Raw genomic sequence first — 144,179 nt, 5'->3', positions numbered from 1 at the left:
TGAATCCTGTACATTTTTTGAATTTATTGTTTCTTTATTATCTCCTGAATCATGTTGACTAATTGAGACAAAGATTCCTCTCTGGGGCTTTTCGCTGCTAAATGTATTTATCTAATTAACTTGTCAGCTGCATGTATAAAATTAGCGTGGTTGATAGTGATTGTAACCCCGAAAGAAACACAATAGCCCAAACAAATCATTAAACAGGGAAATTATACTGTTGCATAATTAATGTACAAATAATTAATGGAATATTTTCCCAAATGGTGAGGATAGATCCGATGATGAGATGATTTCATTATGCTTAGGCATACCACATTAGTCATACTCTTGATCTACTCTTACTTCTCCCATACAAATTGATTAGCTACACTGTATACAATGGCTGAGAAAAATCTCATGGTTACCTAGCATGTTTTTCTCTTTCTAGGCTACATGTAAACAATTCTCTTCAAAACAACAATGTCATTCTTCAATCATGACTATAGTACACCCAGTGTTCTTGGTATTTCTAAAGAAATGTCATTCCATTACACTGACTAACAGACTATAATTACATAACGTCCATCCAGTAACCTACACATTTCTGCTACACAGGCATATGTTCCTTCCTCTTCCTCCCTATTCAATAATCTCTGAAAAAAATAAGAGCAAGAAGAAAAAAATACTATTGTTGTGATCTCTTTGTTCCTTCTACCTTAATTGCTTCATTAGTTGTTGCCGGGTTTAAATGCTCCTAAATCATCTATTACTGATCTCGCCCATGTACAGTAAAGGCTCAGCGTCAGCTCCTGACTGGAGCAGCGATCTAAGGCACTGCATCTCAGTGCAGGAGGTGTCTCTACAGTACCTGGTTCAAATCCAGGCTGTATCACATCCGGCCTTGATTGGGAATCCCATAGGGTGACGCACAATTGGCCCAGTGTCGTCTGGGTTTGGCCGGGGTAGGCTGCCAATGTAAATAAGAGTTTGTTCTTAACTGACTTGCCTAGTTAAAAAAAGATAAATAAATACCATATAAAAATAATTGCCTTATAAATGAGACCTTAAAGAGAGGGGGTGGTGGATAAGGAGAATCTAACTAAGTATGTAAGTGAATATAACCCATGCATGCCTAACAGTGGTGTGACACTGAACATCAGCGAGGAACACTTTTTTTTAAAAACTAGGCAAGTCAGTTAAGTACAATTTCGGATTCACAATGATGGCCTACCCCGGCCAAACCCTAACCCGGACGACGCTGGGCTAATGTTGCACCAACCTATGGGACTCCCAATCACAGCCGGTTGTGATACAGCCTGGAATCGAACCAGAGTCTGTAGTGATGCCTCTAGCACATAAAGCCTCAGTGTTGACACGTCATTCAGGGCATGTGCACCTGTTTTGAGCCCCACCTGTTTAGCTACAACAACAGGAAACAAAACAATAATATATACACTGCTCAAAAAAATAAAGGGAACACTTAAACAACACAATATTACTCCAAGTAAATCACACTTCTGTGAAATCAAACTGTCCACTTAGGAAGCAACACTGATTGACAATAAATTTCACATGCTGTTGTGCAAATGGTATAGACAACAGGTGGAAATTATAGGCAATTAGCAAGACACCCCCAATAAAGGAGTGGTTCTGCAGGTGGGGACCACAGACCACTTCTCAGTTCCTATGCTGGCTGATGTTTTGGTCACTTTTGAATGCTGGGGGTGCTTTCACTCTAGTGGTAGCATGAAACGGAGTCTACAACCCACACAAGTGGCTCAGGTAGTGCAGCTCATCCAGGATGGCACATCAATGCGAGCTGTGGCAAGAAGGTTTGCTGTGTCTGTCAGCGTAGTGTCCAGAGCATGGAGGCGCTACCAGGAGACAGGCCAGTACATCAGGAGACGTGGAGGAGGCCGTAGGAGGGCAATAACCCAGCAGCAGGACCGCTACCTCCGCCTTTGTGCAAGGAGGAGCATTGCCAGAGCCCTGCAAAATGACCTCCAGCAGGCCACAAATGTGCATGTGTCTGCTCAAACGGTCAGAAACAGACTCCATGAGGGTGGTATGAGGGCCCGATGTCCACAGGTGCAGGTTGTGCTTACAGCCCAACACCGTGCAGGACGTTTGGCATTTGCCAGAGAACAGCAAGATTGGAAAATTCGCCACTGGTGCACTGTGCTCTTCACAGATGAAAGCAGGTTCACACTGAGCACGTGACAGAGTCTGGAGACGCCGTGGAGAATGTTCTGCAGCCTGCAACATCCTCCAGCATGACTGGTTTGGCGGTGGGTCAGTCATGGTGTGGGGTGGCATTTCTTTGGGGGGCCACACAGCCCTCCATGTGCTCGCCAGAGGTAGCCTGACTGCCATTAGGTACCGAGATGAGATCCTCAGACCCCTTGTGAGACCATATGCTGGTGCGGTTGGCCCTGGGTTCCTCCTAATGCAAGACGATGCTAGACCTCATGTGACTGGAGTGTGTCAGCAGTTCCTGCAAGAGGAAGGCATTGATGCTATGGACTGGCCCGCCCGTTCCCCAGACCTGAATCCAATTGAGCACATCTGGGACATCATGTCTCGCTCCATCCACCAAAGCCACGTTGCACCACAGACTGTCCAGGAGTTGGCGGATGCTTTAGTCCAGGTCTGGGAGGAGATCCCTCAGGAGACCATCCACTACCTCATCAGGAGCATGCCCAGGCGTTGTAGGGAGGTCATACAGGCACGTGGAGGCCACACACACTACTGAGCCTCATTTTGACTTGTTTTAAGGACATTACATCAAAGTTGGATCAGCCTGTAGTGTGGTTTTCCACTTTAATTTTGAGTGTGACTCCAAATCCAGACCTCCACGGGTTGATAAATTTGATTTCCATTGATCATTTTTGTGTGATTTTGTTGTCAGCACATTCAACTATGTAAAGAAAAAAGTATTTAATAAGAATATTTCATTCATTCAGATCTAGGATGTGTTATTTTAGTGTTCCCTTTATTTTTTTGAGCAGTGTATATACTGTATATATATATATATATATATATATATATATATATATATATATATATATATATATATAGATACACATTTTGCCTGATTTGTATGTTATTTTGACATTAATACATGTCACATATCAGTTTGCAAACAATGTAAAATAATATATAATTGAGTTAATAAAGCCGCATTTGCTTTATTGAGTAAGGCAGCTCCAAAATGCAGGTGTTTCAGCCTACCTAGCTCAGTGCATTGTTCGCTGGTGGAGCAGCCAGCGGAAAATATGGAGCATAGGGGTTGGTAATGGCCCAACGTCGTTCGGGGTAGGGGAGGGTTTAGCTGGCCTGGATGTCCTTGTGTCATTGTGCTCTAGCGACTCCTTGTGGCAGGAGTCTCGTCTCGTCCCAGCACCTCTCCTCCGGGCCAGAACCCTCCCAATCAACCAGGTACTGGAAACCCCTACCCCGTCGTCGAACCCTCAGGAGGCATCTCACCGTATACGCTGTCTGGCCATTGATGACCCGGGGGGGATGGTAGGGCCTGGAAACAGAAGACAAAGGGCCTGGAAACACAGCCTTAATCCTAGACACATGGAAGGTAGGGTGAATATGGAGGGTATGGGGTAACACAAGACTGACAGTAGTGGAACTCAGGACTCTAGAGATGGGAAAAGGACCAATGAATTGGGGAGACAGCTTGCGGGACTCCACCCGGAGGGGCAGATCCCGAGTGGAAAGCCATACCCTCTGCCCAATGCGGTAGCGGGGACCTGACGTCCGGCGACGGTCCGCTTGTTGACGATACCTGAAGTTGGTCTTGAGAATAGCCACCTTGGTTCTTCTACGGGTATGTCGACAGCAGCGGCAAACATCTGGGCCAAGGGTACGCTGACCTCCTGCTCTTGTTCCGGAAAGAGTGGAGGCTGATACCCCATGGAGCACTTGAAAGGGAAGTGTCCCGTGGCAGAACAGGGAAGGGTGTTCCAGGCATACTCCACCCTGACCAGTTGACGGCTTCAGGTAGTGGGGTTGGATGAGACTAGGCATCTTAAGGTGGTCTCCAGGTCCTGATTAGCTCGCGCCAACTGGCCTTTTGATTGGGGATGGAATCCTGAGGATAGACGGGCCAATGCCCCAATAAGGTTGCAGAACGCCTTCCAAAACTGAGATGAGAATTGAGGACCCTGGTCGGAGACCATATCCACCGGGTGACCATGGTGCAGCATGGTCTTCTGGATCCATGAGCTGGGAAGTTTCCTTTGCAGAGGATAGTTTAAGGAGAGAGATGAAATGAGCGGCCTTAGAAAACCGACCCACCACTGTCAGAATGACGGTGTTGCCATTAGACGGGGGAAGTCCAGTGACAAAGTCCAGAGAGATATGGGAGCAGGGACGATGTGGGAGCAGTAGTGGCTGAAGAAGACCAGAAGGAGCTTGCCGTGGAGTCTTGTTCTGGGTGCACACCGTGCATGCGGCGACATCAGGAACCATTGTGGCCACCAGAAACGTTGTTGAAGGAAGGCTAGGGTATGGCGGGAACCAGGATGACAGGTTAGCCTGGAGGAATGAGCCCATTCCAGGACCGGACTGAGTTGGGGACAAACAGCTGGGCAGCCGGGGCCCTCTTCAGGTCCACTCAGGGAGCGTTGTGCACAATAAGCACTCGGAGAGACTTAGATTGGTCTCCCCACAGCAAAAGCACAAAAAAGGTGTGAGGGTTATGGGAATTAGGGAACTCTCAGTCTGACTCACCAAAGTACTTGTACCCACCAAAGACAAGGGTTTCCTAACAGGGCAGGTGGGTATGTAATGTCCTGCCTTCCACAGTAAAGACAACAGTTAGAATTCAGCCTATGTGAGCGTTCCCCAACCGATAACCTAGCTCTTCCGAATAGCATAGACTCAGGAGTATTCAACTCACCCGTCGTTGATAATTCACGAGGGCGTTTGGGTGGCTTCGGATCCTCTTTGGAAAACTGCTTTGAGAACTTCCCGATTACTTCGAAGATGAGCGAGCCATAGCGGGTGAACGAGTGTGGCCGAGGCCAGACCTCCTCTGACTCCTGCGTTCCCTTAAGCATCCATACATTTTAATGGTTAGGGCAATGAGGGAGTCGAAATCTACCGGCAATTCCCGAGCAGCTTGCTCATCTTTTATCCACCTCAGATAATCCGTGAAGAAAGGTATCGAAGAGAGACTACGGATTCCAAGCAATCTCAGCGGCCAATGTGCGAAAATCAAGAAGTTTACTGGCTGCCTCTCTCCCGGATACCGGAGACTCTAATACCTTCCTCACCTCCGCCATGAATTCCTCCAGTTGACATCAAAGGGTGGCTTATTGCACCCAAACAGCCATGGCCCAGGAAAGCGCCCTTCCCGACATTAACGTAATAATATATGCTCCCTTCGATCGGTCCGAACTGAACAAAGATAGCTGTTGCTCAATTTTTTTATTTTTTATATTTCACCTTTATATAACCAGATAGGCAAGTTGAGAACAATTTCTCATTTACAATTGCGTCCTGGCCAAGATAAAGCAAAGTAGTTCGACACATACAACAACACAGAGTTACACATGGAGAAAAACAAACATACAGCCAACAATACAGTAGAAACAAGTCTATATACGATGTGAGCAAATGAGGTGAGATAAGGGAGGTAGGCAAAAAAAAAGGCCATGGTGGCAAAGTAAACTGGAATGGTAGATTTGCAGTGGAAGAATGCGCAAAGTAGAAATAAAAATAATGGGGTGCAAAGGAGCAAAATAAATAAATAAAATAAAATAAATATAGTAGGGAAAGAGGTAGTTGTTTGGGGTAAATTATAGATAGGCTATGTACAGGTGCAGTAATCTGTGAGCTGCTCTGACAGCTGGTGCTTAAAGCTAGTGAGGGAGATAAGTGTTTCCAGTTTCAGAGATTTTTGTAGTTGGTTCCAGTCATTGGCAGCAGAGAACTGGAAGGAGAGGCGGCCAAAGAAATAATTGGTTTTGGGGGTGACCAGAGAGATATACCTGCTGGAGCGTGTGCTACAGGTGGGTGATGCTATGGTGACCAGCGAGCTGAGATAAGGGGGGACTTTACCTAGCAGGGTCTTGTAGATGACATGGAGCCAGTGGGTTTGGCGACGAGTATGAAGCGAGGGCCAGCCAACGAGAGTGTACAGGTCGCAATGGTGGGTAGTATATGGGGTTTTGGTGACAAAACTAATGGCACTGTGATAGACTGCATCCAATTTGTTGAGTAGGGTATTGGAGGCTATTTTGTAAATGACATTGCTAAAGTCGAGGATTGGTAGGATGGTCAGTTTTACAAGGGTATGTTTGGCAGCATGAGTGAAGGATGCTTTGTTGCAAAATAGGAAGCCAATTCTAGATTTAACTTTGGATTGGAGATATTTGATGTGGGTCTGGAAGGAGAGTTTACAGTCTAACCAGACACCTAGGTATTTGTAGTTGTCCACGTATTCTAAGTCAGAGCCGTCCAGAGTAGTGATGTTGGACAGGCGGGCAAGTGCAGGCAGCGATCGGTTGAAGAGCATGCATTTAGTTTTACTTGTATTTAAGAGCAATTGGAGGCCACGGAAGGAGAGTTGTATGGCATTGAAGCTTGCCTGGAGGGTTGTTAACACAGTGTCCAAAGAAGGGCCAGAAGTATACAGAAAAATAAGCGAGCACTGAGAAAGAAAGCCCTGACAGGTACCAGAATCTCTAGAATATTGCTCCGGAGTAGGTAAGCAGGGTTCTCGGGGAACCGGGGAAGGCTGTATCAACTCACCACTAAAAGGAAAAAATGTACCGGGAGGTTGGGGTCCAAGTCTGCTGGGTCTGTCAAGGCCAGTTCGTACTATCATAACTCAAGGCGAGAACCAGATGCAGACACAGGAGGCAGATGGTTGGAGTCTTAGATGTTTAATCATCCAAAAATGAGTAGGAAAGAGAATGGTCTTGGACAGGCAAATGGTCAAAACAAAGTCAGAGTCCAGGAGGTACAGAGTGGCAGGCAGGCTCAAGGTCAAGGCAGGCAGGATGGTCAGGCAGGCACAGAGTCCAGAAACAGGCAAGGGTCAAAACCGTGAGGACTAGAAAAAGGAGAAATAGAAAAAGCAGGAGAACGGGCAAAAACTTTCAAACTGAGAGCACCAGCAAGACTGTTGACTGGAATTGTAAAAGAAGGGTATATAACTTACACCAGAAAACCCACCAGAATTACCAGAAACTACCGGAACTTTATCACATGACATCTAGTGAGCTTTCTGGGTACTTCAGATTATGACAGTTACAGTTTAAGTCAGAAGTTTACATACACTTAGGTTGGAGTCATTAAAATCAGTTTTTCAACCAATCCACAATTTTTTTGTTAACCTCTCTGGGATTGTTCGGGACACTAGCGTCCCATCTCGCCAGTGAAATGGCAGGGCGCCAAATTCAAAACAACAGAGATCTCATAATTAAAATTCCTCAACCATACAAGTATTTTACACCATTTTAAAGATACACTTCTCATTAATCCAACCACAGTGTCCGATTTCAAAAAGGCTTTTTGGCAAAAGCAGAACATATCATTATGTTAGGTCAGCAACTAGTCACAGAAAGCATTCAGCCATTTTCCAACCAAAAAGAGGTGTCACAAAAAACAGAAATATAGATAAAATGAATCACTAACCTTTGACGATCTTCATCAGATGAATCTCCCAGGACTCAATACATGTATGTTTGTTCGATCAAATTCATATTTATATCCAAAAACCTCAGTTTACATTGGCACCATGTTCAGAAATGCCTCAGAAACATCAGGAGAAATTGCAGAGAGCCACATCAAATAACAGAAATACTCATCATAAACTTTGATGAAAGATACATGTTTTACATAGAATTAAAGCGAAACTTGTTCTTAATGCAACCGCTGTGTCAGATTTCAAAAAAGCTTTACGGCAAAAGCACAATATTCAATAATCTGAGAACATCGTTCATCCACAAATGCAAGCCATACAGTTACCCGCCAAATTGTGGAGTCAACAAAAGTCATAAATAGCATAATAAATATTCACTTACCTCTGCTGATCTTCGTAGGAATGCACTCCCAGGACTCCCACAAGAAATGTTTGTTTTGTTCAATTACGTCCATATTTATGTCCAAATACCTCTGTTTTGTTTGCGTGTTTAGTTCACTATTCCTAAGGCAATCCAGACGAAAAGTCAAAAGAGTTCCATGACAGTTTGTGGAAACTTGTCAAACGATGTTTACAATCAAGCCTTAGGGTCTTTTTATAATATATCTTCAATAATATTCCAACCGGACAATAGCGTATTCATTACAGAGGAAAAAGAAGGCACGGCGCGCCCGCGTGACCGCATAGTAGACAACTGATTGGCCTCAGCCAGGTCCACTTGTTGAATCAGCTCTTATTCGACACCATTCCACAATAGAAGCCTCAAACAACTTTCTAAAGACTGTTGACATCTGCTGGAAGCCTTGGGAAGTGCAATCTGGCCCCATAGACACAGCATATTGGATAGGCAATCACTTAAATGAAACTACAAATCTCAGATTTCCAACTTCCTGGTTGGATCTTTTCTCAGGTTTTTGCCTGCAATATGAGTTCTGTTAAACTCACAGACCTCATTCAAACAGTTTTAGAAACTTCAGAGTGTTTTATGTCCAACACTACTAATAATATGCATATATTAGCATCTGGGACAGAGTAGCAGGCCGTTTACTCTGGGTACCTTGTTCATCCAAGCTACTCAATACTGCCCCCCGTCACCAAGAAGTTAACAAATTATAGTTTTGGAAAGTCAGTTAGGACATCTACTTTATGCATGACACAATTCATTTTTCCAAAAATTGTTTACAGACAAATTATTATTATGTCCCGTATCACAATTCCAGTGGGTCAGACATTTACATACACTAAGTTGACTATGCCTTTAAACAGCTATGATGATGATGATGTCATAGCTTTAGAAGCTTCTGATAGGCTAATTGACATCATTTGAGTCAATTGGAGGTGTACCTGTGGATGTATTTCAAGGCCAACTTTCCAACTTAGTGCCTCTTTGCTTGACAAAGAGGCGCCTCCACAAGTCTGGTTCACAAGTCTGGTTCATCCTTGTGAGCAATTTCCAAACACCAGTACCATGTTCATCTGTATAAACAATAGTACTCAAGTATAAACCCCATAGGACCACGCAGCCGTCGTACCGCAGCCGTCATACCGCTCAAGGAGACGCGTTCTCTCTCCTAGAGATGAACGTACTTTGGTGCGAAAAGTGCAAATCAATCCCAGAATAACAGCAAAGGACCTTGTGAAGATGCTGGAGGAAACCGGTACAAAAGTATCTATTTCCACAGCTAAACGAGTACTATATCGACATAACCTGAAAGGCCGCTCAGCAAGGAGAAGCCACTGCTCCAAAACCGCCATAAAAAAGCCAGACTACGGTTTGCAACTGCACATGGGGACAAAGATCTTACTTTTTGGAGAAATGTCCTCTGGTCTGATGAAACAAAAATAGAACTGTTTGGCCATAATGACCATTGTTATGTTTGGAGGAAAAAGGGGGATGCAGAAGAACACCATCCCAACCGTGAAGCACGGGGGTGCCAGCATCGTGTTCTGTGTCTGCTTTGCTGCAGGAGGGACTGGTCCACATCACAAAATAGATAGCATCATGAGGCAGGACAATTATGTGGATATATTAAAGCAACATCTCAAGACATCAGTCAGGAAGTTAAAGCTTGGTCGCAAAGGGGTCTTCCAAATGGACAATGACCCAAGCATACTTCCAAAGTTGTGGCAAAATGTCTTAAGGACAACAAAGTCAAGGTATTGGAGTGGCCATCACAAAGCCCTGACCTCAATCCCATAGAACATTTGTGGGCAGAACTGAAAAGGCGTGTGCTAGCAAGGAGGCCTACAAACATGACTCAGTTTCACCAGCTCTGTCAGGGGGAATGGGCCAAAACTCACCCAACTTATTGTGGGAAGCTTGTGGAGGCTACCTGATATGTTTGACCCAAGATAAACAATTTAAAGGCAATGCTACCAAATACTAATTGAGTGTATGTAAACTTCTGACCCACTGGGAATGTGATGAAAGAAATAAAAGCTTAAATAAATAATTATCTTTACTATTATTTGGACATTTCACATTCTTAAAATAAAGTTGTGATCCTAGCTGACCTAAGACAGGACATTTTTACTTGGATTAAATGTCAGGAATGGTTAAAAACTGAGTTTAAATGTATTCGGCTAAGGTGTATGTAATCTTCCGACTTCAACCGTATCTGTAATTATCTATGGCCCTTTGTGTGGTCTTATGGCTTTGTTTACACAGGCAGCCCAATTCTGATATTTTGCCCAGTTATTGACTGAAGCTGATCTGATCTGATTGGTCAACAGACCAATTAGTGGGAAAAAACAGATTTGTGCTGCCTGTGTAAACGCATATCAAATATTTAAAATAATCAAATAAGATAATTTAAAAATATGAAATAGAATGACAAAGCTGTTAAACATTATCCTAAATTTAAACTGTCAACTTAGTGAACACCATTTGTGTTTAATATGAAGGTTTTTAAGCATGAAATATCCATTATATTTTTTTACTCACTTATTAATTTTACTATGTCAGTATGTTGTAAATGTTTTGGCACCAAACCGGTGGCAGTTGTGAAAAAAATCAATAGTTGGAAGACTTTTAGAGTTAATTGAAAATAATGCCGTTGTTGATTAAATGCTTTTTAAATTAATTAGGCTATGTTCTCTTTAACCATATGGTCTATCCACTAGAAACCTGTGTACAACATGGTCTATATATTCATATTTTGGGGTTGTTGTATTTGTTCTTCAAGTATAAATTACCAAAGTGTTTATAGATTGCCATAGTTTACTGGTAACTTTGGTAAATTACTGGTAGTTTTGCAACCCTAACTGAACTCATCAGCCAACAGCCACCTTCCAGATATGCCTCTAATATCCATAAAAAGTAGACTACAGACCACAGAAGGGGTAAGAGTGACACCTAGCGGTTGTAAAAATTCTAATTTGCATTGTAATAAGACATTTCCAATGGCCAGGTCCTTCATATTGTAAATGGAAATATCCTTACAGTGAACTAAAAATCATTTTGGAGTCCACTGTGGTAAGGGAAAATGTTATTTAAAATCCACTAATATCAGAGTATACTGTTTATGGAAATGATCTTGACTTGAATTATGTTCATAGAAGCAACAATGTAAAGTCAACAATCAAATTTCAAGTCTATTGACTTTGATTTAGATTTGGAAACATTTTTCACAGTGACGAGAAAAAAAAGCAATTTTGGAGCGTACAGTAGGCCTTTGTGTTTAAATAATAGGACTGTGGGGTTACAGCCACCAGTGGTTTAAGAGGCCACAGAGAGAGCCCCTGCAGTGCATTGTGTCTCCCTGTCAGCCAGTCCCTGTCAGCCATGGTGGACTGAGATGCAGCAGCCAAGTGCCCTCAGTGTCCCGTGGAGGACGAAAACGAACATCTAGAGAGACTGGTTTCAGAGTATGCAGAAAACTAATTACAAGCAATAAATTAATTTCACGCTGTCGCTTTAGAATTAATTGCATCTTTAAAGAACTGACTGGAAGAGATGGCTTGAGTGGTGATAACAGTGGACAAAGTGTTGTATTAATTTATGTACCAATGGCATCGCCGTGCTGAAGGTTGCACTTCATGCTTCTTAAAGGAATGCGCTAAACCTCATTTAATTGCTGCTTCAGTATTTTCGTCATACATCTTATGTGGTCTATCTACAGGCTATAAATGGCCATAAGTGCTTAGATTGCCTCAGCCTGTTTCCCCACTTTTTTCTAAAGTTTGGTGTGGGAAAAGGGAAAGAATGAAACAACTGACATCTCCCAGTCATCTTGATCTACAGTCTGCTAGCCTCGCTTCAACTTCTCACCTATGAGACAGCCATTTTGAGGTGAGGTGATATATTTTACACCATGCAGCTGAGGCTAATAATAACAACTGTTGTACCAGGTAACCCTGACTACCAGGCTTCCAACAGGTCCACGTAACACGGGTGCACGTCACAAGTCCTCAACTGGCAGCTTCATTAAATAGTACCCGCAAAACACCAGTCTCAACGTCAACAGTGAAGAAGCGACTCCGGGATGCTGGCCTTCTGCCCTTCTAGCATCCCGGAGTTGCCTCTTCACTGTTGATGTTGAGACTGGAGTTTTGCAGGTACTATTTAATGAAGCTGCCAGTTGAGTGTGACTTGTGAGGCGTCTGTTTCTCAAACTAGACACTCTAATGTACTTGTCCTCTTGCTCAGTTGTGCACCGGGTCCTCTCACTCCTCTTCATATTCTGGTTAGGGCCAGTTTGCGCTGTTCTGTGAAGGGAGTAGTACACAGCGTTGTACGAGATCTTCAGTTTCTTGACAAATTCACGTATGGAATATCCATCATTTCTCAGAACAAGAATAGACTGACGAGTTTCAGAAGAAAGTTATTTGTTTCTGGCCATTTTGAGACAGTAATCAAACCTACAAATGTTGATGCTCCAGATACTCAACTAGTCTAAAGAAAGCCAGTTTTATTGCTTCTTTAATTAACACAACAGTTTTCAGCTGTGCTAACCTAATTGCAAAAGGATTTTCTAATGATCAATTTGCCTTTTAAAATTATAAACTTGGATTAGCTGACACAACGTGCCATTTGAACACAGGAGTGATGGTTGCTGAAAATGGGCCTCTTTACACCTATGTAGATACTCCATAGAAATCAGCCTTTTCCAGCTACAATTGTAATTTACAACATTAACAATGTCTAAAATGTATTTCTGATCAATTTGATGTTATTTTAATGGACAACAAATGTGCTTTTCTTTCAAAAACAAGGACATTTCTAAGCGAAACTTTTGAACAGTAGTGTATATGTGTTTATATAATATAAATATATATGCACACTGTATAGATAGACATATATTATCAGGGGTGCTGCAGCACCCTCAACATCCCTGCATCCCGCAGCTATGTATAGGTGCCAAGGATTCAGACATGTTGAAGCATTGTGTAGAAGGGATATCCCACAATGTGAGAAATGTGCAGGAGGGTAGTCAGAGGGAGTGTAAAGTTGGGATAGAGAAAGCATTGTGTGTCAACTGTGGGGGCGCAGATGCAGCTGAGGATCCGAAGTGCCCTGTGAGAGAGAGAGAGAGAGGTTGAGATTGCCAGAGTATCCACTTTGTTAGATTTGTTGAATATACTCCAATCCGGCATCCTTCTTTCTAACTAGGTTCAAAATATATCCCATCTTCAACCTCGTCTTCTATCCCGTACGGTCTGCGTTCCAGTAACCTCTTTACAGCATGAGCAATAAGCATGACACATTTAGAATATTAAGTAACTCTGTGTACAAAGGGGAATGCTTATTTGGATCATGCCGGCCAGGCTTTGGCTCCTGTAAAATACTAGTAATTCAAAGAAAAATAAGAATTAAAAACTATTATTTAACGATAAAAAGTACTACGTCATTCATTGCCTTATCCAAGCACAGTTTTAATGTCACAGGGGGACATTTGAAAAATACATATATTTGGTTTGAGGTTATTTGTAAGTCTGTTCTTAGAATGCCTTCTTATTAAAATTGGGTCAACTGTTATTTTCTATTATTTTTAAATGCAGAAGAACTGCTGAAGTCATTTTTTGTGGATTAAAAAAGAAAAAGAGTCTTTTAAGATAAAACTAATTAGCTCCTGTGGGAATTTGTGCAGAAATCTTTGATGTGGCTGCTCTGCTCCCAACTCTCTAGCAACGCTCCTTTACATGAAATAAAAACTATATGTTATTGTGTAATCCTCTCAGAATTATGACAGTAATTGTAATCTTACCAGATAATTGTATTTTGTAAAGCACTTCACTGTTTGATCATTGTGAGGAATTTCAGACTTTGTACATTAATTTCCATTCCCATTTTACTGTCCACTCTCATCTTTAATATTCATCACCCACAATTGATTGACAGATGTTCCAATCTGGACCTTCTGTATTATATGTTTCAAAGACATCTTCAGAGTAATTTTAATTAAATTGAGAAATGATAACTGCAAATCTCCTAAACTGAAACACGGTACAATTCCACCATTGGAATGTAGCACAATTTTCTTTCATTATGCCTATAGGCCTACTCTGTATAACAATTTTAATCACTGTTAGATTGAAACCACCCTCTGTCAAGGGTTATGGTACGATAACCACTTTTTTATTAGTAGGGTTTACACTATTTTTATTCAGCTGTGTTTAGACAGGCAATACAATTCAGATCCTTTTTTCACCAATCAGATTAGCTCTAAAAAATATCTGATGCATCTGGTCAATAGACCAATTAATGGGGGAAAAAATATCAAAATTGTTATATATACACAATATGAGTCAAAAGTTTGGACACACCTACTCATGCAAGGGTTTTTCTTGTAGAATACTAGTGAAGACATCAAAACTATGAAATAACACATATGGAATCAAGTAGTAACCAAAGAAGTGTTAAACAAATCAAAATATATTTAATACTTTAGATTCTTCAAAGTGGCCACCCTTTGCCTTGATGACAGATTTCTACCCCAGTATGCACTGAGTTCTGTGCCATCTTGGCCCAGGGCATGAACGCCGCCCACTCCCCAGACCGGTCCTGACAATAGGACCACAGAAACCTGCCCACATCCTGGTTTACTCTCTCCACCGGCCCATTACTCTCGGGGTGAAACCTCGAAGTAAGGCTGATCGAGAACTCCAGACCTTCCATGAAAGCCTTCCAGAACCTAGACGTGAACTGGGTACCCCGGTCAGACACGATATCCTCAGGCAACCCGTAGTGCCGGAAGGAGACAGGGCAGAGGGATGATACGACAGGACTTAGAGAAACGATCCACAACGACCAGGATCGTGGTGTTACCCTGTGAGGGTGGAAGATCAGTCAGAAAATCCACTGACAGGTGCGACCAAGGCCGCTGTGGAACGGGTAAGGGGTGTAGCTGACCTCTGGGTCGCACTGTCCGACCGATCCCAGGATGACCAGAGGAGGGTGACGTGTGGGCCCAATAGATCAACCGGTCACGAACAGCAGACGGGACGTACAGACGCCCAGCGGGACACTGGATGGGAGAGGGCTCTGCACGTAACTCCTGCTCAATGTCCGTGTCCAGCTCCCACACTACCGGTGCCACCAGGCGGGCAGTATGGGAGTGGGATCCATGGGCTGCTCCTCTGTGTCATACAGCCGGGACAATGAGTCTGCCTTCACGTTCTGGGAGCCTGGTCTGTAGGAAAGGGTAAACACAAAACGGGTGAAAAACATGACCCACCTTGCCTGGCGAGGATTCAGTCTCCTCGCTGCCGGATGTACTCCAGATCGCGATGGTCAGTCCAGTTGAGAAAAGGGTGTCTAGCCCCCTCAAGCCAATGTCTCCACGCCTTCAAGGCCTTGGCGACAGCCAACAGCTCCCGGTCCCCCACATCATAGTTTCGGTGGCATACCGAGCGCTTACAGAGCACAGCTCCTATCCCAGCCTCGGACACGTCCACCTCCACTATGAACGCCAAAGAGGGATCCGGATGGGTCAGCACGGGAGCCGAGGTAAACAGAGCCCTCAGGTGACTAAAGGCCTGTTACACTGCGCACCAGGGACACATGCTCGGCGCGTATAGCGGAGTATATCAAAATGTCATCAATACACACCACCACACGCTGCCCGTGTAGGTCCCTGAAAATCTTGTCTACAAAGGCTTGGAAGACTGATGGCGCATTCATCAACCCGTACGGCATGACGAGGTACTCATAGTGCCCTGAGGTGGTACTGAAAGCCGTCTTCCACTCGTCTCCCTCCTGGATACGCACCAGGTTGTAAGTGCTCCTGAGATCTAGTTTAGTGAAGAAGCGCGGCCCCGTGCATTGACTCAATCGCTGTGGCTATGAGCGGTAGCGGGTAACTATACCTCACAGTGATCTGATTCAGACCCCGATAGTCAATAAACGGGAGCAGACCTCCCTCCTTCTTCTTCACAAAAAAGAAACTCGAGGAGACGGGTGAAATGGAGGACCGAATGTACTGCTGACGCAGGGATTCAGAGACATATGTTTCCATAGCTTCCGTTTCCGCCTGTGAGAGGGGATACACGTGTCTCCTGGGAAGTGCAGCGTCTACCAGGAGATTTAGCGCACAATCGCCCCGTCAATGAGGTGGTAATAGAGTCGGCATATTCAGGGGGAATGCGCACGGTGGAGACCTGGTCTGGACTCTCCACCGTAGTAGCACCAACTGAAACCCCTAAACACCTACCTGAGCACTCTCGCGAGCACCCCGTGAGAGTCCTCTGTGGCCAAGAAACAGTGGGGTTATGACAAGCTAACAAGGGTAGGCCCAGCACCACGGGAAACGCAGGAGAGTCAATAAGGAAGAGACTAATTCTCTCCTTGTGACCCCCCTGCGTCACCATGCCCAAAGGAGCGGTGACCTCCCTAATCAACCCTGACCCTAATGGTCGACTATCTAAGGCGTGAACGGGGAAGGGCACAGCCACGGGAACAATGGGGATCCCTAAACTATAGGCTAACGCTCTATCAACAAAATTCCCAGGCGCGCCTGAATCGACGGGAGCCTTATGCTGGGAATGCGTGGAAAACTCAGGGAAAGTGACATACATAAACATATGTGCAACAGAGGGCTCTGGGTGAGAATGTTGCAGGCTCACCTGGGGTGACTCCAGAGCGCCCTGCCTGCTGCCTCGATCCCCAGAGGAACCAACCAGGCACCGACCGGCAGTGTGACCTCTGCGGCCACAGATGGTGGATCCAATCGAGAATCTGTGGAAAGAACTGAAAACTGCTGTTCACAAATGCTCTCCATCCAACCTCACTGAGCTCAAGCTGTTTTGCAAGGAGGAATGGGAAAAAATGTCAGTCTCTCGATGTGCAAAACTGATAGAGACATACCCCAAGCGACTTACAGCTGTAATCGCAGCAAAAGGTGGCGCTACAAAGTATTAACTTAAGGGGGCTGAATAATTTTGCACGCCCAATTTTTCATTTTTTGATTTGTTAAAAAAGTTTGAAATATCCAATAAATGCCGTTCCACTTCATGATTGTGTTCCACTTGTTGTTGATTCTTCACAAAAAAAATACAGTTTTATATCTTTATGTTTGAAGCCTGAAATGTGGCAAAAGGTCGCAAAGTTCAAGGGGGCCGAATACTTTCGCAAGGCACTGTATAGGTCCAGTTGAAGAAGGAACCCCTGGCAGTTCGCGGCCTTTCCGTCGTATTCCTGGGGCAGGGAGAGACGAACCCCCCTTTGACCAGGAGGAAGAGGGGTGCTCAGAGGAGACCCCAGTGCCGGTGGAGGCGCTGGAAGAACTCCCCGTCTCTCCAAGTGGTCCATAGTCTGGACAACGCGGTCCATGGCGGTGCCAAGATGGTGGAGCATTGCTGCGTGCTCCCGGATGCACTCCTCCACCCCTATACCCGGGGTACCTGCTCCTGCTGACTCCATAGTTGAGTCGGTGATTCTGTAAGGGGTGCGTACTGGCGGCAGAGAAGTCAGACGCAGGAGAGCAAAAACGGTGTTTCCAACAGCTCAGTTTAATAACAAAAACCCACCGGAAAACAGAACAATCAATAAATGGGTACATAACCCGACACACACCAGGACAGACGTGCAAAGCACTTACAATAAATAATCACCGACAAGGACGAGGGGGAACAGAGGGTTAAATACACAACATGTAATTGATGGGATTGGAACCAGGTGTGATGGAAGACAAAACCAAAGGAAAATGAAAATAGGATCAGCAATGGCTAGAAGGTGGGTGACTTCGACCGCCGAACGAACAAGGAGAGGGACCAACTTTGGTGGAAGTCGGGACAGTTTCCTTACTTTCTGGCAACTGAGTCAGGAAGGAAGCCTGTGTCTTTGTAGTAAATGGGTGTATTGATAAACCATCCAAAGTGTAATTAATAACTTTACCATGCTCAAAAGGAATATTCACTGTCTGTTTTTTGTCTTCATTTTTACCAATGTAACGCTAGGTGCCCTTCTTTGCGAGACATTGGAAAATCTCCCTGGTCTTTGTGGTTAAAACTGTGTTTGAAATTCACTACTCTTCTGAGGGACCTTACAGATAATTGTATGTGTGGGGTACAGAGATGAGTTAGTCATTCAAAAATCTAGTTAAACACTATTATTGCAGAGTGAGCTCATACAATTTATTATGTTAAGCACATTTTTACACCAGAACTTATTTAGGCTTGCCATAACAAAGGGGTTGAATAATTCTTGACTCAAGACATTTTAGCTTTTCATTTTTAACTAATTAGTAAACATTTTGAAAACATAATTCCACTTTGAAATGATGAGGTAATGTATGTAGGTTAGTGACCAAAAAATTGAAATGTAATCCATTCTAAATCAAGCTGTAACACAACAAAGTCAAGGGGTGTGAATACTTTCTGAAGGCACTGTACAGATTACTACTTGGAAATAATGTGTTTTTGCATGGACATTGCCATTGAGGACCACCATTTTAAAGTAGCCAACTGGGTGGGACTTCCTATAGATTAAGGAAGGATCACATCCAGGTCATCAAATGAATTATACTAGTGAGCAAACATTTCATAACAGCAGGTGTTCAAACACACTCCAGATGGAAGTATGCAACCATTCAGTTTGTTTACCAAGTAATAGTAGTAGAAGAAAATTCATTACTTCAAAATGTAGATGGGCTCAATGGCGCTGCCCATTCCCTCACAGATGCCACAATAGGACAGATACAGTGTGTCGTCTAAGTCTATGGTTCAAGGGTGAATAGTGTCCTTAGTTACAGTACCTTGTGATGTTACAGTTATTGTGCAAGGCTATATGTACTGTACTGAACAATGAACCACACCCTCTTAACCATTCACCAGGCTTATCTAGGCATGAGTAACAATATTTCAAAGCTAATCCACTCTCTCTCACTCACATCCTCACTCTCTCTCTCTACTTAAAATGAAGTATTTACAGTAAAACAGCATGACCAAAGTGAATAACACAACAAGTGTATTTTATATTATTTACCTAATAAAACATATTAGCAAAATTTGACACTTACGAAATAGGCAATACGATTCATTTACAAAATGGGTCAGTTTGGTAATTGAATTCCAAATTAATAATATGAACATATGACAATGCTGATGAATCCATAGAATTAGGAATTAGAATACTAGAATGGAAATGAACCTTCTAAAAATTGGCCAAAGGTCAGCCATGTTGGTCAGGGAGTATGCCAGTGCTCTGATAAGATAGTGTAAAACAATGAATGTGGAGAATTTATCTGCACTGTATGTGTGTTAGCTAGCTAGCCAAACAGTTTTAGATGAATGATTCCAAATTAACTCCCAATATGCCAACATTCCATTCAAACAATGTGGTCAATTCACAGCCATACACTGGTTCAAATCAGTTGATGATAGGACATAGACAAGTTGTAAATGCAACAAGTAATGAAATTGTATCATATATTAGCACTCACTGCTTTCCAATAAAACTACATCTGAGACATTTAGGGGCTATTTACACATAACATTTGTATAAAACCCATATACATTGTATTTATGACAATATTTGAGGTCGACTATAATTACATTACACAATTTCTGATACATCACATGCCTCACTTTTATTTTTCTGCATAAGTAAAATCAGGAAATAGATCACCTATGCCTCTACTGCCATTCATTCCAATTAGACTAGTTATGGATTTCTCCCTGACCAAGACAGCTGCCATTTTCGCCCCATTATGGAACAAATTTTGAGGGTATATGACATAGCACCTCTAGTAATGTCAAAGGGGGCGGCAGGTAGCCTAGTGGTTAGAATGTTGGGCCAGCAACCGAAAGGTTTCTGGATTGAATCCCCGAGCTGACAAGGTAAAAATAGGTCATTCTGCCCCTGAGAAAGTTAACCCACTGTTCCCTGTGCGCTGTGGATGTTGATAAAGGAAGCCTCCCACATCTCTGACAAATTTCAGTTGAATTCATTCAGTTGTACAACTGACTAGGTATCCCCCTTTCTATGGATCAATCAATAGAACAACATGTCGCTATGAATACTCACAGGCTGTCTGTCTGGTTCAAACCCCTCCCTGTTCACACACTCAGCCTCATGCTGAGTGTGTGAACTGACTCCCTGTCAGACACTGTCTCATCAACCCCATGGGCCGTATCAGCACCTGTCTCTTCAGAACCTTCTATTCTAAAAATAATCACCCAAAACCTTCTATTCTAAACAGAAGCAGGCAGAACATTATATTCTAAAAAGAAGCACCCAGAACCTTTTATTTTAAACAGAAGCACCTATAACCTTCTGTTCTAGTCTAAACACAAGACTCTCTGCAGCCAATCAATCATAGGAATCGAATGGATTAAAGGGACGATCGTAGTGTGACCAATTAAACATAGAAGCCCCAATGCAGTCTAATCAACACTCATATAGAATAGTGTGTAATGTTTGTACCCCATCCACCTAAATTCCTAAACACCTAAAAGTTATTTTAAAAATCGAATAATCTCGTCAAATATTCATGTATTCTTCAAGGCACCTGTTTTTAGAATCACATGAACAAACATTTGATTTTACAATACTAAACTTCATGGGGCTTTACCATAATATACACAAATAAAATAACATGACAAATGCCCACCCCCAAAAAAATCTTTAGCGCTAAAAATCACATAATGTACATTATTTACACACAGGAAATTGGTCAGTGTTAACTAGTATTGATTTTTTTGTGGAACATTTCTAGTTCAGGATTTAAATGAACACTCAGTGGTGCAAAATAACTCCAGTGTTGGTGTTAATAACCAGATTTGAGTGTGATTAAAACACTTAAAAACACAGCCATCATTATCATATTTCCCATTTCCTCTATTACAGTTTTTTATTTTTATTATCATTTGTTTCAATATCTGTGTGTTTGCATGTACTGTACATTGACTGATCAATTAATATTATGCTACACAAAGATAAATAACATAATTTTTTCTAAACTAATTCAATCTGTTAGTTTTATTTATTGCAATGGTTGTTTCAGTTTAGATGGTTTAGGTAGTCTCATCTATCAAATTTTCCAAACTCTGACAGTCATTCTGAATGCAGGCTACGGGTGATCAAAAATGTAAACTCTTGGATATCCACACTCTGGCTAGATTCCAATAGGAATGACATCACCTTGCAAGCCAGCATAATGTGAATGCACGCCTGATGTGGCCTGTAAACTATGAGTTTCGGGCCACTGTTAGTAATTTTATTTGGTGAAAGCCACAGGACTGAAAATGAATGAATGCAATGACCATGTCTTTGCCACTAACAACTCTACAATTCACTCGAAAAGGTAAGGCACACTGGGAAATATGCAAATATGGCTTTACACCATACCCCAAATACGAGTTACCTTAACACTACAGGTATTCATTAAAATGTTAATATCACTGAAACAAGTGTGGACCCGTATAGACTCTGAAAAAGTGTTACATTTAACAATCGCAGAGTTGATTCAACACTGGGAAATTTGAAGTAAATACATAGTACTTTCCAGTGCAAAATGTCGAACTAACAAACAGTTAGAGCAAATCAGTGTGATTACTCTGAATGATAGCAACCCTCTTAACAGATTCCTAAAATTCATGGTATTATCAGAAAAAGAGTACACTTACAGTAATAAAACATATTGCATTATATTCTCTTTGTTCATTTCTTGTTGTTACAGACCTCAGCTAATGTCTTGAACTTTGGCCCCAATGTGTTTAGGAAGTCCAGGTCTTCCTGGTTGCCTTGGTCACTGCAGCAACCCACCGAGCCGGCTGGAGACCCCACCCCCTCGAAGCCGTACGCGTGGATGATGTCATCGGCATATCGCCCCTCCTCCCTCGTCCCTAGGTAAGCCAACTTCTGCAAAGACCAGGTAGACAATGTAAGAGATGAGGTGAAGAAAGGAGAATGCATTTTGTTATTGGTCCATAGAGAGCAGCCAAGGACTAGTCCGATGGTAGGGAAAATATTACAGTAGGTGATATTACATCTTTGCATAGGATATTACTGACAGGTATTACACTGAGAACAGACCAACATTTCACCAACCAGACAATATATATGAAAGCTAACACAGGATTTAGCAAGTAAGAAAGCATTTCAGCTGGGAATTGTCTAGGCTTTTACCAATATGAAGAACGATTGACATTGTTTGAGCTGTTTCTCAAGTTCTCTACAACCACTTTACCTGTTGTAAAAACAGCCCGTTCGTTTTCCAGGTGTGCCAGGCTGCAGAGTCGTTGAATTTCATGAAACGTGTGTTGTCAAAAGTCATGTTTCCACCGCCATATTGACCTCCACCATATTGTCCACTGCCATATTGTCCAACGTATTGGCTGCTTTCGTATTGGCCTGAGAAGCCGGTCTCCATATCGGTCACTATGACACCACCGGACTCCTGTAGCAGATTCTGTTGAGCGCCCAGGCCTCCTCCAATTATACCCGAGTTCTTAGCTCCCTCCCACCCCACGTCAATCATGGATCCCTTCACTGATGAGTCGATCCCAGATGCAGGAACGATGATGAGATTTGAATCCTGAGGAGCCATATTTCAGAGAAAGAAAGAAAACATCCAAAACCAAATTAGGACATAACAGTGAAATTTGCTAAGATTCCATGAACATGAGAAATGTGTTTTGTAATGCTGTCATTATGACAGACTTACCACTGCATCCCCTGGGGCCTCAATGTTAGACTTCAGGAGGATACCGCCACTGTCTCCCATATCTTCCAGCTCCATTTTATCATTCTTTGTAACACAGATGAATGCAAAGAAGATACCTGCAATAAAGAACGAAAAAGAAAAGTAGCTCAATAAAAATGTATGGTCCGAAAGTGCTCACAGGTTCGTCTGACGAACAAGAAGCACAAGCCATTTGCTAAGGAACAAAGTTATACTAGCTGTCATCAGCTGCTTAAGACGTCACCTAATGTCTAACGCCTCTGACACCAACCTGTCAGGCCTACATAAATAAGATGAATGAACATAATAAAACATTAGAGACTCACAGAGAAGAAGTAGCAGGCACAGCGCCAGCAGCATGGCCAGGATGGCCCACACCCCCAGCGACGTGGAGTTCTGGTAGGCCAAACACGCTCCGTTCCTGCAGCGGCAGATCCGGACCATTACCGTCTGGGTCTTTCCAAATCCCTGTAGGTCCTTGACCATCAGGGGGACAGTATACAGACCATTAGGGAGCTCCATGGTGTGCTCCAACATCCCTGCAGTGTCTGAGGAGGAAATACACTGTTGTAAAGAACAGGAGTTTGGGCACTAGTTTTCCTGGTGAGATTACATTGTAAGGACAAAAACTCCTGGCTCTAAACAATACTCATTGTCAGTTAGGTGCTGTGTAAGGTGGCTCTGGTGAGGTTGCATTCTAGAGTACTTTGGCTCTAACGTTGTATTGAAGAATGTATGAGACTGACTACTCACTATAAGATGCGCATTTTCCGTTTAGATTTAAATAATTGCTTCACTTTTTAAATCACATATGCAAGATATCAATTTATATAGAGATGGAACGGAGTCCGGAGGTAGGAATCATTTTCATACCGTTAAGTCGCTTCACAGCCCATCTCCCATCATGCTCCTCTCCCAGTTCGAAGCTGAAGGGGGCGGCGAATGGAGCTCGGTCTTTGTCCTCTGCTACCACCAGCACGGAGCCCATCTCTCCCCCATCCTTCTCACACACCACCAGGTCTTTAGAGGGGATGACTGGGACGTGGTCGTTCACATCCTCCACTTGAATAATCACTGTCCCTGTACCTGTCTTGAGACCTAAAAATAGAGTAAGAAACACGATAACATATCAATGAACAATTATTGATGGTTTTTTTGTGGTTTTATTGTGATAGCTTGACTGAGTAAGATTTCCAATGTATTCAATAATCACACTCAGCCATAAACTTTAAAGTTCAGTGAAATACAGATGCTATACAGTACTGGTATCTCCCTAGTAGTCCCTCCCTGTTATAAATGCAAAACAGAGATAAGGGCCAGTAGCTAGGGTAGATGTGGTTCTGTCCTTGAGCTGTTCTTGTCTGTTAATGTGCTGTATTATGTCATGTATTGTGTGGACCCCAGGAAGAGTAGCTGCCGCTTTCGCAATAGCTATTGGGGATCCTAATAAAATACCATAAGTCACACCAGGTGTTATAGAGTGACTACTATACTCCTCATCTTGTCACTTAAACAACACAGACTTATTGTTCCAATTCATCCCAAAGGTGTTCGATGGGGTTTAGGTCAGGGCTCTGTGCAGACCAGTCAAGTTCTTCCACGCCGATCTCAACAAACCATTTATGTATGGACCGCTGTGTGCACGGGGGCATTGCCATGCTGAAACAGCAAAGGGCCTTCCCCAAACTGTTTCACAAAATCATCTAGAATGTAATTGTATGCTGTAGCCTTAAGATTTCCCTTCACTGGAACTAAGGGGCCTAGCCTGAACCATGGAAAACAGCCCCAGACCATTATTCCTCCTCCACCGAACTTTAATAGTTGCCAATATGCATTGGGGAAGGTAGCGTTCTCCTGGCATCCGCCAAACCCAGATTCATCAGTTGGACTGCCAGATTTGGCAGCGTGATTCATCAATCCAGAAAAACTTGTTTCCACTGCTCCGGAGTCCAATGGCGGCGAGCTTTACACCACTCCAGCCAACTCTTGGTATTGTGCCTGGTGGTCTTAGGTTTGTGTGCAGCTGCTCGGCCATGGAGAACCATTTCCTGAAGCTCCCGACAAACAGTTATTGTACTGACGTTGCTTCCAAAGGTAGTTTGGAACACAGTAGTGAGTGTTGCAACCGAAGACAGACGATTGTTAAGTGCTAGGCTCTTTAGCACTCGGTGTTCCCGCTCGTGTGGCCTACCACTTCGCGGCCGAGCCATTGTTACTCCTAGATATTTCCACTTCAAAATAACAGCACTTACAGTTGACCGAAGAAGCTCTAGCAGGGCAGAAATTTGATGAACTGACTTGTTGGAAAGCTGGCATCCTATGACAATACCACGTTGAAAGTCACTGAGCTCTTTAGTAAGGCCACTACACTGCCAATGTTTGTCTATGGAGATTGCATGGCTGTGTGCTCAATGTTATACACCTGTCAGCAACAGCTGTGTCTGAAATAGCCAAATCCACCAATTTGAAGGGGTTTCCACATACTTTTGTATATATTGTGTATTTAACTAAGACACTGTAAACAATATCTACTTACTGGCATCAACAGCTTTCATAGTGACGTTGTACACGCCATTCGTTACAAAGTGGGACTCCCTGTCGATATTATTGGCGATCTTCAGCTGCCCGGTGCTTTCATCTACCTTGATCCATGAAGCAGGGTCTGAGACCTTGTAATACCTGAGAGGGAACAGAGAGAGAAGGAACTTTTACAGCATTCTCTTGTATAACGGTACAATTCTGCTGGAGTGAGAAAAAACATGTCATTCCTCTATCTTCTTTTGAAACACAATCTGACCTCACTTGTTATAACATCATATTATTGTTATTATGATGATTATTATCAACATGTCACACAATAGGCCAATACTACCCTGGTTCCAGATCTGTTTGTGCAGTCTTGCCATCTCCTGTAATTATGGCAAGACAGTACAAACAGATCTGGGACCTGGCTAGGTCAATTATTTGTGAGATCAATAAGGTAAACTAGGGTCTTACTTGATGCCGGCGCTGCTCTTGGTCTCTGGGTCTATGGCTATGTAGGTGCCAATCAGGGTGTCGTTAGGAGTGTTCTCCTTGACTGTGAAGAGTACGGTGGGGGCGGTGAACTCTGGTCCCTCGTCCTCGTCCACTACAGAGACGTCTACAGGGATGGACATCCACTGGGCCTTGGTCCCACTCAGCTCAGCCTGGTTACGGGCCAACACCTCCAGCTTTAGGTTCTTGGTCTTCTCGTAGTCTAGAGGCTGGAGACACAGCAAGGACCTAGTGTTATTTTTCTGTATTATCATCCGTCAATGACAATGCGCAAAGAAGCCTTTTGGCTCAATATTTTGACTGTCTTTATGTTATGGGATAGTTCACCAAATGTATAGATTAGCCTCATTTTATAAATAACTAGCAAGACATCTATGGAAAGTCTTGATCAGATGAAAAAATAGAGGTTCATTGTGAGTACCAGCTCACCTTTATTAGGTAAATTAGTCCTTCGTTCGTTTTGGGGTCTCTTTCGATCCTGAAGTTCCCGTTTTCGTTCCCCTTTTGGATGACAAACTCAGTGTTCCAGTTTGGTGTCTTCACCAAGTCCTTATCTTCAATGGGGATTCTGAGGATGAGTCCCTCTCCTTGGTTCTCTTTAACTTTTACATCGTACTGCAAAAGGAAGTAACATATAGTTATTTGGCCAAAGCAAACAGAGTGTTCATAAAACAAACTGGGACATCCATGCCTTTTTTGTTACATTGCGGAATAAACTGCAATACACAAACTCCACTACTGTAAAAAGTTGTCAAAGAAAACGTACAGATGTCTTTGTGAATGTGGGAGGGTTGTCGTTGATATCACCCAACACAATGGTGGCTGTGGCTGTGTTGAATAGACCATTCAGAGCTCCATTCATGTCTCTGATTTCAACTGTCACCAAATAATTATCATTCACCTGAAAAACAAATACAAACATACATTTAGATCAATAATTTAAGCAATGATAGCCGTGATCAACAACGTGGAACCCTGGAAAACTGTAAGTGAGATATTTTTTTAAAGGTACAGCGATGGGACTGACCTCTCTGTCGAGGGTGTCTGTTTTGGTGCTGATGACTCCAGTCTCTGGGTTAATGTAGAACAGGTTAGTCCCAGAGAGGAGGGAGTACCTGATCTTAGTGTGGTCTGTACCACGCTGGTCTATGTCTGTGGCATTCACCATCCCCACCATCGTCCCTGCAATAGAACGTATCACAACACACCGGCTATTAGTTCACATCCACAAGTTCCCGTTACAAAGGTCAATGTCTGGATGTGTGCACAAATTGCTCAGAAAATTGACTAACTTGTGAAACGTATGTCACTTTTTCCATGTACTGTATTGCAGAGGCTACGGGCACTCTGGTATTTCTTATTTCAGCTGTGTGTTTCTCACCTGCTTTGCTTTGCTCCAGCACAGTAAACTGCAGTAGGCCAGTGAAAGTTGGTGCATTGTCGTTCACATCGTCTACATTCACTGTGATGGGTAATGGTAGATCTGTCTCCTGGTTGGTGTATCTGTCAAACACTCTGGCTTGAAACTGGAGGAAGATGGACTAAGTTTAGAAATGGCTTACACTGTTTGTGTTGTCTGTGCTACGGTATCAAGAGTACAATTGTCATGTTAACATCACATATAAAGAATCAATCAATTATTCAAGCAAGCAATCAATAATTGTTGTTTACTACTCACTACAAACTGAGGAGTTCTCTCGCGGTCGACAGCTTTGTTGACCCTCAACATCCCAGTCTCCATCACCACACTGAACACACCCACAGGCTCCTCTGTCACTCCAGGCCCACTGATGGTGTAGTACACACTGCGAGTGGCCGACGAATCAGATGCAATCTGGACCAGGAAACAATCAAGTATTATTTGCGGTCAAGCTTCAACAAGCAGTGGGATAATAACATCACCCTGGTTCAAGGACGTGCACAGACCTTTCATGGGGCAGGTGCTCAAAATGACAATTTTAACATATTTGAGCATAAGCCTATTTATTTGTGCAGCAACACTCTCACTCATTATCACAAATTGTGAACTTGACAATGACTTGCGGGCAGTGGGTTACGAACAACAATGACAAAAAAATGAATACAAAATTATACCACCACCCAAAAGGGCACATTAGTGACTAGAAGGACAAAGGGGCATGTGCTCTGCTCAGGTAGAGCCCTATCTGTGTGCGTGCCTGCTCAGGTTAAGAAATTGCACAATTTAGAATGTGAAGCATTGAGCTATGCATAACAGAAATACTCATAAGCCTTACAGGTAATAGGCCTAAAGCACAATACTTTTCGACTACTGTTAGAAAGTTATTTTGTGTTAATATGTATTCCCCTAGGCAGGTTACAACAGATCCAATTACAGTGCACACCCAGCCCAGTAGTTAGAAAGGAAGGGGAAGGGTTAAAAAGGAGAAAAAAACAACTAAGTAAACGCTCCAACTGATCCCTCTGTTTGTGTCTGGGTGTGTGAACCCCCAGGTGAGGGCGTGGACCATACAGGTACAGAATGTGCATTAGCTCCAAGTGAGAACGAATGAGAAATAGAGTGGAACATGGGGGTGGAAGAAAGGCAAGGACATGTAGAGGATAAATTGGAGTTTGTTACATGACACAAAATATGTACATGGCTTAGGTTTAATATCAATATTCAAACACAAAATGTGCTGAAATGTGATGCAAGTTGTGACTTATTTTAAGGACATTACCAGATCAACGTCCTTTGGAAATGGCGGAACGTCGTTTTCTATGATGTTGAAGGGCAGAGGACTCCAACGTCTTTTGGAGCGCTTTAGTAGGCCATCTTTCAATACCTGAAAAAGCAGAAAAAAGAACACACAAAGTCACAAGTCAACAATGTGATATAGATAATTTCACAAAAACAATACTTCTTTGAAAAATTAGACTTTGTACTATAAGCCCATGCAGAATCCACCTTACCTTTCTAGAGTTCTGGACAAGGTAAACATTAATTTCTCTCTTCTGACCATTGGGGTCCTGAAACTGCACTGAGAATGTTCTGCCATTGGCTGGTACCATGGTGATGGCGACTGTTACTATAGTGCCATCAGGTCGTACTGTGAAGTCGGGGTCACTAGTTGTAAAGTGCAATGTGATGGTGTCACATTGGTCCACATCAACTGAACGACGAGAGAGAAAGAAACGTTGTCAACTATACAAGAGCTAAAAAACAAACATGGATCATCCACAACACAATAACTTGATTATGATTAACGATGTCAACTGGTTATAAACAGTTCATGACTATATTGATTGTTTCATTCAGTATTAAGTACATTCAAAGTTAGACAGGACGGAAACATTTGTGAATGGCAGGACCTTTTGCAATAACATGTCTAACTTGTACTGTCTGAGGTACTGTTGCTTGTATGGAGGCAGGGATGAAGCAGGAGTCCACACATGAGAGGGTCTGGAATTGCATGAGAGAGATATATTGTTCATACATTCTAACAGGTGGCATATCATACAAAAGCTGTGTTACAAATATGGTACTGTATTCATGGATATTCTGTCTTGTCAGTTCTTTGTACTAGATGAACCAAAAGAATATACATTTAAATGTGTACATGGACGTTTTCAAGGAGTGCATAGGCTGCACAGGTACAGTGCCTTCAAAAAGTGTTGACACCCTTTAACTTGTTCAACACTTGGTTGTGTTACAGCAGGGATTTAATATTGATTCAATTGAGATGTTGTGTCACTGGCCTACACACAATACTCCATAATGTCAAAGTGGAACTATGTTTTTCAAAATGTTTACAAATGAATTAATTTAATTAAAAGCTAAGATATCTTGAGTCAATAACTATTCAACTTCATTGTTATGGCAAGCCTAAATTAGTTCAGGAGTAAAAATGTGCTTATCAAGTCACATAATAAGTTGCATGGACTCACTCTGTGTGCAATAATAGTGTTTAACATTATTTTCAAATGACTACCTCATCTCTGTACCCCACACATACAATTATCTGTCAATTCTCTCAGTCGAGCAGGGAATTTCAAACACAGATTCAACCACAGAGACCTGGGTGGTTTTCCAATGCCTCGCAAAGAAGGGCACCTATTGGTAGATGAGTATAAAAAAAAGCAGATATTAAATATCCCGTAGAGCATGGTAAAGTTATTAATTACACTTTGGATGGTGTATCAATACACCCAGTCACTACAAAGATACCGGCGTCCTGCCGAACTTAGTTGACGGAGAGGAAGGAAACCGCTCAGGGATATCACCATGAGGCCAATTGTGTCTTTAAAACAGTTACAGAGTTTAATGGATGTAATAGGAGAAAACTGAGGACCGACCAACAACATCGTGCTGTAGTTGCTCAACAATACTAACGTAAACGACACAGTCAAAAGAAGGAAGCCTGTACAGAAAAAAAATATTCCAAAAGATGCATCCTGTTTGCAATAAGGCAATAAAGTAAAACTGCAAAAAAATGTGGCAAAGAAATGAACTTTGCCTTGAATACAAAGCATTATGTTTGGAGCAAATCCAACACAACATCACTGAGTACCACTTAATATTTTTCACACATGGTGGTGGCTTTATCATGTTATGAGTATGCTTGTCATTGGCAAGGACTAGGGAGTTTTTTTGATACAAATTAACAGAATAGAGCTAAGCACAGGCAAAATCTTAGAGGATAACCTGGTTCAGTCTGCTTTCCAACAGACACTAGAAGACAAATTCACCTTCAGCAGGACAATAACCTAACATCACGGCCAAATATACACTGGAATTGCTTATTAAGACGACAGTGAATGTTCCTAAGTGGCATAGCTACAGATTTGAGTGAAATCGGCTTGAAAATCTATGGCAAGACTTGAGAATGTCTGTCTAGTGTAAGGGACATTTTTGTTAAACTTTGCTGATGCTTGTGTACTAGAAGATCTTTCCTGAAGCTTAGTTGCTTAGGCATTAAGGTTGAGATTGCTAAAGAAATGAGATCATATAAGATAGAAGATATGTACGTTCATTAGTATAGGCCTGTTTTAACTTGTCTTGTGAGTGTGTAGCATAGAAACCCCTAACTAGGAAATTAGGTCCCTATGATGTTCTGGGCACACAGTCAGGAGCTGACTGGGGCAACCTATGGTTTCCTGTTAGTCAGAAGGGAATGATCTGGTTCCTTTTCAGTATATTAAAACAGAGCAAAGTGTTGTATCCTGCACACCAGTCATAGAGCCTGTTGCTGGACGACAGGTTCATGCTTGTGAATGTGTGTGTGTGTGTGTAAGTGAAACCATACATCATCCGGGCAGACAGTAAAAGGCTCTTGCTGGCTACTTTATGAGGAACTATGTCTGGAGTGATTTCCTGTTGCTTTGACACCTATTGTCCTCACTAGAAGATTAGAATAACCAGCAGTTGCTCCAGAACGAGATGACCAAATTCACAGTTAGTCTGTAACTTTAACTTCAGTTTCGTCCTGTTCTCCACACACGTACACATAACAAGATCATGCGTTTTGTACACTCTTGCGTAAGACGGTGGGCCTATAAGGTTTCTGTACTCCTTGTTTCATTTGAGCTCTCGGCCTTCCACCTCAGAGTGTAGGGTTGACCAGCTACATTATTGCAAATCTTATCAAATAAAGGTTGATTGTTTGAAGAAATGACAAGTATCTCCTTATTGATTAGAGTTTCGACGACACTAGCAATGAGCAACATGACAGTGCTTGAATATTTTTTTTTTAAAGAATAATGGCCAGAAATCGTACAATCCAGGTGTGCAAAGCTCTTAGAGACTTACCCAGAAAGACTCACAGCTGTAATCACTACCAAAGGTGATTCTAATATGTATTGAATACTACATGTCTAAAAACATGTTTTCACATTGACATTATTGTGTGGGTATTGTGTGTAAATGGGTGAGAAAAATAAATATATGTAATCCATTTTGAATTCAGGCTGTAACACAACAAAATGTGGAATAAGTCATGGGGTATGAATACCTCCTGAAGGTACTGTCGATGTATCAACAAGCTGCACCTTGCCAGTGATCTTTTTAGCTGAATGTTAGAAGTAGGGTTGCTGAGAGTTCTGCAGCACCCCCTGAAAAATCTTAATAAAAAAAAAAAACTATAAGCGGAAATAGGCCTATATACACTATATATACAAACGCATGTGGATCAATTCCATATTAATGCCCATTATTTTGGAATGAGATGTTCAACGAGTGTATATATACAGTACCAGTCAAAAGTTTGGACACACTGATTCATTCAAGGGTTTTTCTTTATTTTTACTATTTTCTACATTGTGGAACAATAGTGAAGACATCAAAACTATGAAATAACACATATGGAATCATGTAGTAACCAAAAAAAGTTTTGAACAAATCAAAATATATTTTAAATTTGATATTCTTCAAAGTGGCCACCCTTTGCCTTGATGACAGCTTTGCACACACGTGGCATTCTCTCAACCAGCTTCACTTGGAATGCTTTTCCAACAGTCTTGAAGGAGTTCCCACATATGCAGAGCACGTGTTGGCTAATTTTCCTTCACTCTGCTGTCCAACTCATCCCAAACCATCTCAATTGGGATGAGGTTGTGTGATTGTGAAGCCAGGTCAACTGATGCAGCACTCCATCACTCTCCTTCTTGGTCAAATAGCCCGTACACAGCTTAAAGGTGTGTTGGGTCATTGTCCTGTTGAAAAACAAATGATAGTCCCACTAAGCTAAAACCAGATGAGATGGCGTATCGCTGCAGAATGCTGTGGTAGCCATGATGGTTAAGTGTGATTTGAATTCTAAATAAATCACTGACAGCGTCACCAGCAAAGCACCCCCACACCATCAAACCTCCTCCTCCATGCTTCACGGTGGGAACCACACATGCAGAGATCATCCATTCACCTACTCTGCGTCTCACAAAGACACAGTGGTTGGGACCAAAAATCTCAAATTTGGACTCATCAGACCAAAGGACAGATTTCCAACGGTCTAATGTCCATTGCTCATGTTTCTTGGCCCAAGCAAGTCTCTTCTTCTCATTGGTGTCCTTCAGTAGAGGTTTCTTTGCAGCAATTCGACCATGAAGGCCTGATTAACGCAGTCCCCTCTGAACAGTTGATGTTGAGATGTGTCTGTAACTTGAACTCTGTGAAGCATTTATTTGGGCTGCAATTTCTGAGGCTGGTAACTCTAATGAACGTATCCTCTGCAGCAGAGGTAACTCGGGGTCTTCCTTTCCTGTGGCGGTCCTCATGAGAGCCAGTTTCATCATAGTGCTTGATTGTTTTTGTGACTGCACTTGAAGAAACTTTCAAAGTTATTGAAATGTTCCGTATTGACTGACCTTCATGTCTTAAAAGTAATGATGGACTGTCATTTCTCTTTGATTATTTTAGCTGTTCTTTCCATAATATGGACTTGTTCTTTTACCAAATAGGGCTTTCTTCTGTATAAAACCCCTACTTTGTCACAACACATTTGATTGGCTAAAATGCATTAAAAGCATTAAGGAAAGAAATTCCACAAATTAACAAGGCACACCTGTTAATTGAAACGCATTCCAGGTGACTACCTCATGAAGCTGGTTGAGAGAATGCCAAAAGTGTGTAAAGCTGTCATCAAGGCAAAGGGTGGCCACTTTCAAGAATCTCAAATCTAATATATTTAGATTTGTTTAACACCTTTTTGGTTACTACATGTTTCCATATCCATTATTTCATAGTTTTGATGTTTTCACTATTATTCTACAATGTAGGAAATAGTAAAAAATAAACCTTGAATGAGTAGGTGTGTCCAAACTTTTGACTGGTACTGTATATATATTTATTTTTTCCTCACAAAAGTAGAGCACTGGGCCTTTACTAGTCCTGTATTAGTGGACCAATGCCATCTGTAACACGGGACAATGTATACATTTAAAAATATATATAATAATCACAAACGTACTGCACTGGGCCTTTAGTAGTCCTGTATTAACTGACCTATGAAGCCCCCCCAAAAAAAACATTTTCCCAGGCTATGCAACACTGTAAAGTCAAAGTTTGGCTACAAAGTTTGCAAATTCAATTACATTAATAGAAACTTGAGCAGGTGATATATCAAAAATGTAAAAAATACAGAAACACTTAATAGCATTAGCAAATAACATTTAATAGAATTGACTTACTTACCAAAAAAATGCATAAATGTACAGGTAAATTCGGTGCCATTTTTGTTGTCGCAATTCGAAACACTGTATCCGACTAGACACGATTATACACGCAAAAACAATAACTAAAAGTTGTTTTGTCAAGTGGCGGGGTTGAGATGGTGGATATTCTTTACGTCAGTACCCTCATTTTGTCCTTATGGCGACTGGCATTGCCGGTAGCGGAATGACGATTTCGTTTGTTCTAATATGACCGTAGAAATGAAGGCATGCTACCACGCCCGCGATTACTCACTAACCTGCATGTCGATGACGCATTCGTAGTCTAGGGATGAGATACTCCCCCTCTAGCAATCGTCTGTAGGAATTAGATGGAAGTCATGCCCAGCCTTCCTGTGGGGAAAACAACCTGTTGGCTCACAGCAAAAACTTTTTTTTGTCTGTTTGTTTTAGTCAATTACACAACTACATCTAAGAAAAGGGCAACATGTCTAAAGGGCAACATTGCCTGCTCCCTAGCGTTCTCACTACTTAGAAAACCCTCATGCCCCTTTTCATGACGGTGCTAGCAGCCAGGTGAGTGAGTTCGTGCTAGCTGCCGACCGGAACATTAGGCTAGCCAAGACCAACAACACAAACAAACAGCTACAAGTAGTGAGTGGAGTTATAAACTGACTATAGTAAAAAGTTAAATGTCTTACCTGTGGTGAAACGTTTTCTACACACATAGCTACATGTAGCCTACTTGGACACCGGGTCAAATAAAATAGTATTTGTCACATGCGCCGAATACAACAAGTGTAGACCGTACCGTGAAATGCTTTCAAGCCCTTAACCAACAATGCCGTTCAAGACTATCCCACTCCCCTTACTAAAACAGATTGCAGTCAGCGTGCACAGACGAATTTGACACCAATAGTCTGTATTTAAAAGTTTAAAAAACAAATACATTGTTACATTTGTTAAAGATTTTCATTGTAGTTTACATATGTACCTTCATTTTCAATACATTGAATCCATGATGCACGTGGTATATGAACATATCTTAGCGGTAACAATTGTGACCAATGGGAAAATATACTGGCACTAATTTATTATATACTGTATATTTGACCATAGCAGATTATAATTTTTTTCAGTAGATTTAAATTGAGTTGGGTTCAAATTAAATAAAATCCCAATTTATTTGTCACATGATTCGTAGACAACAGGTGTAGACCAACACTGAAGTACTACCTACGGGTCCTTTTCCAACAATGCAGAGTTAAGGATAGGATAAATACATTGAAATAGTGACACAGTGAATAACAAATAAGAATAACATGGCTACATATAGGGAGTAGAAAATGACCGCTATGTACAAGTACCAAGTCGATGTGCAGGGGTATGAAACTACGTCTTGACAAAATGTATAAATACATATTTATAAAAAGTTTGCTATTCGAATGGTTGTTACAGTGACCACGGTCATTTGGCTGGCCAATTACCGTCATACCACAAATCCATGACTGTCACAGCCCTAGTCCCCATGGGGCAAGATGCCTCATGAAGATTAGTGTGTTAAAATCAATTTTATACATTTTATTTATTAAATCAAATATCGAAAGAAAATGTTATTGCTCCTCTCACTAAAAATATCGTCACTATGATGAAGTTTTTAATTTTCAAGCTTCATGTCCAAATCAAATTGTATCTACAAATTGATTGTGAAACTAAATGAAGTTGCTTATACATGATTTGGAAAATGGTAATATACAGTAGGTACCGTTGACTTGCACTGGATTACCCTGAGGGCATCTTTACCCGCTGGAGTGGCCCAAACATCACTTAAAATATTACAACTTTATTAAAAACTGATTTCAATTTTTCTTTCTTAACAGGTTAATTACTTATCTTTAGTCTGCCCTACTGATAAAACGTTTATAGATCTGACTTCATATGTAACTTTTTCTAAATTACTATTTTTTTAATGATTTGATTTCAAAATCATTTTGTTGCTTTAACTTAGATGAGATGATACAGATTACATTTTTAGTTAAGCAAGAGTAGTGGCAGCCAGGGAAGGTGTTGGGAAATAAAATGGATGACAAAAAGTGTTTTTTGTGAGAATTACAGGCAGAGGGGTTCGCTTTACCCCAAGTTACCCTACTGTAGTCCACCCCCTGGTCTGTAAAAAATAAAATATACAAGTGTGATTGATTACATTCTAACATGAGAAAGCACTGTGAAGAAATGTTACCGACAGGGGGAAACGTATTGGCAAAGGGTCATTGTCTGAAATGGAATGCCCCTTAGCGCTTGTTCCCACCTATCAACTGTCCCACCATGCAATGGATTTACAGTGCCTTGCAAAAGTATTCAATCACCTTGGATTTCTTAACATTTTATTGTGTTACAAAGTGGGATTGAAATGGAATTAATTGTCAGCAATCTACACAAAAAAGTACAACAGTTTTTAATATAAATGTAATAACAAAAAATATAGTTGTTGCATAATTATTCAGCTCCCTGAGTCAGTACATGTTAGGAACACCATTGGCATCAATTACAGCTGTGAGTCTTCTTCGGTAAGTCCCTAAGAGCTTTGCACACCTGGATTGTGCAACATGTGTAGCTGTTTTAAAATCACCAATGGCCTCATGATAACATCCCTGAGCAGTTTCATTCCTGTCCTGCGGTTCAGTTCAGAAGGATGACTATCTTTGATGTGTCTGGGTGGTTTAATATATAACCCACAGCATAATTAATAATTTGACTATGCTTAAAAAGATGTTCAATGTCTGATTTGTTATTGTTATCCATCTACCAATCACTGCCCTTCTTTAATGAGGCTTTCGAAAAGTTTCCTGGTCGTTTTAGTTGAATTTGTTCTTGAAATTCAATACCTGATTGAGGGACCTTACAGATACAGGAGATGTATAGGGGACAGAGGAAGGGTTAGTCATTCAAAAATCATGTCAACCTGTATTATTTCACACAGAGTTAGCCCATGTAAATGATTGTGTGATTTGTTAAGCCAAATTTGACTACTGAACTAATTATTATATATATTTTATGTCTTTACTCTTTTATATAATTATATCCTCCTAGTATTAATATCTAGTTTTTATGTATCCTTAGAGATTGAACGTAGTGTTAGGTTTAAGCTCTTTGTGTATAGAAGTGTAATTATACTGAACCAAAATATGAATGCCACATGCAACAATTTCAAAGATTTGACTGAGTTACAGTTCACACAGTATAAGGAAATCAGTCATTTGAAATAAATTCAGTGGGCCCTAATCTATGGATTTCACATGACTGAGCAAGGGCACAGTCATGGATGGGCCTGGGAGGTTATAGGCCCACCCATTGGCGAGTGTGGCCCAGCCAATCAGAATGAGTTTTTCCAAACAAAAGGGCTTCATTATAGACAGAAATAACCCTCAGCACCCCTCATGCTTTTAATCAGCTTCTTGATATGCCACACCTGTCAGGTGGATGAATTATTCCTTTACACTTGTGTGTATAAGGTAGTTGTTGTGAAATTGTTAGGTTAGATTACTCGTTGGTTATTACTGCATTGTCGGAACTAGAAGCACAAGCATTTCGCTACACTTGCATTAACATCTGCTAACCATGTGTATGTGACAAATAAAATCAGATTTTATTTTATTTATATTGGCATAACAGGGATGTCAACAAATTTATGAACAACATCTGATAGAAATAAGCTTTTTGTGCGTATCAAAAATGTTGGTGATCTTTTATTTCAGCTCATGAAACATGGGACCAACACTTTACATGTTGCGTTTATATTTTTGTTCAGTGTATTTAGTGGACTGCAGTGAACTGTAGGAATGTGTACTCCCAATAACTCAAGGCTTCTCGTGACTGATAAGAAGTCCTGTGATATGCACAGAGGAGCATGGAGAAATCCTGGATGATGGAAAAGTACTGAAGTACACATTTGTAGTAGGGACGGTTTGAGTGCTAAGGGTATGCATCGAATGTATGCATTCAACTGGTACATCTTCCCCGAGTAAACATTTGAAATGTCACTCAGAGTTTGGCCTCTTTTGTATGAGAAATATGTTTATTGTATATTGAGATAGTGGTTTTCTAATCACTAGAGCTTTTGTACCTCTTTTGTAATTCCTTGGAAATAGGGTCAGATACATTTAATCACATCCACATCCAAGCCCCTACCATTTTGATTTGTTCTGAGAGAAGAGAGAAGAGGAGAGATTAAAATATGTTGTATGGTTAATGTAATCCTTAACGCAGCTATCATGTAAAGTGTCTTTCCATTCAACAAACCTATGATCAGCATTTTCTACAGCTGCTGTGACGGTTCCAGGGAAATGAAGATGATGTTCCTATTTCTTTCTCTCGTAATACAGGCATGCCAACATTTGAATAGAGCTTGGAGTGAGATTTCCTAACGTGAATGCCATTGGCTCCACTAGTTTTAAAGCTCATTTCCTGCTATTCAACATATTTTCACATGGCTTAGGCCCATGAACAGGGTGGAATAAAAAAAATACAAATACATGATTCTTTTAAAGTTGAATACACACAAACCATTTGACCACTTGGTTTGAAGGTACTTTGAAATAATTTTGCCATGAAAATTGGAATATGCTAACTGGGGGACATTGAATTACATTGGTTTTTGGTTAGAAATGGCTCATATTAACAGTTGGTAGCAGTGGCTAACCATAGGATGGATTGCAGTTTCTCCTTGTCCATAAGAAACAAACGTAAATATGTAATTCATTTTGGTGAACTATCGCTTTAAAACAGGACCATAGAAAATCCTGCCTAGAGGTGCATGTATAGCTCTCCAAGAGCGTTGGCCACCGCTGATCTATGTTTCCCAAGTCCTGTGGGTTTGAATATGTTCATGTTACATTAGATTTATACAAATTACCTGACAGGTGGTTGAGGCTGATTTGAAAAACCTTGACATCTTTCGCTTTATAGGCAAGATCTGTTGCGTTTCTGCCTGCAAGTTCTGCCTAGCAGCTTGTGCACAATACTAAAATGACAAAACAGGATATTTGAGGCAAGGGGCATTTCAATATGGCCTATTCTCATTTTATGTATCTTATTATTCAACAATGTCCATAAATGCTAATAAAAATGCATACGCCTCATTGCATTTCTGTATATATATTTCTTAAGACATGAGTTGGCATATGATATTTCAAATAGCCTAATTACACCAACAAAATTGGTAAAAGGTAAAATGATAAAATTATGGGAATAACAGTAGCATTCCTGCTGAGATAAGCACACTAATTAGTCTATTTTTTAGCCCATTGTAGGGGATGAGAATTACTTTCATCAGCTATTGTGAAAGACCAAATAAATTAACACCCAACCCAAATTATCTTTCAATGTTTTGTCTCCCCACAAGATTCATTTACACATTTGGGTTTACACTGTGACAAAATAATGTTTATAATACAGTAAGACAAATCATGTCACCCTAACAAAATTCCTGCTGAATTCTGCTGTTACAGCCTAATGAACCTAGTGCTAAATTGCCAATGACAAACTGTAGAAATAGAATGAATAGAAAGGGCATCTAATTTCAAGTCAATGATGGCATAATGTGTGGACTGACAGCCATTTTGAGTGTACCCATTCCTAGGTTGAAAATGACAGTATATTTTCAACCTAGCCCCATGCAGGAAGTAAATAGCCTATGGATCTGGGATCATGCAAGTGGTCGATTAAATCACTAGTACTGTCAAAAAGCATTCTGCGACAGAAACAGGCAGGGCCGTAGCTACATATGAGGATACCGAGGTCCGGAATAGTAGAATACACAAGGCGCAATTTCGAAACTTGGTTGTGCATAGGCAGTTTCTCTTTATTATATGTCACTCACTGACAGTCACTCAATTAGCCCATGTCACTTAAAATGTTTAGTTTGGTAAATTAGTCTCCAGCTATCTAAATTTGTTGTAATCATGGCTGAAGGTGCCCAGGGACCCTCATTGATTTTGTTAGTCACTCTCACACATACAGTGGGGCAAAAAAGTATTTAGTCAGCTACCAATTGTGCAAGTTCTCCCACTTAAAAAGATGAGGCCTGTAATTTATCATAGGTACACTTCAACTATGACAGACAAAATGAGAGAAAAAAAAAATCCAGAAATCACATTGTAGGATTTAATGAATTTATTTTCAAATTATGGTGGAAAATAAGTATTTGGTCAATAACAAAAGGTACTCCCCAGTAGGAGCAGCCCTCCATAGGAATGAATTACATTTTGCAGTATTTCAATTAAACATAATTAAGTGACAGGATAAGAGTGCCTCTTTGGGATGTAGTTAATCCAGTTGGTGCTCTTTGATCATGGGATGAAATACTATTAAATAAAGTTAGTGCTGGATAATGAACAATGCCGAAATAGCCTTTGTGCAAGAACAAACTTCCAGAAGTAATCAAGGCATGCTCATGTAGTTAATTGTTCCTTATTTCACTTCACATTAGTACCTTGATAACCTCTAGAAATGTGTTTTTGCACAAAGGCTATTTTGGCATTGTTCATTATCCAGCATCAATTTATGTTTATCCTAAATGTATGTTATTGTAGTAGGTACAGTAACATTAGTACTCTGAAGAAAATTTTATATTTTTCTGTTTAGCTCACAAATTTTAAAATATGCATCAAGGTGTCTGTAATAGAATAAACAACAAATGTCAAAAACAAATGTAGACATTAATAAATGCATTTCTATAGCTTCCAAATCTTTTGTAAAATTGAGGAGGAGTACCAACATGGCTGTGCAGTGGCTTCAATACTGCTCCCCCTGTCAGTCATCCAGTGTTTATACACATCCCATATATTTTTTTTAAAACTGGGTGGTTCAAGGCCTGAATGCTGATTGGCTGTGTAACGCTCGTCTGAAGAAGAGACCAAAGCACAGCGTGGTACTTGTTCATGATAATTTATTCAAACTGAACACTGACACAAAATAGTGGAACAAAGTGGAACAAAACTAAACAGTTCTGTCTGGTGCAGACACAAAACTACCCACAAACCCAGGTGGGAAAAAGGCTACCTAATTATGATTCTCAATCAGAGACAACGATAGACAGCTGCCTCTGATTGAGAACCACACCCGGCCAAACAAAGAAATAGAAAACATAGAAATAAAGAAACTAGAATGCCCACCCTAGTCACACCCTGGCCTAACAAAAATAGAGAATTTGAAGACTCTATGGCCAGGGCGTGACAGTACCCCCCCCCCCCCCCCCCCCCCAAACGTGCGGACTCCGGCAGCAAAACCTGACTCCTGACTAAAGGGGAAGGTCCGGGTGGGCTTCCTTTACGGTGGCGGCTCTGGTGCGGGACGTAGACCCCCCTCCCCCCACTTTGGTGGCACCTCTGGTGCGGGGACCCTCGCCGCCGACCCCAGACTGGGGACCCTCATAGCAGGCCCCTCGTTGCGGGCTCCGGGCTGGAGGCCGTCTCTGGAGGCCGTCTCTGGAGGCTCCGGGCTGGAGGCCGTCTCTGGAGGCCCGGCTCTGGGGGCTCCGGGCTGGAGGCCCGGCTCTGGGGGCTCCGGGCTGGAGGCCCGGCTCTGGGGGCTCCGGGCTGGAGGCCCGGCTCTGGGGGCTCCGGGCTGGAGGCCTGGCTCTAGGAGCAGGCACAGGACTTACCAGGCTGGGGAGACATACAGGAGGCTTCTTCCTTGGCCGAGGCACCGGATACACTGGGCCGTGGAGGCGCACTGGCGATCTCGAGCGCAGAGCTGGCACAACCCGTTCTGGCTGGATGCCCACTTCCACCCGGCAAATACGGGACGCTGGCACAGAGCACACCGGCCTGTGAATGCTCAAACGAGACAGTGTACATCACCCCATAACACAGGGCCTGACCAGTCACATGCTCGCCACGGTAAGCACGGGGAGTTGGCTCAGGTCTAATTCCTGACTCTGCCACACTCCCCGTGTGCCCCCCCCCCGTCCTTGTTAGCCGTGTTCCCTCATAACGCTGCCACTCTGCCTTTGCTGCCTCCAGTTCCTCCTTTGGACGGCGATACTCCTCAGCCTGCCTCCAGAGTCCCTTACTATCCAGGATCTCTTCCCATGTCCAGGAGTCCTCTCTACCACGCTGCTTGGTCCTTTGGTGATGGGTAGTTCTATAACGCTCGTCTGAAGATGAGGACCAAAGCGCAGCGTGGTACTTGTTCATGATCATTTATTCAAACTGAACACTGACACAAAATAACAACGTGAAACAAACCGAAACAGTTCTGTCTGGCGCAGACAGAAAACAACTACCCACAAACCTAGGTGGGAAAAAGGCTACCTAAGTATGATTCTCAATCAGAGACGATGATAGACAGCTGCCTCTGATTGAGAACCACACCGGCCAAACAACAAAGAAATCCAAAACATAGAAATAAAGAAACTAGAATGCCCACCCTAGTCACACCCTGGCCTAACCAAAATAGAGATAAAAGCCTCTTTATGGCCAAGGCGTGACAGGCTGACAGTCGTGGTATATCAGACCGGATACCACGGGTATGACAAAACATGATTATTTTACTGCTCTAATAACATTGGTAACCAGTTAATAATCCCAATCAGAGAGAGAGAGAGAGAGAGAGAGAGAGAGAGAGAGAGAGACAGAGGCAGAGAGAGAGAGACATTATGTTAAACCTAGCATCTCGGGGGTTTGTTGTGTATGGCCAATATACCAAGGCCAAGGGATGTGTCCAGGCACTCCGCAATGCATTGTGCTTAAGAACAGCCCTTAGCCGTGGTATATTGGCCATATACCACACCCCAGTATCCCTGTACATTGTAAATATATTATTGGAATTGACCCTGTATATAGCTTCTTACTTTCCCATGTTCTTCTTATTTCTAGTTCTTATGTGTTTTTTTGTTCTACCTCTATGTTATTTTTAGTGCTACATTGATATTGATTACTGCATTGGGTTTGGAACTTGCAAGAAAGGCATATGACTGTGCTTGTGCCAGGACATAAAGAAATGTGGTGTAAATTATTCTGGTGTATATATGTATAGATTGCATTTTGATTACCGTTACAGTGCTATTTGGGTGGTTAATTGAACTCGTCCCAACAATCTTAATTTCTTGTTTTTTTATTGTGCTTTTTTAAACATTTAATTATCTGTGTACTTGTTCTGGGAATATGCTTTGTCATTATTAAAATGAGTATGAGATTTTAGTGAGCCAAGTGCACCATACCTGTTGGTCCCAAACTTTTCTTTTCACTCCAACGGACACGCCCAAGGCCTGTTAACCCATGTAAAGCCTTCCAGGGTCTGTACTTGAAAGTACATGACCTCCCTCTGCCCCTCTTGCTGCATGTGGTAAATGTGTCTTGGATGGGAGCTGAAGTGGAGGAGGCTGGGATTTGTGTTTAGACCGTTGAGCTCATGCTATCACAATAAACTGCCGATAAGACTGGAGCATTCAGTCAGCTCAGTACATGTAGATCTCTGCTGAGAGAGAGAGACATAGAGACAGAGAGACAGAGAGAGAGAGAGAGACAGACAGAGAGAGAGAGAGAGACATTATGTTAATCCTAATTGCTGCTATTATTACATTTTGGAAAAATCCTTCACGCGTGGGTCTGGGTCATGGTTGTGGACATTTTGACAGGCCTTGAGAAGGAATGTAACACCATAATGCAAAGCAGATACACGCTCACAGGCACACACACACACACACACACAAAAACACACTCTGCAAATGCCCCTACAACAATGTCCCTCTCCTCTCTCTCTCTCTCTCTCTCTCTCCCCTTTCTCCTATGTCAGTCTCCAAGTGAACAGCTTTTATACTGTTTATTTTATTTATTTATTTTATTTAACCTTTATTTAACTAGGCATGTCAGTTAAGAACACATTTTATTTACAATGACGGCCTACCAAAAGGCCTCCTGCGGGAATAGGGGCTGGGATTAAAAATAAATAATGAAGGACAAAACACATCACGACAAGAGAGACACCACAACACTACATAAAGAGAGACCAAAGAGAGCACAGCATGGCAGCAACACGTGACAACAACACGTTAGCAACACAAAATGGCAGCCGCACAACATTGTAGCAGCACAAAACATGGTACAAACATAATTGGTCACAGACAACAGCACAAACAGTACTGTAGGGGCTGGACCAACAAAGTTGTGGTGCAAAGCATAAAGGATTATTCACCGTGTGCAGACGTTGATAATAATATAGACAGGAAACAAAACCACCTCATCCTGAGTTTCTGTCGTCGTGCCTGTGTTGAGGCATAATCTTTCTTCCACGTGAGTCATCCATTAACTGATAAATACTTAGTCATTTAGAGCTTAGTGTGAATAGGTGTGTCTACTACAGGCTAGTAGACAACTGCAGGTGTGAACACAACCCCAGGATACCCTCTGCACAGGTCTGTTAGTGTTAGAATAATTTCACTGGGAAGTTAATTTGAGGTAGTAATGTCTGTTATTGTCAACCAAGGCCCAGCCAAAACTCCAAACAAAAGTAACTTACCTGTGATAGCAATTTCATGTAAGAGTGTTGTTTTAAGTAGAAATCCATCCCTGACCATATATTGCATTAAAACCTGTGCATTAAAAACACAGTGTGAGAAAGTTAAGGTAAAGTTATCCTCATGCTGGACAGTTCTGGAGACTTTCTGGAAGAGTTTGATGAGATGCTCTGATGTTACCGTTCTAACCCCCCGCCTTCACATGTGCGCTGTCAGTTTTACACACCAACAGAAGAAAATATCCCGTCATTTAAATCAGTTAAATGTATGGGCATATACAAATGACAGATTGGGTTTCATATTCTCTCTGATTTACGAGTCCTAGTTTTATTTCCCCTAACCAGGTGAACCAGGCAAGGATTGATGATTGTTCTTGTTCTTTCAACAAACCACATCATTTCAACCCCCTTTACCTGTAAATCTTATCAAACTATTGAGACCTAGAAGGAAAAAAAGAGAGAAAAAAAAAAGAGAGGCTTGTGCAACTCTCCCCTCAACTGTCAGTTAACGCTCTTAGTTCAACGTAAACACAAAACAATACCTTAGTCAGTACTGTTCCAGTAAAAGGGAAAGTCTATAAAGGAGGTTGCTCCTTTCTTCAGTAGAAAGGTCAGTGACAGACGAGGGTGTGGCTCTGTGTATACCTTCCCTTGAAGCCAGTGAGTGAGAGGGAGGGGCACCAACGTTGTGTGTGAAGAGGAATCATTGTCTGGGTGAGAGAAGTTGCATTATAGGCTTTAAGAAATCTAGACACTATCTTTACTACAAAGAGATAACAAACTACTGCACCGTCAATGGCCCTTCTGATTTTAGATTTCAGATGACAAAAAGTCAGAAGGAACATTGTAATTGTTCAGTCAAAGGACTGGTCTGAGGCCTACCTACAAGTCATCTCAGTCTTTATTGGTGTACAATCAATCATACTTTACTTTTGACCAAGACCCAGGTTATGAATGCACAATATCACTAGATAGTTGTCACATAAACACATATTCATATCCTTAGACACATCACCAAATATAACACACATTTCTGGAGTGCCTTATCTGATTGGCTGACTGCAGTCGTTATGTGTCTCATTTATGGGGTTTCAATAGCGGTGTTATCTGCTCTTCTCTCTTCAGAGAGGAATGCCGCTGAAACCTGTTCCCTGCCAAACACGTTGTGGTGAGGCGTCCAGGGTTCTACTCAGGTTAGAGAGAGAGCCATATCACTGGACACACCCTGTGTCCTGCCCTCAGGTGGTATCACACATACACACACACACACTGAAGATCTTATCCTGCTTCCTATTCTATTTATTTTTTTAAGTGTATTTAAAAAAAAAAAATAATAATAATTGAACTTTTATTTAACTAGGCAAGTCAGTTAAGAACAAATTCTTATTTACAATGACGGCCTACACCGGCCAAACCCGAACGACGCTGGGCCAATTGTGCACCACCCTATGGGACTTCCAATCCCGTCCGGTTGTGATACAGCCTGGATTGCAAAAGGTCAAAAATTTGATGTCGTCCTATTCTTTAACTTAGATTTTAGTTGTATTCTTTTCAAAGTTAAAGAATACGACTAAATGGAATTCAATCAAACTTTAAATCAACTTTTATTTTATTTATTCCTATTCTTTAACTTAGATTTTTGGTTGAGATGGAGACATGAATCCAACATATCAATTATTCACTGTAAGATTACATTTGAAAGCAACTAAAGCTTGAAAACGTACAGTACGCCTATATATATATTATATTTTTGGTTGAACCCTCGGTTAAATTGAAACAATAGCTGTTGATGACTTTGCAAATGCTATATACTAAATAGCATCATTGATTATATATCAATTATAAAGTATGGTTAGATTTCATTTGCTCTGTTAAACCTACCCTTTGGAATGACTTTGGTAGCAACAGTGAATCTATTTAGTTATTAATCATTTTCACGATAGCACATTGGTAGTAGTCAGCACATTGTCAGGACAGTGTGGTTGTGTCATCTGCCAGGCCTACCACTGCCGGGCCCACCACTGTTGGGTCGTCTGCAAACTTACTGATGGTGTTGGAGTTGTGGGCGGCTACGCAGTCATGGGTGAACAGGGAGTACAGGATGGGACTAAGCACACACCCCTGAGGGGCCCCCGTGTTGAGGGTCAGCGTGGCTGATATGTTGTTGTCTACCCTCACCACCTGGCCCATCAGGAAGTCTAGGATCCAGTTGAAGAGGGAGGTGTCCCAGTGTCCTTAGTTTAGTGATGAGCTTGGAAAGCACAACTGTGTTGAACGCTGAGCTGTAGTCAATGAACAGCATTCTCGCGTAGGTGTTCCTTTTGTCCAGGTGGGAAAGGGCAGTGTGGAGTGTAATAGGGATTGCATTATCTGTGGATCTGTTGAGGCGGTATGTGAATTGTAGTGGGTCCAGGGTGAATGGGATGATGGTGTTCATGTGAGCCATGACCAGCCTTTCAAAGCATTTCATGGCTACAGATGTGAGTGCTATGGGGCTTAGTCATTTAGACAGGTTACCTTAACGTTCTTGGGTGCAGGGACTATGTTGGTCTGCTTGAAACATGTACAGGTATTACAGATTGAGTCAGGGAGAGTTCGAAAATGTCAGTGAAGATACTTTCCAGACAGTCAGTTCATGCGCTGAGTACACGTCCTGGTAGTCCATCTGACCATGCGGACCTGTGAACGTTAACCTGTTTAAAGGTCTTGCTCACATCAGCTCACATCACCTCGAAGTGCGCATAGAAGGTATTTAGCGATTCTGATCGGCTGGACAGCTAGCGGCTGGGTTTCCCTTTGTAATCCTTGATAGTTTGCAAGCCCTGCCACATCTGACAAGCGTCAGAGCCGATTCCATCTTGGTCCTATATTGACACTTTCCCTGTTTAATGGTTCGTCAGAGGGCCTGGCAAGGGTCCAGATTAGTGTCCCGCTTATTGAAAGCGACAGCTTTAGCCTTTAGCTCAGTGTGGATGCTCCCTGTAATCCATGGTTTCTGGTTGAGATATGTACGTACGGTCACTGTGGTGTCAACGTCGTCGATGTACTTATTAGTGGTAAACTCCTCAATGCCGTTGGATAAATCCCGGAACATCTTCCAGTCTATGCTAGAAAAACAGTCCTGTAACTTAGCATCCACTTCATCGGACCACTTCCGAGTGTGTCACTGGTACTTCCTGTTCGAGTTTTTACTTGTAAGCAGGGATCAGGAAGATATATTTATGGTTAGATTTGCCAAATGGAGGGCAAGGAAGAGCTTTGTATGTGTCTCTGTGTGTGGAGTTATTTTTTGCACATGTGACATGCTGGTAGAAATGAGGTAAACCAGATTTGTTGTTAATAAAGACATCCCTACCTATTAGCTTACCAGCCATTCTGTCCTGCTGATGTATAAAAAAACAGCTAGATTTATATTGTCCATGTCCTTATTCAGCCACGACTCGGAGAAACATAGGATATTACAGTTTCAGTTTCAGATCACATTGATAGTATAGCTCGAACGGAGCTCATACAGTTTATTTTCCAGTGATTGCACCTCTGCCAATAGAACGGAGGGTAGAGGCGACTTATCCACTCTCTCCGACTTAGTCTCGTCAGGTATCCCGCACGCCGGCCTCTATAGCATTGTCTCCTTCTTTAGTGTTGGGGATTTGGACCTGGTACGTGATAATCATTATGTCTTTAGACTCCTGCTAATTGACGTAATGGAGGTTAGTGATAGCTGTTCTGATGTCCAAAAGCGCTTTTTGGTCATAGAAAATGTAGTTTTGATTTTGATTTTAAGCTTCAAAACATCTTGCCCAGCTAACAACTACATGTTTGTTTTTTACTTTATAAATTCTAATTATATTTTCAAGGCTCCACATGTTGTCATGGAAAACAACCAATGAGCAACTCCACCATAAATCCAGCACATATTGAACATTGAGATTGCCTAAAGGGAAAGTTTTCCCAAAAGGGAACGCCTACTCTGTGAAGTGCATGTGCAATAACTCAATTTGCCCTTGCACTCCTTCTAAACATGCAATTTAAAAAAAAAACTTTGGCAAGGAGTAAAGTCTACAAAATACAGTCCATTCTGTTTGTTTCAGATTATAGTTTTGGAAACAGAAAAATCTATGGAGATCAAATGTTTCATTGATGTGCAAAAGGTCGGCCAAAATCCATCTCGCTCCATTTTCTCCCAGACTCCCACTGCCGGCCACTGGGCTTCCTCTCATCACCATTTGGAAACGACGACTGAATGCTTCATATTTACACATCCGGAAAAATATCTGGCTCCTTGTTCTGTCTGTGCTGGTCCACAGACTAGCACAGAACTATCAGGGGCAGGGACAGGGCCGGCCTGCCCATTAGACATGATTAGGTGGCTGCCCATGGCAGCAGATTGACAACGGTGACATTTTCCAAGCGAAACTGACCAAGACGCACCTCCAACAACCTCACAGAATTATTCCCAAAAACAATTACAGTTTCTCTCAACCAGTGGCATATGTGCGGTGGCCCAGAAGAACCCCTCGGATGTCGCTGCCACCGATAGTTGGCAAAATGCCCATAAATGTCCATTGAGTAAAAATGACATTTTCATGGAAATTGACATTTGTAATGGATCAGATACTTTGAACCATTTACTTAGTATGTGCTTACAAGTCTTAAATTAGTCAATTTAGTTTTTACACTGTTCACGTTCGGTGCCTGGCTAGCCAACTGACAGCTCCCGTGTTGGCTTAGGCTTGTAGTCAGTTCCTTGATTATTTATAGTACAACTAGGCTATGTATCAACAGATCAGAGCGCAGATTGATTCTAATTTTCCATATCATTATAATGTTGATGCAGATGCAGGGAGTTTATCCGAGATTGCTTTCCTAGCCTAACTGAAAGCTAAATCCATTCAGATGGCCCAAATAAAATGGAGTTGACAGTGATCAAAAGACAAACAGTGATGAATATTTTGTACCCTACTTCATGTTAAACGATAGCCTACCCTATTGTTAAAACATTAGAAGTGAGAGTTCAGGTCAGTCACCCTGTCCTAATTCACATGAAATGATCCTGCATTTGACTGCACCCTCCCAATGATTCAAGCAAAGGCAGTGGATTATATGAAGTCCTTTATCTCTGTTAAACTATAATCTATAAATCTTTTAAATGAAAAGCAATCGCGGAGAAACTGCCCACATCCGCACCTTGTGAAGATGGTTAAAGTCTTCAGGTGCACATCCCGCTGCACGTCACCCCCTCCCCAGCGCTTCCCGCTGTGCCCGAAATGAAGACGTCAACTTCAAAAATTGACAGCTATCAATCATCAGGATGGCACCCTTTTCAGGTAGTGAAGTTGCTCATTGTTTAAGCTATTTAGATCGAATTAATATGAGAATTGTTGATAGTGGTTCTGATTTGCCAGAATTGATAAATGATTATTTTACGAGGGCCCTGCTGCTGCTGAAGATGATGATGAGAGAGGAAGTCAAAGTGACAGCAGTCAAACGTTGTTTGACCAATTCAGATGAGGAAAACAATCAGACGGATGATGATGATGAACAAGGTTAACATACTGTGAGGTAAGTGATTGTTCCAACATATGACTTGACAGCATTCCTTGGCAGTTTCTTCAGGAAAGTGATGGGGGTAAAAAATAACCAACATTTTATTTCACACAGGGGTCAGGGTCTGTGGAGAACAAAGAGTTTGCAGACAGTGAAGTCACACAGCAAAGTCTGCTTAACGATGAAGAGTCTATGCTAGAGAAAAAAAAAGTGATTGTTCCAAAAGGACTGGATACAAAATGACCATGGTATCGCTATGATGAGATAAGGCCTTTCACCGCTGAAGAGTGGAGGGACATCACCACCCCTTTCCCATCAGTCCCTAAGCCTGGGAGGAGGGCTTACAGGAAACTGAACTCATCAGTTTGGCACAGCACACACCAACACGCAAGCACGCACGCACGTATGCATGCACACACACACACACACACACACACACACACACACACACACACACACACACACACACACACACACACACACACACACACACACAATAACAACTTAATCAATAACTAGCCTACTATAATGTATATCTAGCCTACAGTAATGTTTAGAAGTTACAGTACATCATTTTATATAAGAATATATAATTATTATAATTTGTATATATAGTACTATATGCTGATTGGCTGAAATAAATGTTTTGTCATACCTGTGGTATACTGTTTGATATACCACAGGTATGACAAAACATTTATTTTTACTGTTCTAATTATGCTGGTAGCCAGTTTATAATAGCAAGGCACCACAGGGTTGCGTAACTTGCGTTGTGCCAAAGAACAGCCCTTAGCCATGGTATATTGGCATATTGGCCATATACCACACCTCCTCGTGCCTTATTGCTTAATTATATAATCATCATAGTGTAATGATTGTATAATTACATATGGCCTTTAATATAATTATTATAGTTAATTGTTTGTGATCTTTTACACTGTATCCAACCTGTTAGTCAACTTTTAAATGTAAACGGATGTAAAAAATAAATAAATAATATTGACTCTGAAATGTGTTCATTCAAGTGGTACCAATAATTCAACACTATTGTTGTCAAAATAATCTGTTCTATGTGATATTTTATTGCAAATAATATGAATAAGTGTTGTTTCAAAAGATATAAATACATTAACAATCTTTTTGAAAACAACCCAGTTGACTGTCTTTGAATATTTTAGTTCATGTTTTTCTCTTTTTAATTTGGGGATGTAGACAACGTTAAAAGGTTCTTACTTTGGTTCTTTTAAAGATAGCGGTGTTAATAAAACAGATTTGTATTCAAGAGAGTTTGTAGTTTTCAGAAATACTGGATATAAACTCAGCCCAAAAAGTTACGTCCTCTCACTGTCTACGGTGTTTATTTTCAGCAAACTTAACATGTGTAAATATTTGTATGAACATAACAAGATTCAACAACTGAGACATAAACTGAACAAGTTCCACAGACATGTGACTAACATAAATTGAATAATGTGTCCCTGAACAAAGGTGGGGGATCAAAAGTAACAGTCAGTATCTGGTGTGGCCACCAGCTGCATTAAGTACTGCAGTGCATCTCCTCCTCATTGACTGCACCAGATTTGCCAGTTCTTGCTGTGAGATGTTACCCAACTCTTCCACCAAGGCACCTGCAAGTTCTCTGATATTTCTGGGGGGAATGGCCCTAGCCCTCACCCTCCGATCCAACAGGTCCCAGACGTGCTCAATGGGATTGAGATCCAGTCTCTTAGCTGGCCATGGCAGAACACTGACATTCATGTCTTGCAGGAAATCACGCACATAACGACGAGCAGTATGGCTGGTGGCATTGTCATGCTGGAGGGTCATGTTAGGATGAGCCTGCAGGAAGGGTACCACATTAGGGAGGAGGATGTCTTCCCTGTAATGCACAGCGTTATGATTGCCTGCCATGACAACAAGCTCAGTCCGATGATGCTGTGACACACCGTCCCAGACCATGACGGACCCTCCACCTCCAAATCGATCCCACTCCAGAGTACAGGCCTCGGTGTAACGCTCATTCCTTCAACGATAAACGCGAATCCGAACATCACCCCTGGTGAGACAAAACAGTGATTTGTCAGTGAAGAGCACTTTTTGCCAGCTCTGTCTGTTCCAGCGACGGTGGGTTTGTGCCCATAAGCGACGTTGTTGCCGGTGATGTCTGGTGAGGACCTGCCTTACAACAGGATATTGTGGACAGTCTGAGCACTGATGGAGGGATTGTGCGTTCCTGGTGTAACTCGGGCAGTTGTTGTTGCCATCCTGTACCTGTCCTGCAGGTGTGATGTTCGGATGTACCGATCCTGTGCAGGTGTTGTTACACGTGGTCTGCCACTGCGAGGACGATCAGCTGTCCATCCTGTCTCCCTGTAGCAATTTAGACATCTATGTTTGGTCCGGTCTGGACCGACCTTGATTTGGTAAAAAAATAGACATCTATAAAGGACATCTTTTAAACTTTCATTCAGAACCGAAAATGAACCTGATTTCAACATCCTTAAAATACATCTTTCCAATGTCACAAAATAAGTATTTTCACATTTCATTCAGAACATAAAATAAACCAAAATTCAACGTCTGGAAAATACGTATTTTAGACCTCTTGTCGACCTAATTTTGCTTACTGGGACTTTTCTACATTTCTTGGTCTAGCCTAGGGCGGCCAGGATGCACATTAAGGAAAAACATTGAATAGTAATTTCTGTAGAAGTCCTGCCCTTCTATCTTGTCATCCTGCCCTTCTATCTTGTCATCCTGCCCTTCTATCTTGTCATCCTGCCTCCCTCTCCCTTCCCTTAGGTTCTCACTTGGTTGTGATTGCAACATCCCTAGCATCCGTGTGTCACGTTCGTCATAGCGAGGAGACCAAACAACCGTGACGCTATAAGACACGAGTGCTGACAGGCAACTACACATAGACAATAACCCACAAAACCAAAATGGAAAATGGCAACCTAAATAGGATCCCCAATCAGAGACAACGATAAACAGCTGCCTCTGATTGGGAACCAATTCAGGCCACCATCGACCTGCATTTACCTAGACAAACCAAAACCCCATAGATATACAAAAAACCCTAGAGAAGCGAAAACACACATACCACTCTCGTCACACCCTGACCTAACCAAAATAATAAAGAAAACAAAGATAACTAAGGTCAGGGCGTGACACCGTGTCTCACTGTGCAATCCACCCCCAATCCACACTGTGCAATCCACCCCTTAAAAAAAAAGATTGCAGTTTTGAAATTGCAGTAAAAGTGCAGTAACTGCAGTTGACTGTATTATTTTGGACGCAGTAATTACAGAATAACTGGAGTGTTTGATAGTGGAATTGTAGTTATACTGCACTCTAACTACAGTTATACTACAGTGTACTGCAGTTATACTGCACTCTGAATGCATTTTTTTCATAAAGGGACCTGATGGACTTTTACTGTATGAAGACAGACTGCACCCATAATAAACCCATGGTTTTATCAGTCCAGATGAAAGATGAAATCACCCGCCCTACTCCCCAAAGACCATTAAGTAGTTCCTTGTAATTTGGCAACATATGCAAAAGTGGAATTGTTGTATTTTATCAGTACACTTTCTTAATCTGTCCCTGTCTGTCTGTCTGTCTGTCTGTCTCTCTCTCACAGACACACACACAGACAGGCACACTGCAATAATATTTAACTAGGTTAATCAATTTATTACCAGGCTAAAGACTGTTGAAAATGTAAACATCAGGAGTGTCTTTCAAGTTCTGAGTGTAGTCCTTCCTAGCAGAAACAGAGATTTGGGAATCTCACATCCCTGAATTAGGTTTTACACCTGAATGAGAAAGCACTGGACACAAGATGGTGTCCTAACATTTTACAGAATATTAATGATTGTGGATGCATTAGCTGCAGTTTTGGACTACTAAAGAAATCAAAACAATGTTGGTCAATATATTGTGATGTGTGTTGTACATGAGATTGTAATAGTTTATATTTAATTTTCAACACAATAATAATAGCTTTCCCTGTCGGGATTGTGCACACATATTCCCTCCCTAGTTTCGCCTCGATTGGCGTTTCTTGTAATCAGCATATGTGCTGTGGTGAAACTCGTCGAGGCGCCGCCTATTGCAGTTGGTATGATCTCAGAAAAGTTGTGTCTACACCTTCGAAGAGGCCAAAGTCCAATGCAGAATAGAAAATACTAACCGCGGATTTAAAGCATTGTACTTCAAGAGGGGAACGTTTTACTGAATTGCAATGGCCCGTGTAGAAACTGTTGTTATATTGTTGCCGTTCATACTAACGGTAAGTAAAGAATAATACGTTTCATATCGTAACAGGTGTTGATAATGATATACCCTAACATTTATAACAGTTCTCTCTTTTTGGGGTGTGGCACTGCTCAAGTAGATTTAAGCGTCAATCTCGACAATACAGTTTATATCATGAATTAATTTACCGTTTTCTTTTTTAGCATTGTAGCCATCCCTTAAACCGACAAGAAGAGAGTGCTTACTCTATATCCCGTCATTTAATTGCAATTTCTCTGTCATTGTTTGCGTGCAAGTGACAACGACTACATGAGAAGAAAAAGCGTTTAGCTGCGTAGTGGTTCTCCAGGGAGTTATAGCCTAAAGAATGTCAGACCACATCTGGTCAATGTCAGTTTTAGCTCAGATTTTAAAAACAAAAAATGATACCGACACCCACTATCGACAGTGATATCACTATTACAACGTTCTCCTTTAAACGTTGTGAAATTAATTAGTGAGATATTTTCATTGGTCCTCAGCATACGTAATATGTTTTCTTCTTTCATAAACTGAATAGATCCAGCTTCTTTTTGTAGACCTTGTGATAGTGAACGAAACTAATTGGCCTAATTGCCTAAAGTTATATAATTTTAAGTATGCATGTCATATGGTTTTCATTATGAACAGGCCTAAACATGCAATTATAATTTGGCCTGTCAAGAAACCACACACATTAATCTGTACAAAGTGGAACAGACACCGAGGAAACAATCATGACATGGATCTGTGCACAGCACACTTAGTTACATTAAGCTATAACTACTGTGCTAGAAAATATACGTTTTTGTACAACTTGTACAGTGTTGCGTGATTTAGAATAGATGCATTGGTATTACAGTGTTATTGCCGTAATGTTAAATGAGGAGTCAACGTTATTTGTTGTGTTTTTCTCTGTAGTTTATATGTGTGGTGGCAGTAGAAAGCGGCGGGCTGAACCTGAGAAGACAGAAGAGAGAATGGATCATTCCTCCTAAAACGTTGAAGGAGAATGTAGATTACAGTAACAGGGAGTACATCGCAAAGGTATGAGCTCGTCTCTTTGTCAAACTCGTGGAGTGGTTCAGATGTTTCCGACTACCATAAGACCATGCCTTTGTCTGGAGCATGACATACAGTCAGGTCTAATGATCGGCACCCTTGATAAAGACGAGCAAAAAGATACTGTAAAATGAATAATACAAATACTGAGCTACATTGTATGCTAAATATATATATATATTGTTTATTATTTTTATACTAATACAGTTGCTCAGAGAATGAGGTTTCGTTTAACAAGTAATACAAATAAAGATGTATGTGTTGTGAACAAGCTGCTCGGAGATACAAGCCCAATGTGTGGGCACGTACAGTCATTCTAGCTGAGGAATGGTTCAGGCTAAAAACAAAATATGAATGTAGTTCAAGTCTCTCAACAAATATTGTTGTATGCCTGCTTTTCTAGAACTCAGACATACAATTCATTGATCTATAGTTTCATACCTATACCTTGACCTGAAAGCTATATTGAAAAAAAACTAAAAACATTTTGGCAATAAAATAACATTATAGCATTGTAGTGTACCAACCTAGCTATTCCCCCGATGCTTATAACACATTGTATCTGCATTTAGGGTCATTCTTGGTGACCATAATCCAGCTGTATAAATATAGACGTGTGAAGTGTTCGATAGGGGCCTCATGTTACTGCATTTTTCTTTGGACAAATGAGGCTGCTATATGAATACTATTACAACAACAATGGTGTTTTACTATCTTGGCTGATTGGAATGTGTGTCTGTGCCAGATTCGTTCTGATGAGCAGTACAAGTCAAGAGTGACGTACTCACTGACCGGGATCGGTGCAGACCAAAACCCCGTAAACTTATTCACCGTCAACCCAGATAAAGGCCTTGTCAGAATCCACGGCATTCTGGACAGAGAGAAGATCGCTTCCTACCATGTAAGCTACCCACTCAAATCTAATCCAAGGCGTGGAATGCTTGTGCTCAAAATGTAAGAAATGAATACAAAATATGTTGTTCTATCATGGTCTCTTTTAGTTACTTGGAGTAGCGAAGTACAACAATGGAAGCCGTGCAGAGAAGGACATTGAACTGAATATTTTTGTTGAGGACCAGAATGACTGCCCACCAGTGTTCGTTTTTGGCCAATCTGGATCCGTCAATGAGTCCAGTGCTGCAGGCATGTACAGTAGTTTCCAACTATTGTATATGTTTCTATCCGAGTTGGTAGTCAGTAGTGGTAATGGTTGAAGTTTTAGCAGCTGTTGTACTAGTATTGCTGGTACCAGTGTAATCAGTAGAATAGTGACAGTAGTGATACAATAGTAGTAATAGTAGTAGTAGTAGTAGTAGTAGTAGTAGTAGTAGTAGTAGTAGTAGTAGTAAAATGAATAGTAATAATACCACAGTATAGTACTCCTGTGCTGCACAAGTAAACCTTCCCCGTGGTCAATTCCAGAGACCGTTGTCATGAAAGTGACTGCCACAGATGCGGATGAAGTGAACACTCTACACTCTCAGATTTACTACAGCATAGTGGAGAAGAGTGCTTCAGATAAGATGTTCGCCATCAACTACCAGACTGGAGAGATACTGGTTCGCAGGACTACACTGGACAGAGAGGTGAGAGAGATGCCTTGGTATACTATTATACAGTACACAGTGCATCTATGTGAGCATCTATGTGACACTTTCAGTGACCATTTTGTCAATATTTGAGTAACTGTAAGTGACTGTAAGCTCCATTGTATTTCCTGGTTGTCTAGACTCAAGACACCTACACCCTGACTGTAAAAGGTTCAGACATGAACGGAGCATTCGGAGGAAACACGGGAACAGCAGAAGTTGTGATTAAAATCCTGGACATCAATGACAACATCCCCACCCTGGAGAAAGAATCTGTAAGGACAAAACCTCCACTACTTTTCTATTTTCTATTCAGCATAATAGGGAATTATATTTATTATATTGTAGCAACCTTAACCTAACACCTAACGTCAATAGGTTCAGATCCCTTGGCTAAGGTGTTGGGTTGACAGTTGCTGGACTCCCCGAATTCACTGCAATATGTTCCTGGGCTGTATGACCTTTATGAAGTGTGTATGTGTGTTTGCAGTACGAGGGCAGTGTGGAGGAGAACACGGTCGGTGTGGAAGTACTGAGGATCAAAGCCATTGATCTGGATCTGATGTACACTGAGAACTGGCTGTCTGTGTTCACCATCATTACAGGCAATGAGGCCGGCTACTTCAACATCACCACAGACGCTAAGACCAACGAAGGCATTATATGGATAACCAAGGTAAGAGATTGACTCTGAGGCTAGAATTGAACCGAAGGACAGTTAACATTCTCTTTTAGATTGAATTCCAGCTTCAGTGTCCCCACTGGGCAAAAACTAGTTGAATCAAAATAGTTTCCACTTCATTTCAACAACAAAAAAATGCAATGTCATGACGTTGAATCAACATGGAAAACTGATTGGATTTCCATTTTTTTTTAAATATAACTTTTAATCTAAATCCAATGGCATGGAGACATTTATTGTTGATTTCACGTTAGTTGACAGCTCAACCAAATGTACTATATATCAAAACTAGATGTTGAAATGACGTCTGTGCCCAGCGGGTTGTAACTACTAGTGTTCTCACCTTATTCCAACATTGTTTGTATCACTTGACTGATTCTACTGTTTGTTCCCTTTTGTTTGATTCTAAAGGCACTGGACTATGAGGAGCTGAAAGTGCTCAACCTTGCTATACGTGTTTCCAACAAAGCAGAGTACTACTTTGGCTCCTCCAAAGGATTAGAGGATATGGGAAAAGCTTACCCCATCAAGATCAATGTGATCAACCAGAAAGAGGGCCCCAAATTCAAGCCAACGGTTAAAGTGGTGACCATCTCTGAGGACTCCAGCTTGGTCACCATTAACAAGGTTATCACTACCTACACAGCCATCGACAGCGACACATTACAGATCGCTACCAATGTCAGGTGAGGTCCCAGATGTTTTCATATTGTTTTATTGGGGTTGAAGATTATGTGGTGTGATGTTGTGTTAATCTCCATCATACAGTACTAAAGAATCCTTAAGTTCATCCCGATCGCGTGCCGTTGTCATGATCATCTTCTCAGGTATGCCAAAATATATGACGAAGACCACTGGCTGATCATAGATGAAAAGACAGCGGAGATCAAGCTGAACAAACTGCCTGATCGGGAGTCCAAATACCTGGTCAATGGAACATACTACGCCAAGATAATAGCCATCACAACAGGCAAGTACCCATAGTAATAATCAATTGGTCCTAATGCAATTCTGTAAGATATGGAATTAAGTCAAGAAATCTACCCAGAACAGTTGTAGTTGGAGATGCACTCTAGGACCTTTGCTCCACAAGAAGCTAAAAGAGAACAAGTCAGGTCTGTATCTAATTCTGCATTTTCTTTTGGTGTCCAGATCTGCCATCCAAAACGGCCACAGGGACAATAGCCATCCAGGTGGAAGACTTTAACGACCACTGTCCCACGCTGACAGCTACGACTACAACCATGTGTCTGGGGGATACCGCTGTGTACGTCACGGCTGTGGATGGGGATGCCTTCCCCAACGGAGCTCCCTTCAAGTTCAGAGTGATTCAGGATGACAGCAAACAGAAGTGGATGGTGGAGCACCTCAATGGTAACAGCCTAGTCGAGGACATTTAGGTTTGGCATGTAGGAAGCAGATAGACAAGCTTCTCACTAAGGGACTGTTTTGGAGTTATTTTGTTGAGCCTGTTTTTAAAAGTGCAGTCTTAAACTGAATTTAAATTATATCTTGTTGTATGTTTTAATGGATTTGATTGATAGATTTAATTTTACAATTTGTATAATTCATTTTTATTTTCTCTTTCATGTTTCTTTTAGCCACCACTGCCATTTTACGAGACCATGCCCATATGTGGCCAGGTCACTACAAGGTTGCTGTGGAGATCAGTGACCAGCAGGGGAAGGCCTGTGCTGACACCCAGGTTCTGAACGTGGTTGTGTGTACCTGTGATCAGGTCAATAAGGTCTGCATCGAGCGGCGGACGGGCACTGACATCACGTTAGGAGCGCCTGCCATCCTGCTGCTCCTCCTGGGCCTCCTGCTGTTGCTACGTGAGTAGGCCCTCTGTTATCTTCATACTCATTGGCTTCCTCAGACTGCTTACCTGATAAGAATCTAGGAAGGAGAGACTGCTTCATCATGCTCGTAAAACTACACCTGTTTCAGCATGCTTTGAGTGATTAGTAAGATGGCCAAGACAAGTCATTAATGAGTCATGTCCACAACAGGCCTTTAAGCCAACCCACAGGGCACGCATTGGTTGAATCAACATCGTTTACCGTGGAACCAACGCAGATTAGATGTTGAATTGACGTCTGTGCCCAGTGGGAAGACATCCAGGCCTCTCACCTAGCAACATGTCTTGTGCTTTTGTCTTGTGTCCATGAGTTGAAATGTGGAATGTGGGTTCACAGTGGTTCCTCTCCTGCTGCTGTTCTGTCTATGTGGAGGAGCAGCGGCCATTGGAGACTTTAAGCCCATCCCGTTTGACACGAAAGAACACCTGATTGCATATCACACTGAAGGACAAGGAGAAGACAAGGTATTTTATACATAATGGCACTGCCAATGGATGACATGAAAATATTCTAGAGTTAGTGAATAAGAATGATCTTTGGAAATACATGTTATGTTCCATTATGGCTCAAGTTAAAATTTGTATTGCTCTGAAATTGCCTCCTCTGATTGACCCACGCATTCCCCCTCACAGGAAGTTCCTCTCCTGAACGTTCCCGTGGAGTTGGAGCAATGCCCCATCAAAACTGTGAATGTAGGGAAGTACGGGGGAAATGCGGGATTCATAGGAAGAGTAGGGGAGATAGGAGGAGCAGCAGGAGGCGTGTCAGGGGACGGCTTCACCTCATCCTCAATGTTCACAGGAGCGCACCAACAGTACCATGGCTTCCACCAGCCCAGTGGCAGATTAGAGGTGGACTATGGCATGGGCGGAGGAATCATGACAGAACATCATGAACACTCAATGTTCTCCAGATTACCTGCTGGTGCTTACGACGGGATGGCACTCTCTGAGGAAGTCCTAGAGGAGTACTACTCTGCAGTGAGTATCTTACATCATCCAACTTCTTGGACTACTCCTTTGACATATGAGTTGAGGGGCAGTGTTATTGTAGCCATTTTTATTAAATTCAGTCATTGTCTTAATAAATCTGTCCCTATCAAATTACCTTTGCAGAAAGCCAATCACACTGCGCAGATCGACCAACAGAGAGATGCCCTGCTGATTTACGACTATGAAGGTCAGGGGTCACCGGTAGGGTCTGTGGGCTGCTGCAGTCTACTGGGGGCTGATGATGACTTGGACTTCCTCAACGACCTGGGGCACAAGTTCAAGACCCTGGCCCAGATCTGCCAGGGGTCGATAGCTATGGAGGCGGAGACTGTCAATGTGTCTGTGTCACCCACTCGTCCTAGACCTACCACATCCATTCACACAGAGGTCAGCAGAAATACTGCTCTCAATGTCAATACCCTGAACACCTCCGTCACCACCTCCACCCCCTCCGTCCCCCTACAGGAGAGCCTGATTACTCGGGACCAGGGATCAGTCACCATCCCCAGGTCTCATATCCAGGAGAACATGGTGATCCCCAGGCAGACCGTCCTCATCCAGCAGCCCACCATGTACTATGCCGCTGCCCCCACCATGTACATGGTGGAGCCTCAGCCCCAGTTGTTGCTGGTGGAGCAGAGAGGAGGAGGTGGTTATGTCCATGCCCAGCAGGCGGTAGGCCATGTGGGGGTAGGGACCGGTCAGGGGATGGTGCAGACAGGAGGGCTCCATGGTTCTCAGGGTATGCTGCTAGTAGAGAAGCAGATGGGGGTGGGTGGTGGGGGAGGCCAGGGTCATGTCGTTATGGGCGGAGGCCAGTTCTTACAGGGAGCCGGCCAGACTATTACTGGGGGAGGTCACGTTATTACAGAGACGAGCCAAACCATTACGCAGGGAGGCCAGATTCTACAGGGGGCAGGGCAGACCATGATTGGAGGAGGCCATCTCTCGCCAGGAGGAAGCTTCTCACAGGGTTCTAGGAAAGTGCTGGTTGTTGAGAGCGGGTCCGGGCCAGCCTCGGCAGTAGGGGGCAGTGCAGGCTTATGGGCACCCCAGGTCACCCTGCAGAGAGGCCAGGGGTCATCCTCCACCTTTTCCTCAGGTGGTCATAGTGTAGAGGTGATAGGTCAGAGGGGTGCTTCCACCTTGACCTCTAGCTCCCTGTGTGGCTCGAAGGGGTCAAATCAGGCCTCTGCTGCTGCTGTCACAGTCACCACCACACCCATGCCCACGGCTGCACCACGTAGCAGGAGCCACACCGCTGTTGTGCAAGAGAAGAAATCCTCTGTCACTGAGAAATACACTGAGACCAGTACTATAGCGTAGAAAAACAACCTCACGTTTGCTTGAAAACATACAGTACAGCCAAGTCACTGTGGGTTTAAAAGATATGTTTTCTTTTTAGTCAATGAAACAACAGTCAAGGGAGAGACAGAGGGATTGGTGCTCTCTGCTGGTCTGAAATGATTCATGAATACTCTACCGACTGTTTTATATAACGACATTTATTGGATATTTCAAACTTTTTTAACAAATCAAAAACTGAAAAATTGGGCGTGCAAAATTTTGGGAAGTTTGAAATATCCAATAAATGTCGTTCCACTTCATGATTGTGTCCCACTTGTTGTTGATTCTTCACAAAAAAATACAGTTTTATATCTTTATGTTTGAAGCCTGAAATGTGGCAAAAGGTCGCAAAGTTCAAGGGGGCCGAATACTTTCGCAAGGCACTGTACCTTATGTAATCTCGGACGTTGTCACTGCTCATCCACAAAAACAAAAGGGGACTCTACAAGAGAGGATTACATGTCTTTACCAGTCTTCAGTGAAATATTGACTCACCTCCCACCCCCTTCAAGAATGCAATGGGAGTATCTTTTGATCTTTCAGAGTTGTTTCCCACGGAAGTCTGACAGGTACAATATTATCACAGGTGAATTACCAGGAGAATGTTAGGTCTATAGTTCTATTTGATTCAATAAGGATGTTTGAAACCAGTTCTGACTTGCTACTGTGCATGGACCTGAAGTGCATGATATAGTGCTGCATTCACAATACAGGGGGGGGGGGGGGGGGGGGGGAGAGCAATCTCAACTATTGCTGTAAGCAATGGGCAACAAAGGAGTAATGCAAGTAGCGTTGCCAGGTTACTTTAGGGCAGGGACAGAATGGGACCCTGGAGGAAAATGGGGGAGGCTCATTGTTTTTCAATTTCAGTCAGGTGGAGGGTTTAGTGTTGTTTAAGTCTAGTCTAGTGGAGGGTCATGTAATTTGCAATTGATGACATTTCTATTTTCCTCAGTGTTTTAGATTGAATTGGTTATTATGCTATATATGTCAGTGAAGTAAAACCAGGAAGAGAGGGGCGGGGGTATGAGAGGTTATGGGTATAATGCCATAGCAAAAAGCATACGCCTGACCTTGTTAGCTTAAGATTTGGAATAAAATAAAATAGATTTGATTATATAATGTGATCTATAACAGCACTTTGGTCCATGATGCTTTATGCTAGCAACAAACTGTTAAATACCTGGGAAAGACATGACTCTGAATGCATATACAGTATGTGGATATCTTCGTTAAGATTCTATGACAATCATTGGCTGAGCCACAACCTTCTACAGCCGAGGAGACAAAAAACGTGCTTTGCTTGTAAAGTAATCTTATTCTGTCGCTATCAATTGATTGAGCTATTCCCTTTCTGTAAAATATAAGATGTTTTAGCAGACCGTTTTTAAGGAAACACTTGTGACCATCTCCCGTTGGGTTATGCCACAGAACTGATTTGGCATTGGAGAAAGATGATAAGATGAATGCATAGGCCTATCTCTCTGTCCATTCTTAGCCTGTAATTTGTGTGGTATAAAAACATATTCTGCTAAGGTCTCTAGCCATGTAAAATGACGTAGAAATACATTCATTTTTTACAGACCCGTAAATACAATGATAGATTCATGCAATGCTTTTATTGTAAAGCAGATATTTCCACCACTACTCTTGTGCGTGGTGCATGGTGGTCTGAGAACCCACAACCTTCTGGCCCGCAGCCCTGTGAGCTATCAAAATTCCTGCAAATACTTACAGGGCGAAGAACAATGTCTAAAAGTGCATAGGCCTATCTAAGTTTCTGGTTTGTCCTAGAAGTGAGGGTAAACGGTAGGCATGTTCTCTGCTATTCACTGTATGTTTTAATTATTATTTCAGTAATAGGGGAGGGTTTGGTTGTAATATATTTTGCTGAAGGGAGGGCCATCCATTTTCATTTCAGAGAGGTCCGACTTTCTCCAGGTAACTCTTATTATTAATAACATACACTTCCGCAACAAAAAGAACAACGGCAATAGTTTTTCACAAAATAGCTTCAGATGATGGAGACAACGCACAGGCGCAGAAGACAATACAGGTGAAACTCAAGCATTTCGCTGAACCCACGATAACATCTTCAAATCTGCGTACACGACCGTGAACTTTGATTTGACTTTGAGTGGTTTTTAATCACTGCATCTCAAAAGGCACTGAGAACGTAACATCTCCATGGAAATGTTGTGAAAAATATACAAGAACAAGTCGGTTTATCTCAGGGAATATTCTCTTCCTTGGAGTCTTATTACTTGTTTGGCTTCAAAGCCTGAGTCCAGAGCAGATATTCAATTGCAGTAACACTCCACTAGGTGTCATCATTGGCATATCAAACATTAGCTGTGACTCTAACCCTAACTTCAAGTCCACACCCCGGCTCAATTCTAATTCTAACCATAACTTCACCCTGGCCTAACCTGTCGTTTTGGGTGATCCTATTGGTTTCTAATGAATACGTTTCTGATAGGTCCTCCTTGGTAGCCACACATTCATTCAATGTATGATGTATTTGACAAGAGCATCTTCCGCCCAGTTGTCTGAATGTGAAAATATAAGACCTCATTTTAACACGTTGGCAACTTGAACACTGGCAGCATTCCTCCTGGTCAGACTTTTTAGACGTTGTCTGTCAAAATAGAACTTCAGTTGCAGAATACTTCAGTCTTCAAGTATTTATGGACCTCAGCGCAATGAAAAATGTAACCGTTATTTACTGTACCCCTAACGTAAGTCAAAACTCTTGGCAGTGAGCCTTTCTAGCCTTGCAATTCATATTCTACCAAGGACTTTGTTGTAAATGATATCAAGCAAATTGAACAGGTTGAATAAAGGTGTGATATTGTGCTGAACCAATGTGAAGATCTGATTAGGCTTATATGTTCAAACCATGGTACTTTGATTTTCTTAATTAGCCAAAATATTGAGGCATTGAAAGAGCGCCCTAATGATGTCGTCATTGTTTGTGCGAGTCTGTAAGTTGTTGGTCGTGTACGTTTGTAGATGGAGAGTGCTCTACTTCTCCACACATTTAACTCTATACTCTTAACAGCTGCCAAGTCTGGCCAGCCCTTAATCGGATTTACTAGCTCTCAGATCAAAACATGACAAAGAGGAATAAACAGATATTCCTTTTCTCTCTCTGAGTCTTTGAGGAAGTGTTTCCTGTCCCAGACAGACACACAGTCATGATGACCCAGGACACTCACAAGACTATAAACGTAGTAAGCTTCTTGGGGTATGGTAATAACATTCACCTTGCATTTTATAACCAGAAAACATCTCTTTCATCCAGTATCATCATTACAGCATGGAGAACTGAGTTACTGAATTTTGGTTACACCTACTCCAAGTCTGGAGTGTTCATTGTATCTCACCTGCTGAATACGATTAGCACTCCCATGAAAAAAAGCCTACAGATATTCATAGGACAGCACCATTTTATTTCACGACAAAGAATGTATTCTGAGGTAAATGTTAAAAAACCTCGGTTTTTGACAATACTGTATTGTTGTTTTATTGACATTGATACAGCATGAATTGGAAAACCAATGACGTCATTTAAAATACTCACATAATTGTTATGTTTCTAATATCACTTATGGTCTTCAAGACAATCGAAACAATGATAATGCACTAGTAGTAGTTTTCAGGCTAAACAGCTATAATATATCTTGACGCGACGATAACTCATCTGCGCCTCTATCCTTCCATAACTATCGATAATTTAAAATGACTGGTGGATATAACATACAGACTGCTGTGCTGCTTCTACCCGGCATCCCTCAGTGGCGGACATCATGGTGCTGCTGGACATCCTGCTCCTCATCCTCCAGCTCGTCTTCTTCGTACTCGCCAATCTCGTCAGCGGTGGCGTCCTGGTACTGCTGGTACTCAGACACCAGGTCGTTCATGTTGCTCTCAGCTTCTGTAAACTCCATCTCGTCCATACCCTCTCCGGTGTACCAGTGAAGGAAGGCCTTACGGCGGAACATGGCGGTGAACTGCTCAGAGATCCTCCTGAACAGCTCCTGGATGGCCGTGCTGTTGCCGATGAAGGTGGCAGACATCTTGAGGCCGCGGGGCGGGATGTCGCAGACGGCCGTCTTCACGTTGTTGGGGATCCATTCTACGAAGTAGCTGCTGTTCTTGTTCTGCACACTCAGCATCTGCTCATCCACCTCCTTCATGGACATACGCCCGCGGAAGATGGCGGCCACGGTGAGGTAGCGGCCGTGGCGAGGGTCGCAGGCGGCCATCATGTTCTTTGCGTCAAACATCTGCTGTGTGAGCTCGGGCACGGAGAGGGCACGGTACTGCTGGCTCCCCCTGCTGGTTAGAGGGGCGAAGCCGGGCATGAAGAAATGCAGGCGGGGGAAGGGCACCATGTTAACAGCCAGCTTGCGGAGGTCAGCGTTAAGCTGACCAGGGAAGCGCAGGCAGGTGGTAACCCCGCTCATGGTGGCCGACACCAGGTGGTTGAGATCTCCGTAGGTGGGCGTGGTGAGTTTGAGGGTACGGAAGCAGATGTCGTAGAGAGCCTCGTTGTCGATGCTGAAGGTCTCATCTGTGTTCTCCACCAGCTGGTGGACTGACAGGGTGGCATTGTAGGGCTCCACCACAGTGTCTGACACCTTGGGTGAGGGCATGACGCTGAAGGTGTTCATGATGCGGTCGGGGTACTCCTCGCGGATCTTGCTGATGAGCAGGGTGCCCATGCCAGAGCCGGTGCCCCCTCCCAGGGAGTGGGTAAGCTGGAAGCCCTGGAGGCAGTCACAGTTCTCAGACTCCTTCCTGACTACGTCCAGGACAGAGTCGACCAGCTCGGCTCCCTCTGTGTAGTGGCCTTTAGCCCAGTTGTTACCAGCTCCACTCTGACCTGAAAGACCCATGGTGAACCTGTGTTAGAGACATCGCACCTTTGTGTGCTAATACACATCTACAGTTGAAGTCAGAAGTTTACTTACACCTTAGCCAAATACATTTTTAAAAAACTCCACAATTCCACAATTCCTGACATTTAATCCTATAAAAAATTCCCCATCTTAGGTCAGTTAGTTTATTTTTAGAATGTGAAATGTCAGAATAATAGTAGAGAGAATGATTTATTTCAGCTTTTATTTCTTTCATCACATTCCAAGTTGGTCAAAAGTTTACATACACTCAATTAGTATTCTGTAGCATTGCCTTTAAATTGCTTAACTTTGGTCAAACGTTTTGGGTAGCCTTCCACAAGCTTCCCATAATAAGTTGGGTACATTTTAGCCCATTCCTCCTGACAGAACTGGTGTAACTGAGTCAGGTTTGTAGGCCTCCTTGCTCACACACTTTTTCAGTTCTGCCCACAAATGTTCTATAGGATTGAGGTTAGGGCTTTGTGATGGCCACTCCAATACCTTGACTTTGTTGTCCTTAAGCCATTTTGCCACAACTTTGGAAGTATGCTTGGGGTATATTGTCCATTCGGAAGACCCATTTGCAACCAAGCTTTAACTTCCTGACTGATGTCTTGAGATGTTGCTTCACTATATCCACATGGCATCATGAGAAAGGAAAACTATCTATTTTGTGAAGCGCACCAGTCCCTCCTGCAGCAAAGCACACACACACACAACATGCTGCCCTTCACGGTTGGGATGGTGTTCTTCGGCTTGCAAGCATCCCCCCCCTTTTCCTCCAAACATAACAATGGTCATTATGGACAAACAGTTCTACTTTGGTTTCATCAGACCAGAGGACATTTCTCCAAACAGTACAATATTTTTCCCATGTGCAGTTGCAAACCGTAGTCTGGCTTTTTTATGGCGGTTTTGTAGCAGTGGCTTCTTCCTTGCTGAGCGGCCTTTCAGGTTATGTCGATATAGGACTCATTTTACTGTGGATAAAGATACTTTTGTACCCGTTTCCTCCAGCATCTTCACAAGGTCCTTTGCTGTTGTTCTGGGATTGATTTGCACTTCTCGCACCAAAGTACGTTCATCTCTAGGAGACAGAACGTGTCTCCTTCCTGAGTGGTATGACGGCTGCGTGGTCCCATGGTGTTTATACTTGCGTACTATTGTTTGTACAGATGAACGTGGTACCTTCAGGCATTTGGAAATTGCTCCCAAGGATGAACCAGACTTGTGGAGGTCTACAATTTTTTTTCTGAGGTCTTGGCTGATTTCTTTGGATTTTCCCATGATGTCAAGCAAAGAGGCACTGAGTTTGAAGGTAGGTCTTGAAATACATCCACAGGTACACCTCCAATTGAATCAAATGATGTCAAATCGCCTATCAGAAGCTTCTAAAGCTATGACATCATTTTCGGGAATTTTCCAAGCTGTGTAAAGGCACGGTCAACTTGATGTAGGTAAACTTCTGACCCACTGGAATTGTGATACAGTGAATTATAAGTGAAATAATCTGTCTGTAAACAATTATTGGAAAAATGACTTATGTCATGCACAAAATAGATGTCCTAACCGACTTGCCAAAACTATAGTTTGTTAACAATTTGTGGAGTGGTTGAAAAACAAGTTTTAATGACTCCAACCTAAGTGTATGTACTCTTCCGACTTCAACTGTATCAATACACATCAGTTAGCATGAAAAGTCAGTTAACAAGCAAATGCACCGGGAATATTATTTGTCAGTTTCCATTGAGAGAGACAATTCCAGTTTGTTAAGAGTGGACAATTACAGTGGATAATAACAGCTTAATTGAGCATGATCAAGAGTACCATTACCATGATCTAAAATATTATAGTGTAGAAGTCTGCATATACAATAGGATGTGGAATGTAGCCTTACTATCCTTTATGCAGTAGAATTGGCAAGGTGTCGTGGGTGGATTTGATTTAACGCTATATCCCCATCTTGATGGGCACTGCAACAGTAGCAGTCTATGCCCTGTTTTCTGCTGCACCATGCTAGCTGTCTGTGCCTGACACAACCGCTCGCCAACCATTGCATTCCCTTCCTGGTACATTGCTGAGCTGTTGCAGAGAAGTTGCACACTGAACACACCGTCTATCTATGTCAAAGTTAAACTAAGCTTGGCTTCAGAGGAGATGACAGTGGATGCTGACACAGACGTGACATGCTGTGGGTTGAGGATGGAAGTGCTGACAGGACATGACGATGACCCATTGGGCAAGACAGCACAGACAGATCTGGGACCAGGCTGGGCAAGATAGCATAAAACAATCTGGAACCCGGTTGGATAACCACTACTCACCAAAGACAAAGTTGTCTGGTCTGAAGAGCTGGCCGAAGGGCCCTGAGCGGACCGAGTCCATGGTGCCTGGCTCCAGATCCACCAGGATGGCCCGGGGGACAAACTTGTTACCTGTGGGGGAGGAGAGGCAGGGACATCAGGTTTAGGGAGGGAAGGAGGATGGGTTCTCCCTCTCGCTTTCTCTCACTCACTCACTCACTCACTCACTCACTCACTCACTCAGCCTCCCTTGCAGACTGCAGCACAGAAAAACTGCTAGCTCCAGTCCAAGGAGGCTGAGCTAAGCTGAATTCATTCAGACCAAGATGGCATCTCCCAGTAGACATGACACATTTTCTCTCTTATCGTCATATCATCTTATCATGCTGCTATGCGCATTTCTCTATGAGTAGATATTCAATCAGAGCCACGTTAACAAGAGGTCAATAGTTGTTAGCATTGCATCGTTGCTAACTACAGGACATGTAGGCTACTATAGGCCCCAGAATCTGCAGTCTGGCTGGTTTGCCATAGGAGACTGACTGTTCCGTATGAGAGAGAGACAGAGACAAAGGTTGGGATTCTGCATGGCCATGACCTTCAAATGCCTGGGCAATAAAAATACAAAATCAGACCAACGCAGACAGAAGGCAAGCGTTAGGGTTGGGTTGGTTTTACAGAGACTGCACTCACTGCAGATATATACATGCCACCCCTCCGCGACGGGCTCTTAAGAGACGGAGAGAGAGCCAGAGAGAGAAAGAGAGGGAGAGAGAGATGATGCTGCAGAGAAAGAGGTGATACAGGGAGAGAAAGAGAGAGACCGGGAGGGAGAGAGATTGACAGGTCCCTGCTGCTGTCCTCATTTCCCCTGCCCTGCCACAGGGCCCACTGCACCCAGACAGATATTATGGTCACAATGTCACATTCTCAATTTAAAATTTGGCCTACAGTGCATGAGTTTGCAAGTCAAAAAACGTCTGCAATTTTCATCACCAGGGAATATAGTTTTTATTCTGAGTTTATTTAGGGCAAGGCCAAAGCACACAGTGTACAAAACATTAGGAACACCTTCCTAATATTGAGGTGCACCCCCTTTTTCTTAAGAACGGACACAATTTGTTAGGGCATGGACTTTACAAGGTGTCAAAAACGTTTCACAGGGATTGCTGGCCCATGTTGACTCTAATGCTTCCCATAGTTGTGTCAAGTTGGCTGGATGTCCTTTGGGTGGTGGACCATTCTTGATACACACATAGGAAACTGTTGAGCGTGAAAACCCAGCAGCGCTGCCGTTTTTGACACACTCAAATCAGTGCGCCTGGCACCTACTACCAAAAAGCACTTAAATATTCAAAGGCACTTAAATATGTTGTCTTGCTCATTCACCCTTTGAAAGGCACACACACACACACACACACAATCAATGTCTAAGCTGTCTCAAGACTTAAAAATCCTTCTTTAACCTGTCTCTTCCTGTTCATCTACACCGATTGACGTGGATTTAACAAGTGACTTAAATAAGGGATCACAGCTTTCACCTTGTCAGTCATGGAAAGAGCTGGTGCTTGTAATGTTTTGTACACTCAGTTTATGGTTGATTATTTTCTTAGACCTGTTGTTTAGATGCATGCAGATATTACTTAAAGACCAATCTAGATAGTAAATTGAGATGTATTTACCTGATGCTTCATTGTAGTAAACGTTAATCCTCTCCAGCTGCAGGTCACTGTCACCTTGGTAACTGCCGGTGGGGTCGATGCCATGTTCGTCACTTATCACCTCCCAGAACTAAAAATGGGACAGAGAATAGGTAATTCAAACGTGATGCTTTATAGTTTGACCTAAGAGATCTGGCTATAACCTGATCAAGACATGGAAAAGTACTGGACGGCCGTTGTGCGTAGTCTATCGCTATGGCGCAGCTCCTTTTGGCGACAGCATGACGCGCCAGCCCCGCAGGTGCGCGACACCACTGCAGACCCTTTGGCTCCTAGCCCAAGTCCAAAAGCAACACACCCATAATCAACCTAATGGCATCTTATAGTTGTCAATAAATGAAACACTAATTTCCACGAGACATTCGTCCAAAAACATGACCCCAAAATACTGCATGGCTGATTTTGTTCTCTTGGAAAATGTAGTGCGATTCATGTTGGGACAAAATTGTAAACATCTAACAAAAAAAATGATTGCTCTATAATAACATCTGCGTCTAGACAAATATACACATAACACCTACCTTCGCACCAATCTGGTTTCCACATTGCCCGGCCTGGATATGAACAATCTCCCTCATGATGATGCCTTTTGGGTGCACGCAGATAGCAGCCTTTTGTCTCAACTAACAACAGTGCCCTCAACCTGGTTGCGACCACTGTGTTTCTCGCCTCTCAGCAGTTGTTACATTCTTATGGCGATCGGTAAACCAAGGGAGACTCATCATGTTGATGCTGATTGGGTGACGTCACACCTGTGCTGCATCCCAAATGTGTGCACCAGCCTATCAGCGGGCACCGGTTTGATGCAGTGGACGGGATGAGGATCCTGCTGCATCACTCTCCATGACATCACCCTGTCCCGGGCCAAAATGCGGGGTGTTGCCAAGCACTTTTAATCTAATACGTGGCGCATAGGCCTAGCTGTTAGTTTACAAGTTAAGGAAATACAGCCAAATTGTCGATAAATACGCCCCCTTTCAATATAACCAAGGCATTGTCCATGTACCTCGCAGTCCTGAATCTGCTTCAGGTGTAACCTGCATTTTGTCCAATAGAGGTCAGTTTGGAGCTTTGCAACTATACCGTCCACAATGTTCCCATCAAAGACAGGTTACTTATTTGTTCTTATTAATCACTTGTTTATCAGAGACAGGACAAGCCTTCACCTAGGAGCACGTTCGCCATGTATTGCTTCATTGTATGACATCATACAACAGGAAGTGGTTAAAATCAGAGTATTCCAAGCTGAAAAATCTATTGGCAGCATGAGTTATTTTGGTTAGCTAGTATGGCCTTAAAATATAAAGATCAAATCAAATTGTATTGCTGACATAAAAAAATGTGTATCAAATGTTATTGTGAAGTGCTAATCAATATAACTAAATTACTGAATCATATTTAGGGGATGACTTTCCAGCACAGCAGTACACCAACATGAATCCACAATTCATTAAGAATGTGAATATTGACAACTGATCCATTACATACAGAATTGACACACTTTATGTCCTTGTCATTATCTTGGGTTAGAGAGGACATCATCAAGTGGTAAAAAACAAACAGAAAACAAGAACCTTGCACAAAAACACGTCAAGATTCAAGAGGCGGCTTGAAAATTGTCTGCAGACCAATTAACTCAACCAAGACCCAGAATGCATCATTGATCAATAAATAGTGAAGTTTATTACGACACGTATGGCTTATATACAAATGCATTATTCAAGTTAAAACAAAAAAGGGAAAATTAAACTGGTAAAATCCATGTTTTTACATTCATTCATTCATTCAAATCATGCAAAAACAGAAACTGTTATATCAGGATTATTTCTCATTTCCGCAAGATAGTTTGCCTGCAGTAGGGACAATTTAGGATGAGGGAGCCATTTGATCAGTTGAGAACCATTTCCAGACCACTGTATCACAGCACAATCTATCAATGCACAGCAAATCAAAGTTAGTTTACATATCAGTCTGCTTTTCCATCTCCAAATGCATTTTCTTTACCACTGTATACTCAATGTATTATATTGTCCATCTACTTGTACTGTTTTAGTGTAGCCACTTTCCAAGCCATTCACCCCACTCTACCCATAGAAATAGAATGTGTCATTATACTTCTGACCAAGCATACACCATCGCTGGTGCGGACGATGCTGTCACATATGAAATCGGAGACTGTAATGTAAGGTTGTAATGTGTTGTATTGTGACATTTTAAGACAAGAGCGGCTGCAGTTCAATAAATGTGGGGTGAGAAGTATTGCTACAGCTGCAGACAATATACTCTTAACATTTGTACGATTGACCTCTGTTGTTCCAGTGTCAATAGACTATCGTGCGTTAGTAACACCGTCCTCACATCACAGCTAACCAAATGTACTAATCTGACTTGACGGGAGTACAGGATACATTATGGTTTGAGCCGTGAGGTCTATTAGATGTTAAAAGAAGCTAAGAGGCTCATACAGGGGTGTAATGAAGTTTTACTTGATTCACATATCCTTTCTCTACCGCGCTTGAATTTTCCAAACAAGGTGTATGTAGTATTAGGAATGAAGACCACAGCAACAAGTATATCTTCTTTAACAGTGTGCTTATTTACCAGGAAATAACCAGAGAATATACGGAAAGTAGGTCGTTACACTTTTAGTATTTACATAGTAATTTTTTTTATCCACAGAACTACATGACAGTGTGTGTTGTGATGACTACTTTATGATTAGTGCACAGTTGAGTGATCAGTGGCTGCTATTGCATGATACAATGGCTTTGGAGGTGACCAAAGTATTTTCCATTTTAAATATATATTAAACACACTGTAAAAGACAGGACTCCATGGCATTTGAAAAGGACAATATGTCAAAGATGTTTGAAAAGAAAGAAGCTCTACATCACAACAAGTGATGTTGTATTTGTAAAACAGTGGCCTAACAACACAATCTGATGCAGTGAACTGACAGCCACCATTTTGTTTTCCCGGTATGTACTATTGTCAATAGTCAGTCATTCACACACGTTGGTAAAACATGACGTTGACACTAGACATTTGGGTTTTTCAAAGAAAAAGAAAGCTCTTCATATATTTTGGTTTTAATTAAAATAATCAGAGACATTTGTTGTAGCTTTTCCAATAATGACGACAACATTTCGCTATCATGTCTGTATTGATTACAATGAAAGTAATTCAAGTAAATGGTAGTTAAGTTTTGAAGTAAAAAAAAAGAAAGAAAAGAGAAAAAAAAGAGGGATAAGCCTACATTTCAAAATGCAACAGAATTTGAGTCAATATCACAAATATACATTTTGCATACTTTGGTGAAGTTGAAATATTTCTGGTATATTATTTGGGAAATAACCTTCAAATATTTTTACGTCACCAAATATGCTAATTACATGTAGAAAACACACACAAGATGGTGGCAATGACAGATGTATTTGTAATGAAGACAAAATCCTTTTGTCATTCATGTGTCCATTTCAGAGATAGCTCTTGTGATTTTTTAGGTAACATTTGAACATCACCTCTTTGTTTCATGGAAAAGTTCACATTTTTGTTTACATGCTCAGTCCCCGTAGCGAAGATTAAAGTGCCACTTACATTCACACAAATAATGTTAACAGTGCCGCCTATCTTTATACACTAAGGACACCCCCCCTCCCCCCCCCCCCCCTTGTGAAATAATGGCAATATTTTTTTTTGTTTTTGTGATCAAGCGCAACATCAGTAGCACAACAACAAACTACGCATTTTGACCTAGAGTATCACATTAACAAGATCCAATTGCCTACAGTACAATTCATTCACATTTTTTTTTAAGAGTGGAAACAAAATGTCCCATGAAACATTTGATATAGTCTGTAAATTCTCAAATGTTTCACTTACAGGGCCGCAACGTCAACAAGCACAACATAGTCCTAAAGGACCAACAGACCTCTCACTTCTACCACGTCACCGGTAAAGCTCTCCTTCTCTCGACACAAACAGTTCATAGTCCTAATAAACGTATGAACATGTCTCTTCAGTTCGCGACATTCTCTCTCTAGTACCTTCTCATACACCCATGCTTGTATAACACCAAGGACTGAAGTCTTCAGATGTTTCTCTTGTCATTTTTTAACGCATTGCATCATACATTAAAACACCTCCAATACTTGGGGCAAAACTTATTGCCCTTTTTTTGTTTTTTTTTCATATTTGGCAAATTGCTCTTTTCCCTACACAGATTCCATTCAGTTTCTGACAAACAAAAACAATTGGGTGACTAAACTCGGTTTAGATATCTGGCACTGTTGACATTCAAAATTCTGCATTGTATTCTTAAAGTTTTTTTTTTTCTACATAAGGCAAATGTACATCAAACACATTGGGCGTACATCTAAGTCTGCAATTGAGGCAAATGTACAGTAAAATGGTTTTAGTGGTATGTATAGCATCTCCAACTAAGCATTGGGATAAAGTGTCAGAGGAAGTCAAAGGGAGTTTTGGCTGGCAGTATCTCAGTCTAAAATGACACATACAGATTCCTCCAACAACAACTATGTAAAACGCTGATGATGTCAGTTATTTACAGTTCCGCACTGTGGCAGAGTAACCACTCATTATTGTCATCGCAGCACGGTCCTCCTGTCCTGTTTTCTGGCTGTTCCCAGTAAAAGGTGTCAGAGATACACTCGTCCCCATATCAAGCTGTTGCCTCTCCTGTCGGTCACTGGCATTCTCCCTACAGAGCAGCCAAAATGTCTGAGGCCTGATCAGCCAGTTAGTGACTCCATACATGTGACCTGGATGTCCAGGGCTTCTTCCTCCACGAGGGAGTGGCACACCTCCTTGTTCCAGAGGTAGAGCCTTGGATCATGACGACGCCACCCCGTTGATGACGCGGTTTTCTGAGATAGTACAGTCCATTATAGGGAGGATTCCCGAGTCTATGGGGGAGGAGATGGTACAGTCCATTATTGTGGAAGCGGTGGCCGCCTCTGTGGTCTCAGAGTCTGTTACGTTGGGGTCCTGAGAGTCTATGACAAGCGGAATGGTAGAGTCCAATGAAAGGGGTTGAACAATGTCTGTGATGGGGTGAGTGGTAGAGTCCACAGTGGGGCTGTGAACAGTGTCCATGACAGGGGGAATGGAAGAGTCCACTGTTGTGGGGATATGACCTGAGTCATTGGGTGGTGGTGGTAGTGGGCGGATGGGGGGATGAACAGGGGAATGAGCTACGATAGGGTAAGTGGGAGAAACAATAACATTATTAACACATGGGGATGAAGAGTCCAACTCTGGAGTATGGACAGAGTCTATGAGAAGGGGAATGGTACAGCCGGATGTAGGGGGAGGAGGAGTGGAGAGTTTGTCATCTAGAGAGTATATGATCGGGTCTGTGGTTATGTGGTCAGCAGAATCAATAGGAGTCGTACAGTCCGCCATGGGGGGAGGGAGAAAAATGTCACTGATGACAGGACCAGGGGAGGGTGTTGGAGAGGGGGGTAGAAGGTCAAGTACAGGGGGAGTGGCAGAGTCCAATGTAGGGGTGGTTTCTATGACAGGGGGAGTGGTAGAGTCCAATGTAGGGGTGGTTTCTATGACAGGGGGAGTGGTAGAGTCCAATGTAGGGGTGGTTTCTATGACAGGGGGAGTGGTAGAGTCCAATGTAGGGGTGGTTTCTATGACAGGGGGAGAGTCCGATGTGGAGGTAGGGGGAATTTCAATTACTTCTGGAGCATCCAATGAAGTGGGGGTGGATTCTATAACAGGTGGAGTGGAAGGATCCACTACGGAACTAGGTGTGGAAGGGTACAATGCGGAGGTAGGGGTTGAATCAAGTACTGGCGGAATGGTTGATTCCAATAAAGAGATGGGAAGAGTTTCAGTGACAGGGGAAATGGTGTTGACCAAGATGGATGTATGGGTATCTTCTGTGAGGGGGTCAGTGGTAATGTCTTTAGTAGGGGAGGGAGCTGTCTCATCATCAACATTGAAAGTGGATGAAGGGGCAACAGAATTAATGAGGGGTATATCAGTGGAGTCTTCAGTGGATTTGCCATCAGACTCATGCTGGTGTGACATTAACGTCCTAGCGGAGGGCGCCGAAATATCAATAACCGATGGTGCTGCGCGGTCAACAGCGGAGGACGCCGTGAACTCCATTGTGGAGACGGCGGTGGCGGCCGCCTCGTGCAGCGGCGTGTCATGGACCCGGGTGTAGTCCCTGTTGCTCTCCACCTGGGCCAGGAGGAGGCGCTGTTCGCCAGGCCTCCTGGGGGGCAGCAGGGGCTGGCGGGTGTAACACTCCCCGTCGGCCAGGGTCTCGGGCAGGGGCTGGTAGCGCGTCTCGGGGAGGAGGAGAATGCAGATGATGCAGATGAGGGTGCAACAGGCGAAGATGATGTGGTGAAGGAAGTAGCCCTTCTGGTTGTGGAGTTCCATGATGGGGGCGGTCAGCATGCCGAAGCCAGCGCTGGCGAGCACCAGGCCCAGACCCCCACCCCTACGGAGAGAGACAAGGACCATCAGTTAGGAAGTCACTATCTCTGAAGAACATGACTACACCCGATCCCAAACCAACCTCCAAGACCCACCGTCTTTAAACCATATCCATCCTGTAGAAAAGGTGTGCCCTGCAACCTCTGCCATTTCCAGTGCAATGTTCTGCTTTGTTACATTCCATTCCATTTCAATGCTTTCTTTTATGTTCACATTCAATAGCACATTCCACATTCCAGCCCCTACTATTCTCATGTCCTTATGCAGACACACGTGGTCTGTGTTATTGACATGTCCTTGCCATTTTACGCCCACAGCAGCAGAGACTGCTGCAATACCATGTAACAGCATCCTGCCTGCCAAGGCAGTAGCCTCATTTCTCTCCTGTCTGCTCTGTGACTGGCCACCAGGTGGCGATCCACAGTCACTCTTCAGGCAGCACAGTGCACCATACCTTACATAACACAACACAGCATCATGATGATGATGATGATCCAAAGCTGTGTCAGTTTGTCAAGAGAGGGAAAGGCTAATTCAAAACCAGGCTGATCTGTGAAAGAGACCTCGGTCTCGGCATGACTCCCTGTCAAAATAAAAAGGTTAAATAAATTAATAATAATATAAAAAATAGGGATATTGAACACCACCTTTATTATGGTTGTGCATATAACAAGAGATCCATGATCACACACACTCATTGTAAGTGCTTATAGCAGGGTAGTAATATTCTGGTGATATCCTGGCAGGTCAGAGACACTGAATCATGAACCTCTCTATTGAGATCGAAGACTGCGACTACTTTCCATTATGATAGTGCGCATCATAAAACAGGGTATTTTCCCTTCACACAACATGATGACAGCAACCTTCAAATTCCACACCTCTTTATCTTTCTCCAATTCCAGATGTGTATACCGTATGTTTTTCATAGCTTGACAGAGTGAATGTTCTGTAAAATGTTATAAAATTAACCAGACACTTGACCTGACCCATCTCTGAATAAAAGGGGAAGAAAATGGAACCCTGTTTTTGATTTCCATTAAGCTTTCTCCTCAACCCTGGCCTGCACATATCCTGACTGACAGCCCCCTCTGAAACCTATCCCTCTGCCCCTCTCTGTGGTACGCTCCAGTGGTCCGTTCCCAGCGCGTGGGTGAGCTTACCTGATGACGGTGGGCGTGATCTCAGCGCAGAAGAAGATGCTCAAGTTGCTGACAGCGTGGGAGGAGAACATGCCGATGATGGAGAAGGCGATGGAGAAGTTCTTATTCAGCGTATCCGAGCGCTCTGTACAGACAGACGGCAACATACGAGTCAGCCATTAAACACGACTCACTATTAAGTTGAGATTTGTGTATCCGAGTACTCTGCATACCAACAAAGCAAACATAACAATTATCCAGCCAGCATACAGAGAGAATACATTCTAATGCACTGTAGAAAAGGGGAGATTAACTCAAAAAGAAAAATACTATATCTAACCCTGAATGAATGATTCTCATATTAGAAGGCTCCGTGCACTGAGGAACAGTATCTAATACATTCTCAAAGAGCAGGTTGTTATTAAAGTAGTAAGATGAGCCTATTAAATGTACTTAGACTGTTACATAATTCCCATGAGTCTGTGTTGTTGAGCATCCTGTATGTTGTCCATCACCCTGACCATGTTATCCATTTAACTAAACTAGCCATGAAGGATTACCCTGACGTTGATCTGTCTGATCCTCAGCTAAACAGCAGCAAAACAATCCTAGAACTAACTCACACGGTGCTGCTGAACGAGACATGTTCAAAATTGACAAGACGATCATCTGAAAGTGGTCTCAGTATCAGTTTGTTGCTGAACGAGACATGTTTGAAGTTGCCAGAAGAGCACCTGAAACTGGTCTCGGATGAGTTTGTTGCTGAAGGAGACATGTTTAAGTTGCCCTAAGCGGATAATCTGAGGCAGAACTCAGATCAGTTTGCTGCTCCTCTCTAATCCTCTGGCTGTCAGACAACAGGCCAAGCTAATTCTGCTGCCAGGTGGAGGACTAGGGATGGAGAGAACAGAAAGAAGAGAGGAGCTAGATAAACACACAGGGGAAGAAGAGGGCTAGAGGCTACTTAGGTTAGCTAGGGTCAATGAGACCGAGCCAAACAGAGAGGATCATCAGAACAAAGCAAGGATCAGGAAGTGAAACACAGACAGGAAGACTTCTAATAGTTGCAAGAAGTTACATGAACAGGCAAGATCAAAAAAAAGTTCTAATGAACCATATAACGTACTATAATACCATGCAGTAGTGTGGTTATTACACAGTCAACATCAGGTTTATTTGTTATAATGGACTGTAGTACTACCAAGTTGCACGACTAGCCTACTGCTGGTTCCATGTGTTAGCTGTAATGTTTCACTGTGAAGGACAAGCAGGCTGGATCTGAACGTGTGTTTATGCAGTAAACAGAATGCAGCTAGCTTGTCCTTGAGAGACGTATTTATTCCTCGATGCCTACGGGCATTCTGAGCCCCATGGTGCCTGTGTTTGAACTGTCACTCATAGTCGGCAAACAGAAACGACACGCCATGGTTTGCTCTAACGGGATCCGACTGAACTCTGCAATGAGTTTGAGTTTGTTGTTCTTAGGGAGTGGGTGGGAGAGTGGGAGTGATTGGGAGAAGGGGAGAGATAGGACAAGTCACAGTATTTAGGTCGCAGTGATGGTGAAATACCAACCTTTGCTTTAAACCACCCCCATTGCACAACAAAACACACCGCAAAGCACCCTTGTCTTTCTGCTACTATGTTGGAACACTGACATTTTCTTAGTGTCCTCCAATCTTACACAAATGTCAGAGTTCCTCCAGTCTTTGTCTAATCACATCAAATAAATCACGTTAAGACATCTGCAGCTAGCCAGCGATCATAATGTGTTTCTAACAGCTTGAACCACATTTAAGACAGTAGATTGGTTATCCATTTATTGTGGAATTCTCTCATCTGCCTAGGACCTTGTTGTTGGTTTTTAAAATCGAGCAGTTGCAGTATTTCCAGTAAGCGGATTATAAATGGAGTAAACAGTTAAGATCCAGAATGATGGGCTATTGATTAGTTAAGGGTCTAGGGTAGAGCAACTGCAACCAGGGAAATATGGGCCGAGTTCCCACAAGAATGAAGAGGAGAGAAATTGATGGTTGTACTGTACCTATATTCAGATGTACACTGTATTTCCCCAGTACTATAGGAGCCATAGGGAGAGAGAGGAAAACAGAAACAGGTTAATATATAGTCAAATGATCACACACACACACACACACACACACTTCCAGTCACAAAACACACACTGGTTACACCATAGCAATAACAAGACAATATGTTTGCTGTTTGAATGATCTCAAGGTGTATTTTGTAGGTCTAGGTTAAATATATGTTCCCTCAACATTTGTAACTCTTTAAAAAAAAAAGGACTAGGTACTGTCAGATTTCGGACAACATCCGTCCTTGTTACACAGTAAAGAGGCCACCTCCCACAGACCTACATTCAAACATTATCATCAAAACAACTATACAGTAGCTAACTATAAAGACTATTTCACCTCCACCCCCAGGAGGTCAGGGCCCCCTGAGCACATGACCTGCGTGCTCGGCCGTCAGTAATGACGATTAGGCCTACCAGCTGGCTAGACTACCTTACATAGCAATGTTAGCTGACATAAGAGGAAAACTACTGATCCACTACCAAAGTTTCAAAATGTAGATTCTACTTTTCTAACTCAACAGAAAAAAATGTTTTTTTGGTCAGGGGCCTCCTAGTGGCCACGGGGCCCTACACGCAGTGCATAGTTGGCGTATAGGAAGAGGCAGCTGTGTGTGTGTGTGCACTATACCATTGCGTATTATACTGTAGGCTACTCACAGTTGAGCAGGCCTAGCTGCAGCAGTGATGCCAGTGCAGTGATTATCATGAACATGAGCAGGCCACCCCTCCTCCCCATCAGGGACACTGCCGGGCACAGTGCAATGCATGATGCCACTGCGATGCCCGCCATGGTGTAGTAGTCAGCGTAGAAGTTGTGGAACATGGTGGACTCGTGGGTCTCGTGGTGGTCCATCATACTGCGGGCAAAGCAATGGTGGATCCCATAGCCCGTCAGTCTGGATATAGCGAGAGAGAGCGAGAGAGAAAAGGGTATCAAGAAAGAGAAATAATGAAAACAGGGATAATGGGTGTGGGGTAGTGCAAGAGAGGGAGAAAGAAGTAAGGAGATGAGTGTACAGAGGACAGAGAAAGAAAGAGGGATGTTGGGAGAGAGGACAAAGAAAGACCATATGAGTTCAGACAGAGTTCAGATGAAGGAAAAAAAATAAAAAAGAGGAAAGTATTTCTATGAAACAAAAGTAAAAGCACACAAACCCTCTTGCTCGTCTCCAGTTCTCTCATAAGAACACAGCTCATGAAAAATGTATGGTCAGACTACAGCTAGGGACACTGTGCACTGAAATAGCCTGGGCTGTGTCTAAGTCTGCTGTCTACAAATGACTGGGTTACGTGAGTGAGGAGAGGTGAAGCTTGTTCTGAAGGCCAATGGACAGAAAAACCGGCGGACAGACAAATGGACAGAGGCAGGACTGCAAACAGCACAGAGACAGGAAGACCGAGGGATGGACAGACTGATGGATAGACAGACAGGCCTGCTAAAAGCAGACGGCCACTGCATCGAGCTGACAGGTCAATAGTCTCATAATCACGGCACACCGGTTTATAGGTAGTTTCAGGAGCCAATGCTAACGAGTGTTACCACAATGACTGGAAGTCTACAGGAACAGCCAGCATGCTAGCTGTTATGCTAGCTGTTCCCATAGACTTCCAAGTCATTGCGCTATAGCAATTGTGCAAATGGAAGTGAGAAACTTCCTTCAAACTGAACGCAGAGTCAAACATGTTATCCACAAGTTCATCTGACTCTGGGGAAGTAGACAAGGGGCCTCATTGCCAAAATCCAGAAGTATCACTTAAACACCCAGAGTCGTCGGACTGGCAGCTGCATCATGGACACACGCACACAATACTACATAAACTCACACATTAACACACACACACACACACAAACAAAGATACTTACGAGTTCACGCAGAGGACCACAATGTTTTTCCACAGGTTCCTTGTCCCCACCATCTTCACAATACATGTCTTTTTGGGCTTCTTCTGAAGAGCTTTCTGCAACTCTGAAACAGCGTAGAGAAATCAGGTAAATATGACCACAATGCACTCATCTACAGGCTGTACACAGCCAACGAAAGGGCTTCATCTGAGGATACGAGACTAAGGAGGATAAGAGACTAAGGACTAAGAGACAAAGGACACCTTCAGCTGCAAACTGATTCATACCAAGACATTTCATCACTTATCTCTGTTAGAAAACAGGAATGACAGGGGGAAAGAGTGAGTGGGGAGGGGGAGGAACAAGTGAGTGAATGCACAATTGAAAGAGGAATGTTTTCAGAAGACAATGCCCCAGGACAGCGCAGATCATAGCATGGGGCATGGATGTTTGGAAGTACGAGGTGTTGCTATGAAAACAAACTTCCGCTTTGGTCATGTGCACACACACACATACATGTATGCACGTGACGGGCAACATTCCAAGTTTTTACTCAAAGTTGCTCTCTATACAATCATGGAGCTCTGAAGTCATCCTCTGGCCTAGCGGCACAGCCATAATCCCTTGCATAAAATTGGCCCACAAACGGCAGGCCCTTTTCAGGGGTTAGTTATGTTACATTCAATAGGCTACATAATGTGTGTGTTATCTAATCTTTATTTGGACAGGGAAGATATGACACCTAGGTCTCTTTTCAAAATGTGCCCTGTATAATAGAATATAAAACATACCGTACCAGTCAAAAGTTTGGACACACCTACTCATTCAAGGTTTTTCTTTAACTATTTTCTACATCATAGAAAGAAATAACACATATGGAATCATGTAGTAACCCCCCCCAAAAAAAGTGTTCGATCAAAATATATTTTATATTTAAGATTCTTCCAAAGTAACCACCCTTCCTTCACCTTGGTGACAGCTTTGCACTCTTGACTTTCTCTTAACCAGCTTCATGAGGTAGTCACCTGGAATGCATTTCAATTAACAGATGTTCCTTGTTAAAAGTACATTTGTGGAATTCTTTCCTTCTAAATGCATTTGAGCCAATCAGTTGTGCTGTTACAAGGTAGGGTTGGTATACAGAAGATAGCCCTATTTGGTAAAAGACCAAGTCCATATTATGGCAAGAACAGCTCAAATAAAAAGTGAAGAGAAACAGTCTATCAATACCTTAAGACATGGAGGTCAGTCAACCAGTAAAAATGTTTAAGAACTTTGAACCTTTCTTCGAGTGCAGTCGCAAAAACCATCAAGCGCTATGATGAAACTGGCTCTCATGAGGACCACCACAGGAATGGAAGACCCTGAGTTACCTCTGCTGCAGAGGATACGTTCATTAGAGTTACCAGCCTCAGAAATTACAGCCCAAATAAATGCTTCAGAGTCCAAGTAACAGAAACATCAACTGTTCAGAGGAGACTGCGTGAATCGGGCCTTAATGGTCAAATTGCTGCAAAGAAACAACTCCTAAAGGACACCAATAAGAAGAAGAGACTTGCTTGGGCCAAGAAACACAAGCAATGGACATTAGACTGGTGGAAATCTGTCCTTTGGTCTGATGAGTCCAAATTTGAGATTTTTGTTTCCAACCACCACCGTGTATTTGTGAGACTCACAGTAGGTGAACGGATGATCTCCGCATGTGCTTCCCACCGTGAAGCATGGAGGAGGTGGTGAGATGGTGGCTACCACAACATTCTGCAGCGATACACCATTCCATCTGGTTTGGGCTTAGTGGGACTATCATTTGTTTTTCAACAGGACAATGATCTGAAGGCTATTTGACCAAGGAGAGTGATGGAGTGCTGCATCAGATGACCTGGCCTCCACAATCACCCAACCTCAAACCAATTGAGATGGTTTGGGATAAGTTGGACTGTAGAGTCAAAGAAATGCAGCCAAAAAGTGCTCAGCATGTGTGGGAACTCCTTCAAGTCTGTTGGAAAAGCATTCCAGGTGAAACTGGTTGAGAGAATGCCAAGTGTGTGCAAAGCTTTCACCAAGGCAAAGACTGGCTACTTTGAAGAATCTCAAATATATTTTCATTATTACATGATTCCATGTGTGATTTCATAGTTTTGATGTCTCCACTATTATTCTACCATGTAGACAATCGTAAAAATAAAAAGAATGAGTAGGTGTCCTGTAAACTAAAAATATATATACACACACACACACAGTACATATAAATAAGTAAACAAATACAAAATCAGTGCAGGCTCCTCAGAGGAGGAAGGAGAGAACCATCCTCCTCATTGATATGTAATATCAATAAAAATAATGAAACAAAGTTAGTCTTTTTAGATAAAACTATACTAATGTCACCAAATAATTGATTAAAACACACTATTTTATCAATGAAGGTCTATGGTAACTTCAACAGCACTCACTGGGGTAGCACCATGGTGTAGCCAGAGGACAGCTAGCTTACATTCTCATCTGGCTACATTGACTTAATATAAAACCAAGGAGGCTCGTAGGCCTCACCCCCTGGCATAGACCTCACCCCCTGGCATAGACCTACATGGTAATTATGACCAGTTCTGTAGGACAACCTCCAACCAATCAAAGCTTTTGCAGTATGAAGTGATATGTTGTCCATCCAATCATAGGATTAGGATCAGAGAATTAATCTAGTCCGTTTAATTGGGGTTGTGCTGCAGAGCATTATGGGGGGGGGGGTTCTATGTGTTGAGAAGCTTAGGGAGCTGGGGATGTTATGTCTGTTCCTTGTATAAATAGGTTTAACTTCTTTTAATGAACATATACCACCCCCCCACCACCCGCATAGCTTGCTGGGTGACGTAGTCTAAATGTTATTAACACATAACACATCTTCCTTCCTTTAAACAGAAAACTACTTTTCTCTGTAACTACACGTCACATCACATTTGTTTACTCAACCTGCATAACACGCAATTTTCAAGAACACACATTTCTTTCCCCCAATATTTTTTTTTACATTGCTCTCATCACTTAAAAGGCAATGAACATATTTCTGATGTATTTTTTTCCCCAACTAAATATAGTCTGTCCAACAATACTCTATTGTGGCTCTATTTCTTTTCACAAACAAAACATTCAGTCCAGGTGCCCCTTTTTACATTTTTTAAAAGCAATTCTCAATAAGCCTTTCAGGGACTCTTGACAGTCCTTTTTGGTCGTTCTGCTGAAGTGCTTCCTGAAACAGTTGGACAGCGTTCATTGTCAGTCAGGGTGTTCTGACTGAATTGTCCATTTCTAAAGGCATTTGACGCTTCAGCAGTATCCTCCAGATCCTCAGTCCCTTGAGTGAATGGCTGAAGCCTTAGATCCACTCTGTTTCGTCTCAGTTGTGATCCATGCTCCGTTTGGATCTCATAGGATCGCAGTGCAACTTCTCTCTGCACACACCCTTGCTCCATCCAGGTTCCTGTAGTGATGTCTCAGAGTCGTACATGATCTCCAGGTTTCAGTTCAGGTAATTGTCTTGCTCTTTTGTTGTGTCGCTGTTTGTTTGTCTTTCTGTTTTTCCTTCACAAGTTTGATTTTGTGAGCACCTCGGTGTTAGCAAGTCCTCATGGATGGGTAGGTTGGTTCTGATGCGACGTCCCATCAACATTTGTGCAGGTGAAAGTGCGCTGCGGTAGATCAGAGTTTTTAAGAAATCCCCCTTTCCATCGTGTGGCTTTTTCATCAGACCTTTGACAATTTTGACTGAACTCTGCTAAGCCGTTGGACCTTGGGTAGTTGAGGTGTTGTGTCGGAATCCCCAGTCGTCAGCGAACGATTGGAATTTGAAACTTGAGAACTGCGGGCCATTGTCCGAGTACAGTTCAGACGCAAAGCCATGTCTTGAAAAGACTGATTTCAGGTAGGTGATTACAGCTTTGCTGGAGGTGGTTGTCAGTGTTGCTACTTCAGGGTAGTTTGAGTAGTAGTCTGTTGTTACCATGTGACTTTTGCCATTGCAGTCAAAAAGGTAAACTTTATAGTAGAGTCTGTTGGGTACCGGATGAGGCATTAGCGGCTCTGCTTGCTGCTTTGGCCTGTAGGGCAAACACAGTTTACATGAAGCAGTGGTCTGGCTGATTTCCTGGTTCATTCTTGGCCAGTACATTACTTCTCATCCTCGTCGTTTGCATTTTTCCTCACCCAAATGGCACTTGTCTATTTTCTGTAGCATTTCTTTGCGTCGTGTCATGGGAATGACAATCTTGTTGCCTTTGAACACTATGTCAACCACAACGGTGAGCTCTGCTCTGGACATCCAGTAATCCTGTACTCTCCTTGAACAGTTTTTCTGTACGGGCCAACCTATCAGTGTTGTTTCTTTCAACTCTATCATTGTTTGGTCAGGTGCGTTCTTGCTTTTAATCTGCTCCATTCTCTCGGAAGACACAGGAAGTGATGCTACGATCATCTTTTACTGCATGGCATACTTCCACAGAATCAACAAAGAATTATTCAATCTCCTCCTTGACTGTATGAAGCTTTTTCCTTTGTAGCTTCAACTTTTCAGCATTTTGAGAAACTATTTTTCCCAGTTGTTACAAGATGTGCCATTTGCAAGGCAATTTCTTGGCTTGTGGATGAATCACAAGTAGTGTTTTGATTGCTCTATTTTGCTTGTTTCTGTTTTGTAAGGCGTTGTGTGTGGTGCTCCTCTCTTTTTATTGCATACACTGACGTCTCATCTCTATACAGCTCTTTAGCTTGTGCTCTGGTGGTTTCAGCTGCTCGACACATATTCACTGCTTTATCCAAAGTTAAATCTTGCTCACGCAGCAATCTCTCCTTGAGTCCATTATCAAGTATGCCACAGACTATCCTGTCTTTCACTAGTGAGTCTTTCAGATGTTCAAATTCACACGTTTTGCTCAGTGTGTTCAGCTCAGCCAAATGCTGGTCAAAACTGACTCCCTGTTTCTGATCATCAGAGAAAAACTTCCCTCTCAAACGTGACGTTCTGGCTTGGTACAAAGTACTCCTCAAATTTAGCCATTAGCACAGTCAATGTCAAGTTTGCCTCGTCTTGCTGAAAGCCATTGTAAAATGTCCAATGCATCCTCTCCAATAACATGCAGAAAAATGGAAGCTTTCAATTTGTCATCATCTCCCCCTGCTCCACTGGCTGCTAGGTAGATATTGAATCTCTGCTTGAAACATTTCCAATTGTCAGCTAAATTGGCTGTTAACTGCATAGGAGTAGGAGGACTAAGCCTATCCATGACGGAGAACAGGAACAGTGTCAATCTCTTACTTCAGTATGTTGCTCATCAACTTGCTCGTCAACAGATTCCAATGCAGCCTCGCTCTCGCTGCATTCACTCTCGCTGCTGCGGCTCGTTGTCCTTGCTCTCGCTGCTGTCACTCTCACTGCTGCGGCTTGTTGCCCTCACTCTTGCAAGCTAGCATCTTCGACTACTCACGTCACTTGACTTGTGGTAGAATGTTCAATTTTCATCGCAGAAATTTGCAGAGTAACTCCTTTCTTTTCTCTGTCTCGTCATAGGGACTACCAATATGACACCATGTTATGTTTGTTCCTTGTATAATGACAAACCGGGGCGTAGGTTTTAACTACTTTTAATGAACATAGACTTTAGCTACAAAACTCCTTGTTTAGCCACGCAAGGCATTCTTCAACCACCTGCTGGTTAATCAACCATAGCTGGTTAAGAAGGAGCCTTTCATCAAACTGCCTGATCAAGTGGACCAAGGTCTGCGTATTCAAACTGCGCAACACCACGAGATAGGAATAAGAAACATGGATATTCTTAAATGCTTATCGACCCCACTGCATTTTTGGCATGTAAGAATGGGCTTTTAGAGGACACGGCGAGCCGGAACTTTCCGCTAACAACGGCAACTACAAGGAGCTTGCAGCGGTAATTGCACTGTACAATGCTTTACTTGCTGAAAATATGGAACTTGACTGTCTTTTCTGGGATGTCGAAATCAATAAAGAATGACTTGATCGCTTCCATCGCATCATCCATTAAAAGTGAGATTAAAGAGAGAGGCTGAGGCAGCACATTTTTTTCCCCCGCACGTGCTTAAGTAGGCTTTCCACTTTCTTTCTGTGTTTATTTAGCATAGGTGAGAACACAATCGCTCCGGACAGACACGAGAAAAAGCAGCCTAGGCTACATAAAAAGAGATCTGACCTGCTGTATTTGATGAAAAAGAGACTATATTTCAGTCTGATCAACTGTAGGCTACAAATAATAGCAGCTGCATACAGACTATGTGTGCTGTCCATCTGGTCAGGGTAAACAAAATTGATAACGTTATGTATTTATAGTCCATTTGTGTGTCAGGAGAAAATGTGAATGGGAAGAAATTTGGTTTATATTCAAACCCGGGCTGGCTAGACTGGCTATATGTCCTATATGTCCAATCCAAAGTTAAATCTAGAATTGGCTTCCTATTTCACAACAAAGCATCCTTCACTCATGCTGCCAAACATACCCTTGTAAAACTGACCATCCTACCAATCCTCGACTTCGGCGATGTCATTTACAAAAATAGCCTCCAATACCCTACTCAACAAATTGGACGCAGTCTATCACAGTGCAATCCGTTTTGTCACCAAAGCCCCATATACTACCCACCATTGCGACTTGTACGCTCTCGTTGGCTGGCCCTCGCTTCATACTCGTCGCCAAACCCACTGGCTCCATGTCATCTACAAGACCCTGCAAGGTAAAGTCCCCCCTCATCTCAGCTCGCTGGTTATCATAGCATCTCCCACCTGTAGCACACGCTCCAGCGCATATATATATATATATATATATATCTCTCTCATCAATCACTGCCCTGGGGCATTGGGATATTTTTTTTAGACCAGAGGAAAGAGTTCCTCCTACTGGCCCTCCAACAACACTTCCAGCAGCATCTCGTCTCCCATCCAGGAACTGACTAGCTTCAGAAGCAAGCCAGCAGTGGTATGCAGGATGGTATGCTGCTATGTATTCACTTAAAAAATAAAGAAAACCTTGAATGGGTAGGTATGCCCAAACTTTTGACTATTAATGAGCGCACACAAACACACAAATCACCCAGAAAAACAGTTACATTCAAAGGGGCATCTATACCATTTCCTCTGTCAATACCATAGTTCTCTCTTGTCCACTGCAGGAACATGGCATTGCCTACAGTATGGCACTGCCTATGGTTGTATCTAGTCACTATCCAAAGTGATTGACCTGGCCCCATCTGTTGTCTGTGAGCAATGCCTCTCCACCCTCGAAAGGCCCTAATAAAGTTAATTAAGGGTCCGGAGGGTCCCATCCGGAAGGCCATGGTGTAGGTTTACTACCCTGCCAATTTCCCTCGGCCCCAGGAGAGAGGACTGTTACTATGGGAACCAGGCATAGAGGAAGGAAGGGGATTTCCCCAGTCAGATCCATTCAGACTGACCAAGCACTTCTGTCTCAGAGACGAGCCAGCGGATCTGGCTAGGGAAATAGTAGATGTAAAGTCCTTTCCCTTCAGAAGAAGACAAACTCATCCACTTTCAAATAACCAAAAGCACAGCAAATACACAGAGAAAGAAATTCAAGCCCGAAGACTGATGTCTTGAGCTGAGTAGTTACACAGCATTAATATCACCAGTTTTAAAACTGAGATGTGTACCTGTGACTAGAGCAGTTAAGAAAGGGATGACCTCTCCCGTGTACTATACCTGTGAGGATGTGATCCGTGTCCAGCTCGGTGTTAACCTGGTTCTTCTTGGCAATGTGTCCCATGATCCACTTGGAGCGGCCATACTGTTGAGTGGCCAGCAGCCACCGCAGAGACTCGGGGAAGATCCTACATGGAAACAAGAGAACAATCTGCTCAAGAAAATATGAACCGTTGAATCAATTAAATTAGTCCCATTTTTCCCCATTGGGATTTAATGAGAGGCTGAAAGGAACCTCAATATATTATCCCTCCTTCCTCAGGCTCTGTGGGAATCCCCGGGTACTGTGTGTGTGTGTGTGTGTGAGTGAGAGAGTGTGTGTGCATTCATGCTTTCTTTCTAGCTGATTGAAACGCATTAATAACTGCAATACTGTACTCTCGCTCGTAACCACTATGCTACCTGCCGCTCATCAGGTATATAGTGTGAATATGGTTAATGAATGAGTATTTATTGCCCAGGCCTTAGAGACACCAGCTGTAGTAACATGAACAGTAGAGGTCATTTGAATGGATGTTAAGCTATTAATTATCATACGCTATTATGACTGTTACTACAGTGGGGAAGCAACTGGAAAATTCCCTAGGGTCCAAGAAGCTTCCCTCTGATTCTACACAGATACAGTGCCTTGCGAAAGTATTCGGCCCCCTTGAACTTTGTGACCTTTTGCCACATTTCAGGCTTCAAACATAAAGATATAAAACTGTATTTTTTTGTGAAGAATCAACAACAAGTTGGACACAATCATGAAGTGGAACGACATTTATTGGATATTTCAAACTTTTTTAACAAATCAAAAACTGAAAAAATTGGGCGTGCAAAATTATTCAGCCCCTTTACTTTCAGTGCAGCAAACTCTCTCCAGAAGTTCAGTGAGGATCTCTGAATGATCCAATGTTGACCTAAATGACTAATGATGATAAATACAATCCACCTGTGTGTAATTAAGTCTCCGTATAAATGCACCTGCACTGTGATAGTCTCAGAGGTCCGTCAAAAGCGCAGAGAGCATCATGAAGAACAAGGAACACACCAGGCAGGTCCGAGATACTGTTGTGAAGAAGTTTAAAGCCGGATTTGGATACAAAAATATTTCCCAAGCTTTAAACATCCCAAGGAGCACTGTGCAAGCGATAATATTGAAATGGAAGGAGTATCAGACCACTGCAAATCTACCAAGACCTGGCCGTCCCTCTAAACTTTCAGCTCATACAAGGAGAAGACTGATCAGAGATGCAGCCAAGAGGCCCATGATCACTCTGGATGAACTGCAGAGATCTACAGCTGAGGTGGGAGACTCTGTCCATAGGACAACAATCAGTCGTATATTGCACAAATCTGGCCTTTATGGAAGAGTGGCAAGAAGAAAGCCATTTCTTAAAGATATCCATAAAAAAGTGTCGTTTAAAGTTTGCCACAAGCCACCTGGGAGACACACCAAACATGTGGAAGAAGGTGCTCTGGTCAGATGAAAACAAAATGGAACTTTTTGGCAACAATGCAAAACGTTATGTTTGGTGTAAAAGCAACACACCATCCCCACTGTCAAACATGGTGGTGGCAGCATCATGGTTTGGGCCTGCTTTTCTTCAGCAGGGACAGGGAAGATGGTTAAAATTGATGGGAAGATGGATGGAGCCAAATACAGGACCATTCTGGAAGAATGATGGAGTCTGCAAAAGACCTGAGACTGGGACGGAGATTTGTCTTCCAACAAGGCAATGATCCAAAACATAAAGCAAAATCTACAATGGAATGGTTCAAAAATAAACATATCCAGGTGTTAGAATGGCCAAGTCAAAGTCCAGACCTGAATCCAATCGAGAATCTGTGGAACTGAAAACTGCTGTTCACAAATGCTCTCCATCCAACCTCACTGAGCTCGAGCTGTTTTGCAAGGAGGAATGGGAAAAAATGTCAGTCTCTCGATGTGCAAAACTGATAGACATACCCCAAGCGACTTACAGCTGTAATCGCAGCAAAAGGTGGCGCTACAAAGTATTAACTTAAGGGGGCTGAATAATTTTGCACGCCCAATTTTTCAGTTTTTGATTTGTTAAAAAAAGTTTGAAATATCCAATAAATGTCGTTCCACTTCATGATTGTGTCCCACTTGTTGATTCTTCACAAAAAAATCAAGTTTTATATCTTTATGTTTGAAGCCTGAAATGTGGCAAAAGGTCGCAAAGTTCAAGGGGGACGAATACTTTCGCAAGGCACTGTAAGACAGAGTGTTCTCCCATGCCTCGCTATTCCCACTTCTATTTCATACATACACTACCGGTCAAACGTTTTAGAACACCTACTCATTCAAGGGTTTTTCTTTATTTTAACTATTTTCCACATTGTAAAACAAAATTATGAAACACATATGGAATCAATTAGTAACCAACAAAACCAACAAAAAGTGTTAAAGAAATCAAAATATATTTTTTATTTGAGATTCTTCAAATAGACACCCTTTGCCTTGATGACAGCTTTGCACACACTTGGCATTCTCTCAACCAGCTTAGTCACCTTCCAGGTAGTCACCTGGAATGCATTTCAATTAACAGGTGTACCTGGTTAAAAAGTTCATTGGTGGAATTTCCTTCCTTCTTAATGAGTTTGAGCCAACCAGTTGCGTAGTGACAAGGTAGGGGGGTATACAAGTCCATATTATGGAAAGAACAGCTCAAATACGCAAAGAGAAACGACAGTCCATTACTTTAAGACATGGTCAGTCAATACGGAGCATTGAGAACTTTGAAACGTTTCTTCAAGTGCAGTCGCAAAAACCATCAAGCACTATGATGAAACTGGCTCTCATGAGGACCGCCATAGGAAAGGAAGACAGAGTTACCTCCGCTATAAAGGATAAGTTCATTAGAGTTACCAGGCCAAATAAATGCTTTGCAGTGTTCAAGTAACAGACACATCAACATCAACTGTTCAGAGGAGTGTGTGTGAAATCAGGCCTTCATGGTCGAATTGCTGCAAAGAAACCACTACTAAAGGACACCAATAATAAGAAGAGACTTGCTTGGGCCAAGAAAATCGAGAAATGGACAGACCGGTGGAAATTTCTAATTCAAGGCACACTTAACCAGCATGGCTACCACAGCATTCTGCAGCGATACACCATCCCATCTGGTTTGGGCTTAGTGGGATTATCATTTATTTTTCAAGAGGACAATGACTAAACACACCTCCAGGCTGTATAAGGGCTATTTGACCAAGAAGGAGAGTGATGAGTGCTGAATCACATGACCTGGCCTCCACAATCCCCCAAACCTCAACCCAATTGAGATGGTTTGGGATGAGTTGGACTGCAGAGTGAAAAGCATTCCAGGTGAAGCTGGTTGAGAGAATGCCAAGAGTGAGCAAAGCTGGCTAAGGGTGGCTATTTTAAAAATCTCTGTTTAACACTTTTTTGGGTACTACATGATTTCATATGTGTTACTTAATAGTTATTTCATAGTTCTACAATGTAGAAAATAGTAAAAATAAAGAAAAACCCTTGAATGAGTAGGTGTCCTAAAATTTTTGACCGGCAGTGTACATAATATAAGCATTGGATAAACAGAACCCACATTAGCCTACAATATAACCCAATCATGAACAGTAGTGTATGATTATTGGGAGTGGTAGGCTATAGCAAGTAACCAAGTAAATTAAATCAGTATCAATCTCAATGGGATCACCCGTATAATAAACAGCTAAATATATCAATACAAAGATGCTAAATTAAAGCAGGTGGTGGGGGTATAGCCTGTCCCAAAACTGTTTTGTGCTTTGCCTGAGATGGGGAGTAAAGTAGGTGTTGTCCTCACCAGATATAAGAGACCATGAGGATCAGCGGGCAGATGATGACGGCCTGCAGGACCTGCCAGTCTCGACAGAGGTATGCCATCCCTGGCATAAGGAGCTGCCCGCCCAGCACCACGAAGCTGGCCACCATGGTCATGGAGAAACGCCAGGCTGGTAGGCACAGCTCAATCCCTGGAAAAGAGAAAGAGAAGACTTGAGTAATATTACAATACAGACATAGGCACAGTCACAGTTCCAGACAGAGCTCGACCGCAGGGGGGGGGGGGGGGGGGGGCGGACGGACGGACGGACGAAGAGAGAAAGAGGAGAGAGGTTAGCCTACAAGTCAAACCAAAGGTCAACAATGTCACCCCCACATTTTCTCAACTTGACAGAGAGTGGACAGAGGGGAGAGTGGCACTAGTTCCACCACACAGCTCCATCCCTGGGAAGGAGAGGAGGTATCCTGATACCGATGCCACTATTGTGAACATTGTCTAATTACCTTGTCTGGAACTGATGCAATACAGAGGTAAGATCAGGGACATTGTATGACTGACGCCACGGCATAAATTGGCAATTATCATGCAGAGAATATGACGTCAAATATTTGCTTATTTTGTCTTAAGAGCACTGAAGAGTCACTGCCCTGAACCGAGCCCATTGCGGTGAACTAACGATGGCCAACTTGTACTTACTTCTCCCCAGCTACGATAAGAAAGATCCTGGTTCATTCATACAGTCATTAGCATGCATGCCACCACCTCGCTAGCCGCTAGCCGGCAGAAACACACAACTCAGCCCCTTAGCTGGCTAGCTAGACGCTGCAGCAGCACACATTATAAAATATATTAAAAGCAGGCAAGGTGTCTGGTATTGTAACAGTTGCTTTGCCTCTTTCTTCCCCTTTCTCTCCCTCAGCCTTTTGTCCTCCATTAATTTCTTCCTTTACATCTCCTCCTGTCTTTTTTGACTTGTTTTATTTTCTGGCGGCCGCATTCTGCACCCGGAGCACGCGGCCCAGCTCCAGATGGGTCTTTCAAGGTGACAGGCCGGGGATAATACAGAGACTGCAGGCTGTAGCTTCGCTCCACTACCAAAGAAAAGCCTGGAATTTCAATTAGGATCTGCCCCCCTCCTAGCTCGTATGAATAATGCTCTGTGTTCGTGGAACAGTAACACAGCTGGAACCACCAAGCTAAGAGGGGGAAGAGGGGAGAGAGGAGGGGGGTTGCGTTTGGTGTAACTTCAACCTGACACTAACAGTAACACAGCTGGAACGACCAAGCTATGACTGAAGGAGTGAAGAGAGGGGGGAGAGGGAATGTTGGGTTTTTGAATAACCTCATCCTGTAGCTCAGTGGGAGTTTTGTGAGTAAAGTCATGGTCAATGGGAATAGCATTGGTTTGGTGTTGTGGTTGTGAGGATCACACATACGGACGCACTAACAGAACATTCTGTACAGAATGACTACGTATGAAAACATGTAAGACACTCATGCAGACACACACACAAACAAACTCCTGAAGGGGCAGAATGGGGGTTGAGGGGTGAAGGTGGGGGCCACCTAAGCACCTTCCTCCAGCTGACCCTAATCTTCCCCACCCCTCCTAAATCAGCAGTCCCACAATTCCCTGCTCCAGATCCGAACCGCCAACCATCAGTGCTCAGCTGATGTCAAGCAAAACACTCACAGAAAGCCAGGGTGACAGGAGTGACCAAATGCACTAATAAAGGGCTTTGGTGACAACAAGGTGGTCATTGAACATCAGGGTGATATCATCGAAGGTTGACTAGGGGTAGCCTTACCAACAAAAGTGATAATCTTCTTATTTTTGCTGCATTTACCAATACAAGCAGTTGAGTAACACAAACACAGTGTGGGATCCTAATAGAGCATGCAACTTCAAGAACTGAACGTCCAGTGAGCCAAAGAAGGCCCATTGTTCTGAGAACACTACAATATCTGACCACTGTCTTTTCCCCAGCAATCACATGATCTCCTCATGCCCTCCCCCTTGCCTCACTGACCCCGGCTACTGGGTTTGTGTCTGTAACACATTTGTGTTCCCAGGGCCCGCTCCTTCTAAATACAGTACACACGGACATTCAGTTGAAGTCGGAAGTTCACTTTCACCTTAGCCAAATACATTTACTCAGTTTCACAATTCCTGACATTTAATCCTAGTAAAAAAATCCCTGTCTTAGGTCAGTTAGGATCACCACTTTATTTAAGAATGTGAAATGTCAGAATAATAGTATAGAGAATTATTTATTTCAGCTTTTATCACATTCCCAGTGGGTCAGAAGTTTACATACAGTCAATTAGTATTTGGTAGCATTGTCTTTAAATTGTTTAATTTGGGTCAAAAAAATGTTGGTAGCCTTCCACAAGCTTCCCACAATAAGTTGGGTGAATTTTGGCCCATTCCTCCTGACAGAGCTGGTGTAACTGAGTCAGGTTTGTAGGCCTCCTTGCTCGCGCATGTTTTGTCAGTTCTGCCCACATATTTTCTACAGGATGGGGTCAGGGCTTTGTGATGGCCACTCCAATACCTTGACTTTGTTGTCCTTAAGCCATTTTGCCACAACTTTGGAAGTATGCCTGGGGTCATTGTCCATTTGGAAGACCCATTTGCGACCAAGCTTTAACTTCCTGACTGATGTCTTTAGATGTTGCTTCAATATATCCACATATTTTCTCTGCCTCATGATGCCATCTATTTTGTGAAGTGCACCAGTCCCTCCTGCAGCAAAGTACCCCCACAACGATGCGGCCACCCCCGTGCTTCACGGTTGGGATGGTGTTCTTCGGCTTGCAAGCCTCCCCCTTTTTCCTCCAAACATAACGATGGTCATTATGGCCAAACAGTTCTATTTTGGTTTTCATCAGACTAGAGGACATTTCTCCAAACAGTACAATCTTTGTCCCCATGTGCAGTTGCAAACCATAGTCTGGCTTTTTTAATGGCGGTATTGGAGCAGTGAGCACTTATTGGAACACTTCCTTGCTGAGCGGCCTTTCAGGTTGAGTCATTATAGGACTCGTTTTACTCTGGATATAGATACGTTTGTACCCGTTTCCTCCAGCATCTTCACAAGGTCCTTTGCTGCTGTTCTCGGATTGATTTGCACTTTTCGCAACAAAGTACGTTCATCTCTAGGAGACAGAATACGTCTCCTTCTTGAGCAGTATGATGGCCGCGTGGTCCCATGGTGTTTATACTTGCGTACTATTGTTTGTACAGATGAACGTGGTACCTTCAGGCATTTGGAAATTGCTCCCAAGGATGTGGAGGTCTACAATGTTTTTTTCTAAGGTGATTGGCTGACTTTTGATTTTCCCATGATGTCAAGCAAAGAGCAACTGAATTTGAAGGTATGCCTTGGAATCCATCTGCAGATACACCTCCAATTGACTCAAATGATGTCAATTAGCCTAATCAGAAGCTTTTAAAGCCATGACATAATTTTCTGGAATTTTCCAAGCTGTTTAAAACTTCTTACGGCTAGGGGTTCCGCCTCGACAACATTCTTCTGAAAAGGCAGAGAGCGAAATTCAAAAATATTTTTTTGAAATATGTAACTTTCATATGCAATACACCAAATTAAAAGCTTAACTTCTTGTTAATCTACCCATCGTGTCCGATTTTAAAAAGGCTTTACAGGGAAAGCACACCATATGATTATGTTAGGTCAGAGCCTAATCACAAACACACAGCCATTTTCCAGCCAAAGTCACAAAAAGCAGAAAGAGATAAAATGAATCACTAACCTTTTATGTCCTTTGAGTGCCATCTGATGTTCATCATGTTATACAATACATGTACGTTTTGTTCAATAAAGTTAATATTTATATCCAACAATCTCAGTTTACATTGGCGCTTTATGGTCAGTAATGTTGTGCCTCAAACATCCGGCGAATTTTCAGAGAGCCACATCAATTTACAGAAATACTCATAATAAACTTTGATAAAAAAAATACAAGTATTAAGCACAGAATTATAGATATATACACGTCTCCTTAATGCAACCGCTGTGTCAGATTTCAAAAAAGCTTTTAGGAAAAAGCAAACCATGCAATAATCACACAAAAACAAGCCATGCAGATACCCGCCATGTTGTGGAGTCAGTAAAAGTCAGAAACAGCGTTAGAAATATTCACTTACCTTTGATGATCTTCATCAGAATGCACTCCCAGGAATCCCAGTTCCACAATAAATGCTTGTTTTGTTTGCTATGTCAAAATAACTCATTTTGTTAGCGCGTTTGGTAAACAAATCCAAACTCACAAGGCGTGGGCAAGTCCAGGCAAAACTTCAGACGAAAAGTTCGAAAAGTTATATTACAGTCCGTAGAAACATGTCAAACCAGAATCAATCTTTAGGATGTTTTTATCATAAATCTTCAATAATGTTCCAACCGGAGAATTCCTGTGTCTTTAGAATTGCAATGGAACGCAGCTACCTCTCGTGTGCGCGCATGATCAGCACATGGCACTGCCAGACACCTGGTTGAATCAACTCTCATTCTCCCCCACTTCACAGTAGAAGCCTCAAACAAGGTTCTACAGACTGTTGACATTTAGTGGAAGCTTTAGGAAGTGCAATATGACCCCATAGACACTGTATATTCAATAGGCAAGGAGTTGAAAAACTACAAACCTCAGATTTCCCACTTCCTGGTTAGATTTGTCTCAGGTTTTTGCCTGCCATATGAGTTCTGTTATACTCACAGACATCATTCAAACAGTTGTAGAAACTTCAGAGTGTTTTCTACCCAATACTACTAATATGCATATATTAGCTTCTGGGCCTGAGTAGCAGGAAGTTTACTCTGGGCATGCTTTTCATCCGAACGTGAAAATGCTGCCCCCTATCCCAAGCAGGTTAAAGGCACAGTCAACTTAGTGTATGCAAACTTCTGACTCTGAATTGTGATAGTGAATTAAGTTAAATCTGTCTGTAAACAACTGGAAAAATGAATTGTGTCATGCATAAAGTAACTGATCTCCTTTGCATAGAGTTGATCAGGCTGTTGATTGTGGCCTGTGGAATATTGTCCCAATCCTGTTTTTTACATTTATTTTACAAGTCAGTTAAGAACAAACTCTTATTTTCAATGACGACCTCGGAAGAGTGGGTTAACTGCCTTGTTCAGGGGCAGAACGACAGATTTGTCGGCTCGGCTACTAGTCCAACGCTCTAACCACTAGGCTACGCTGCCCACTCTTCAATGGCTGTGCGAAGTTGCTGAATATTGGTGGGAACTGGAACACGCCGTCATACACGTCGATCCAGAGCATCACAAACACGCTCATTGGGTGACATGTTTGGTGAGAATGCAGGCCATGGGAGAACTGGAATATTTTCAGCTTCCAGAAATTGTGTAAATATTCATGCGACATGGGGCTGTGCATTATCACTCTGTTCACATCAGCAAACCGCTCGCCCACACAATGCCATACATGTGGTTTATGGTTGTGAGACCGGTTGGACGAACAGCCAAATTCTATAAAACAACGTTGGAGAAGGCTTAAGCTAGAGAATTGAAAATGTAATTCTCTGGCAACAGCTCTGGTGGACATTCCTGCAGTCAGCATGCCAATTGCACTCTCCCTCCAGACATCTGTGGCATTGTGTTGTGTGACAAAACTGCACATTTTAGAGTGGCCTTTTATTGTCCACAGCACAAGGTGCACCTGAGTAAATGACTGTGCCGCTTAATCAGCTGCTTGATATACCACACCTGTCAGGTGGATGGCTTAACTTAGCAAAGGAGAAATGCTCAGTAACAGGGAACAACTGTGCACAACATTTGAGAGAAATAAGCTTTTTGTGCATATTGAACATTGGACGGTACTGGGCAAATGTTACGTATCCAAAGGGTGACTACATCCTTTGGATACATCATGAAAGTTTGAGTCATGTCTCTGTACATTGAATAAAACTGAGTCAGCAATATGGGCCTACTACAGTATCAAGCTATGGGATAGAAAGTCCCCATCCATCCATGACTCTGGGACTTCTGATAGGGAGGGATATAGCCCCAGGGGAGAGGAAGGGGTCTAGGGGTGAGAGATAAGAATAAAGGGACGAAAGTTTGCAGAGCAGCCAGTGGGAATGTACACCCAGCACAAAAGTGAACTTTACCCTGCTCAGAGGAAGCACAGAGTCTCCACCATAACTCATCTAGAGCAGAGAGAGGGGAGGAAGGGAGGGGGGGGGGGGGGGGGGGGAGAGACGTGAAGAGAAGGACGGAGGGGGTTCCGTGGTAGCCCTCCCAGTGAATCTCTCAGCCAGTCACAGATTTCCTCCTCTCTTCTGGCTGAGAAAAAAACACCATTTATCCTGCCTAGACATCCTTATCCGTCTCTCTGAGAAATAGGGCTGATCTCAGCGCTCATTAATGTCTAGTGGGCCAGGGCTATACATCACTAACTGGTCCATGTTCCGTTAAGCCTTTATAAAGCCTTTATTCAGCCTTTATTCCTTTGTGCCTCCATCATTCAGCACAAACAGATCCTAGTTTGGTCAGCTGGTTAAACCGGTGTCCTCCGTGGCCCCTTCATTCTGCTTCAACTGATCCTAGTGCAACCATAACTCATCCTAGTATAGTCAACTAGCTAAGTCGGGGTCCTCCATCCTTGCCTCCATCGTTCAGCTTTAACTCATCCGGTTACATTGTTGGGGGATGGGGATAGTCTGGATAATCCGTCTGTAAATGCTCTACAGAGAAACACCATCAACATACTATCTGTTGATAAGCAACTGCTTGCTAAGACCCATAGACAATCAATTAATGAAAAATATAAAATGACATGGAAGCTACAGTATAAGGATCCCAGACTCGTACATTCTGCACCATGGGAGCGTCCTACATTCACATATGGTCACCGACATGAACTCAGTCTCAGCATGACCACAGACACGTTCACTCACTCAAACCCCTCCATGTCTGTCTGCACATCAGTCTCTTCTCTCCCTCTGTACTGGCAGATTAAAGCTTCTGGATACAGACGGACACACATGCACACACACACTAATTACCGACAGTCAATCTGTCTGAGCAGCAGAACCCAGCCATACATACTGCAGCAGGAAGGGGAACAGAGCCCAAATCCTGCCTGAATAAACCAGCTTTACTATCCCATCACCAGAGGGGAAACAGACCAGGATAGAGCATGGCAAACAGGGGATACACTGTCATCCATCTACTTTTTAAGAGTAGATAAGTGTTTTCCTGTGCATCTTCTCAGTTTCTCTGTGCAATGCTAAATGTACAGCAATGTGGATGTACAGCCGATTCTTAACTGTACATTAGAGCTAGGAGTAGGACTGTGTATGTAATTAAGTTGAAGTGAGTGCAGGCTCTAGTGTCTAAGTTGTAACTACACAGAATAATCGATACAGTCCAATAAGTGTTGAGAAGCATAAAGACTACAATACGTCAGACTGGAATGAATGGACTGATCAGATAGTCAATAGTACATTTCATTTAATGTCACTACTTCACAGTGATCAAGATACAACCCTGCTCCTTTAGCACAAACAGAGCAAGACCGTGATGAAGTCACCTCCTGATAGAAAGTCACAAGACTAGATTTCCCGGTGAGAATATCACATGACCTTCATCTGGAGGTGTGGAATTCTGAATAGATGAACAAATATGGTCACGTAGAGGACGCAGTGATTCAAAGTAACTGACTTAACTCATTCCATCTTTATAAACATGAGAGTATAGACGAGTTAAAGTCAATCATATAATCACAATTATTTTGAAGTTATTTCTTAATGAGTGTAAAAGTTGACTAAACTTAACCCTTTGTGAAATACAACCCAAGTGTTCAATAATAAGGAAGTGTTAGGCATTTGTCAACAACGTGGTCAAATCTGGATAATTCTACACACACACAAACTTGTGATTCCTACTAGTACACAGGGCTGGGGCACTCCTAGTTAGCTATTTGGTGACATCATCAGCTCTACCAGCTCATCTCTCAACAAGATGCCAGTCCTGAGAGAACACGAGTATGTCGTGAGCGAGGCAGGCGGGGGCAAGCCTGGGGAACACACTGCAGCCAGAGAGTGATATCATCAAGTATCGTCTGCTTAGACACTGTTCAACATCCCAGGATCACATGTGCTCTGGAATGATACAGTATGAAGCAACAAGCTGAGGCCTATGTTCAGGGTTGATATGATTTCTATGTGCTGTAGATATACAAAATACTGTGATCTCCCTAACACACGGTATACTATTGTGATTAGCCAAATGAATAAGAGTATGGTCGTCAACATTTACGATTCATTAAGTTAAAATAATAAATTGGCAATATAGGCAACTAAATGTATCCAATGACCTAGCGAAAATGATAAAAATGAAGACTAGTTGAATTCAAAATCGCATCACAGGCTGGGAGAGAAGAAAAGTGACCTACATAGCTGGGGCAAGACATGAGCTAACAATAACACAGAGAAAGAAACAAATCTAGCTAGCCAAGTCTACCCACTGCGCCTGAGCACAATAACCCTAGCAAAAATGCTAACATACCGGATTTCTACTGACGCTACAGCGCAAAAATGCTAACATACTGTAGGCCTTGTCAGAGATGGAACTCTGAGGTCGAAATACCACTGCATTTCATTAGTGATTCTGCTATGTTTTAAAAATAGGGTGGATATGGATGTGCTAGTCTTAATATGGCCCACTGCTTTGGAGTGCACACATCCTGGGCGTTGCAGGTAAATGCACACATTAGCACAGCAAACATTCATACTTGTGCCAGCATAAAAAATAAAAAAAGAGATTGATAACATCAAATCCTCACCAAAAGAGTAATAATGAGTCATCACATCGATAGTGAGCTATATTCCTATCCCTTGCTCCATTTGCCCCACCCTCAGTCTCTCTCTAGCGCACTGCCTTTCTGTTTCTCCCATTGCTCTCCCTCGTCTGGATGGTGATAGGGGTTGTGTCAGGAGCCTCACATCAGCCCTGTCCGCCCCTGCAGTATGGCTGAATCTGACAGGCCAGTGCAGCGAACAAAGGCATTTACACAAACCTCTCCCCTACCGGGGCTTACCGCCCGCCGTAGAGCTCACTGAATGGCTGGCTGGCAGGCACTGGGGATATCATTAAGGGAGGGAAACAGAGAGGAGGTTGGTTATTTTCTCTTACTAACCATACCCTCAGTGTTTCCCCATGCAGGTACAGTAAGGCCCCTAAGCAGCATCCAGTGCCCAAACATACCATGTCTAATACTTTCAGGCAGGGAATGACAGATGGAAGCTAGATGGAAGGGAGCACCTTTCCTACGTAATTAAAGGGGAATTACTGTCACACACTCCAGAGCCTTGAGTCACCAGCGGAAAACCCAAGTCACACAGAGAGTATGTCAATCAGCTCCATATAGTGCAGCACTGCGTCCTGTCTCTAGGTAAGATGAAACCACACAAAAAAAAAAAAAAAAAGACAGTAGCTTCCATGGTGGTTGCCATGGGGAAATACCGTTGTTGACAGTGAACCCTGCAAAGTTTCACCTGGATTACAGTCCCTCTGTCTAGATTGACTTTTGTGTACGATTAACAAAGCAAAAATCAGACCGACAAGATTATGACTACGCACTCAGAGCCACACTTTAGGAGAAGGAAGAAGAAAGAATTCCATTGACGTGGGAAATCTTGGGAGTGCAAGGCAAGGTGACACAACCGCGATGAAATACCTTTGGTGTATGGTCACTCCCTTGGTCCAATCATGTACCGTTGACCTAGCACATTTCATTGACGGTAACGCTAGCGCATTAGAGTCTATTCACTTACATTTCTGCCATATACACCGATGCGCCAACACTGCCCCGAAGCGCTGTCCAAACGTTAATAGGCTATGCCTCGCTTGCGATACGGTTTTGTAAGCGTTTTGGAACTTGACAATTATTTCTTGCTGATGTGATGGCTAAGACTAAAAGGATAAATTACCACACATCTTTATAGGGTTAGGGTTCCCACGCGGCCATATTTCCATGTTAGAGCGCTCGTTTACGGAAGACAGAGGTGACCACCTGTTCTAAATGAGCCATCTAGCATCTCCGAATACCCGTGTGTAACGAAAGAAGGATCCCAGAAAAAAAATATGTAATGCTGTCGGCTGCAACTGTGTTAAACAGGTTAAAACCAGTGTACACTGTGTGTGGAAAACATTAAGGACACCTGCTCTTTCCATGACATGGACTGACAAGGTGGTGAACCCAGGTGAAAGCTATGATCCTTTATTGAGGTCACTTGTTAAGTACTTGAAATTAAATTATGGGCAGAAAGACAGATTCAACTCCATCTTTCATCGAATCAGATGGCCTATTCATCACAAATAAATTATTTTGTATGATTATTTAATTTGCAAAGTGGACAAACTGAGGTGGGAAATGCCAACAAACGAACAGTGGGCAATTGTATTCATGCATAAAAAAAATCTAATAATGAAAGAAAAGCAGTGCAATTTTGAATTTTGTAAAGTTAGTGTGGGAGAGGTGGAAAAATCATCAATCAATAATGACAAACCTCCTGGCATTGACAACTTAGATGGAAAGCAACTGAGGATGGTTGCTGTCTCTATAGCCACTCCTATCTGTCATATTTTTTTTATCTGAGCCTAGAGGAAAGTCTTTGTCCTCAGGCCTGGAGGGAAGCCAAAGTAACTCCGCTACCCAATAGTGGTAAAGCGGCCTTTACTGGTTCTAACAGCAGACCTATAAGCTCGCTGCCAGCTCTTAGCAAACTGTTGGAAAAAAATGGTGTTTGACCAAATACAATGCCATTTATCTGTAAACAAATTAACAACAGGCTTTCAGCATGCTTACGGAGAAGGGCACTCAACATGTACTGCAGTGACACAAAATGACTGATCGGTTGAAATAAATGGATAAATAATAAGACTGTGGGAGCTGTACTGTTAGATGTCAGTGCAGCCTTTGATATTATTGACCATAACCGGTGGTTGAAAAGAACTTGTGTTATGGCTTTTCAACTTCAGCTCTGAATCCACGATATGGCAATCTAATAGAACTCAAAGTGTTCTCTTTAATGGAAGCTTCTCTAATGTCAAACATGTAACGTGTGGTGTACCGCTCTCTAGGCCAATGACCTGCCACTGGCATTAAACAAAGCATGTGTGTCTATGTATGCTGGTGATTCAACCATATACACATCAGTAACCACAAGTCACTGAAACTCTTAACAAAAGAGTTAACAGTCTGTTCTGGAATGTTTGGCCAGTAATAAACCGGTCCTGAACATCTCTAAAACTAAGAGCATTGTATTTGGTACAAATCATTCCTTAAGTTCTAGACCTCAGCTGAATCGGGTAATTAATGGTGTGGCTGTAGAACAAGTTGAGGAGGCTAAATTACCTGGTGTTACTTTAGATTGTAAACTGTCATGATCAAAACATATAGATTCAATGTTTGTAAAGATGGGGAGAGGTCTGACCGTAATAAAGAGATGCTCTGCTTTTTTGACACCACACTCCAAAAAGCAAGTTCTGCAGGTTCTTGTCCAGTCGTGTGGTCCAGTGCCGCAAAGAAAGACCTAGTTAAGCTGCAGCTGGCCCAGAACAGAGCGACACATTTTGCTCTTAATTGTAATCAGAGGGCTGATATAAATACTATGCATGCCAGTCTCTCTAGGCTAAGAGTTTAGGAGAGACTGACTGCATCATTTCTTTTTATAAGAAATATTGTGTTGAAAATCCCAAATGGTTTGCATAGTCAATTTACGCACAGCTCTGACACACACCCTTATCCCACGAGACATACCACCAGGGGTCTTTTCACAATCCCCAAATCCTGAACAAATTCAAGAAAGTGTATATTGCTCAAATAAACAGCAACCCTGGTTTCAAAAAACAGATAAAGCAACACCTTGCGGCACAACGCCTCTCCCATATTTGACCTAGATAGTTAGTGTGTATGTATTGATATGTAGGCTACGTGTGCCTTTACATTTTTTTTATATAGTTCTGTCTTTGAGCTGTTCTTGTCTATTAATGTTCTGTATTATGTCATTCTGTATTATGTTTCATGTTTTGTGTGGACCCCAGGAAGAGTAGTTGCTGCTTTTGCAACAGCTAATGGGGATCCTAATAAAATACCCCCCCAAAATACACAGAACAAAATATGAAGGGGAGGATACAGTTTAAAGAAGGATTTTTAAGCCTTGAAAAAATTGAGACGTGGATTGTGTATGTGTGCCATTCAGAGGGTGAATGGGCAAGACAAGATTTAAGTGCCTTTGAACGGGGTCTGGTAGCAGGTGCCAGGCGCAACGGATTGGGTCAAGAACTGCAATGCTGCTGCGTTTTTCATGCTCAACAGTTTCCTGTGTGTATCAAGAATGGTCCACCACCCAAAGGACATCCAGCCAATGTGACAACTGTGGGAAGCATTGGAGTCAACATGAGCCAGCATGCCTGTGGAAAAGTTTACACCTTGAAGAGTCCATGCCCAGACAAATTGAGGCTTTTCTGGTGGTGGGGGGGGGGGGGGGGGGGACTACATATTAGGAAGGTGTCCTTAATGTTTTGTACACTCAGTGAATTTTGCAAATTTGAAATTATATTGATGTGATATGAAAGTAGAGGGATTTATGTTTCTACAACCGTATGGCAATTGAGAATCGATTCACGTTTAGATTGAGAATGACAGTTTTGGTTGCCAGAGCCAGTTACCGCTGAACCGAACATATGAAGTCCTTGGACATTATAAAGGAGTAGCCTCGCCTACACTCCTTAATAGTACATCTTGAACTATCCTTGACCCAAATACTACATGGTTCTTCCCAGGTTTTCCCACACCACACGTCTCAGCTGTGTTGATATGAGAGTCTAGATACCTGGCATACACAATTCTTCAATTTGCCCTGAAAAATTTAGATGTTTTGTGAATTATAACTTTTTTGGAAAGTCTAAATATGCCTATCCTGTACATAACAGTATTATGAATTTAGTAATGTAGGGTTTGGATAACAACAGTGCCAATATCTGAAGACAACCCGCATTAGTAGAGTTGTGGCAATACAGAGGGGAGACGCAGAATGTGGACGTATACCGCCTCCACATTAAGAACAACAATATAGGCAACGGTATAGCTCAACTTAAACGACTTGACTAGCTGGTAAAAAATAAAGAGAACTCCAACCATTCCATAGAGTAATTATTCCAAACTGTATTGGTTGTCATTTGCACAACTTGAATATGCGAGTTCAGACATAATCTCGACAAATCTGTAAAGCAAATATCGCACAGCCAAACCATGGGTATGCTACAAATCAATTATACCAATCATTCTAAATGCATGATGACCGTGTGATAGTTTTAACAAGTAGACAGCCAATGTAGTCCCGACATAATGAATCCTCTCAGCACATAACCTTCATGGAAAATCCCCATATCCTTGCTCTGCCTCTCTGCTGTGTGTTCCTCAACAACACTGCCGGAGAATGAAATGCAGTCGGTTTGAACTCCAGGTTCGTACATAGTCTTTTACCACCGTTGCCGGAGTGACTCAGTGGCACTCCTTAGAGCGTACGTACACTCTACAGTATTTACTCAGCAATCACTGGGATGGCAGTTGATAATGAGTGGAAAAACAGGATAGAGAAAGACAGGGCGGAGAGGTGGAGACTGGAGAGCGAGCGAGAGAAAAAGAGGGTGGAGGGGGACAAAAGAGTTGGCGAGACAGACAAGAGGGTGGGCCTTAATTTAATTGTGTCCATACATACACAGTATCTAGTCAGCATACAGTGAGACGACTTTGCGAAAACTATGTAAACAACCAACCATTGAATGCAATTATCAAACACAAAACAAACTGACAGAAGGTCCCAGCCGTCTATTTTGGGAACACTGCGAGGCTTTTCAAGGTAGACGGTGTGGAGTAAATTAGAATGACAAGGGGCCCCCTGGCTCTGCCCCCCTTCCGTTCCGTCCCCCCACGCATCAACCACAAGACTAGTTATCAGGACGTTATCATCTCCTCCTCCTCCTCCCACCCTCTCCTCGCTAGCTGGGTAAATGCATTTCAACGGGAATGAGCGCCAGGACCGACTGGAACGGCTTTCTAGGGCAGATTATCACTCATCAAACCTTTACTGCGGAGAGAAAAGGTCACAAGGATTCATCTCTCTGACTGTTATGGAGTGTACAGTACACACAGTTCCAGTGAAGCACTGCAGTGGGCAAGGCCAGCGAGTACAGCGGAGCGGACAGATTATCACCTAGCCACCTCCTCTGTTTCCATCTCAGTATCTGTCACTCAGTCTATTGGTTAACAGTAATGAGAGGACAAACCAAGGAAGTGAGCTTGATTTAGAAAAACTGCACTCATTTCAAAGCTGTTCTGTACTTGTTGGGAGTGCTTCGGAGGGACTTCCAAAAAGTGGAAAGTCAGCAATTCTCTGTCAGTTGATACCTCCTCAGAAGGAGGTCACACCCTTTAAAATAGAAGCTGTATGCTATCCGAGGCTACATTTACACTGAAAGGCACTTTGATCAAGGGTATTTGGCGCCACAGGAACACAGGCAAAGTCAAGCTGGGATGACCTTTTAAAAAAAACAAAAAAACATTTTGATAACTTTCCACTCCGTCTACCAGTAACGTGATGTCGTCTTTCCTAGAACTATAACCCAGACCAAAACAAACCTAGTGTAACTGACCCCATCAAAAGGGTGAGCCTGACACAGCTCTGACAGTGTTCCGTGTAATAGACCAGACAGGCTGCAGGTACCTTATTGCTGCTTTGCCTCCCTCGGTGTTTAGTACATATTCAACAGCCTCTGACCCTCTGCTGACCCTCCACAAACATGACCCACATTGGAAAGGCTAGGGCTGCATCTGAAGTGGTACTCTGTTCCCTATATAGTGTGCTACTACTGACACAGAGCCCTGGTTCAAAGTAGGGTACTATATAAAGAATAGGGTGCCATTTTAGACAAAACTTAGGTTTCCACACAGGTACATATACTTGCAGTCATCTCTATCAACGCAGAGGCCTGGTGGAAATGGGGATGAGTGACAACACAGATCGATAGCTAGGACCTATGGAAGCTGCTGCAACAGCATCTACATAACCCACATAGGAAAGGCAGCGTCTCTCTCTGTGGGGCGATAGGTTTCCACAGCTCCTTCTGAAACGCTTGCAGTCATCTCCAGTGATACAGGGGCCTGTCCTAACAGTTTACAGGCAACTAGAACGAACAGCAGCTGTTGGAAAGAACACACCCCTCACACCATATTTACACCTCGTCACTAAGGTTTTCCCTAATCTGGGTCCCAAATGGCACTCTATTCCCTACTGTACATAGTACACCACTTTTAACAAGAGCCCTAGAGAATAGGGTGCCATTTGGGATGTAGCCCCTAGTCAGGTAATATGGCCCTACTCATAGTCATAACACCATCTGTTGATATATAGAATCCCAACGCCAACTCAAGACATGGGGGTCTGTCTAATATAACACACCCCACAAAGACAAGGCTATGGAAACCAACAACTGCCCACACTGCAGCACATCCATTACCCCAACACTAATTGAAATTCTCACAAAACAGATAAATCAATTTACTGTACAGCATAGCAAAGGCATGGAGAAAAGCATGGTGTACTAGGCCTGCAGGACTTACTGAAGACTTACTGAGGATGTAGAGGGAGAGGATGATGCCTGCCAGGCAGAAGCCCTCGAAGAAGCGCAGGGTGCTGAACATGGGAACGTTGACCGAGAAGGCCACGGTCAGACCGAACACCAGCATGAACAGGACCGAGATGATCAGGACCGGGTGGCGACCAAACCTGAGGATGGAGGGAGGGGAGAGAGACAAGGGGGGGAGGAGAGGTCCCATATTTAAACAATACAAGGTAAAGACTTCGAGTCTGCCCCTTAAGGTATTTATTGTTTCGGTGCATTAGCAAGAAACACACTGAACACTCCTGAACTGAATGTCTATTCAAATATATTAACTTTATTATGTAGTAGTTAGAAATAAAAAAACTCACCAGTCTGCCAGGACCCCAAAGACCAGGTATCCGAATATGGAGCCCACAAGCAGAGAGAACTTAGCGATGTGGACCTTCCATGCCGAGTCACACACCAGACTCCACTGTAAAGGAAGATTAAGAACATATGAAGGTTAGGCCATCCAATGTAAACAACAGATGTGTTGTTTCTGCTTTATCCGGACCCATCTGAAACACACACACACAGAGAGAGAGAGAGAGGGCAGCCATAATACGGCGTAGGGAGAAAGAACACGTTAACATCAGTCATTTCATATTCAGACAGGTATTAATTATCTCAGCTAAGGAGGAAAAAAAAGCACCACCTGATGATTGGTGAACTCAGAAAAGTGCTGGTTTAAACTACAGACAATCGCCTCGGGTCACAGGGAAAATGACGCAGGAGACATACTCAAGTCACTCATTTATTGCCACAAACACAGCATTGAATTGTTAGTACCATTGTTGATAATGGTGGACGCAATTATTATTATTTTTTTGCATTGATGCACTAGCACCTCACCCATGTTAGGAGAAGTGTCCAGAGTTTGCAGTACAGTATGCAATCTTCTGCTAAAGTGTACTCCACTTGAATGAAGGTATCCACATCTCTCTTGGAAGAACTAAGACCTGTTAGGGTGGAACTATGTTTTTGTAATTGTCCCTGCCTCACCCGCCCATTGGCCTGGGATCAGGTGGGCGGGCTGGTTCAACAGTTGGGAGAAATGTCCTAGCATGTTCTAAGAGCAGCCCAGACTCCCTCCAGCAGGCCTTACAACACAAAATAATAAACAAGCCCTGACTATTTATTTAACTAGGCAAGTCAGTTAAGAACAAATTCTTATTTACAATGACTGTCTACCAGAAGGCAAAAAGGGACAAAAGAAGATGATTGTGGACTACAGGAAATAGAGGGCCGAACACACAGACAGGACTGTAGTGGAGCGAGTTTGAGAGCTTCAAGTTCCTTGGTGTCCACATCACCAACAAACTAACATCGTCCTAGCACACCAAGACAGTCGTGAAGAGGGCATGACAATGCTAATGACTTTGAGTGCGTACGGCCCAGAACATCACTGGGGCCAAGTTTCCTACCATCCAGGACCTCTATACTAGATGGTGTAAGAGGAAGCCCCCCCAAAAAAAAATTGTCAAAGACTCCAGTCACCCAAGTCATAAGCTTTGCTCAAATACGTGATTGAGTATATAGTACGTTTATTGGTCATAGTATGGATATAGTTAGTATGACAAAAGTTTCCGGATGTCGTACTAAATTCACCAAAATAAGAAGCACACACGCAAAGGACACTAATTCTGTAGTTTAGAACCATATTTCAATTCTTCATGAAATGGACATGGTTCACATCGTTTCCAGATTTTAAGAAAATGGCGGAAAATATGCAGTCGAAGTACAATGAGAGCGGATACAAATTCATTGCTTTAACTAATTATGACAAATGTTATGAAAATGTTGAGCAATGTAATAAACTAATGACTTTTCAAATAAGTTACCATATGTTATATTGGCTGACAATTTGTTAGCTACACTGTCCTTACGAACCACATAGCGTCTCAGTATAGCAGTATGTACTGGTATGTTGTAGCTAGCTACCTAATGTTAGTTGGCTACTTAAACATCAAACTTGCCAGTATATTAACTATAGGCTCACTACCTACCCAACGTTTATTGATTTGATTATTCCCATCATTCTTAGCTTAGCTAAAATGGTATAGTCGTTCTGCCTTCTCATTGGACAATCGGGTGCTTTCATAAATTCGCTCTGGCTATTTACTCTGAATTCGAAGCACTCGCGTATGAGTGCCCACAGTACAGAATAAATCATTTACAAGCGCTCAACACCCGTTGAGTCAGTAAACGTCGCAAAAAAACGTCATTAAATTGTTGCCAGCAGCACAGTTAGTCACCAACACTCTGGATAACATGAAACCAGCTCTAACATAACCAGCTTTGCTAAGGCGAGTAAAATGGTCAGTGGTCTCATTTGTGTCTGGAAGTAGCTAGCAAGCTACCTTGGGTGCTTGACTGCCGTTGTCTGGGCAGAACGCTCAAATCAACCCTACTCCTCGGCCCGAGCAGTCAGTGTGCGATCTGAGAGCGAAACACTGAATTATTATTTTTTTTTTAAATCTGACAACGCTCTGAATTTACAAGCGCACTCTGGCAATACAGAATGACTTTAAGATCACACCCAAAGTCATAAAATGTCTAACTAATAATTGGTCATGCTAACTATGCTAACTAGCTAGCAAGGGGCCTCCTGAGGGGCACCAGAGACACTGGGTTCTGAGTCCAGGCTCGGTCGCATTTGGTTTTACACTGCTGCTTCTGGCTGTTAATTATCTATGCAGTCACTTTACTACCTACATGTACAAATTACCTCAACATGTACCCCCACACACTGACTCGGTACCCCCTGTATATAGCATGGTTGTTATTATTTTGTGTTACTTTAGTTTATTTGGTAAATATTTTCTTAAAACTGCATTGTTGGTAATGGGCTTATAAGTAAGCATATCACGGTTAGGTCTATACCAGTTGTATTCGGCTCATGTGACAAATACAATTTGATTGTCTCTAGAAGCGCTGCGCCGCCCTGTGTGATCAGGGTGATTGCAGGCTGGTGTCCATTGCCTGGATAGCTGCCCTGTGAGCACAGCAGGGGGTGCTGCATTTGCTGTGGGGAATCTCGTCTGGTGGATGCAGCAGATCCGTGGGTCCCTGGACCAACAAGCTCAGCTTTGTCTTAACAGCTACATGACTGCCTGCAAAACATGATCGAACAAGCTGGACTGGGGTGATGAGGTGTGAGTAATCAGCGCTGATAAGAAGCAGAGTTGTCACTTGGTTCAGCTCCTGAAGTGGCAGTCACCGGAGGTGGTGGTGTTGCCTTTGAGCCTTAGCAAGGTGGGATGGGTTTGTGTGTGATGGAGAAGGGCCTGGAGAAGGCCCTCCTGGGTCCCTCTAAGGGACAGCATCTGAAGCTGAGAGATGAGCCCTTATCTTGTTGCACTCTCCGACGGTGAGGGACTCTTCCGCCCCGTCATGCCCGAGCTTGAGGCTTCATAGGTCTCCAAGGTTCCCATCCTTGTTGTTTTGCAGGAGAACCTTGAACACTTTGAGCAGTGTCCGGCCTGAGGAGCTCACCTGACCCATCTGAACAACCGCTGGATATGAAGAGGTGTCGGGATATTTGGACCTATACTTCTACGTGTGCACTTAATGGAGTACAACGAGGTGCTATCCACCACAGATAGTCTCCTGAAGTTACAGAGCCTCACGGTGAGCTTGGCTGCACCGTCGACAGTGGCGCTTGTCCTTCAGCCACTTGAGGCTCTGCTCGACAGTCATTGAGTTGAATCTCTAACACCTGATGAGGTAGTGGTCCTTGCTTTTGCACAGGGACAATACGCGTTGGTCTCTGCTGTGGGCTGTGTAAGTGGTAGTTCCTGTGCAGGTGTCTTTGAAGCCCCATAGTATAGAAGCACCGGGGTGTTTCTGCTCAAAGGCTGCAGGCTTGTCCCATTGTTTAAGGGCACTGGCTGCTCTGGCACTCTGCTTCCATCTTCAGCCATTGTGCTAGGTACAAGTGCTTGCTTGTAGGTAGGCAGGCATGCATGCATGTATGTATGTATGCATGTGACTGACGTTGGCCCTGTATTCAGAGCTTCCCCAGAAGACACTCAACTTTGGAGCCACAGGACTCGATTACCCCTGGGCCAAAGTGAACAGGGCATGCTCACTAAGGTCTTGATGAGAAAAGAAAACTGACAGAAGCCTTGTGTCCCCTGGCCGGATGTCTTGCAACGTCATGATGACAGATCTCCAGGGCAAGGTAATGTAGCTGGCCCCATTGCTGCTCAAGGTCTGCCATGGCAGCGGTGTATGGCACTGGGTCATGGAGTGAGATGGCCATGAGATGGGGATCAGGCAGCTTGAGGTGGTCAAGAAAGTGGTGAAACTTGACCAATGCGTCCTTATCGGGGAGCAATAGGTTTTCGAGGGCCATCTTGAAGAGAGCAAACTCCTGTCATCTTTGTTGACAGTGTCTCTAGGTGCAAGAAGGCGCCGATCCGTGGCAGGTACTGTGGCAACCTTGGCCAGGGCTGAGGCTGGTCAGGTGGGTAACACTGGATGCGGAGGTGGGTACATGTAGGCGGTAGCACCTAGATACAGCTACTGGCTCGGGGCTTGTGATGGTCATCTCTGCTGGTGCAGCTTCTGGCTCAGGGGCTGTACTAGCTGCTGAGGTGGGTACATGGAAGCCACAGCGGCTGCGTCCGGGTGGTAAGAGTAAGCTTCTCCATCTCCTTCAGCGTCTCCAGGAGACCTTGGACGCCTGAGGCCTGTGACTAAGGATTGGGCCGGTCGAAAGCTTCAATGAGCACGTCAAAAGATCTCTCCGGGTAGGTGAGCCTCCTGAGCAGGCCGCCGTCATTCCCGCCATCCTCTTCTCGCCGGTGTGTGCTTGCATAACTCTGGTCAGGACCGCCCTGTTCCAAGGCCAAGAGTTGGCTGAGGAGCTGAGAGGACGGTGATTAGCCCCTACTGGTCATTTATCCAGGTTAATCGTCTCTAATCCGTCTCGAATCAGGATGCCGGTGAGCAGACACGCGAAGGCAGACCCGTGAGTCCCTAGACCAACCAGCCCAACTTTGTCTTAACAGCTACAGGACTGCCTGCAATACATGATCGAACAAGCTGGACTGGGGTGATGAGGTGCGAGTAATCAGTACTGATGAGAAGCAGAGGTGTCACTTGGCTCAGCTCCTGGAGTGGCAGTCACCTGAAGTGGTGATGTTGCCTTTGAGCCTCAGCAAGGCAGGCAGGGTTAATTGTCTCTAATCCGTCTCGAATGACCATTAAGAGTGCCACCTGTTGGTTGGTGAACTCAGAAAGGTGCAGGTTTAAACTAGAGACAATCACCCCGGGTCCCCGATCACAGGGACAATGATGCAGAAGACACTCAAGTAACTCATTTATTGCCACAAACACACACACACACACAGACAGCATTGAATTGTTAGTACTAGTGTTGATAATGGTGGAAGTGGAGGAAGTAAAAGCATAATTGTAATTTTTTCGCATTGACACACTAGCACCCCACCATGTTAGGAGAAGTGTCCAGAGTTTGCAGTCAAGTATGCACTCTTCAGTTATGGTGTAAGAGCAGTGGGCAGCCCATCCCCAAGCCCCGACTATTACTAGAAGGAGGATTTTCTGCACAGTGTGTTACTCAATACATCCAATAACTAAATGAAGCACATACATTATTTGTCAGACAGTATGGGGACCAAACGCATTAGCTACCTTGCTATAGGGATTTGAAACAGGCAACAAAACCCCTGATCCCAATCCAGTTTCCCCTAACCAAACTATCACTTTGCCAACACTGCCTTTACCAGAGAGACTCAGCAAAAACACAGAAACGTTGTTTTAAAGCCTCCATTAAGAATTGTTCAGCCATGTAAATGTACTATAGCCTATAATGCAGCGTTTCCTCTTCCAGCGCCTAGATCTCCCTCTGTGTGTAGGCTATAATTACATATACCCTCTGTCTGTGTACTCTCCCTCCGGCTGTGTACTGTAGTCCACTACCCCAGCAACAGTGGGATTCCCAGAATGCAAAGCATACTCTGTCACTCTAGATGATTTGCATTTGATTTATTTATAGATATAGTAGGTACATACATATATGAACAGAACAAAAATCAACTTTGAACAAATCTCACACAACATTAATTAAGGAGATAGATTTATTAGACATGATGTACAACTAATCGTATACAGAGTCATAGCTCCTGTACAAGTACTGTATGTGTACAGTACATAAAGTAGATGAATAAACTCACTTTTGAAAACTGATAATTTCACCCCAAATCTGTTCGACTTATCCACTCCACTATCACCTGACAATTTGAGTCCAATGCAGCTGTGAATGAAGCAGGCTATTGGGGATGGTTACTAGGTTCCTGGTACTCTGGTCTGGAGCCCCCTCTGTGCATACAAATATGAGGAAGGAATATAACAATGGATATGAAGTGGGGACTGGGTTTGCACTTCTCCTTTGAAACTCAATGTCTTTAGGCGATCAGGGTTTATAACCTCTTATAACCTCTGGCATAGTGACCTGTTGTGTTCAGAGTGGAAACTTCTGGAGGATTACTCATTGCCACCATGCAGTGATCATGAGACACATGTATGCCATGTCATTCATACCTTCAGTATCGATGTCACTATGGATCAAGACGAAGACAGGAGGCAAACAAGTTACTCAATGTTGCGCAATACCACATACAAAAAAGCCAAGGAAGTCTGCTCTGTCTTGGTCTGTGTCAAACTAGCGTGTTGAAAGTGTGGTGTGTGTGTTTGCACTTCAGAGCTGGGACTGTGAAGAAGACCATGGGATATGGAGAACTCATGACTGTGCAGAATGGGGGACCAACCAGACCACGCGGTCGAGGTGACTGACTAAGCATGACCGGTTAATGCGGTTCAAAGCAGTTGACGACTGCAAGGTTGAAAGTAACCTTAACCATTAAATCAGCAAAGAAAGACATGACCGGGCAAGAAGCCTGACCACATCTTAGTTAGAGGAACAGCATGTCTTAAAGCTAATCTTAAAATGTTAGCCATGATAAAAAGCCTAACCATGCTTCCTTTCGTGCACTCATTCACTCACACACTATTGTAAGGGTCATTGCAGAGAGCTGAATTGAAGGCTCTGTGTTAGAAGGCAATGCCTTACTAATCCATTAGTTTGACAGGCAAGTGGAAGGACAAAAGGCCTATTTGTGCTCTGGGTCTGTGTGTGGCAGCAGTGGAGGGCATCAGGGCCTGAACACTGGCCCCAAGTGACAGCACCAGTTCTGGGAGGAGACAGAGGGGGACAGGAGCCTCCCTGTATAAACCCCGCTGCTGTGTCTGTCGTTTAACCCCAGCGGTCACCCTGCATCAGTGATTTTGAGTCGTTTAACCCCAATGGTCACTCTGCATCAGTGATTCGGACTGGCCCTGACAAGGACGCTATGCACCAACTACAGCTAAATGTACAGTACATGTCTAACTAAAGAGCGGGAGGGAGTAGAAAGAGGGAGGTGGGGGAGGTAATCAAATGCTTGACAGTGAATGAGGATTGGAAAGAGAAAGAATGAGAAAAAGAATAAAGGAACTATATTAAGGGAAAAAGAGCGAGAAATTATATGCCTGACAGGGACTGTGAAGAGAGGGAGAGTGGAGTAGAGAGACTGATGCATAGTTACCACCTAGCAACACTCACCTTGGTTATCAGTTTTCTTTCCTAATTAACAGTATACGTTTAGAAGGATTCTTTCATCTCTGGGATCAGGGAATATAGGAGAGTAGGTGGAGGTGTGAGTGACAGAGAGAGACGTCAAAGACCTTCCATTACCGATACATCTGTCATAGAAAGAATATCCAAAAATATAAACCCACAACTGTACCATCAGTGAGATCATTTTGATAATTAATATGCAACTCATTGAGAAATCCCCTAGGTTGGAAATCCCCTAGGTTAGAAATGCCATATTCTAGAGCTATTATGTGAAGATTTTGATATCATATCCCAGATAAATATCATACCAGAATCAATTCTCAAGTTACACAAAGGTTAAACAAATTACAGAAATGTTCAACGGGACATCTTCTACCACACCACAATCTCCTTATGAAGGCCTGCTGTGTGTATGTTTCCATGACAGAGCACACAGTGAAAAATGGTACCAGTGTCCGTCAGACCACTTTCGGAGAGAGAGAGAGACTTGATCAGATCAAACTAAAAAAAAAAAAGGACTTGTCTGAGTTCTGCAGGAAGCATGACGACACTCAAGACATTCTTACCATATCCTGAAAGTGTATACACAAGACATACTCAAACACATCAAGGATCAGAAGACATTCTTCAGTTTGGGTGTGTGTACACTAAGGTAATAGCATATTGGGTATGAGTCACCATGTACTGTGTGGAGAGAGAGACTAGACAATATTATTGGGCGGATAGTGGATGAAACGAGAGGCTTTTGTCCTTGTAGTGTGTCGGCATGCAGTGAACGATTACTGTACTGCCTGACTCTCATAGCTCCTTCTCTCTGTCTCTTACACACAAAGTGCTCCAGTCTATTCAGTTCTGGTAATATAGATGATGAACCATATAATTAAATGTTGTTTTTTTTAATATAAATCTTACTGTTTGTCATCCTGCAGAGAGAGGGCGTGATTGGCTACTTCCCTCTGATCCTTGCATGACATCAATGAATCCTAAAACCACTGTGACCAGGGCCAAAGGCTGAGCCGGGTCACATATTTAGTTACATGTTTACTGCCTCTCTGCTCAAAAACACACCTCTTATCAGAATCTAACTCCCGCCAGCACACACACATACATACAATGCCTGTACAAAGCTTTATCTTTCAGTGCCACAGGCAGGCCTCTTTTCCTCCCACCTGACGTGTGTGTGTGTGTTTGCGTCTATCCAAAACAGATGTGTCGGTCTCCTGCTGTTCCACCCTGATCCTGGGTCTGTGGATAAGACAGGGCAGGCCAGTATATGGAAGATAGAGATTCTCAAAGGCTAGGTGTTCTTGTATTCACTCACAGGGCATTGTGGGGGCCATTATCCAGTCCTGCTACTCTGTCACTACAGTGGAATTGGGTGCAAACCTTATCTCGCCGTACTTGTACGAAAGTGAGGTGTCATAACATACAGTTAATCTTTTTCTACAGGTAAAGAATAAAGACTTTTGTAAAAAACGAAAAAGATATCTGCTTGGACATATACACATAACAGATAACGTGTATGAGAGAATAGGGGTGCAAACTTGGGGAGCTGTATATTCTAACATTTCTTATTACATTTGAGGAATTACTGCATGTTGTTATACTACAGAAATATAAAAACAAAACAATTTCAAAGATTTTACTGAGTTACAGTTCATATAAGGAAATCAGTCAACTTAAATAAATTCATTAGGCCATAATCAATGGATTACCTTTCACAAATACCTTTTTTTTTTTAAGGTAGGGGCGCGGATCAGAAACCCAGTCAGTATCTGGTGTGATCACCAATTGCCTCAGATATTAGCGGGAAATGGAACAGGCTGACATACAGAGCATCACAAACATGCTCAATGGGCCTCAGGATCTCATCACAGTATCTCTGTGCATTCAAATTGCCACTGATCAAATGAAATTACGTTTGTTGTCTGTGGCTAATGCCTATCCATTCCATAACCCCACCGTCACCGTGGGGCACTCTGTTTACATCAGCAAATCACTCGCCCACACGCCGCCAAACACGTGGTCTGCGGATGTGAGGCCGGTTGGACGTACTGCCAAATTCTCTAAAACCCTATTCGGTCGGAGCCCTATTCGGTCGGATTTAGTATTACAGGATGTGGTTAATGTGCGTTTTACTATTGCACATCAGTGATTTTAATGAACGATCCGCATGGGATAAGGCTTCCCCCCCCCCAAAAATAAAAAAATATCACTGAGGGAGTTTGATAATATATGTTTGGTCTGTTCCCAGATGTACTTGTCACACACTACTTCCGCCTACCACAACAACACACGTGGAAACCGCAGCGGCAATTCAAAATATGGCACCCAAGTCGAAGAAAACCAGGCACTGGGCAAGAAAGGAGACATTATATCTCAAATCTGTGTTGGGGGAGCTGCGCTTCCAGCGCCATTTCGAGGAAATGATTCACAACCATAAAAAGTTTGGGAATAAATATTTAAGCAGGTGTGTGAGGAATGTACAGCCGTCAAGTCAACATTTGGCGACGCAGCGAAGTACTGTGAACAAATCAACTATCGACAGAGCATTAAGCACAACAACAAATTGCTCAAACCCCCAGTACTGCCCGTACTTTAAAGAAATTGATGCAGCTCTGAGTAAGAGTATATTTTTATTGCATATCTGTTAGGTAAGCTAGCTAGCTAGCTAGCTAGCTTCTGAATGCATGGCTAGTATGCTGGCTAGCTATCATTAGTTAGCTAGCGGGATCGATATTAAAATACACTTGACGAGGTGATAATAAATAATAATAAAAACACAGGGCTATCGATACACTTGGCTACTTATTTATTGCAGCTTTTATGTTTTGTAATAGTGTTGAATGAAAACAGTGTTGACAGTGCTGAATAAAACTTAAACATGAACTCATAAAAACAGCAGCTCTTTGCTGTATACTTTGACAGTCTCTCTCTGGTCATGATTTTAAAATGTATTAAATCTTACGTAGGCTAGTAGCCCATCAAAAACTTTGCTGTGGCCACGGAAGCTCTGTAGGAACCTGTGATTTGAGCTATCCGATTGGCCAGTGCAGTAGACGCACAGATCTCCCAGGCCCGCCCGGTAGGCGGAGCGCATGTCTGGTGATCAACTTGGAATGTCTTGAAGATCGACCAGTCTATCATGATTGACCGGTGGGCGACCACTGGTCTAGATAGAATGTGATGAGTCTTTATGGCTCTACTCCTGGCTGTGTGATGCTGCTCCCATCTTAATGTAAGGTAGAATATATGAGCGGCGTGAGATTAAGCAGGGAGAGTGGGAGACCCTCTGTCTCGCTGTAATGATCCAGGCTCGTTTTATTTTATTCAGCTCAGTCCAATTAACCGAGTCCCCGAGGAGCCCAAGGTCTCAATTAGGATGGGCCTCCACATCCACACCAGCCAGTCTGGATCCCCCATCAGCCCCTATCCGCTCCTCCTCTGAGCCTAGCGTTATCAAATCCTTCTCTGAACAAAGCTATGAGGGGGAGAGTTGCACTGAGGAGCACAGTTACTATGCCATGACTATTCAAGGAGACGTTACCGTGGAAATCCATTCTGTTGCTCTACTATTAATATTTAAAGACGATATAACCAAACTCTCATTGCATTATTACTATGTTGTACTATTACTATTCAAGGAGATATCCTCTTACTGTATTGCTATGCCAAGGCCTACTCCAAGAGACTTTGTGAAAGTAATTCCTTTGATTTCTTTATGAAAGAGTTAAGTCTGAGATGAGACGTTTTCGGTGTGTTCCGGTACATTGTGACAGGAAAACGACACCACCTTTCCATCGTGTCGGCACTCTGCTCCACTCCTGAAGGATAGGGAGACAGAATTTTCAGACGGAATCATGTGCCGTTATTCCTATGTAATCTAAACACACCAAGGACTGCGGTGTCATCACTTTATGTCATCGTGTGTGTCACTTCCTGGTTATCGCATGTCAGACCAGGAGTCTAGGGAAAGGGAGTGGGCTTATAATGAGGTCCTTTAGTGGGATTGGATTCGTCCATTAGCCCGAGAATCAATTCCTTCTGGGGACGACCTTGTTGGTTTGTGGAATGCTTGCTTGGGGGGAAAAGGACACCTAGTTTTTGTCACCAACTGCTCGGCCGTGTCAAGAACTGCCTTGCTCTGGTGCCAGTGTCAACAGGAAAACCAAAAGAAATATCAGTAGCTATACTACTTAGTCCAAGAGAGGAGGTGGAATGATGCAACATTGTTAGATATTGTTAAAAAAAATGATGTAAAGTTCCAATGCAGACATTTGTATCTCTATCAAATTATTTATGGGCAACAATTAAGTACCTTACTGTGATTGTTTTCAAAAAATGTTTTTTTGTCAAAAATAGCTTCTTAGCGAAGAGCAATTTCCCAAACAAGAATTCTGAGTGTCGAGCGGAAAACTGAAAACTAGCTGTTATTTATTGGCAGATGGTTTCTTAATGGTCTATTAACTAATTTACCATCTGATGACGTCGACATGCAGGCCAAAACTACATCCCACCAAACCAGGCAGTCTTTTCAAACAGCTCTTACACTAAAATAATAAATGCAGCAATGCGCACGTTGGTAGGCTTTAAGTTCAAATGTTCCATTAGTTGAGAACTCCATTATCAAAAGTGACCGGAAATGCAATTATAAAATGTACAGCTTTTATTATAAAGGTGCATTTATGGTGAAAATGATCTTCCTCAAACTTGAAACTCACACGCTGCTTATGTATGGCAGTTAGACTCTACACCCCTTGTAAAGCAGATTATTATGCTTCCTTTTAAGAATTAATTTTGCCACTTTAGTTATACAAACCTTATTAAAACACATAGGCCAATGGGCTAGGCAACATGAGGTGTGTGACTCGGATTTTTAAAAATGACAATAAAAACGCATTGTTTCTTTCAAGTGATAATATAGAACTCACAAGTGATAGGCTAATGTTGGCACCGATCAGACTATTCTTGATTTAATCTGGCCTTTTCATATACTAAATAATGTGTGAAATTAGTTTTGATATAGAATGGAGCATTATCATGCACCTGTATCGAAATGGGCAGGGGAAAAAATACATGTCATCTATGCACTTAAATAGCGAATGGAGGACGCTTTTCCCCATGGTTCATTTTCATTCCAGCCAGGTAGGCTATTCTCCTGTTGTAAAGATAAGCAATGTGCTTAATATTAGGAAAGTTGAGAAATAAATATAGTAAGCCTATAGAAAGCTGATGGAATCCTCTTTTTAATAGTGGCCTTCAACTCTGTTTCCTCCCGCAATTGCATAGCCTATAGAAATGTTGCACAACATGAGTTCATTGGCTCTCATGAAGTGTTTGAATTAGATTTTCAAATACAATTGCATTGATGTCAGAGTGATTAGAGGAACAATAGAGTGCCAAGTACAAGGCAAGTTTTGTAGGCTACTAATTACCAGCAGCAGCAACAGAGCTTGGGGAAGTCTTATTACCGTGACTAAACAGTCATGTGGAATTTGACTGCCTTTGTGACTCGTGGCCGCCGGTAATACGGTCAACAGTGACCGTATAGTACTGAGGCTTCAAAACCAGCCTCTTTATCAAGCTGGTCCTCTTACGCCTTTGAGTGGCAAAATGTCAGGTCTAGGTCAATATAGACCAGACTACAGTGTTGCCCAACTCAAGTCCTCAAGCACCAAGAGTAAAAAAAAAATTGTAAGCATCAACAAGCACACCTGATTCAACATGTGAACTAATCATTAAGCATGTAATGAGTTGAATTAGGACTGTTTGTCCCTGGGGCAACAACAAAAATGTGTACTTATGGACTTGAGTTGAGAAACACTGGACTGGATGACGCATCTGTGGGTAAACTGGTGTATTTGAAGTACAGTGTTTGATTACGAATGTGTACCTTCAACAGAAACCTAACAAACTCTACTGCCCCTTCCTTCCCTGCCCCACGGAGATGGAGATACTAGGCTACTTTAAAAAAAAAAAGTTTGCTTTCGACAGGTGTAAACACACACCTTTGACTCACATAAAACAAATGACAGGGACACAGGATATAGCATTTAGAATGTAGTAATACGTGACCTTAAAGTTCAGTTTTCAACCTTTTTGATAAAAATATAAATCATTAACTCAGTCCAGAGGATGTTTAGTTTATCTATGTAGAACTTACTACACATTAGAAAGGACTCACTGGGACAAAGTGTAACGACAAAGCCCAGCAAACAATTTGGGGGTGTACAACATTGGCCTCCAGTCGTAGTTTTGTTGCTGATGTGCAGCCCTCCAGAAATGGCATCTCTGCTATGGATGTACTTTTATACCGCTAGGGGTCCATGAGAAGAATGCCAAATGATTTCTCAATATCTTCTCACAGAAATACACCCTTTTGTGAAATAGTAGGCCTTGTGAGGTCTATTTTGAAAGTGCAAAATCCTGTTTTGTGTCACTATTTATTTTTTATTTTTTAAGTATATCTAAGCCTAGTATATAATAATAAATAAATACATTTTCTTTGGTGGACACCTTCCAGGGCACTCAATAACATATTATATTAAAAGGTAGGGCTACATCAAATCAAGTGCAATTGGTACATAAGATCATCAAATCAAGTGCATCAAAGTGCAATTTTAAATTAATGGACCAGACAAAACAGTTTAGACTAGAGGGTAAGGGTTTAGGGGGTTGGGTTGGGATTAAGTTACAGACCGGGTTTAGGGTAATGGTGTGGGTACACATAGGTATACAGAGAAGACACAGAAGGGGGGGGGGGGGGGGGCAGAATCAATCCTAAACTATAGGCCAGGGGTAGGCAACCCTTAGCTCAGTTGGTCAGGTGTGGTGACTAGTTGGAACAAATTCACGCAGTCTACGGCACTTCATGAGCAGGGTTGCCTACCTGCTATAGGCTTAATGTTATCGACATCCTTGAAGATGTGTGTTCTTAGGAGGATGTTGAATGAGATGACTGTCTCTCTGCATGTTGTGTGTGTGGGGGAGTGCATTCCCAGGACCTGGGTGCCTTGCAGCTGAAAGGCCGAGCACCCATGTTGGAAAAGGGGGTGGCAAGGAGACCAGCAGAGGAGGAGCAGAGGTAGTGGGAGGCATAGACTGGGAGGAGGTGGGTGCCAGGTTGTGGACAGCTTTGTGGGTGAGGAGTGTCTTAAAGTTAATACGGGATTGCACAGGGAGCCAGTGTAGATTGATTAGGATTGGTGTGATGTGTTCGGTTGGCCTGATGCGGGTGAGGATTCTGGCAGCAGATTTCAGTTGAAGTCGTTTGGTGGGGATACCAGTGAGGAGAGTGTTGCAATAGGCTAAACAGGAAGTTCCGGAGGCATGGATGAGAGTTTCGGTGCTGGAGGCCTAGATCTAGGCCTGTGTGGATCGATAAACACCAGAGGAAGAGGAATTGAACTACAACAGCAACTGAACTAAGCAGTATACCATATTTTCTGACATACTGTTATTGATGCAGGGCCCGGTTTGGGTTTTTACTTTAACTTCTCCACCGGTATTTGAATGTTTGGTTTGTTAAATGTGACACGCCATGTTTAATGTCATTTTTTATAGCTTATTTCGCTACTTGAGTCATCTCTCTCAGCACCACTTTCCACACAGACCTAGCCACGCCCCCTGTCATTCAAGGAGCGCATTTGATGTTCCTCAACCACGAGACTTGCGTTCGTTCAGTCTGCATGGTCAATGCAGCACATGCAACAATGTTGATAACAATGTTGTTTTCACTTTGCTTCTTAATATAAATCCACTAGCATTCTATAATGACAGTATTAGTTTGTTTCTTACATCAGCAAACAGCTAGTTTGTCTTTTCTTAGCAAGTTGCCCTAAATCTTGTGATATGCTAATAGCTAGCTAGCTAATACATGTAATGAGTAAGAGCAAACGTAGCTAGCTAATACAGCCTGATAATACCAGCGATAGTGTAGACCTAAATCAGCATGCTGTTTGTGCAAAAGTATCTTCTAAATCAAAGAGGAATATGCAAAGCAAGAAAACGTTAGCTACATGAAGCTAAGAGAAAACATGCAATGCAGCTAAAGCTTACAGAGTCCCCTAGGAAACACTTTTCAACACTTTAGTTCCTACCCTGTCAAAATAACTCCTCCCTGGCATTTCAATTAGTTGTCATCTAAAACTGTATTCAAAAGTGCCCACTATTATATTCTAACTATAGAATTAGAATAATTCTAATTCGCAAGTCAAATCGCAATTGCAACATTTGGTTAAAAATAAGTGTGAGATTATTTGCCCATATCGTGCAGTGGTGTAAAGCACTTTAGTACTTGAAAGTATTTTTACTTAAGTCATTTTATTTTTTATTTTTACAACTTATACTTTACTACATTCCCAAAGAAAATATTGTACTTTTTACTCCATACTTTTTCCCTGGTACCTAAAAGTACTCATTCAATTTGGAATGCTTAGGCAGCACAGGAAAAATGGCTAAATTCACACACTTGACCAGGGATGTTCTCTTGACATCTACTGCCTCTGATCTGGAGGACTCACTAAACACAAATGCTTTGTTTGTAAATTATGTCTGAGTGGTGTAATGTGCCCCTGGCTATCCGCATGTAAAATAAAAAATAATAATAAAATGATGACATCTGGTTTGCTAAATATAAGTTATTTGAAATGATTTATAGTTTCACTTTTGATACTTAAGTACATTGTATAAATGACATTTACTTTTGATATTTAAGTATATTTTAAACAAAATACATTTTAGACTCGTACTCAAGTAGTATTTTACTGGGTGACTCACTTTTACGTGAGTCATTTTCTATAGCTTATCTTTACTCAAGTATGACAATTTGGTGCAGGAACTTCAGAAATTATAAAAGTGCTGACATTTGTTTTGTTGAAGTTGAATTGAACAGTATAAAACAAATCAGACTGGAGAAAGACTAATTGAAATCACTTAGAATGTATTTGTTGCCACCCTAGGATCACTAACGACTCAAAGCAAATGTAGACCTTGCATTATTCAAAAACGAAAAATACCGTCATACCGTTCAATGTTTTTTAAAATACCATGAGGTAATATTTGGGCCATATCTCCCAGCCCTAATCTGAACTATCAACAACTAAAAATAAAATGGAAACGGGGAAAAAAAATCCCATTACCTGAAGACTACAGTCCTTGATACAGTAGTCGTGTATACTTTCCAGATATAAATTCAGAAAGAAAGAAAGGCAGACTAGTGTTGGCGTGTTAAGTTAAATATATGGCAGGTGACAATAGCAAAACAGGGAAGTCATTATTCTCGGGAGGCGCGCGCGGAGGAGCACTAATGAGCATGACAGTACATGCCCTTTGCTCTAAATCAAAACTCGAGTATCACTTTGGTCTGGGTCTTTATGACCACAGCCACATTCCGCCGTGGTCAGAGATCTCTCCACTCTAGCTCACACCTCGTCAGCTGCTCGGAAGAGTAATGTCATGCCATCCCTCGTTTAAGAATACTGTTGGCATGTTAAAATTAAGATCACAGTACTGCCAACATACTGCCAGTTATTGACCATTATTATTCTTAGCCCCACGAACAGGTTATTAATGTACTCAGTGCAGCAGCTCATTGTATTATCCATTCCTGGGCTTGTTGCGCCAGTAGGATATTGGAGGCTGCAATGCATGAACCAGCCATATGTTTTGACTCATATGAAGGTGTGACGGTTAAACCAGGTGCTGGTCTGTAATCAAAACATTATATTATGAGACCACAATACATGGAATTGTTTTATTGTACGACTATTAACCTATGTGAAAACGACAAAGCCTTCTGGTAACAGCCTTTACTCATGGCTGTGGGTAACCCGCCACAATATGCTAATAGCCTATTATAAATCAATTGACCTAATGCACCTCGTCTGAAAAGAGGGAGGAATGTATATGACATAATATAAACTATGGAAATGCAGTCCTAATTGCTCAATGTCAGGCCACGAAACTTACCTTGGTAACCACATTCTGAATGAGTCCGGTATGCAGCTCAAACGTCCACTCTTTGCACATACAATGTTGCAGATGCCTAGCCGTATCATTGTGGGTGCCATTGGTATAAACGTACGCCGCTGTTCGCGGAAAACTATTATTTGCCCCATGAAATAAAGGACTTCTGGTCAAATTAGTTGTGTTTGCCATAGGCGGAACACATGTGTTGTTCGGTTGGGCAAGAAGGAATTCATCAGAGTACTGGCTGAATCCAATAAATAACGCCGGAATCCATGTCAGCACGATTAGCTGTCTCTGGTACTTCCCAAATCCCCCAAGAAAAGGCAAGACACAACTGTCAATGCGTGTGAGCAATCCCGGCGACTCGGTTTCGGGGGACACGAAGCCGTTCTCCGATTGATGGTCCTCGGTATCGAGCTGTACCACGGCCATCGCGGTTTCGCTCATGGATGCGTCTGTAGTGCAGCCGAGTTGGCAATGCTGCCGGGAGACTCCACACTGCGTCAATAACCCCGCTCTGGTGGTGACTGCGGTGCGTAGGCAATCACTGAAATTGAAGCAGGACGCACTTCTTTATGACCAGGAAGCTGCTCACTCCCTGTGATCCTGTTTAGGTGGACTCCCCGCACTATTATCACTGAAGGACAAGAGCTTATTTGGCTGACAGCAAGCAGGTTTAAATGCAGGCTGGCAAATGTCCTATATTAGAACAGACAAGCGCGACAACATGCGGCGAGTGAAGTTTTTAATCACCAATGTTTCCCATCTGCTGGATACATCTCATTTGCATAGAATTTGATCAACCTATCTGTGTGAGCTGTGCCGGAAGAAGTAGTAAACCAAGGAAGGGAATACAACCTTGTCCCTTACACGGTTGCACGTACAGGTAACACACCTGCCCAAATACAGTTCTTTAGAGTAGCCTATAGCGTTTAGAGTTAAATAGTCACATGTACAAGGTTGCAGATGTAAGTACAGAGTACAAAACACTCATTGAGCTCTGACTTCTTGTAAACACAAGCCTATTCCCTCTTTCCTGTCAAGTCATCCGCTATATCGAAAGTTTGTTTTTTTAATCATTTACACAGCGGTGGAGTACCACGGATTATGTTTGCAGAATAAGATAGGCAGGACTTTGAGCAACCCTCCACCCCTCTCCGTCGCATACACCTACAAGGTGCATAATAATATACTAGTGGTGGGTCGTTTGCGAAGAACGTCGCTTTTTGTTGAACGTCTCCATTGTAATGTGTGTAGGAGACGTTTAGTAGGCCATACGCCTGCCCTTTATAGTTCTGTGACAATAGGACTGTCATAGTGGAGGGAAAGGAGAAGAGAGAATGCAATTGAGAGTTGAGAAGAAAAATGTAGGGGTGTAGACCTACTCTCTCTCACACACACACGCACACACACACGTATTTTATTATTACCACAGATATACAGAGAGTGATTAATATCACCTGTGCAATACAGTCAGTCAACCACATTATTTTATGATCTTATCACATTATTATTTCAGTAACGATTAACTGTAACTCTCAGCTACACTGTCTTGTGTGGTCAAATAAAATAATGTAAACTATGAGGAAATTCCTTAATTGAATTCAACACAACAAAATCAATATGAAGTACAGTACCAGTCAAAAGTTTGGGCACACCTACTCAATCCAGGGTTTTTCTTTATTTTTACTATTTTCTACATTGCAGAATAATAGCGAAGACATCAAAATTATGAAATAACAGCTTTGCACACTTGGCATTTTCTCAACCAGCTTCATGAGTAATGCATTTCAATTAACAGGTGTGCCTTGTTAAAAATTAATTTGTGCAATTTCTTTCCAAAAGACAAGGTAAGAACAGCACAAATAAGCACAGAAAACAGTACATTATTACTTTAAGACATGAAGGTCAGTCAATCCGGAAATCCAGGCCTTCATGGTCGAATTGCTACAAAGGAACCACTATTAAAGGACACCAATAAGTACAAGAGACTTGCTTGGGCCAAGAAACACAAGCAATGGACATTAGACCAGTGGAAATCTGTCCTTTGGTCTGATGAGTCCAAATTTGAGATTTTTGGTTCCAACCACTGTGTCTTTGTGAGACGCAGAGTAGATGAGTGGATGATCTCCGCATGTGTGGTTCACACAGTGAAGCATGGAATTCATGGCACGCTTAACCAGCTTGGCTACAACAGCATTCTGCAGCGATACGCCATCCCATCTGGTTTGGGCTTAGTGGGACTATCATTTGTTTTTCAACAGGCCAATAACCCAACACACCTTCAGGCTGTGTAAGGACTATATAACCAAGCAGGAGAGTGATGGAGTGCTGCACCAGATGACCTGGCCTCCAAAATCATCCAACCTCCACCCAATTGAGATAGTTTGGGATGGCCTCCCGGATGGCCTCCCGGGTGTCTAAGACACTGCATCGCAGTGCTAGCTGTGCCACCAGAGATTCTGGTAGCCGGCCGTGACCGGGAGGCCCATGGGGCGGCACACAATTGGCCCAGAATCGTCCGGGTTGGGGAGGGTTTGTCCTGCAGAGATATCCTTGTCTCATCGCGCACTAGCTACTCCTGTGTCGGGCCGGGCGCAGTGCACGCTGACCAGGTCGCCAGGTGTACGGTGTTTCCTCCAACACATTGGTGTGGCTGGCTTCCGGCTTGGTTGGGTTGAGTTTCGGAGGATGCATGGCTCTCGACCTTCGCCTCTCCCGAGTCCGTAGTTGCAGCGATGAGACGAGACTTTAACTACTACCAATTGTATACCACAAAAAAGGGGTGGGAAAAAACAAGGTATTTGGGATGAGTTGGACTGCAGAGTGAAGGAAAACCAGCCAAGAGTGTGTAAAGCTGTCATCAAGGCAACAGGTGGCTACTTTGAAGAATATCAAATCTATTTTAATTTGTTTAACCCTTTTTTGGTTACTACATGATTCTATGTGTTATTTCATAGTTTTGATGTCTTCACTATTATTCTACAATGTAGAAAATAGTAAAAATAAAGAAAAACCTTTGAATGTGCAGGTGTGTCCAAAATTTTGACTGGCATATATTTTATTTAACGTTTCACCCCTTTCACCCCTTTCTCTTTTCTTTCTATTTAGTGGCAATGGCACTCTCTGCTGGTTACAGTGTGTCACTACAGCATTGCCATTTTTAGTTTTCACAAAAAAGTGTGAACAGTCATTCTAAAGGACGTAGGCCTTGACATAGGCCTTGGATTGTAGGTAGAGGTTTTGTTAATCAATTATTATTTTGGTACCACTTTATTTTACAGTACAGAAATTACAAGGTATTTATTTTTTATGTAGATAGTAAATGGAAAATAGTCAAATGACACATAACTCAGTCACTTATTTCCTTGTTTGACATTTCAATAAGCACCACTAGCATAGGCTCCATTTGGTAACAGTCAGCCCCAACCAAAGATGCAACTCTCTGACTGTTTCCGAGCTCCTCTCCGCTACTGTAGAATACAGACCTACTGTAGTCTTAACAGACCATGGAGCAGTTCCAGCTTGTTACCATTGTCTTAACTGACACACTGCTGACCTGCACTGCTAAACCTGAATAACAACTCTTGACAACCTTGATGTGGGAATTATACAGCTCTTAGCAAAGATCAAAGACATATATCTACAAATGTAACTGTCATGTACCATTTGACTGTTCAAGGTACTATTCTTACGCTCAATGTGGCTTAGGGCATAGTTGTTATGAAAAGATATTGTGTAAAAAAATACGAAAGTTTTTTATGGTCATATGCATTGTTTTACAGGGTCAACCATAGTAGTACAGCACCCCTAGAGCAAATTGCCTTGCTCAAGGGCACATCAACAGATTTTTCACCTTTTGACTAATTAACTTGTGTATTTGAACCAGCACCCTTTCGGTTACTGGCCCAACGATCTAACCGCTAGGCTACCTTTATTGTGTCTGCACCAAGTCTCGAACCAACAGGACCATGAACAGCTTCTACCCCCAAGCCATAAGACTGCTAAATATCGAAGCAAATGGCTACCTGGACTACCTGCATTGACCCTTTATTGGACTCGTTTGAACTGACTCTATGCATACACACACTGGACATACTTACACTAACACCCCAACACACACACACACATGCACATCCCAACACACACAAACAATTATTTGCACTAACTCTTCTGCACTGACTCTATGCACACACACCCACTCACTCAGACATACTTACACTGACACCCCAACACACTTACACTTACACACCACAGAAACGCTGCTGCTACTGTGTATTATCTATCCTGTTGCCTAGTAACTTTACCCCTACCTGTATGTACATAGCTACCTCAATTACCTCGTACCCCTGCACATCGACTCGATACTGGTAGTCCCTGTATACATGTTACATTTTCTCGTTATTGTTATTCGTTATTTACTGTGTATTTATTCCTTGTGTCACTATTTCTATTTATATAAAAATACATTTATCTTTCTCTCTGCATTGTTGGTCTACACCTGTTGTTTACGAAGCATGTGACACATAATATTTGATTTGATTTACAAAAATACAATTATTCCCGTCCTAGTTGAACAGAGTTAACAGTAATGTTTCAGATAAACTTTTTATAATTGTGCAATATCACTAATATGCTCACAAACCTTTCCCACAAAACCTGGTCCTGTCAATGTAGCCTGTTACAACCCACTGGGTACAAACGTCAGTTCAAAGTCTAGTTTTGATTTACATTTGGTTGAGTTGTCAAAAAATACAAAATTCCCTTACGTAGATGACTCTTTGCAAATCCAATTCGTTTTTTACGTTCATTCAACATCATCATGGAAACAATAGTGATTCAACCAGTTTTTGCCCACTTTGTTGAGTGTCTGCCAATAAAACCTGACCTGCCCTCACACCACAACACTATCTGTGGGCACGTTCGAATGGGTCACTTTTGTGAACCGCCTTTCAAAGCGTGTTGCATTATGGTTATACAAATTGTACGACTTGCCTGACATGTCGACTGCATGACCTGATCAAAGGTCATGCAGTTTTTGATGAAGTCGCCTTCAAGTCGCTGCAGTTGCTTCTCACCAACTGCATCATGCGAGGCACTATTTGTCAACTAATCATTAGAGTTTATTTTGTTTGACCCACGTGAATGTGGCCAAATACGTGACTGAAACAGGAACCAAAGTTTGGGCGATTCTAAAGCTACAAGGGATAGCTTTAACAAATTAAAAGTGGTATTTGAGACCAGTCTAACCAATACATGTTGTCACACGTTATGTTTTCAGTTTGTGAGTATGTGATATGGGGGTATAGAAACACTTAGAAAGACTTTAATAAAGAATACAATCTATGTTGACACTGCCATGATGATCTAAGCCTTGCTGTTGGAAATCCACAACAATGTCTGACTTTCGGCTGTCGCAGATGCACAACCCCCGAATTCACTCCTCGACTTTCGTCCACAGTCGGTTGCTTTCGCCTTACCACTCAAACAAGACCTGTCTCACCATACTGTTTGTTATTGTTCAAACCTGCTTCTTTGTCACCATGGCAACAATCTCAGGTGTGGCGGGAAGCCAAACCGTATGTGCATCGGTTGACCTGCGTGTGTTTGTGTGTGTGTGTGTGCGCGCGTGTGCGTAGATGTGTGTAGGTGTGTGCGTCGGAAACTGTCAACACTCACTAGGCTGGTGATTAATGCTTGGCTGGAAAGCACTGGTGGTTTGCCTCAGGCTTAAACAGTGCTGTCTATTGTAACTTTGCTGTGTAGAACACTCTCTCTCTTGCTCGCACACAGACTCGCGCACACACACACACATACACACATATGTTAAGGATCTTATATCCTCATGGGGACCTAAAATACATTTCCATTCAAAATCCTATTTTCCCTAACCACTAACCCTAAACCTAGCCCTAACCCAAACCCTTACCATAACCTTAATCTTAACCTTAACCCAAGCCCTAACCCTAACCCTAAACCTAACCACTAACCCCTTACCCTAATTGTAACCCTAATTGTAACCCTAAACCTCTCATGGGAATGTGGGAAATGTCCCCACGAGGGAGAATTTTCCTTGTTTCATTATCCTTGTGTGGACTTTGGGGATTTTAGGTCCCCACACGAATAGATAACCCCCCGCCCACACACACACACACACACACACACACACACATTTCCCCCTTTTCTGTCTCACTGTATCTAATGATCAAAGCTTTGTGAGCACACCATCATTGCTCCATATCAATCAAATTGTTTAAAATGATCCAAAACTGTCAGTTGCTAGAGGATAAACAGACATACCAGACTCATAGTTTTCCCACAGAAGAAGCTGCAAGAAAATCACCTTTCAAATGAATGAGTAATTATTTAATTCTTCCCTGTCTGCCTTTAGGTCATAGAGTGTGAGTTGAGGTGTTTATGTGACATTGTTAAACTGGATTTCTCATCCTAGCTGTCTGCTGAGTTATACTAGCAGTGCCACACCCTGCTACTGTAGCTGTGCCAGGCAAGACTCCAAGAGAATGCAGACTGTACAGTGGCTTGGCGAAAGTATTCACCCCCCTTGGCATTTTTCCTATTTTGTTGCCTTACAACCTGGAATTAAAATGGATTTTTTTTGTGGGGGGGGGGGGGGGGGGTTGTATCATTTGATTTATACAACATGCCTACCACTTTGAACATGTAAAATATTTTTTGTCGTGAAACAAACAAGAAATAAGACCCCCAAAAAACTTGAGCGTGCAAAACTATTTACCCCCTCAAAGTCAATACTTTGCAGAGGCACCTTTTGCAGCAATTACAGCTGCAAGTCTCTTGGGGTATGTCTCTATAAGCTTGGCACCTCTAGCTACTGGGATTTTTGCCCATTCTTCCAGGAAAAACTGCTCCAGCTCCTTCAAGTTGAATGGGTTCTGCTGGTGTACAGCAATATTTAAGTCATATCACATATTCTCAATTGAATTGAGGTCTGGGCTTTGACTAGGCCATTCCAAGACATTTAAATCTTTCCCCTTAAACCACTCAAGTGTTGCTTTAGCAGAATGCTTAGGGTAATTGTCCTGCTGGAAAGTGAACCTCCGTCCCAGTCTCAAATCTCTGAAAGACAGGTTTCTCTCAAGAATTTTCCTGTATTTAGTGCCTCATTCCTTCAATTCTGACCAGTTTCCCATCCCTGTCCATTAAAAAAAATCATACACCACAGCATGATGCTGCCACCATCCTGCTTCACTGTGGGGATGGTATTCTTGGGGTGATGAGAGGTGTTGGGTTTGCGCCAGACATAGCGTTTCCCTTGATGGCCAAAAAGCTACATTTTAGTCTCATTTGACCAGAGTGCCTTCTTCCATATGTTTGGAGAGCCTCCGACATGCCTTTTGGCAAACACCAAATATGTTTGCTTATTTTTTTCTTTAAGCAATGGCTTTTTCTGGCCACTCTTCCGTAAAGCCTAGCTCTGTGGAGTGTACGGCTTAAGGTGGTCCAATGGACACATACTCCAATCTCCGCTGTGGAACTTTACAGCTCCTTCAGGGTACTCTTTGATCTCTTTGTTGCCTCTCTGATTAATGCCCTCCTTGCCTGGTCCGTGAGTTTTGGTGGGCGGCCCTCTCTTAGCAGGTTTGTTGTGGTGCCATATTCTTTCAATTTCTTCATAATGGATTTAATGGTGCTCTGTGGGATGTTCAAAGTTTCTGATATTTTTATATAACCCAACCCTGATCTGTACTTCTCCACAACTTTGTCCCTGACTTGTTTGGTCTTCATAGAGCCGCTTGCTTGGTGGTGCCCTTGTCACGCCCTGACCTTAGTTATCTTTGTTTTCTTTATTATTTTGGTTAGGTCAGGGTGTGACGAGGGTGGTATGTGTGTTTTTGTCATGTCTAGGGTTTTTTGTATATCTATGGGGATTTGGTATGTCTAGGTATATGTAGGTCTATGGTGGCCTGAATTGGTTGCCAATCAGAGACAGCTGTTTATCGTTGTCTCTGATTGGGGATCCTATTTAGGTTGCCATTTTCCATTTTGGTTTTGTGGGTTATTGTCTATGTGTAGTTGTATGTCAGCACTAGTTTTTTATAGTGTCACGTTAGTTTGTTTAATTGTTATTTTTTAAATAAAAGAAGAATGTATTCCAATCACGCTGTGCCTTGGTCTCCTCGTTATGACAAATGTAACAGCTCCTTGCTTAGTGGTGTTGCAGACTCTGGGGCCTTTCAGAACAGGTGTATATGTACACTGAGATCACGTGACAGATCATGTGACACTTAGATTGCACACATTATGTGACTTCTGAAGGTAATTGGTTGCACCATTTAGGGGCTTCATAGCAAAGGGGGTTTATACATATGCAATCACCACATTTCTGTTTTTTATTTTTTAGACATTTTTTATTTTTTCTTTTCACTTCACTTATGTCCATGACATGAAATTCAAATAAAAATCCATTTAAATTACATGTTGTAATGCAATAAAGTAGTAAAACGCAGAGGGGGTGATACTTTTGCAAGGCACTGTATGAGATTTACATACAGAGTATCACTTTGATGTGTCCAGGCGCATCACTGAATTCAAAGTCCAACTGAGAGGTGCAGATGAACACATTTATTATTACTCAGAAGGCTTTATTGCCATGTGTCTACTCTGGAATACAGAGTTCATGTGAGAGCAATGTACACGTGTTGAATTGGTTTAACTCATCTCTCACACATGCATGTGCACACACACACACAAAGATAAATCAGATGTGTATCTTGCTAGAGCGTTGGTGATATTGGTGTGTAAGGCAGAAGAGAGATCTACTAACCAATCCAATCCCCAAGCTATAATGGTATAAGGTTATTAAATCAAATCCAATTTCATCTGTCACATGCACATGGTTAGCATATGTTATTGCAGGTGTAGAGAAATGCTTTGTGTTTCTAGCTCCAACAATGCAGTAATATCTGACAATACGCACAACCTAAAAGTAAAATAATGGAAATAAGGAATATATACATATTAGGAAATTAATGTCGGAGAGGCATAGACTAAAATCCAGTAGAATATAATACAGTATATACAGTGCACATATGAGGTGAGTAAAGCAAAAATATGTAAACATTATTAAAATGACTAGTGTTACATTATTAAGAGGACCAGTGATTTCAAGTCTATGTATATGGGGCTGCCTAGTGATGGCTATTTAACAGTCTGATGTCCTTGAGATAGAAGCTGTTTTTCAGTCTCTCATCCAGCTTTGATGCACCTGTACTGACCTTGCCTTCTGGATGATAGTTTGCCCCCGGTGATGCGTTGGGAAGACCGCACCACCCTCTGGAGAGCCCTGCGGTTGGGGGTGGTGCAGTTGCCGTACCAGGTGGTGATACAGCTCGACAGGATGCTCTCAATTGTGCAAGTTTGTAAAAGTAATCTGTAACGGTTTGTGAGGGTTTTAGGTGCCAAGCCAAATTTCTTCAGTCTCCTGAGGTTGAAGAGGCGCTGTTGCACATTCTTAACCACACTGTCTGTGTGGGTGGACCATTTCAGATCGTCAGTGATGTGTACGCCAAGGAACTTGAAGCTTTCCACATGCTCCATTGTGGTCTCGTTGATGTGGATAGATGCATGCTCCCTCTGCTGTTTCCTGAAGTCCACGATCAGCTCCTTTGTTTTGTCTACATTGAATGAGAGGTTATTTTCCTCGCACCACACTCCCAGGGCCCTCACCTCTTTTCTGTAGGCTGTCTCATCATTGTTGGTAGTCAGGCCTACTACTGTTGTGTCGTCTGCAAATTTGATGATTGAGTTGGAGGCCTGCTTGGCCACGCAGTCATGAGTGAACAGGGAGTACAGGAGGGGGCTGAGCACGCACTCTTCTGGGGCCCCTGTATTGAGGATCAGCGAATTGGAGGTGTTGTTTCCTACCTTCACCACCTGGGGGCAGCCCGTCAGGAAGTCCAGGACCCAGTTGCACAGGGCGGGGTTCAACCATTTATTCGCCTGCCATATCAGTTCTGTTATACTCACAGACATTATTTTAACAATTTTAGAAACTTCAGAGTGTTTTTATCCAACGCTACCACTAACAGGCAGTTTACTTTGGGTACGTCATTCATCCGAACTCCCGAACACTGCCCCCTAGCCCTAAGAGTTTTAAGGTAGAGGGGATATGATCCTTAACTAGCCTCTCAAAACACTTCATGATGACATAAGTGAGTGCTACGGGGCGATAGTCATTTAGTTCCGTTACCTTTGATTTATTGGGTACATGGGTAATTTATTGGAAAAAAGAATACAGTATCATAGACATTCCAGATGTAATGTACAGTATACACAGTGGTGATTTCAGCATGTAAATCTTTGTGGGGCAAACTCCCCCCAATTTTTGTAGATGCGTGCCAGCAAGGCACTGCACAACACAACACAACACTAAAGAACACATTATAACGGTGGCAAACGATGCCCACAAACTATAAGGGCTTATATAAATCTGTCCCAACAGCAGTGCCAAAAAAATACCATTGTAGGCCTGCTGCAATCAGCGGAGCCTTGTCTGGGAGCAAAACAGTTAATTCAGCGTCATTTACTACCTTTAAAAAAACATAGCTGTTATGGCTGACTTGTTTAAACAAATGTGGTTTCTACTGACAATTGAGATGTAGGAACTATAGCATAAGGGCACGACTAGCGGATAAGAGGCAATCCTTAATTTCAATTAAGACATGTATGAGCAAGCTAGGACGGACAGAGTCAATATAACTAAACTCAGCAAAATAATACACTTTTTTTCAGGATCCTGTCTTTCAAAGATAATTGGTAAAAATCCAAATAACTTCACAGATCTTCTTAAACACTGTTTCCTATGCTTGTTCAATGAACCATAAACAATAAACAATTTATGAACATGCATCTGTGACACTAACAGCTTACAGACGGTAGGAGATTAAGGTCACAGTTATGAAAACTTAGGACACTAAAGAGGCCTTTCTACTGACTCTGATAAACACCAAAAGAAACATGCCAAGGGTCCCTGCTCATCTGTGTGAACGTGGCTCAGGCATGCTGCAAGGAGGCATGAGGACTGCAGATGTGTCCAGGGAAACAAATTGCAATATCCGTACCTAGAGACGCCTAAGACAGCACTACATGGAGACAGGACGGACAGCTGACCATCCTCACGGTGGCAGACTACATGTAACACCTGCACAGGATTGGAACATTCAAAACATCACACCTGTGGGATAGGTACAGGATGGCAACAACAACTGCCGAGTTACACCAGGAACGCACAATCCCTCAATCAGTGCTCAGACTGTCCGCAATAGGCTGAGAGAGGCTGGACTGAGGGCTTGTAGGCCTGTTGTATGGCAGGTCCTCACCAGACATCACTGGCAACAACGTCACCTATGGGCACAAACCCACCACCACTGGACCAGACAGGACTGGCAAAAAGTGCTCTTCACTGACGAGTCACGGTTTTGTCTCACCAGGGGTGAGGTATGAGCGTTACACCGAGGCCTGTACTCTGGGGAGGGATCGATTTGGAGGTGGAGGGTCTATCATGGTCTGGGGCGGTGTGTCACAGCATCATCGGACTGACAATCGCAAAGCTGTGCGTTACAGGGAAGACATTCTCCTCCCTCATGTGGTACCCTTCCTGCAGGCTCATCCTGACATGACCCTCCAGCATGACAATGCCACCAGCCATACTGCTCGTTCTGTGTGTGATTTCCTGCAAGACATGAATGTCAGTGTTCTGCCATGGCCATCGAAGACCCCGGATCTCAATCCCATTGAGAACGTCTTGGACCTGTTGGATTGGAGGGTGAGAGCTAGGCCATACTCCCCAGAAATGTCTGGGAACTTGCAGGTGCCTTGGTGGAAGAGTGGGGTAACATCTCACAGCAAGATCTGGTGCAGTCAATGAGGAGGAGATGCACTGCAGTACTTAATGCAGCTGGTGGCCACAGCAGATACTGACTGTTACTTTTTATTTTGACCCCCCCTTTGTTGAGGGACACATTATGTCAGTCACATGTCTGTGGAACTTGTTCAGTTTATGTCTCAGTTGTTGAATCTTATGTTCATACAAATATTTACACATGTTAAGTTTTCTGATAATTAATGCAGTTGACAGTGAGAAGACGTTTCTTTTTTTGCTGAGTTTATTTGTTTGGCAATCTTGAAATGTAAAGTGACAGAATTAAGAACATGGGCTGTTCTTACAGTATTCTCCCTGTATACCAAGTCAGAACCATAGGATATACGGTATAATGGGGGCTTATCAGCAGACAATGAAAGGTCTTACAATTTTCGATGATGACATTTATCTAAAACAGGCTATAGACTACATGTGCACCACCTACTGTAGTCAGAAGAGTAGGCCAAGTTGTGAGGGGGAAAGGGACCAAAATATTATGGTGAGGCACATGGGCTACTAACAGCTTATTACACAACATATACTTAGTATTACTTTCTTATCTACAGTATACATATCTCCCTGGTAAATTGCATAATTTATAAAGCAGCATACAATACTTTTCTGGACTTACCTTGTTGTGCTGTACTCACTTGAACAGGAAGGAGGTGTGGGGTCCTTCTTGTAGGCACATTTTGTCATCAAAATGTGTTATCAAAGTCTGGCATTCTATGGATTTATGGTGTTTTCAAGACAACTGGGAACTCTGAAAAAAAACAAGGTTGAATCATGACGTCAGTCATCTTCAGGTCGGAGCTCTATAAAGAGGCTTGAGTTCCCGACTTGGAATTCTGAGTTGGATGACCGTTCAAAGCGTATTTTCCCAGTTGTCTTGAACTCACTGAAGTCTGAGATTTCACAGTTCTGAGTTTCCAGTTGTTTTGAACACAGCAGAAGTCAATGTTGAATGTTTACAATTTTAAGCTTTGAAAATAGACCATTAAAGACCACACACCCACTCCACTGAATAGCACGCTAGTGATTGCTTTGCAATGCTTGCAGTAAGCCACTGATTCCTTGCAAACCACTCATTGTTGAATTTGCGATTTCCAACTAGAAATGTGTATGCACCCAAAACCTTTTATCTATAATTTATCTTCATAACTTCTTACAAGGGTTAAAAAGGATTTGCCAGTAGATTGTAGACTTGATTCATGATGATAATTGCTAGGTTTCTAGCTAAGATTTTGAAAGTATGATGTTGACAAGTCCAATCAAAGCTACAGTAAATATAATAGGTTTTTTAGTCATTTTATCTGTGGCCAATGATCTTGAGTCTTCTTGGATGGGCACTTCTAATGTAACTCTATGGCCCCACCCAAGGGGCTTGAATTCTCGAGCTCTCTCCAAAGATTTTGCGGTGACGTAGTGTCTCCATGAGTGACAGAATACTGAGCTAATCATGTCGTAACTAGAAAACATTACCAACCCCTGGGTTCTGTATTTTCTGGTGACTGCTCCACCACAGAAAACAATGAGTTAGGCTGAAACACCGGCATTTTCGAGCTGTCTTCCTCAAGAAAGCAAAAAAGAGACCATGTTTGCATGCGGCTTTAATAACTCAATGGAAAAAAAATATTGTTTACAAACTGATATGTGACATGAATTAATGCCAAAAAAACATACAAAACAGGCTTACCCCAAAAATATTTATGTACATTACCATTCCAAAGTTTGACACACCTAGTCATTCAAGGGTTTTTCTTTATTTTGACTATTTTCTACATTGCAGAATAATAGTGAAGACATCCAAAGTATGAAATAACACATATGGAATCGTGTAGCAACCTAAAAAGTGTTAAACAAATCTACATATATTTTAGATTCTTCGAAGCAGCCACCCTTTGCCTTGATGACAGCTTCCTGGCATTCCTTTAACCAGCTTCACCTGGAATGCTTTTCCAACAGTGTTGAAGGAGTTCCCACAGCACTTGTTTGCTGATTTTCCTTCACTCTGCGGTCCAAATCATCCCAAACTATCTCAATTGGGTTGAGGTCAGGTGATTGCGGAGGCCAGGTCATCTGATGCAGCACTCCATCACTCTCCTTCTTGGTCAAATAGCCCTTACACAGCCTGGTGTTGGGTCATTGTCCTGTTGAAAAACAAATGATAGTCCCACTAAGCGCAAACCAGATGGGATGGCATATTGCTGCAGAATGCTGTGGTAGCTATGCTGGTTAAGTGTGCATTGAATTCTAAATAAATCACAGACAGTGTCACCAGCAAAGCACCCCCACACCATCACACCTCCTCCTCCATGCTTCAACGGTGGGCACCACACATGCAGAGATCATCCGTTCACCTACTCTGCGTCTCACAAAGACACAGCGGTTGAAATCAAAAATCTCAAATTTGGACTCATCAGATCAAAGGACAGAGTTCTACTGGTCTAATGTCAATTGCTCTTGTTTCTTGACCCAAGCAAGTCTCTTCTTATTATTGGTGTTCTTGAGTAGTTGTTTCTTTGCATCAATTCGACCATGAAGGCCTGATTCACACAGTCTCCTCTGAACAGTTGATGTTGAGATGTGTCTGTTACTTGAACTCTGTGAACCATTTATTTGGGCTGCAATTTCTGAGGTGCAGTTAAGTCTAATGAACTTATCCTCTGCAGCAGAGGTAACTCTGGGTATTCCTTTCCCGTGAAAGCCAGTTTCATCATAGCGCTTGATGGTTTTTGCTGCTGCACTTGAAGAAACTTTCAAAGTTCTTGAAATTTTCCAAATTGATGGACATTCGTATCTGTATCTTAAAATCAAATCAAATCAAATGTTATTGGTCACATACACATGGTTAGCAGATGTTAATGCGAGTGTAGCGAAATGCTTGTGCCTCAAGTTCTGACTGTGCAGTAATATCTAACAAGAAATCTAACAAATTCACAACACCTACCTTTTACACACAAATAAACACAAATGTAAAGGGATGAATAGAATATGTACAAATAAATATCTGGATGAGCGATGGCCGAGCGGCATAGGCAAGATGCAGTAGATGGTATAGAATACAGTATTTACATATGAGATGAGTAATGTAGAATATGTAGACATTAAGTGGCGTTATTTTTAAGTGACTAGTGATACCTTTATTAATTCCATTTATTTAAGTGGCCAGAGATTTGAGATTGTATGTTGGCAGCAGCCTCTCTATGTTAATGATGTCTGTTTGACAGTCTGATGGCCTTGAGATAGAAGCTGTTGTTCAGTCTCTCGGTCCCAGCTTTGATGCACCTGTACTGACCTCGCCTTCTGGATGATAGTGGGGTGAACAGGCAGTGGCTCGGGTGGTTGTTGTCCTTGATGATCTTTTTGGCCTTCCTGTGACATCAGGTGGTGTAGGTGTCCTGGAGGACAGGTAGTTCGCCCCCGGTGATGCGTTGTGCAGACCTCACTACCCTCTGGAGAGCCTTGCGGTTGAGGGAGGTGCAATTGCCGTACCAGGTGGTGATACAGCCCGGCAGGATGCTCTCGATTGTGCATCTGTAAAAGTTTGTAAGTGTTTTAGATGAAAAGCTAAATAATGTTGGGCTGTCGTTTCTCTGTGCTTATTTGAGCTGTTCTTGCCATAATACAGACTTTTTCTTTTACCGAGTAGGGATAACTGCTGCATACCCCTTTTAGCAAGGCACACCTGTTAATTGAAGAGCTGGCTGAGAGAATGCCAAGAGTTTGCAAAGCCATCATCAAGGCAAAGGGTGGCTACTGTGAAGAATCTCCAATATAAAATATATTTTGATCAACACTTTTTGGGTTACTACATGAGTCCATATGTTTTATTTAATAGTTTTGATGTCTTCACTATTATTATACAATGTAGAAAATAGTCAAAATAATGACAAACCCTGGAATGAGTAGGTGTGTCCAAACTTTTGACTGGTACCACATATATTTAGCTTGACAGGTGGGGCTCAGAACAGGTGGGTTTCTGCTCCACCTGCCGTGAATGACGGGTCGCCACTGAGTATACATAGGAAGTGCTCATCACCTAGCTGTCACAGTCCGTTCTCTGTCTTACTCAGATGATAAGGATGTCACTGTCTGGTGGAATCAGGTGTGTCTCTACAGGTACCAGCTGTCTTCTGACTGGCTCATAATCACTGTGATTCACAGTGAACACTGTATTTTGGGACAGGAGTAATTATCACACACACAGACACCCACAACACATTTCAGACAAGGTGTGCCTCATAATGCTGTTTATATTTGTTTAAAATAATACAACTGTCTAAATGTGAAAGGACATTAGATTTATTTAGTAAATCAGATTTTTTCTGTCAATGTCTGAGTTGTAGTAGTGTATACTCCAATGTGCAGTGTCGTAGAGTGGAAAGCAAACATTGGAGTGATTTAAAGGTTAAAGGAATGCCAAGAGTGGGCAAAGCTGTCATCAAGGCAAAGGGTGGCTGCTTCAAAGAATCTAAATTCTAAAATATATTTAGATTTGTTTAACACTTTCAAAAAAAAAATGGAAATGCAGGTACCCCCCCCCCCCCCCAAATGTGACGATGTGTGTGTGTGTGTGTGTGTGTGTGTGTGTGTGTGTGTGTGTGTGTGTGTGTGTGTGTGTGTGTGTGTGTGAGAGAGATTGAGTGCGAAAGATCAGAGACAGACAGAAATAGTTGAGAGAGAGAGAGGGGTTAGGATAGACATGCAGCCAAACTGGTCGTGCACTGCCAATCGAAAGTAAAAGCTTCCAAAAGTTCTCCAGGTTGTTCATAGCAGCACATGTAGCCAATAGGATACTGAGAAAGGGTTAGAGAGGGTTAGACAGGGTATTAAAATGGACACACGCTCTTAGCATTGCTGACAATGAGAGAAGTGGGCGAGGGAGGGGGGCAGACATAAAGGCCCAACCCTGTTTCACACCTACTATACTGTTGAGTGAGTCTGTAAGAGATTCATACATTCTGACTGGAGCCTTCCTACTGAACCCCTTAGACTTACCAACTTTCCATTCTAGAATCAGACATTAACAACAAATACAAAAACGAGGCATGGACATAACTGCAACTCATTGTCATCTTTCTGTTTACTAACTAATGATCCCAACCCCATTATGCTGGAGGGAGTCAGAGTGACACATC

At 42.6% G+C, this 144,179-nt stretch overlaps 4 protein-coding genes across 10 annotated transcripts; 1 reads left to right on the top strand and 3 right to left on the bottom strand.

The window, feature by feature from the left end:
* Window positions 1-11,116: 11,116 nt before the first annotated feature.
* On the bottom strand, window positions 11,117-34,939 carry LOC110508638 (desmocollin 2-like protein). 3 transcript variants are annotated; one of them, XM_021589302.3, is made up of 18 exons: window positions 34,629-34,939; window positions 34,227-34,320; window positions 29,134-29,224; window positions 28,735-28,934; window positions 28,503-28,607; window positions 27,482-27,637; window positions 27,185-27,329; window positions 26,831-26,985; window positions 26,570-26,704; window positions 26,233-26,418; window positions 25,765-26,012; window positions 25,304-25,446; window positions 23,641-23,865; window positions 23,094-23,315; window positions 22,750-22,865; window positions 22,273-22,620; window positions 21,765-21,944; window positions 11,117-13,160 (listed from the first exon to the last, which is right to left on the bottom strand). In XM_021589302.3, exons 2-18 carry the CDS (start codon window positions 34,230-34,232, stop codon window positions 13,119-13,121), a joined length of 2,703 nt encoding a protein of 900 aa, XP_021444977.3. In that variant the 5' UTR covers window positions 34,233-34,320; window positions 34,629-34,939; the 3' UTR covers window positions 11,117-13,118. The 3 variants fall into 3 exon arrangements, with proteins under 3 accessions (XP_021444977.3, XP_021444975.3, XP_090081645.1); XM_021589300.3 differs by having other exon boundaries at window positions 33,950-34,320; window positions 34,629-34,816; XM_090225519.1 differs by lacking the exon at window positions 34,629-34,939 and having other exon boundaries at window positions 34,227-34,464.
* A 19,077-nt stretch (window positions 34,940-54,016) lies between these two features.
* On the top strand, window positions 54,017-64,669 carry LOC110508637 (desmoglein-2-like protein). Its single transcript, XM_021589299.3, has 14 exons — window positions 54,017-54,286; window positions 55,192-55,317; window positions 56,078-56,233; window positions 56,334-56,475; window positions 56,755-56,918; window positions 57,062-57,196; window positions 57,412-57,597; window positions 58,015-58,289; window positions 58,431-58,573; window positions 58,756-58,977; window positions 59,205-59,438; window positions 59,802-59,929; window positions 60,098-60,445; window positions 60,581-64,669. The coding sequence occupies exons 1-14, from the start codon at window positions 54,239-54,241 to the stop codon at window positions 61,781-61,783; spliced, it is 3,510 nt and encodes a 1,169-aa protein (XP_021444974.3). The 5' UTR covers window positions 54,017-54,238; the 3' UTR covers window positions 61,784-64,669.
* A 566-nt stretch (window positions 64,670-65,235) lies between these two features.
* LOC110508636 (tubulin beta-2A chain) lies at window positions 65,236-71,760 on the bottom strand. The gene is made up of 4 exons (XM_021589297.3): window positions 71,254-71,760; window positions 70,694-70,802; window positions 69,033-69,143; window positions 65,236-66,692 (listed from the first exon to the last, which is right to left on the bottom strand). Exons 1-4 carry the CDS (start codon window positions 71,308-71,310, stop codon window positions 65,599-65,601), a joined length of 1,371 nt encoding a protein of 456 aa, XP_021444972.1. The 5' UTR covers window positions 71,311-71,760; the 3' UTR covers window positions 65,236-65,598.
* A 632-nt stretch (window positions 71,761-72,392) lies between these two features.
* LOC110508635 (solute carrier family 22 member 23) lies at window positions 72,393-128,169 on the bottom strand. 5 transcript variants are annotated; one of them, XR_016492852.1, is made up of 11 exons: window positions 127,140-128,163; window positions 109,858-109,961; window positions 109,499-109,653; window positions 93,837-94,005; window positions 90,025-90,152; window positions 82,317-82,419; window positions 81,110-81,348; window positions 80,399-80,431; window positions 78,376-78,499; window positions 77,667-77,795; window positions 76,997-77,216 (listed from the first exon to the last, which is right to left on the bottom strand). XR_016492852.1 is itself a non-coding variant. In XM_036966130.2 (10 exons), exons 1-10 carry the CDS (start codon window positions 127,584-127,586, stop codon window positions 75,584-75,586), a joined length of 3,135 nt encoding a protein of 1,044 aa, XP_036822025.2. In that variant the 5' UTR covers window positions 127,587-128,169; the 3' UTR covers window positions 72,393-75,583. The 5 variants fall into 5 exon arrangements, 4 of the variants coding, with proteins under 4 accessions (XP_036822025.2, XP_090081643.1, XP_090081642.1 ...); XM_036966130.2 differs by lacking the exon at window positions 77,667-77,795 and having other exon boundaries at window positions 72,393-77,216; window positions 127,140-128,169; XM_090225517.1 differs by lacking the exon at window positions 77,667-77,795 and having other exon boundaries at window positions 72,393-77,216; window positions 109,488-109,653; window positions 127,140-127,747.
* Between the last annotated feature and the right edge of the window lie 16,010 nt (window positions 128,170-144,179).

Source organism: Oncorhynchus mykiss, chromosome 28 (assembly GCF_057628025.1).
Source record: "Oncorhynchus mykiss isolate SJ-2025 chromosome 28, ASM5762802v1, whole genome shotgun sequence".
In the NCBI taxonomy this organism is placed as follows: Eukaryota; Metazoa; Chordata; class Actinopteri; order Salmoniformes; family Salmonidae; genus Oncorhynchus; species Oncorhynchus mykiss.
Note: the sequence above shows the minus strand (reverse complement) of the source record. Positions and strands in the feature narration are given on the sequence as shown.

Coding starts and splice junctions, on each gene's coding strand:
- LOC110508638 (XM_021589300.3), bottom strand. CDS start 33,988: ATGGCACCGAATTTACCTGTACATTTATGCATTTTTTTG. Junction 28,608..28,734: donor TTGTCCAGAACTCTAGAAAG/GTAAGGTGGATT, acceptor CTGCTTTTTCAG/GTATTGAAAGATGGCCTACT. Junction 25,447..25,764: donor AAGAGCAGCGCCGGCATCAA/GTAAGACCCTAG, acceptor GTTCCCTCTCAG/GTATTACAAGGTCTCAGACC.
- LOC110508637 (XM_021589299.3), top strand. CDS start 54,239: ATGGCCCGTGTAGAAACTGTTGTTATATTGTTGCCGTTCATACTAACG. Junction 56,476..56,754: donor CAATGAGTCCAGTGCTGCAG/GCATGTACAGTA, acceptor GGTCAATTCCAG/AGACCGTTGTCATGAAAGTG. Junction 57,598..58,014: donor GCATTATATGGATAACCAAG/GTAAGAGATTGA, acceptor TTGATTCTAAAG/GCACTGGACTATGAGGAGCT.
- LOC110508636 (XM_021589297.3), bottom strand. CDS start 71,310: ATGAGGGAGATTGTTCATATCCAGGCCGGGCAATGTGGAAACCAGATT. Junction 70,803..71,253: donor GAAACCAGATTGGTGCGAAG/GTAGGTGTTATG, acceptor TCCCATTTTTAG/TTCTGGGAGGTGATAAGTGA. Junction 69,144..70,693: donor TTACTACAATGAAGCATCAG/GTAAATACATCT, acceptor CCTCCCCCACAG/GTAACAAGTTTGTCCCCCGG.
- LOC110508635 (XM_036966130.2), bottom strand. CDS start 127,586: ATGAGCGAAACCGCGATGGCCGTGGTACAGCTCGATACCGAGGACCAT. Junction 109,654..109,857: donor TTTGGGGTCCTGGCAGACTG/GTGAGTTTTTTT, acceptor CTCCATCCTCAG/GTTTGGTCGCCACCCGGTCC. Junction 82,420..90,024: donor CACGGATCACATCCTCACAG/GTATAGTACACG, acceptor ACGCTGTTTCAG/AGTTGCAGAAAGCTCTTCAG.